The 141,354-nt window shown below is 39.7% G+C and overlaps 3 protein-coding genes and 2 long non-coding RNA genes across 9 annotated transcripts; 2 read left to right on the top strand and 3 right to left on the bottom strand.

Annotated features, from left to right (window-relative positions):
- Window positions 1-20,105: 20,105 nt before the first annotated feature.
- sema4f (sema domain, immunoglobulin domain (Ig), transmembrane domain (TM) and short cytoplasmic domain, (semaphorin) 4F) lies at window positions 20,106-80,482 on the top strand. 4 transcript variants are annotated; one of them, XM_023966006.2, is made up of 16 exons: window positions 20,138-20,292; window positions 20,371-20,688; window positions 65,389-65,534; window positions 66,651-66,710; window positions 70,568-70,666; window positions 72,933-73,044; window positions 73,148-73,267; window positions 73,363-73,517; window positions 73,590-73,771; window positions 75,459-75,600; window positions 75,694-75,892; window positions 75,984-76,093; window positions 76,178-76,329; window positions 76,503-76,558; window positions 78,899-79,089; window positions 79,172-80,482. In XM_023966006.2, exons 2-16 carry the CDS (start codon window positions 20,589-20,591, stop codon window positions 79,856-79,858), a joined length of 2,511 nt encoding a protein of 836 aa, XP_023821774.1. In that variant the 5' UTR covers window positions 20,138-20,292; window positions 20,371-20,588; the 3' UTR covers window positions 79,859-80,482. The 4 variants fall into 4 exon arrangements, with proteins under 4 accessions (XP_023821773.1, XP_023821775.2, XP_023821774.1 ...); XM_023966005.2 differs by having other exon boundaries at window positions 20,106-20,688; XM_078936037.1 differs by lacking the exons at window positions 20,138-20,292; window positions 20,371-20,688 and adding an exon at window positions 41,482-41,658.
- A 4,154-nt stretch (window positions 80,483-84,636) lies between these two features.
- Window positions 84,637-85,937, top strand: LOC110013893 (uncharacterized). The gene is made up of 2 exons (XR_002872025.2): window positions 84,637-85,078; window positions 85,169-85,937. It is a non-coding gene; the product is annotated as an uncharacterized LOC110013893 (long non-coding RNA).
- Window positions 85,938-101,643: 15,706 nt separating this feature from the next.
- Window positions 101,644-104,789, bottom strand: LOC144981307 (uncharacterized). Its single transcript, XR_013650923.1, has 5 exons — window positions 104,632-104,789; window positions 103,040-103,174; window positions 102,606-102,760; window positions 101,881-102,024; window positions 101,644-101,802 (listed from the first exon to the last, which is right to left on the bottom strand). It is a non-coding gene; the product is annotated as an uncharacterized LOC144981307 (long non-coding RNA).
- A 6,378-nt stretch (window positions 104,790-111,167) lies between these two features.
- Window positions 111,168-116,922, bottom strand: LOC101174225 (carbohydrate sulfotransferase 12-like). The gene is made up of 5 exons (XM_011487428.4): window positions 116,171-116,922; window positions 115,743-115,897; window positions 114,711-114,854; window positions 114,325-114,632; window positions 111,168-114,219 (listed from the first exon to the last, which is right to left on the bottom strand). The coding sequence occupies exons 1-5, from the start codon at window positions 116,271-116,273 to the stop codon at window positions 113,979-113,981; spliced, it is 951 nt and encodes a 316-aa protein (XP_011485730.1). The 5' UTR covers window positions 116,274-116,922; the 3' UTR covers window positions 111,168-113,978.
- Window positions 116,923-135,039: 18,117 nt separating this feature from the next.
- Window positions 135,040-138,769, bottom strand: LOC101173978 (carbohydrate sulfotransferase 12). 2 transcript variants are annotated; one of them, XM_011487426.4, is made up of 6 exons: window positions 138,499-138,769; window positions 138,281-138,404; window positions 137,613-137,767; window positions 136,660-136,803; window positions 135,705-136,009; window positions 135,044-135,618 (listed from the first exon to the last, which is right to left on the bottom strand). In XM_011487426.4, exons 2-6 carry the CDS (start codon window positions 138,381-138,383, stop codon window positions 135,378-135,380), a joined length of 948 nt encoding a protein of 315 aa, XP_011485728.1. In that variant the 5' UTR covers window positions 138,384-138,404; window positions 138,499-138,769; the 3' UTR covers window positions 135,044-135,377. The 2 variants fall into 2 exon arrangements, with proteins under 2 accessions (XP_011485729.1, XP_011485728.1); XM_011487427.4 differs by lacking the exon at window positions 136,660-136,803 and having other exon boundaries at window positions 135,040-135,618.
- Window positions 138,770-141,354: the final 2,585 nt, after the last annotated feature.

Here is a 141,354-nt window from a genome sequence, read left to right as displayed (position 1 = left end):
ACCACAAAATATAAGAAAACTGTTCATTTTCCTCCTTATTATTCTCCATCCACATCCACACAATCTTTTGCAGAAAAACATCCATAGATTTTATTCTTCATTGAAACAATTTAAATTTCTACCAGTTTGTCTTCCTTCTGTTTTGAACACACACCATCAACACAATGCACTTAACTTAAACTGGCACATTTTTTATCTAAAAAAACAGTTGTTAGGATTCTGTTGATCACTTTTGAGCTTAATTTGGTCCCAAGGTATCGAGGTGAATACAAATCACAAATGAACAGCTAAACAGACTTAACGGTTGCCTTTCTGGTTGTAGAAGGTCAATGCTAAATGTAATGGTGACAGAGTGTTTGCTGTCAGGGTGCCAGAGCTTTGGAGTGACCTGCCTGATGAGATGAACCGAATCATTACCCTTTAAGTCAAGCCTTAAAATGAAATTGAAGGACAAATTATTTGATTTCCTTTTTTTCTCTCCAAGTTTAGTTGTTTTTTACAAAATTGGTCCGCAATGATGAAAATTCATTGTTAGAGAAATTTTGCAGCAAAAGACAAAATAAAAATCTTGATGGTTGACAGGGTGTAATATTGATTTTTTTCCCCCTCAAAAAGATATTTGTTTGTAACAAAAAGAAACAACGTTGTTTGCAAGGTTTTAGCATTCATACCATAGCAACCACTTCGCAACACTTTATTTGCATCTGCTTTTGATATTTTGCCAATGCACATTTTTGCTTTAAGTTTAAAAGCTTTCAAATGACTTCTGGTCATTCATTTGTTTAAAAATTAAAAATGCATTTGTGTGTGTGGAGGGGTGTGTGTTTGTACATGAGATGGACTCATGCCAACTAGTCTGCATCAGCTGGAGGTGGAGTGTCATACTGGGGGTCAGATGTTTCTGCATGTCAGATATTTCTGCATGTGTTTATACTCATGCCTGGTTGTTTGCTCCAGAACTGATAACTCTTCTGTCTGTTTTGACTCATGGAGCCTTCGTCAGCTTCCAGCTCAGTCTATCTGTCTACAAATAAGTAGGTCACCAGTGCTAAGCAGACTGCCACCATTTCAGTGAACCAGTCACTAGGCGATTGCTCATCTGGTCACATGAGGTTTATTATTTTGGCCCTGTTTTTACTCTGATTACTATTATATTAAACACTTTATGTACAGTTTGTTTTTGATTTCTACCAACATAAAGTGGTTTATATCTATAATCCAAGCCTCACTTAACCGTGAACTTTATTAATCGAAAAATATGGTATCAATTTCTGTAATAAAAAAAAAAAAAAAAAAATTATATTATATATATATATATATATATATATATATATATATATATATATATATATATATATATATATATATATATATATATATATATATATGTATATTTTTAGAGTCCAGAAATAATATTTTGTTAATTAATTTCCTTAAAAAATATTAAATTGGAGAAACACAGTTTTTCTTTTGAATTTATTGTTTCACTCTTTTTTTAAGTGGCAATCAAAACCGTTTATTAATACTTTTAGATCCTTTATGTTTTTTACACTAACAATTCATTCTTAGTATTTTAGTTTTTGGATAATAATTTTATAAGAAAATTTACATTTGACATCTTTATGGTTTTTTTGTCATAAAGTAAAGAAAGAAAGAAACATTTTAACTGCCATCAGCCCACTTTACAAAAGTAGACATGTTTTCCAAAATGTCTGTCTGTATGTGTTAAAATGTTCTGAAACATGTCTGACTGATTTTTTTTTTCATGCGTTTCCTCTGAATGTGTTTGACTGGCTCAACAGAGCAGCATTGGACTGAATCCAGGATGGCAGATGGTAAGTTGTCTGCAGGGTTTGAAATTTCTGCAGGGCAACTGAATAGAGGAATACGCTGCTGGGACGTGAATGCTGCATCTATTTGTTTCTCTGTTGCCTTTTCTCATCAGTTCTCTTCTCACTCATAAAATTTTTGAATATCTGTAGCTGAAATGATTGGCAAATGAAATCTGAACAAGATGAGGATGGAGGAATTTGTAAAAGTTTCTGTAAACATATATAGATATTTATATATGTATATATTTTGGAGCCGCTATATATTTTTTAAATGTACTATATTGTAGATAGTTAAAGTATTTATTTACCAATTTCATTTTGACCCCCCCCCCCAATTTTTTTTATCAAACTCCAGAGTGCTCTTTTAGTTTTAATTCTTATTTTTTGTTTTCTCTTTCACTCCCCTTCGACCAATGACTTCATCTCTCCGTCTTCTCGCTTATTTATCCAAATTCCCATTCAATCTTTTTTTTCTTTTTCTGTTATTTTCATCTTGTTCCTCTCCAGGAGCGGTGAAAATGTGTACACCCGGTTGCCGTAGCAACAGGATGAGGCCTCACACGTGAGTGGATGAACAAAAGACCAGGAGAGCCTCTCTGACAGAGAGAGCCGTGGAAAGAGGGGAAAATCAGATTTCATTTTTTTTAAATGAGGGGGGGGTTGAGTGTGTGGGAAATGAGGAGTAGGAGGAGGAAGAAGAGGAGGAGGTGGTGGTGGTGAGAAAGTGAGGTAGGTGAGCTGACTTCATAAATGAAAGAAAAGAAGAAGGGGGGAGGGAGGTTTGGGTCGCGAACAAAATAGAAAACAAACAATACAATTTTAGAAGTGGGGGTTGGTGTTTCCAAGCAAATATGGATATGGAAGAAGGAAAATACATCAAAAGAAGGTATTTCAGCGTGAAAACCATGCTTCCCAAAGAGCAGATAACTTTGTTCTATTGTTATGTTAGTAGATCACCATGGTGTCACGGATTCCTCAATAAATATACTCTTATAAAAGTAATTTTGCAGCAAAAGTACTTGTGTTTTCTCTCCAATAACTTTAAAATATTTATAAAAGCAAAAATTTTTAGTTTGTTGCACAACTTAAGCATAATTAAGGGGGACTAATTCAATGTATAAAATTTGAATCTTAAGCAAAGTTTTATTTAAGTCTATTTCAAAACAAAAAACTGAACAAAAATCTATTAACTGACTGCAATAATCAGCTAGCTGGCTAGAGGTGCTATGCAGAAGGTGACGCGACGCACACTTTTTATTGAGAGTTTTCCCTTCCGTAAATTTAGAATAAGTTTAAAGCAAAGATATTCTCTTAGTTTGTTGTGCATTCTTAGTCGTATTAGGAGGGAATTGTTGATTGTCTGAATGTGATCCCGAAACAGTGTTTTAAAAATGTTTCAAGAATTCAACAAAAGTGCACCCATTGACCACCAAAACCATCTGGCTAGCAGGACACGCTAGAATTTTTCACAGAAAAAAACATTATTTTATAAAAGTCTGTGCAAAAACAAAAGAACTAAACAAAAATCCACTGATTGCAAAAACTGTTGGCTAGCTAAAGGGGCTAGGGTTTTGCACATTTTCTTTCAGTAGGGGGCGCTATGCATAATTTTTATCAAGAGTTTTCTATTCCGTAAATTCAAAAAAAACAAACATCAATTACCTTAGTTTGTAGTGCAGGTTTAACATAATTAAGGAGGAATTATTTATGGTCTGAATACGAATCCAAAGCTGTTATAAGACAATGCAGGAACAAAGAACTAAAAAAATTCCATTAATTGATTGTAAAAATCAGCTCGCTGGCTAGCTAGAGAGACTAATATTTTACACATTTAAGATGATAAGAGCACGCATTGTGTTGGTTTACTATGAAATGATGAGTTTATGAAGATTTTACCAGTTTTTAATAAGAAAACATGTATGTCTCTCTTAGATCTCTGTTGATCTTTCTTGTAGAGCCCTGTGTGCTTGATGAATGTGGATCTAAAGTTTATTGTGAAGGTGGGATGAGGAATCCTGGGCTTTATTGTGATGCTGTACATCTTAATCATAAAATATGAATACATGGTATAAAATTAAAAATAATTACTCACACTCAAGCTGGGCAGACATCAAGCAAATGTGTCTTGTAACCGCTTTAATCAGCATCTCCCGCTTCATTATATGGATGGTAATGATGCTGCCCTCATTATGGCTCATTCTAAACAAGAGGCAGACACGGATTAAGCCGTAACACAGTCATAATTACAAAATGGAAATTAGACTTGGAAAAATGTCAGACTGATTTCCACTTCAAGCCTTTTCTGTCTCATCTTTTGTTTCCTTACATTAACAGATGTGTTAAAATCCCAATTTCATGTAAAAAATCCAACATTTTCAGCGGTCATGATTTATGATTAATTCATTTGTGTTTCAAGATAGGGATTGTGTTAATTAACTTATATATAGGACTCTAAATCATTCTGTAAGTTGAATTAACCTTTGATGGTCATAAATATCAATTGAGCTGATGGTACTTAAAGTGCCAGGTCCTTAGCAAGATACACAGATTGACTCTTCAGGGCAATTCTGGAAGGGCTATATTCAATTATGACGCTAGTAAAACTTGTCAGGTGCATGTGTGTCTGATGAGTGGGGTTTGGCTGAAATGAGATAGCCTTATGTAAATACAATTAGACCAATTAAAAGGGGGTTGGCATGGCTGGCAGCCATCGCATCTAAGGTGCATGCATCTGTTTTTTCTTTTCAGCATATGTGTGTGTAGAAGATGTTCATGCGTGTGTGTTTTAACATTCAGAGAACACAGCTTTTCACACCCTTCCCCCAAAGCCAACTTCCCTGTCTGCCTATTTTGAGGAGGAGCTCTGAGGAGAAGCTCAGGAGACCGCCGAAAGTGTGGCGGTTGGATAAGGACATGGACTGAATGAATAACAAGGATTGATGGGCAGAAGTAAAAACCATAAAAAAATTAACACATTTTTAAGAAATGTTATAAAATCAATTTGAGTTCGTTAATTGAATATTTTTTTAAAGTCACAGATTAATTTTGTGCGGAAGTTTCAGAAATTTGGAATAGTTTTATGAGGATTAAAGGGGAACATTTACAGAGCCGCTGCTTTCTTTGTTTTCTTTCAGCTGCTCCTGTCCGGATGAATCCTCCTCCTCTATTTGATCCAATGACTGTATTTGAGAACTGGACTGAGTGACCCCTCCCCCCCCCGCGTTCCAAATTGGAAGTACCTGCTAGCTCCAAGAGCCCAAAATCCCATAGACCTCTTAGTCATTCTATTTGTCAGAAAAAATGTTCTTGCTCTGCTCCCTTTTTTTCGTTGCTAATCCAACATTTTTTTCATGATATTTTTTTCTTTATTGCGAGTTATTCATGTTATAAATTGGGCAATCGGATTCCTCAATAAAAGCTCATGGTCTCATGCCAGACGTTTAAAATGTTTCATTGTCAGATTCTCCCAAGCCTGCTTTCAAGAAGTGGGCGGGGAGATGTTTAACATTTTTGACAGAACAGACTATGATCTCTTTCATGATTGAAAAACTCGATTCATTTTCATATTTGTATCTGAAATTTGTCCTTAAACCCTCACCTTTTTCTCCTTTCCTCAAATCAGTCAGCAGATGCTTTGGAGGGATGGATGCCATTCTTTTCCTTCTCACGTCTGTCCTTCATTTCCTCAGATTTCTTTTTTTTTTTTAAATTGAGCTTCCAGTTGCACAATTCCAAAGCGAAGGAGTTCTTGTGGTGTGAGCGGAGGCCCGTCTGGACCGGTTCCGCCCTCCACCCGTCCACAAATGTGTTTACATCTTAACATTCTTCCATCCAAGCATTTCCTCCTGCCAGGAGCCTGACAACCAGCCAACCAGAAATATTATCCCTTCTGTTCAGCAAAGATCCACTTTTTATGCCACTTTCATTCATTTTTGTTCGCTCAGTTGCAGAGTGAACTGAAGGACTGGGTGTGTAAAAACCACCACTTAATGACACAGAGATAAATTCCTGTAAAAGCTGTCAGAAAAACATTTTATCATCAACAGTTTAAATGTTGAAGCTCATGTAAATAATCCAATACTTTAGTTTTTAAAGTACAAAAATAGTTTGCGTCTAACAAAACAATTAAAATCTGTTTTTAGTAGCCAATTTGGTCTTTATTTCATTTCCTGCAATCTTTTTTACTTTAAATTGTCTAACAAAAGGTATATTTGTCTATCGAACCATCACTTACTATAAAGATGAGGACGTATTCTAATCAATCGTTTTACACCTTTAACATACTGAAAAAGTACTTAACCCATGGTTATAAAAAGTGGATTACTCTGTTAAAACAAGGATCATCATGGAAAAGCCTAAAAGGGTAGAATGAAAGATAAAATGCTGTTTTTTTTACTTTACTGCTTTCAAATGTATGCATTTTTTTTACTAGGGTTTTCCATCTGCCTTCAACCCCGTAATGAACCTAAATTGCTACCCTATTCCCTCAGGAATATTGCTCCACTTGTAGTGGCATTTGAAGCTGTAGCAGTATCCGAAAGTGCTTATGGCCTGTAAGAGAAATCCATTTCCTTACGTTGGTGTGCTCAGAAGCACAGAAGTGTACATTTAAATGAAAGTATTGACTTTTTGTTTTTGCATGACTTTTTAAAGTTATAAACCGTTGTTGGGGTGTATTTTCTCAGGGATGGCAGCTATGTGCAACCATTCATGATGTCATCAAGATGTAGTAACGCCCGTATTTGAAGACACCATTTCTTTCTCCATTTGGAGGGATAAATATGGGGGGGGAAGGGAGTAGCCAAAGGTATAGGGAAGCAATTCAGATTCAGCCCAAGAGCAGCTCCAGTCTTGAGAGGTCACGCCTGCACATCAAACAAAAAGGCAACCCAGAGTTTGACCTCAAAACCTAAAATACCTATAGAAAATAGGCAATCCATTTCACAATGCTCCCCCCAATCCACATAACTCTAAATATGATGTTTATAGAATTTTATCTGAAGATTTGGTTCCACATCTTTTGTCCTACTCCCCCCTTAGCCCTTTACCACCAAAGCTTCAGCGCCAGTGTTGACATCCTTTCATCTAGCGTAACTCTTCAAACGTCTGTGCAGGTGAAGTAATTCCAGCGCATTCTGAGGTGGAGAGAAGCAACCTTTTCATATAGGTGTGATGCCGCTTTTCTACACGTCTACACGTCAGAACCCGCTGATTAATATTGAGTAACGGTCAGTTATGTTTTGCTACGCCAATGAGCCTGTGTCATTACGGTGATGACATCCCAGCTGTTAAAGAGCTAAGAAAATACTTGTTTGTCTCCTAGGTGTGCGCGTGTGCCCATCACTGATCAATGATATCAATAAGATACATGTTACAAAAGTTTTTATTTAGAAAGCTGCATTTTCAATGTCGGGCCACAAGTCACGGTGGAGCAGCAAAATACAGAACATAATTTTACTTCAAATGAACAGCTGTGCAAACTTTCGTTTCTTTTTAAACGCCCAAACGTTATCCTGAACCGTATGCTGCACTTTTGTGTTTGTCTGTGCGCATTTGCAAACACAATGATATGAAGAGCAGAAGACTGAGTCCTTCCTGTTTGAACAGTGTTGTTCCCACAGATGCAGAGACGAATTACAATATTAAATCAAATCGTCACAACCACAGAGATGTAATGCTGACACACACTTGTTCAAGGTAGGTTGATCCATGTGAGATATTCTTATGTCACGCTTTATCATATATTACTTGCTGCTGCTAAAAAGACATGGTTATTTGCTGCAAAAGGTTTATTTTCTAAATCAAATACTGCATTTTCAACAATAGAAGGGTTTTTTTTCTCTCAAAAAAGGAAGAGTGCACCTCATAATCTGGAGCGCCTTTTATATGGATCCATTCTGGTTACTGAGGTTGAAGCGATTTTGAGAGGTGTTCAGTCAGAATGTTGGGTCGGGTCTTATTGTGAATGCGCTGATGTGTATCTGTGTTGGACTGCGTTTTTTTTATCGTATAACTAGCAACATTGGGCTGTAGTTGCATAAAAGTTTTAGCCAAATCAGTCTGTTTTTTTTACGTGAAATTTTACGCTAACATGGCTAACATCCAGCATGTCGCAAACAAATTCTACAGTTGCTGTTAATCCAGTTAATAAAGTCCGACTGACAGACTTATCTCTGACTCTTTTGTCTTGCATAATGCGGTGTTTCCTATAGTGCAGAAAATATGGTTAAGTATCTTAAAAGTTGGGAGAAATGTCATTGGCTGATAAAATATCAGTATTCAGGATTCTTTATTGTTGTTTCACCACAGGGGATAAAACAACATTCGTGTCTCTGGTCCCACGCCGGCCGTTTACAGTTAGATTAAGACAGGAAGTAAGAGATATATCAGTATGAAATATTATGATTCCTATTGAGTATTGCACAGAAGAGAGTTTATTGCATTATTGCATAGTTCCCATGATTATTGCACAGAAAATTAGCACAGAAGAGAGTGGATCACATAGCACTGCTTTTTCAAGTTGTCCGTGTATTACAATGGTCTTCCAGAGTTCAGCAGTCTTACTACTTCTGGGAAGAAACTGTTCCTCAGTCTTGTGGTCCTGCTCTTTATGCTCCGCAGCCTCCGCATTCTCAAAGTGCAATTTCAAAGTTCACCTGTTATTTCACCTTTCACTGTCTCGACAATTTTCTGCTTTGCAATTTTGCTTTTCTCCCTCCACTGCACTGATTTTTGGGTCCTGATTAAAACTTGTCAATCAAGCCGTACCATGTCTCATATACAAACTTTGATTTCATTCTGTAAACTGAACTTGTTTTTGAAACTTTCAGAGTGCAAACAGGAGTAAAAAGTGTAAAAGAGTTTATGTCTGTCCAAGAAAAGTGTAGAAAGTGTGTAACAGTCGTAGACTGTATCTCCTGGTGAATTCTGTTGTATTTGATGGAAACGGGATAAATGAGAGTCTACACAGAGAAGCTGATAAATCAAATTAAAAATAAAGTTTTTTTTTAAACGTTTTTTTTTTGTTTTGTTTAAGACAAAAAAGACATTTTTAAAGGTGGTAACAGTTGAAGGTAATCTTGAAGTTAAAGTGCCAGCAAATCTTTAACCCTTTAACCACAGGAAATGTCTTCACATAAATACCACACGCTCTGTGACCTACGATAGCTCTACGTCAATCCTACATGTTTTCCAACCGACCTGCCATTCAAGCTCCTTATTGGCTAAACGCACCTGATCCAGGTAATCAGGCCGACCCTCAAGGCCTGGATTTGGACTCGCCTGGTTTACTGACTTCTTGGGTCTTTTGGCATCAGACACGGGTTATGTTTAAACATACCTGACATGTTTAGACGGATGCGTTCCGTCTACATCAGAGTCGTCATCAGATGGTAGTGCGTGACGTACATAAAAACAGTTGACTGTCACTGAGGCGGAGTCAGTCTGAGACTTTGACAGGTGACTCCGCCCCTTGCTGTCCGTTCGTATACTGGGGGATGTTGCTCCAGGTATGAGAGAGCAGGATGGCCCCCTCATCCTGGTTCATGACTGTGTGGGCTCGCTTTATGTATATGTACAAGACGCACAACCACCTGATGATGACTCTAAGATGAAGATGAAACGCTTCTCATGTTGACTTTGCACTAGTATGCAACACATTAGCAGTGCAAGGTGTTGCATATCAGCACAACAATAATCTGTAGTTGGGAAAACAAGAGCGACAATTGCTATATTTACACACTTCAGCGTAGTTTTTGCTTGCTCAGTGGGACCAAACTATAAACCCAAACGTCAAGCATCTTTTTGGGTTCATGTGGATTCTCACTCTGTGCCGCCCTCCTGTGATCAGATCACCCAAACCATCTAACTACTTTCATGCCTCGGAAAAGTGGCGTATTTTTAGGTCGACATCGTCCAACAAGCTTTCCAAACAGAACGCATTCTGTTCTGGAGAGAATCTAAACACAGCCTCAGCATGAAAGCCGCCTCTGAGCAGCACGGCTGCTTTGACTTTGGTACAACCAAGCCTTTCTGCTCCCTCAAACAATACCGGCTTTGACGCCACAAGACCTTCAACATGTTCTCCACAGAAACTCCAAAACAGGAATATCCCACATCTGCTCGGGCCCCACATTGCAGCACAGCTGTGAAGCCAGCAGAGTCAAAGCTGTGGAGCAGGGTGGCGAAGACACCAACCGCTTCTGAACCTTCAGCCAAATTTAAGATTGTGAGGAAACATCAATATTATAGCAGCGTTGAATAAACCTTAATTTAGCCCTTCACTGCCTTCATCTGCAGGCTTTTCTGCACCATTTATCCAGAACATCTCAGCAAATGTTAGCAATTATTACTTACAAGTTCAGGAATTATTCACATACTTGCAGTTTGTTTTGTACTCTTGAGCTAAATTTTCTTTCTATTATCAGAAAAATGCTACGAGAACGTGTTAAAAACACCAAAACATCATTTTTATTAGAGTGGGTCTTTTTGTCTCAATAAATAAAAAGCATAAATATAATAATAAAGCAACAGGCTTTAATCATATTCTTGTCTTCCACTTCACAGAAAACTAAAGTCAATATTTCTTTTTTGAACAGATAAGGATCAGCAATGCTATCATCTGAGAGGTGGAAAAGAATAGTATAATTATTCAAAACGTAATCGTTTAGACTCATTGTTATTAGTGGACTTTTAATGCTAGTTTAAATTGCAGCTGACAATGAAAAAATGATTTATTAAATACATAGATTAAAATTTATGGTAGATTTCAAATCCTCTATTTCAATCAGATCCCACAAACTGAGCCTTTTTTGTGTTGTACTTTTGTGTCCAATCTAAAACTTAAATAATCATAACATAAATGATAATGCAAGAATTGATGCTGCGTATTTGTTCCAAACGTGTGTGTATTTATGTTTATACCAATGAGGTTAATGATATAAATTCATGACTACCTCCATTGAAAAACAACTTTCTGGCTTTTAATGTGATGTTCACACTGGGCTCCGAAACGCTTGTTGAAGCGTAAATTCGTGTATATGCGATTGTTTGGGCTTCCGTGTTCAAAACTCTCATGTCACCTCTGGTGTGTCAGACGATACATAACCCCTATTGTAAAAGCAAAGTATGTCTAACACAAGAGGCCTTCATCAGTTTGCTCAGCTGCTGGACAGGACAAGTTAAAAAATAAATAAATAAATACATTCTTATGTTCATGCGTCGCTATGCAAGTTTTTAAATTAAACCAGCTGAACTTTGACCCATCAGGGCCTTGGATTTTGGAGTGACACATGGGTAGCGTCTGTTTAACCTTTGTGCTATCCCATGACCCCACCCTTACATTAACGTGTTCTCCCTACCATGACAAAGGTGGATAAAGGTGGAAAGATTTCATGTAATCCATGGACACCAGTGAAGATCACAAATCATTGAAGAAAAAAGGTTCAGTGCACTGTCTAGTGGGTCTAGATGACCCAACTCCCAATGTTAAAGTGCCTAGGATAGCACAACGGTTAAAAATACAGACGTGCCAACCATTTGAAAAGTGATCATGAAAGAGAAATTAATAACTGCGGTTTGTCCGGTTGGAATTTTACGACACCAAGTCTTTCATACATCAGAATAGAGCTGTGAAAGAAAAAGAAACAAAGAAAATATGAGTTATTATATATTGGTTAATGACTTACTGAAATGATTTTTTCTCCTCAGTCTGAGCCCCTAGAATCTGCGACCTTTACCCCAGGTCCCGCCCACAACTCAGAGTTGAATTTCTAATTAACTACTGCTGTTCTGCAGAAACTATGTTCCAGAAAACCACACGGGTTTTTGGATTTGGGCTAAAAACAGCAGAATGATAACTACAATACCACTGGGAACTCTTTGAAAATAGATCAAATGATGATTGGAGTGGGTCTTTAAATTGTGTAGTGCTCCTATCGTTGACTGGTACCAATTCAAATCTAGCTCTCTGCTTTGCAAAAACCAAAAGGTTTTACAACTTAAAGAGCATCTATCACCTGTCAACTGTACTTTTCAATCATGGAAATCCTAACGTGGAAGTCACTGCAAGCCTCAAGTCAGGCAGGATTTAAGCTGGTGTCTCACTCCTCCTCTGCACCCCTCAATTCCAAAATCCTGCTGTTTAGATTAGAGGAGCCTCAGTATTTTTCACACCAGTCATGCATTAATGTCCCAGGGAGCTGAAGGGCTTCACTTTGTTCCAAACACTTGTTTCTTCAATGAGATTTCAGCAGGGTGCAGGGGGTACGACGTCGTGCTCGCCGCCGGCGCTCTTCTACTTCTCCGCGCAGTCGGAGTGGGTTAACAGGATTAAAGGGACATACATTGGGCTTGCTGTGACTGCATCATCTCACTCTCTAGCACCGCAACACTCTACGGAAATCAGAAAGCTCCTTTGAAAGGTATGTATTTAGGTCAAATTCAACATTTACTCATAAGTAAATACACTCTGTGCCTGTGGGGTGGGGGTGGGGGTATCAGGGCTGATGGTGTCAGGAGCTGTGCATCTTGATTCTCCGCGTGGATCTAGGAGTCTGTTTAAAAGGGAGTGGATGTTGGCATAATCTGCTTAATCTGATTGAGGCCTGACTCGTCTTCACAGGCTCAATAATTGATAGCACCATCTGCTGTGGAATCTGTCCGCCTCAGTAAGAGGAATCAGGATGGAGCCGTACAGACTAGTTACACTGCTTCGCATTTAGAAAGAACAGATTTTAGAATACATACTAGTGTTTAACTGCAGTCCCAACAGGATAATGATCATATGTTGGGTTTTTTGTTTTTCTGGAGGGGGGTTGCGAGTCATGGAAGCTAATTATATAACGAGGCTATCATCCTATATTTTTTGCTTAAAGTAGCTCAAAATCATTTTTTTAGCAGACCTAATTTGAGTAGATAATCCTATTGCAACCATAGTAGGGGAGAGCGGAGCCGCCATCAGTGTGTGACTGTGTGAACAGGTCTGTCACTGTAGAGCGCTTTGGGCCTTGGAGGAAGGTAGAAAAGTACAAGTGTAGAGCATTTACCATTTACTCCGCCTTTGACCAATAGCGGCTGGTGTGGCTACCTGAAGGGATTCCAGCGGGTTCTGACGCTAGATGGAATGGATGCTAATGCCATCTTTTTATCATTTCACTGGTGATGCCAATGCTTCCCTGTGGAACTGATGACATGCACAGGTCTTTTCAATACCAAAAATGTACAATTTTGAGAATAGTTTTAGTCGTGACAGAAAAGCAACCATTCTTTTTTTTTAACCCTTTAAAATGGGAGGTGTCACCAAAAACACCAAAATAGCACATGTTCTTTGACATCCCGTAAACCTTCAGCCAATGGCATGATCAACGTAAAGCAGCGTATTCTGACGCAGAGAAAAGCGGATTTAAATCAATGTGCGTAACGAGGCTAATTGGTTCTAAATTGTCCCTACACGTGAGTGCACATGGGTGTGTGATTCGTGGCCCTGCGATAGAATGGCGACCTGCGCAGGATGTCCCCTGCCTTTGCCCAGGAGTGACTGGGATAGGCTCCAGCAGCCCCGTCACCCCGAAAGGGACAAAATGAGTTTAGATGAATGAAAGAAAATGCGTACTTAGCTGCTTTACTCCAACGACAAAATAAACTGACTTACGTTGATTGCGTACTCACTACTGTAATGTTTTTTTATATCAGCCCAAAGCTGCTTTTGTCCACTTCCGAATCCACTGGAATTACGTCAACGGTTAAAGAGTTACGATAGTCGAAAGAACGTCAACACTGAAGCTAAAGCTCTGGAGTTAATGGGTTAATGTCGACAAGACCTCACTGCTGTGTGAGATTATGATAATGAGCAGAAATGTTGATAAAACAAGGGGAAGAAAAGAGAAACTTCACCCGTTTGTGTTGCCATATTAATCAAGGCAGTGTTTGTGTGTGTTTTGGAGACATTGTGTTGAAGGAAAACTGCAACATAAACAGAGTGAGAGGCACAGCAGTCGTTCACCTCAGAGGACATGTCAGCCTTCTATTGCAAGATTTCTTTAAACACTGTGTTTTTATGATTGAGCTTCATATGCTGGGAATTAAAACAAGAACAGGAGATCTGCAAAGTATAAACGCTTTGACAAGTTTGTCCACAAACAGAGATCTTTGAGATCCCATCATCGACTCGTGTGAGCAGCATCTGAGCCTGAGCTTTATCTGGCCGTTTGAATTTTGACGTTTTCTTTACTTGATTTAGTCCAGACTGTCGTTTTCATGAAGTCGGTAGGAAAATATATAGACAGCTACAAGTACACAGAAGAGAACATGGAGCAGCGCTCCGTCTGCAAGTCGACCTCTGAAAGCTCACAGGCACCAATCCGCCAGAGCAGAACAACATTGAAAACCTTTTGTCTTGCAGTTGCCAAAAACTCCAGTACCTTGGCTCAAAACGTGTCAGTCCCTACAGACCTGGATGCAATCATACCAACTTAATGCGTAAATACAGATTTTGAATGCAGGTTTAATGTGTGGTTTTAGTTTCTTAATGCTCTTTTTTGTAAAGAGGAACCGGAAGTACATGAAAATACTTAAGTGTATCAGTCTATGGATTTCAACATTGTGGTTCCCTTTCCTCATCATAAAAAGCTTTCGTAGGAGTAATCGTATTTTTGCATATTGAAATGCAAATTTCTTTTCTGAAGCTCTTAAGTGAGAACGGTTCGATTTAACCACAGTGTTAAATGACAGGAAATAGCACACAATCTTTAGACTATCGTAACCCTTACGCTGGGTTCGATTTGCGTCTCAAATTTGCGTTGGCCAAATTTTTGTAGGCAGCGACAATGCCAAAGTTCAAATATTTGAACTCTGGCCATGCTGCGGCGCTTAAATTGTCCTGCTGCCAGACCGCCGCGCCGTGCCAGACACTTCAATGACGCCGCAGACTGTGTCTGTACGGGGACTTAAAATTGAAACTGGCCGCCCCTGATGCGCAAATTGTGTTCGTTGTGAGCGCAGCTTTTGACTGTTTAGGCAATGAATCCAAATCTAATGGATCCTAAAGTGGAGAAAAGCAGATTTGTGCACATCGGCGTGAAAATGCTTCTCTCCACTTCAGAATTTGTGGAATTACGTTAGTTGCGTAAAGAGATAGCGTAGTTCAAAAAAGCGTCATCAGTGGAGCTAAAGCTGCAATGGTTCAGACCCACACCAGTGAAAATGATGTTTATGGCGTCTTTCTAGCATTTGTCTAATGCATATCTGAGTATGTCTTTATTCAAATCATTGTGAATTGGGAGTAGAAAAAAAAATGCATTTTGAAAAAGATTTGCTATGTAGGAAAATATGCTGGGCGGTGACAAGGGCGGCAGATAAATAGATCCATGAACGTCTTTGTTTTCCTTGTCTGAGTTGGCATCTGGATCAATACCGTATGGCTCCAATATTGGTCGCCATTTTTGCTGCACCTGTAATGTTAGGTTGGGGTTGTGAGGGGCTGTAAGCTAGCGGGAGAGCACGTAAATAGATGGGTGTTGGGAAGTGGGGACAGGCCTGCTCTGTGCCAGTAGTCCCGCCCACAACTCAGAGGCAAATTTCTAATGTACTGCCGCTCTGCAGAAACTGTGTTCTAGTTTTGCCAAAATTTTGCCCAAAAATGGCAATATCATAATTAAAAGATCAATGAGAATGCTTTTAAAATAGAAGATCGAAGTGGGACTTTGAAGGCTTGAAGAAGTATGGACAGCAAACGTGCTTCTGCATGCATTGGCGAGGTATATTTATTATCGCTGTTCCTGCTATTATGTCATGCTGCAAAACAACAAAACTAAGGATTTTAAGTCATTCTGTGTTTCTTGCAGGTCAGAGTTTCTCCTTTGAGACAGAAAACACACAGATTGAAGACTCAGCTGGGCAGAAGAAATGTGATCAAGGAGACAACAGGAGAGCAGATCCAAATCACGAAGCTTACCTGTGCTTAGTACAACAGTTCGGTGCCACCGCTTGGACCCCTTCCACCTCCTCCCTCCATGAAACAGCCGAATCCATTGTTGGAGGATTAGTGTGAAAGGGTTTGGGGCTGTTTGTTCCATTTCCCCCTCCACGGAGGCGAAGGACGGGGGGTAAATGAGAAGCAATGGGAAGGCCTTGTCGCCTGTGAGGTAAGGGTTTGACCCCATGCTTGTGTAGTCATGATGTTTAGCTCAGTGTTTGGTTGTGACACACGTATGAAGTTCCAACAAATTTGACGAGTTTTCCCTTTCAAGGGCAGCTAAACCAAATGAAGACGGCAAATCTTTTTTTTTTTTTTAGAGGTCCACAAATTTAATTAAGAAAGTAAAAGCTTTTGAATAAATCAGGTGACCTTTAACTCCCCATGGAAAAGTGTTTTTGTGGCTCCGCCCACTCTGACATGCATACACTGAGATATTCAAGCCATTAGAAGAACTACAGCAAAACAAAAGCATTACATTGGACACTGTTCAATACACTTTTTTTTTGGATAAAATGGCTGGTTTTGTGTCTTTGTGTTTGCACAAGGTCAACATAACAAACTTGTATCCATTTGTCCAACGTAACCCTTATCTAAGAGCCAGTTCTTGAGTGATTCACGGCAGCGTAATTGAATTTGCTGATGGAGTGTGTGTCCAGCCTGTCTCTTTTTCCAATCTTTTTCTCTGGCCTAATTTACTCCCCCTGCTGCCCTCAGCTTCAACCGGTTCCTTTAAACCACCGGTCTTGATACACGGCGCAGGATACCTTTGGACAAAGCCCGACTGGGATGTAGCAAACATACAGTAGGCGGCCGCTCTCTCTAACTGCCTTTCAGAGACAAGTGGCAATGCATAAAAAGCCGCACACACTGACACAAACATCACCAAGAAGAGTGCATGGTCACGGATTGCTTTTGCTTCACATCGGGGTCTGAATATTAATGTGTGGAAACTGATAAGCCACTATGACGACCCAATGAGGTCATACGCTTTTCTGATTGGTGCTCGTGGGTCATTTATGTTCTATTCAGTGTCTGCAGATATTTTTTGTGTTTGCATCAGGGTGGTCCATTCATATCTGCTGATCATGATCTCATGAGCGGGGTTCTTCTATAGAACAGCTATATATGGTAAATGGCGTATACTCATATAGCGCTTTTCTACCTTCCTCCAAGACCCAAAGCGCTTTACAGTCACAGGTCCATTCACCCATTCACACACTGATGGCGGCTCCGCTGCTGTGAACTGCCGACAACCTTCCACCGGAGGCAAGGTCGGGTAAAGCGGGAATCAAACCTGTAAAAAGGAGGTCAACCGCCCTACCACTGCACCACAGCCGCCCATATCTGAATCTCCATAACCTCACATCCAAGTTCTTTGAGTGTCCCTCATCTGTGTGCTTGTACACGCCAGGCATGTGATGCACGTTCAAGAACGTGCTAAACTGTTATTCTTGAACACACTTTTAGCATATGATGTTCACACTGGACTGTCAATAACTGATACTAGCGTATGTACTCATATTTGGAAGAGTCTTGGTGTGAAATGTGGTACAAATCTCATGAATCCTGCTCCAGGCCTTTTCTGTCAAGGCTCTATTCTGATAGATGAAAGACTTTGTGTCATTTCATTCTGGCCGGGTACAAAGCGCAATTATTCATTTCTCCTTTATGATCAATTTTCAAACGGTTTGTTCTTTTGTATCTCCACTTAATCTGAGCCCCTGATTGGTTAAAGTTCAACTGGTTTAACTTTCAATATGTGTTCAATGGCTGAGCGTTTTGTATATAGAGCCTGAAAACAGTGTTAGAAATTTGCGTAGCGACGTGTGATCGCGAGAGTTTGGAACCTGGAAGCTGGAAATGTCCATACACACACATATACATAGACTTTTTTATTAGAAATGGCTACTTGAACGTGCGTTTTCGAGCCTGGTGTGAACAATTTCCAGGCCTTAAAGGCCACTGTCCTGCCTGTTTTCCAACTAACCTGTCATTGTAGCCTGCTATTAGCAAAACACACCTGAATCAGATAATCAGAAGCAGGTAGAGCTGGGTTTCTGAAAAACATCGAGATCCCAGCCCTCAAGGTCTGAAGTCTGACCCCCCGGCCTTAGAGCAAGGAAAATTGCCCGGCAGCTACTTGAAAAAAAGTAACTACCATAAACGTATTCCTATTGCATTCAGTCGGCTTGTATATTTGTTTATTATGCAGACAAATATAGTAATTTTTCCTGCTTACAATTATATCCACGTTCTGGACCATCAGAGGGCTACAACAGCCACTTCCACCTCTAGCAACTCATGACAGGGATAGCAAGCCTGCAAGCTAGCCTATTTCCCTGTGTGTTGTGGTAACCCTTGTGCCATCCTATGGGGTCCAGATGACCCGATCCTTACATTGACGTGTTATCCCTACCATCCCTACCTTTGTCTAGATGACCCCACTCCCAATGTTACAGTGCCTAGGATAGCACAAGGGTTTAATAGGATCATCTGTGCTTACCTGAGTGTCTTACCTGTTGAATGACAAAAGAAAAATCTGGAGGAGGTGTTTGTAGATTGGAAGGTTTCTGCACATTAGTAGAGGATGAATGGAGGTGGACGGTGCAGGACAGGAGGTCAATTAATTCCTTATGTCCAGATTTTTTGTGTACAGTATCAGGAGAATAAGTAGGAAAATTAGAAAAGGAGTAAAAATCTGTGGGTCCATGCAGGCAGGGGTTTATCGGGACGTTTGTGGATCATGATCAAGTCACAGGTGGCCTTCTGAGACCTGCACTCTGATGGCAAGAACTGCCGTCCCTGATGAAGATGTCTGTTCTCATAGGAGCCAAGTCTTCGTCATACAAAAGTCAATGCCTAAGCGAGGACGCGACACGCGCCGCATGAGCTTAATCAAGCTTGTTGGGATGGCGCCGCTCCCCTCTTTAACCCCCTTTTTGGCTCTTCTTAAACACTGCTGCCTCACCTCTGACCCGGAGCCCCCCCCCCCCCCCCCCCCCCAGCCCCCTCTCCTTCACCCACGTCGTCTACCAAATCCTTTAATCTGGGCCTGTTTTTTGACCCCCTTCCTTCATCCTGACGTCGGGCTACATGTCTGTTCCTCCCCCCACTCGTCCCGGGAAATCAGTCGGTCAGCTTTGCCAGCAGCAGCGCTCTCCTCCTGGGAGATGAAGAAAGAAGAAGCGGGATAAGAAAAGCTGATGGCTTCCTCGCAATTAATAAAAAAAAAAGCTTAGATGACAGAGCAGAAGAGGCTGAACTACACTGCTTGTTTTGCCTTTGTAGCAACATTTATTCTAGAACACGTGAAAGATGAAAGACCTTTGACCTCACATCCACTAGTGCTTATTGTTTCACTTTTTGTTTCCAGCCTTTTGTGTTGTTGAATGACTGATACCAGGATGTAGGGGGATTTGAAAATAACGGAACTACAGCTGAGTACTGTCACAACGGACAACACGCGTGAGATGTCAGAAAAAAATGATCAAGCCATCATTCCAGTCCAATGTGTGGAAACACTTGGATTTTTTCAAGACATATGACCATACAGTGTGGTAGAACGTTCTGACAATGTTAGTATTATTTTGATAAATTGGAAAAACAGCAGTGGGCAAAACTTTATGAGACTAAACTGTTCTTGAAATAGTGATAACTGACTTAAAGTCATGACTTCATTTTTTATTATTTTGACTGAAACAATTGAAAAACTTACCAAAGCTGTGGGTTTAGCTGTCTCTTATTTTTTTAATTATAATTGTTTGTAGTCAAAAAACAAAACAAAAAGAGTATTGCTTGCTAGGAGATACAAGATTTTTCAGACGGCTTTTTTCCTCTGCTCCTGATTCACAATGATTTGAGTAAAGGAACAATCAGAAATACAATTTGAGCTTAATTATCTTCATTTATGTCATCAGAAAAATGACACTAGAAAAAGTTTAAAACACCCAAAACACGATTTTCAATTGTTGAAAGTTTTTTTTCCAAACTTTATTGAATGAATAAACATTTACAGAAGATTTTAAATGGGAATCTTTTTGAAGTTTTAGTTACAATTCAACATAAATTGAAGTCCGACAACTTTCTTAAAAAAATCTAGGGAATAAAGAACCAAATAAAATCTTAATATTTCATGCAGCTTTTGTTTTAAATAAGAAAAGTTGGTCTTTAAAAAGAAAGGAAAAAAAAACACCTGCCGGCTGTGACGTCAACTCCTCACCTGTGGCTCAAAGCACCGCCTTCCATGGTGGGCGGGGCCAGATCGTCTCTCTCTCTGGGCTGCGCCTCCTCCTCCTCCTCCTCCTCTTCAGCAGGTCACAGTCCTTCTCTGTGACACCGCGCGTCCGCTCCTGCGCTCCGAACCCTCCGCAGCGACGTCTGTTCCGCCCGATTCCCGACCCACAACCAGAACCGGAGACTGAAGCCAGCGAGTGGGACAAGTTTGGCTGCAGCCGGACGGGCTCAGCGGTGGACGGGTCAAGCAAGGTCCGGTTTGTTGTAGGAGCGCGTCTGCGGGGCTTCATGCGGGCTTTTCCCCTCATGCTGGATTACTTTGGGTTGCAGTTTTATGTGAAGGTTCACCGAGAAATCCACGCGTGTTTGTGAGGAGAACCACGTTTTCCTTGGTGAAGGAGAAATCCACGTTTGTGCTTTTGTGCGCATGACACCAGCAGCAGGGAAACCGTGACCTCAGTCAGACCTGGACCAGGAAAACACTGATACTAGTGAATGAAGGCGCACAGGAGGATGAACCGCAGCTGAGCCGGATCTTCAGCAACAGGATGACTCTCAACGGGAGGATCGTGCTTCTCCTCCTCCCGGCGTCCCTCCTGCTCTTCTTCTCCCCAGGCGGCTCCGAGGCGGCTTCTCTGGGCGGAGTTGGTAAGAGTTTTGATCCGCATGTCAAATGAAACCAAACGCAACTTTTGGGGGAGTATGCAGTCAGATCCGTGTGTTTTGAAAGATGAGTTGTGGTTTGGGAATCTCGCGCTGCGCACCGGAGCCAAACGACGACGCGCGGGATTCATCCAGGCGTTGCGCGCAGGTGGCTGACGCGCGCAGCTCTAACCGTGAAGTCTGATCACATGAGTTTGATGGGATCTGTGATGGTTCTGATCATAACAGGACAAACATTTAGAAACATTGTTAGATTTACGCACAAAGAATATGGATAAGAGGAAAGTGGACATCTCTCCATCAAGATCCCTCTTTGGGATGTAATGGCTCATCCAGCTCCAACATGAAGGACCAGAAAGTTCAAATAATAAGATCATGAAGATAAGAAACCCATTTATTCTTTGACATAAATATTTTTGCCTTCAGTAAGTCCATGCTTCATGGAGCTGCACCACTTTGCCCTGACTCAAATGGGAGGTCACCTGACCGCATTAGTGAGCTTTGCTCTGCTGCTTCATGCTGCCACGCTTTAACCCTTTGTCGTTCCCCATCTGTGACACCCATTTCTTCCCTTTGTCTCACTTTGAGCTGTGATCTGGGACGGCCTTCCTGCTGGAAGGCAAAGATCCTCAGAAATGTTGGAAGGTCCAGTTTGCAAACCCTGGACGGCCTTGACATCACAAAGGAGTGACGGGCCGCAGTGCCTCTGTTCCTCCCACTGATTAAGTACATTGACAGCTGAAGTAAGCCTCTTACATAAGACTGGATGGTGTTGTCTGGTCAGGTGATGTAGGTCCATCAGCTTTATACTCTTCTTACAAACGTCCTCCATAATTGATATAAAAATAAGCATTTTTTTAAAGGTAAGCTAATATTTTTTGCAGGATGTTAGAAATTGACTCAAAAAATCTATAAATCAATGTCCTTTAATGCCCTTTCTAGCATATTTTCAATAGAAAACCACTTTGCTTGAACACCATGGTTGGGTTAAAAACATTTGGATCGATCTTTTAAAAAATTCAATATGGATTCATCAAACTCACGGACTGGTTTTCCTTCAAGGCATTTTCATGTTTTATTTTCAGGCAAAAACTGCTCATCTATTGGTCATAAGTGTTAGAACTCCTAATATGATCAATGGAAGTTCAGTCATTGTGCACTTTTAACCACTAGATGAAGGAAAACTGTTTATTTAAGACCAAAATCCAAGGGATTTTTAAATGTAAATGTTATAAAATGAATTGATTTTTAACTGAAACTTCTTAAATTTTCAAATTTTGAACCGAAATTGAAACAATTCAGTATATTAGCAGTGAGACCCAGCCCATCTTTAAGCCCCACTCTGATAAAAATGATGTTTTTGGTGTTTTTTAACATGTTTTGGGGGGATTTTTCTGATGGTGGACGACATATAAAGAAAATCAAGATTAAATTGCAATTCTGAGTATTTTTTTACACGCGGAACAGGGGCAGATGAAAAAAATATAGACTATAGATATTACAGTGGGTGGGCCACAAGTTCCGTTCGCTGGTCCCTCAGCAATGGGGAGGAAAAGGGGGGCGGGGTTGCCGGGGAAACCAACTGTTTCGCCCACAACTCTGAGGTGAATTTCTAATAACCTCCTACCGCTCTGCGGAAAATATGTCCTAGAAAATGTCACAGGTTTTTAGATTTTGTCTAAAAATGTCTTAATCCTTTTAAAAGAGCACTGGGAACTCTTAGAAAATAGATGAAAAGAGGATCGGAGTGGGGACTTAAAAACGCTGTCTATGAAAAAGAGTCATTCTTACGAAATAACACATTTCTGAAGTATTTCCCGTTAAAAAAAACGACTTGTTAAAATCCAGTCGGTGAATTAGCTGTATACTGAGCTCTGGTGATTATTGTTGTCTATTAAAGCTAACCGGAAACGACTCACCACATTGAAAGAAATGATTGGCTGCAGATGAAGATGTTCATTCGGTGCTTAAATGAAGCCATTGGTTTAGATTAAGTGCATGTTTGGGGGTTCGAACAGCTTCAGCCAGTTTGGTGGGTTCTGCTCCAGTTTTAATGCTTCTCATGTGAAACTTGTTAGGTTGTCGCCACACTTCAGGAATGGGATGGGGGGCGGGGGGGGGGGGGGGGGGGTCTGTTGCTCAACCAGGCAGTGGTCGTATGGCTCGTCTATCCATTAAACTGCCAAGAAAAACTGTTTTTAATCTTTGTTTGTGCTCAACAGGAGCTTCCAGATGGATTTAAGTCAGAATCTGATATTTATCACTTTACTGTGTTTTGTGGATTTTAGTGGAGCTTAATTTGTGTTTTTATTTTGTTTTGTTTTTTTGTTGGGAAGGCAAAGCAATGGGGTAGGGGTTTAAAAACGACTGGAGTTCTTGTGTATTTTCCGGTACATAGGCATGAAAAAGAATCTAAACTCTATAAAGTAGAAAAAGATTCTACGTCCGTTTAGGTTTTGGTCATTTGTTTAACACCTTAACACCTGTGATGTCACCGGCGACGCCTGAATAACACACGCTCTTTGGCGTACCGTGACTCTTTGACCGTTCACACTATAAACGTCAATCAGATGATTCGGACTCTGAGAAAAGCGGCTTTTTGTATTGGCTTTGGACAAATAAGACATTATTAGCGTAAAGTGTTGAATTTCAGCACAAGGCGTCTTTTCGCCACTTTAGAATCCGCTGGAATTACGTTAATTGCATCAACGGTTGACGTGTTACGATGGTCAAAAGAATGAAAAAGGGTTAAATGAGTTCTGGTTTTGTTTGTTTGTCTTCTGTGAGTTTTGAACCGTTTCCTTTAACCGAAAAGCTAAATCTGTCGTCTTGTTTCCTTCTGTATGACTCATGTATTTGTAATTATAACTACACAGAAACGGGTATTTGCATTTACACATGAATTGAACATTTCTCCAAATTCTTAGTTCATTTTTTGTCCCGCAAACATTGATGTATGTACTGTATACAAGAGAAATATTAACGGATTGTCTTAGGAAGAGCAGATTAACAAGACGGTGGGAATTCATGTGGACTTCAGCAGATTTAGTGTCGTGGCTGCATTGTTGCCCACAAATCCCTGGAGAATATGATGTAACCCGATAAAATCTCAGGGACTGCTTCCCTTCTTCATCCCTGCATCCATTGTCTCTGTTGTTGCAGCGCTCTCTTTCCTCCAAGGTGCAGGGCGTGAAGTCGATGGAGCCATGGGGAATAAGGGAAATGCATCAGAAATGCTTTTAGCACCTCTGATGAGGACTCGCTCTCATCGGAGCTTTAATGCATAATAGAACGCCGCTGCATCTTAAGGGGAGCTTTCACATTGGACTGGCGGGTCCTTATCAGACTTCTGTTCCTTGGACAATCCTCTTTGTTTCTCCACTGTGAAAGCTGCTCTGAAGTGCGGAGTGGGTCCGATAAGTAAACGGTGGAAAAGAGATTCTTTCTGTACTTTCAAGTGAACCCTGGTGTGGTCTACTACAGTGTGAATGCATAGGCTCATAGTCTAGCCATAGAGGGTATGACTACTAGAAGTAATTATCTTGTTAGTGAATGTGGTGTTGTACCAGCTCAGTAGCTGAGTGGGTAGAGCGTCCACGCTGAGACTGGGGGGATGTGTGTTCAAATCCATGGTTGGATCATGCCAAAGACTGTAAATGTGGGACTCATTGAAAAAAACACTCATCATTTAAAGGTTGATTTGAGGGTGTTTTGCCTCTGAGTTGTTGGAAAAAAAACGATTTGGTGGCATAACCAAATGGATGCTTATACCAGCCATGGTTTCTGAGCACGGCTGTGACTGGAGCTTACCGCTCCCCCAGTTAATCTGTAAAACACAGAAAGTAAATGTCACAAATCTAGGCATGTGACGACGGATTGGACTTTACCTTTTTAATTGGAATGCTATAAACACACCGGGCATGTGATACAAGAACATGGCGAACACGGGTTCTCAAAGGCCCCTTTGGTTTGGCTACCCGATAGCAGTGCATGTACCCACCGTTAGAAGAGCCAAATCTCGAAGAGATGCAAATCTGGTGAATCTTGTCCCATGCCTTTTCCGTCACGCTATTCTGATATATAAAAGACTTTGTGTCATAGAATTCCAGCCGAGCATAAATTGCAATTATTAATTTCTCCTTCATGAGCAATTTCCAAACGGTTAGTGAAAAGGACGCTTCTCATACCTTACTACCGAATCCGAATTCCCAGTTGGTCAAAGTTCAACTGGTTTAACTTTTGAGGCATATTCAGCGGGCGTGAATTTTGTTCGTAAAGCTTGAAAACTGACTTTAAAACTTGTATAGTTATGGAAGAATTAATGCAAGAGTTATGAACGTGGAAGCTCAAAATGCGCAAATGGTTTCTTGAATGCACTTGGAATGTAGCATCAGCTCATCAACAAGCTCATGTACTAGGGAGAGCAGCCTTTGTCATGTGTGTTTTCTGCACACCTGTTGGTATTTTTGCTTTTTTTTCTAAATGCAGCTGATTTTGCTCAAAGTTTTTGACATTCTCTGCTCATCTGAACCAATTACTCAGGTGTGACATCACCCTAACACTGCCCGTATACCTGTATCGCCATCTGTCATCACTAGGACCCGTTATCAGACACAGGTCTGACTAGATATAAAGCAACAACCGAGCGGTTTTACTTTCAGGAACCGAGTCTCTGTGACTTCCTCACATGCAGGGAGAAATGAGTTAAACATGAGGTAGAAGAGGGGAGGTAGCGGATGAAAGAAGGGAGCAGAGGAGGACATTCTTGGCCTTTTAAGGCCACCTACAGGAAATCCTGCCTCACTTCTTATATTCGTCAGCAAAGTTCATCTGCATCCATCAATAAAGCCCTCTCTGTGGCGCCCCGTCTGTGATGTCGCATTAGCCGACCACAGAGTTGGTCGTGTTTGTCAATGCTCGACCCGCGCTGGTATTTCTGTGACGGTGTCAGACTGAGTCACATGTCACAGCCCCCACACACACACACACACACACTCTGTCTGCATCACATACAGCAGACACAAGCTGATTTACTCTGTGGGGATTATGGGGGGGGGGGTTCATGATTATTTTGCATGTGTTCTTCTGGAGTAACCCACTCAGTTGGACCATGACAGACCTTGTCTTTGAAAGGTCAGTGACTTGGTAGGTGGGTCTGAAAACGTCGTCTTTTGTTCATTCGTCCTTTTCTTTTACAAAAATCCATTATCACAAAGTGGAATATTTGTTTTTTTTAAAGGTTTGTGTAGTCTGGATGAAGGGATTTTTCTCTGCTTTTTCTTGGATTGTCGTCTGATTGAGGTTTCTAGCTGCCTCTGCTGCTCAGTGGAGCGGGATATCTGACAGACACAGAAGGATTTTCTGCACTGTAGTCACAGTACGCTGTTTAAAACTGAAGGTTAGACCTGAATTTAAAGCAAACATTGACATTCTTGTGTGATCTATGAGCTGCTTGTAAAGCCTAATGCTACGGACACATCCCACACTGTTACACACATTCACAAAAGCACAAAAAACAAGTTCAAGAAGGCTCTTTAAGCATATGGTGTTCACACTGGACTGTCACTAAGTGAAACTAGCGCATGTCGCTACCTAGTAGCGTAGGCTTGGGACAAAATGTCAAAGCAGTGTAAATCTTGAAGATTTTTTTTCCTCCATGATTAATTTTTCCAACAGTTCTTCCTTGGATTTAAATGTGACACCACCCAAAGTGCGTGTTCAATGGCTGCATGTTTTGTAAGTTGTGAACAGCACTAATGGGGCCTCTTGTTCAGGGTTCTGAGGGGATAGCAAAAAAGGGAAAATCGTTATGGTTTGCCTGTGTCTTACCAACTACCGCACGAAATGACTCACCGAGTGATCTACGACATAAATATTTACACCTGAATGCCCCGCACAGGTTTGCCCTTTTTTTTAAAGCAGCAGAGGTATCTTAAGTGAGATGACAGAGTAACTTCAGGATTGTAGCAGAACTTTCTATGTAACACCAAGGAAGAGAGGCTGACGCTAATGGTAAATGAAACGAGAAAACAAGAAGAAATCAGACAACCCTATAGATAGATAGAAACCGAAGGATGCCGGAATGAAAGAGGATGAGTCAAACCAAGAGTATGGCCGCACGTGGCGGGAATTGCACGTCGAAGGCGAGGTGAGAGGTCAGAAGGACTCAGTCTGATCTTGTTGAGACGCCGCATCATCTTATCCCCGTCACATGACGCGGCTCTCTTAGGCGCTGAATCAGCAAATGATCAGCTGATCTCCCTGTGTGACTGTTTTGAATGAAAGCCTGTTTTTTCAGGTGGTGTTTTCATGCACATTGGGGTTGCACTGAACCTGTTTGTGTCCTCGTGGTGGCAAAGGGGGGGGGGGGGGGTAGTAGCGAGGGGAAGGAAGGAAGGAAACGCGCACACTGACAGCTCTCTGACTCCTCTCATGAGCAGAATGTTCTACTTCCTAGCTCTCGCTTCCTGTCGGACACGCGCACACAAAAACCAACGCACGCTTCCTCATGCTGGCTTTCTGCCTTTGATTCCGCCTCTGCAGGTGTGACTGCACAAGCCAAAGAAAATCCGTGTTTGATGAGGGTTGATGGTGAAGTGGACCCACATGAACCTCCTCACATCCCTGCTGCTTTCCAGATGAGGACTTGTTGGCGTTCTTCATTCTTGGTGACAGCTGGAAGCTGGAAAAAGCCACAGCGTGCAGACTGTTGACAGAAATGCCCTGCAGAAGTCAACTCCCTTACCCTGACATGGTGAAATCTGAAGATGACTCACCAGCTCATAGTTTTGAGCGGAAACAGAAATCAGAACAATGTTCGATATTAGTGACCAGTATTGCGCCAACAATATGACTTGCAATACATCAACAAAACCACTAATATAACATATTAGTAAATATTAGTGTATATAACATCTCCATTTCAGTGCATCAGTTTTATTTAAATAAAAGTCAACATAACTTCACTTATACTACTAGTTATCTCAATAGAAGACCATTAAGAAGTTGTATGTCGGGGAAATGACCTTTCTGGTAGTACTGTCTAAAACTAATATGGACTATGATGAAAAACAATGTTGGTAGTGTGCGCTTGGGCTTTTTTGAAAACACAACGATTATTTCCTGAGTGAATGTTTTGTTATGGCAAGTACTTGGTAAGGAAAACCAACATGTGTACTTTACAAGGTTTTAAAATCCCACTCCAATCATCTCTTGATCCATTAAAACTTTTTTTTTTGTGCCAAATTCAAAAAACCTGTGTTGTTTTCTATGACACAGTTTCTACAGAGCGGCAGTTGTTCATTCCAGTCACCTGTAACTGAGATCTCCCTGTTTACATGTTCTCCCACTAGCTTACAGCCTTTCACAACCCCCAACCTAACATTAGCGGTGCAACAAAAATGACGAGCAGTATGAGAGAGATCCAGCCGTACAGCTCAGACAGGGAAAACAAAGACGTACATGGATCTATTTGTCTACAAGCCTGTAGCCGCCCAGCGTTTTTTTCTAAGTCCCAAATACACTTTCGTGGCATGTTTTTTTAGAAATGCAATTTTAATCTGAATTTTCTTTTGATATATGTACTCCTTTATGAGAAAAAAATTCTAAAGAGCATCCTAAAACACCATTTTCATCTGAGAGGGGTTTCTAAACACGTGCGCTGACATGTTTCCTTTAGTAGTAAAAAGTATCTCTGAAGGTGAAAGTACTAGCAGGTATGCAGAAATACTTCCTTGCAAGCTTGCTGATAATTTGGTGGAGTTTCCACCTTGGTAAGAGGCTTTTCTTGCGGTCTATGACCATAGACAGCTAGTAGCTATTAACCTCAGCTTCTACAGTTTGTGACAGATGCATAACATAATAGGAATACAGTGGGGCAATATTGGAAAAACTGCCCTTTGACTTTTTTTGCCATCTTCATTGGGTATTAAGGTAACCAATCATCGCAGTCTTTTGCGATACACGTGTCGCACAGACTGATATCGCAATGACGCAAATCTTTTTTATTTATTGTGACAGAACCATGAACGGGATCATGGACAGGGGTGGTATTTGTGCGGCTCCCTTCTCTACAGATGTCGCACGCCTCACCGCCATGGTTGGTGGACGCCGGCTGCTTGTGTGGGCTGCTTTCTCCAACAAGATCATGGTGTTGACAGCAAAAACAACTCAGAGGAAGTCGAAGAAAAGCTCAGTAATCCGCTGCTTTTCGCCCGCAAACATCTCGCTAATCCACCTGTAAACAGCAGAATTCCTCTTAAAAACAAGTATAGCGGAGCGTAAATCAGGTGTTCTGCATCCAAACGGTAGACAGCAAGGTGCCATCATTGCTTTTGCCCGAAAAAGGGCTTCTTTTTTTTTTTTAGTAAACAAACGGTCAAGTGGGTTAAAGGAAAAAGGAGGATCCCTGTTTAATATTTAACCTGACCTGGTCCACAGAAGAGCCATTGTTGTTATAGAGGAAAACTATGGAACGTCAACAGCTAACTGTAGGCCAGTGGGAGGCATGGACTGGGCCCTTCTCTGCTGCTCTTTGATGTGGTGTATTGTAAAAACGACATGTAAGCATTAATCACCGGGAAGCTCTTTGCCGGGCAGATAAGGAGGAAATATAAATGGGACAAACATGCAGGGTGAAAAATGCGAACGGGAAAGGCTGGTTGAACCGGCCTCCAGCTGTAAACGCGGTACACATTGGTTCAACTGCTTCTCAAAAGTAAAGAGGGTCTCATAGTAGATGTGTTGTTCATGCATGTGCAGGAGCAGGCCGTATGGCGAGCAGACGTCCTGTCATGCTAGCAGACTTGATTGTAAAGTTAAAGGAAAGAGGCTGGTCTGGCACACACAAACCCAAAGCCTTCAAGGAAGAGCCGAAAATATTAGAAATCAAAGCAATAGGCCAAGAGAGGCTACTGTGTATGTGCTTGTGTGTTTGTGTGTATGTGTGCACAAGTTTGTAATGAGCGCAGCTATCTGTTTCCTCTGTGTGAATTGTGCCTGGTCTCCCTTTGGCAGTCGAGGAAATCAAAGCACCTCTCTGCACTCCTTCTCCCACACTCCTTTTGTGTGTGTGTGTTGGCACTCGTGGTTGGCACACAACCATGAGGTCTATTTCATCCTTGCACACACACACACACACTTGCTTATACAAAGACAGCTTGACAGTCGGTGGTACTTTCTACTTCATGCTCATTGACTGATGGGATCTTCCTCTTTTGCAGTTTTTATTTCCAGTTTATTTGTGCGTTTGTTTGTTTGTGTCTGTGTGTGTTTTTCACGTGTGGATGAGTTCCTGTCGCTCAAACGTGTTGCTTCTATGACTTGTTGATCCTTGGTTTACCCTTCTTTTCAATTGAAGAACTTTTTTTGGGGAATCCTGTTTTTTTCTCCTACAGTAGTGTATGTGGTACGGCGGCGGCGGTGGTGGTGGGTGGGGTGGAGGGGGTAGGCTGGCAACTGCTTCAATGGCGGGAAACAAACACAAGAAAACACAAAGGAAACCTTTCAGCTGACCCACAAACACAGATGTGTAAGGTGTGCAGTTGATGCAGGTATTAAGTCTTTATCTCACAAAGCCCTCACCCAACAGTAGCCAGGACAGGCTCCAGCAACCCTGTGACTCTGAAAGGGGGATGTATGGTTAAGAAAATGGACAAATGGTTGGAACTAACCTGATTATCGGCTATGGACTAGCATAAAAAGTCAGGTATAAAGGTTATAACCAATTTCATGAGTTGGCATGCAAATTTAAAACATCTTATATCAGTCAACTGTGTGTGTGTGTGTTCATGTGTGCGCCCGTGTTAGGACAAACTGCTCATTAAATTCTCTCATTTCTCCCTCCTTTACCACCCCCCACCTCCCCCCGCTCACCCTGCTTTGTCTCCTTATTGTGGTTTCTTTTAATTGGAGTCTAAGGTGGTAATTACAGGGAGGGAGGAGGGGAGTCTGGCAGGAGGAGGAAGGAAGCTTAAGGGGAAGGGGGTTCGGTTTTGATCAAAAAAGTGGAGAGGCAACAGCAAAGTTGAGTCACTTCTCTGTGTGAATGGATGGTTTAGCTTTGTGGGTAGGCTGATGGAGACCAGCTATAGCCTGGTACAATTTATGCAGTAAAAGATCCACCTTTATGGCCTAACGAAACAGAAGTGTAGTGTGATCTACAAGAATTTATGTTGCAGTACATTAAGAAATTTTAATATATGAGAAACTAACTTGTATTTAAAAATATATAGCAATGTAAATATAGACATCCTCTTTCAATGCATTAAGTTTTGCATCTTTACCTCGGCATGGACATCACATGTAGGGTTTTATTACCAAAGTGGTTAATTCTCACATTTTATATTTGACAGGACCATATATGGCTATGTATTAAGTAATATATTGTATAATATAGCTGACATTGACATGTTTTTATTCGACCAAGAATTTCTTTGTTAAAGATGGGCAACACTGGTGTGGTTTAGCTCGTGCTCGTGCTGGTTTGCGGCGCCTTCCGTCCGTGAAACCAGGGTTCGACTCCGGGCTGCTCCCTGTTCCCTTCTCTACCTCTGTGCCGGTCCCAAGCCCGGTTTGAGAAGGTTGCGTCAGGAAGGGCATCCGGCGTAAAACATTGCCAAGTTTACCATGCGACTTGTTCGCTGTGGCGACCCCTGATGGGAGAAGCCGAAAGAGGAAGAAGATTTTTTTATTTGAATTATATTCATTTTATTTTTATTTATTTTATTTCATGTCTGCAGCTCAAATTTGTAAGGGGTTTTAAGATCAAAATATTACCCAAATAAAATGTATTAGGTTCAAACTTGGTGTTTTATTTTGAAATTTGAACAGATTAGCCAGAGCTTGTAGAGAAACTCCATTGTTAACATAGGCTCACAGGCTCTGATCATGTAGGTGTGGAGTACTTTTTCATCCTTATCGGGCGAAACATGTCATAAAAGGAAATAAAGCAATAAACATGGACAAAGCCATTGAAACCAGACTCTAGTGGTTGTTAGAGGAACTGCAATATTTGGTATTTCTGATTTGGCTTTGACTGGTTTGTGACGTAGATTTTAAAAAAATTAGCGGTAGACCATTTTTGTTTTTTATCCACATAAAAGAAGCCCCATTTATACTGTTCATTCCTTTGGTTTGCTGTTGCTCTTTGGTCCAGTGGATAGTCTTTGTAGACTCGCATTACAGTTCACTTGCAAGTGAAAATAGGGGGACCAGACCTCACTTGGTTACTCTGCTCCAAAGTTTTTAGATCTTTAGGGTTCTTAAACCCATCACCCGTACATCCTACATTTTTATTGCACGTTTTCTTTTTGTTTTCAAGTTTGAGAAGTAAACTAACATCCTTAGTGGATGTATTGTCACCCAGAGTATTTATATTAGTGGTGATTCTCCTGTGGTTTTCTTGTGAAATAAACAAAGTTAATGACTTTTAACCTACTTAAATTCAAGAGATTAGCAAACAAAAAACAACCGGAACGGGAATCGTGAATAGATCCCCGGCTTTTGAGCGTATCCTCCATAATTCCCAGAAGCTTTGAAAAGCATTTCTCATCCATATTTCCCTAACGCCTTCATGAAAACCCATCAATCCTGACAATGCGTGTGCTCCCCGTGTGTTTGAGTTGATCTTGGTGCGAAGATGCTGAGCACCTCAGTGTTGGGTTTCTCTGCAGGGACTAACCTGAGTAAAATGAGATACAATAACGGCCCCTCCTCGGCTGCTGTCTGAAACCCACGCACACGCCTGCACGCAGAGGAAAGCCAGCCGTGCTGTGAGGATACATTAATGCTGATCCACATTATCATAATTGAGGTGTCTGTTCAGCCTGGATGTGTGTTTTTGTGACTGTGCACCCAGTGGGGACTACAGAAACAGTGAGAGGGGGTCTTTAGTAACAGCCAGACACCATACTTTCATCGTTGAGCTTGACATTACAATAGAAGACAGACTGCTGTAAAACGTGTGTTTGGGTGTGTGTCACATCACAGGCAGGAAAGCCTCCTAAGAGTATTACTGCACTCATCTAGACTGGCATGTTCACCGCACAGATGTCCGGTATTCATTTATTTAAATGGAACACACATCAAAGGTTGGGAAAATGGCAGAAAACAGAATGCTTGTTTTGTTGCCTAAGCTGAAAAACACCCAATTTATGAAGCCTTTAATACAGTAAGGAAGAGCGAGCTCGGCGGTCAAACTGCTGAGCACCGATCTGCTTGTGATTTAAAGCTTTAATCAAAGGCTTCGCATGACGTCACACCTCAGATTGTGCTGGAGGGAAGCACAATGACATCGTCTTGGGCAATCTCATCAGCTTAAGTGCTTTTATGTAATGGCCCGCTTGTCCACATGGAGCGGAATGACATCCCTGCGGTTTAGAATTGATTAATGGAACAGAGCTTCATATGTTGCAAAAGCTGCAATTGCAGGAACAGAAGCAGGCCCTGGCACTACATCTGAGACTCTACGGTAATGAATGCATCCTCTGTGCAAGAAAGTCGTCTACTGCATTCTCCGTACTATATGGCGTCTATTTTTGAACATATTTTGTATATAAAGCTACGTTCACATCGCCCATGGCAACATGAGTTCAGACAACCGTTACCAATGAAAAGTCTATCTAAAAACTCGTAAATGCACTTTTTGGGCTTCTTCGTTCAAAAGTCTTGCGTTCACGCGTTGCTACACAAGTTTCTATTAGCGATTTTAGGGCTTTACAGATTACGCGTCCTTTAAACGCTCATTGAAAGTTAAACCAGATCAAACTTTGACCAATCAGGGACTCAGATTTGGTAGTGTTTTATGGACTGTTTGAAAATTGTTCTTGGAGGAGAAACTAATAAATGTGGTTTCTTTCATTTATCGGAATAGAGCTGTGAAAGGAAAAGCCAGAAGCAAAAGTCATGATGTTTGCACTGCTTTGACATTTCGCACCAAGACTCCACTTTGGGCTAAACGCATGTTCAAGGAACGCCTGTCACATTCTTATACAATTACCGGTATGAAGCCCATTGAGCCGACTATTGTTGTAATATTGGGCTACATAAATACAATTAAATTGAACTGAATTTCCAGTGTGAACATAGCTTAATGTGAACTGAACCATACGGCGCATGAAGCAAGACAAAAGAGACAGAGAAAAGTCCATCAGTCAGACTTTACTAACTGCATAGACAGGTATTCTAGAACTTGTTTGTGACACGCTACATGTTAGCCGGTATTCACAATACCTACAACTTCCAAACTTGTTGGCAACATATAAACCGATATCGCAAAAACAAACATTACTGTGACTATGCGTACTCCCAACCGTGTTTGTAGTATGTAAATAAACACCGCAGAGCAACACAGTAACACGTTAGCCACATTACATCACAGTAATACTCAACCTTAATTGCAAAAAAAGACAAAAAAGAAAAGATGGATATCACTCAAAACAAAAGTTACTGTGACTATGGTAACTCCCAACCTTGTTAGTAACCTGTAAAAAAAAAAAACCACACACAGTCTGACACCGCTACACGTTAGCCGTGTTAGCATATTTGCAATAAGACCCAACCTTTTTTGCAGCTTGTACAAAAAACACACAAAATATTTTGACAGAGAGTTGTGTACTTCTCACAATTATTTTAACATCAGTAAACACAACCAGAATTATATATAAGGCGCCATATTGTTTTTTGAAGAAAAAAAAAAGAAGGCTTTCGAGTGCACCTCATAGTGTGGAAAATACCGTACTTACTAGTTCTGCAAAAAATAAAGCAGAAACTTAACAATGTAATGTCATAGACTCCATGAATAATAAATGCCAATATTTTCTTGCATTTATTATATATATTTATTCATACATTCATTATATATCATTATATATTGTAGCATTCATCTTGTCTTTCTTTCTTTGACACCATCCTGACTACTTAGGAGTACGCTGACGATCAAAAACTGCCGGCATCCTTCTTAGGATTTGCCCTCTCTTAGCTATCATCCGGCAAATCCTGGAACGCTGTAAACAGATTGCCAGATGATAAATATTCCATAATCCTTTCAAGTTTCGGATTGTGCTGTGGCTCTTCCTCGAACGGCGCTTACTAAGAATAACTTTAAAGTTCCTAAGAAGCATCCACATCAGACGTTTCTACCTCAGATTGATCTGACTCAGAAAGTCAAACTGGCTCTACGCTGAGAAGGAAAACCAAAAAGAAATCCAAGGTTTTCCTGCACTGCTCAAACTTTAGTTATATTTCAAAATAAAAGCATATACCAACTAAACAAATAGAACAGAGAGCAATCTAGTGGGTCCACCTGTGAGGAGAGTGGCGGTAATAAGTAACCCCAATTTAGGGTGAAATTTAAGGCACTTGGAGGTGAAGAGGACTTATCCCATCCAAACATATGGGTAAAGTCAAACTGTGTGCTTAAGTGGGAGTTTCAAGGTGTGACAAGGCTTAATAAGCTTGAACTTGTGAACCTTATTAAGATAATGAGTTTTTGTCTAAGTCTTGTGTGTTTTTGCATGTGTTGAGAGTGTTTTGAGGTAAGGACTTACTTAGACGGCCAAAGCTCTCGTCCTGTTGTCAACGAAATCGTACATATACTCAAAATAGTTGGGCTTTGTCTGAATTTCTACACGCTAACCTATAGAAGACTATCTAGTATTTTAGCATAATTCTGACACCATGCTCACTTTCTTAAACCCCAAATTCAACGTATTTGCCAAAGTGAAAACTTAACAAATCTGAAGATTTTACAGAATATTTATGCATCCGCTGTATTCTGATGATGAGAACCTGGATTATTTATAAAAACAATTATTTTTCAAATTACAAATAATTAAAGAGCAATACATTGTGGTCTAGATTTGCTAATCTAGTGAGTATGGATGCACACTAGTTTTTCATAGAGAGGAATTGGATTGCACCCTTAGAGGTATGGGTCACACGCATCAGTCAGGCACAATGTTTTCAGTTTTGAAATGATGATGTAAAGAGTCACATGGCAACTAATGTGTACACACTGTCCTGTCTGCACCTAATCATAGTCTTGTGCACCATGCTGTGCAAAGCTCAGAAAACCTCCCAGAACTTTGCATGATATGTGGATGTAGGGCAGCTGCGGAGTTGGTGACGTCCGTCCAAACAAGCCTTTGCATGGAAAATGAAAAGATATGTGTCCAATAAAATAAAAACAATAAATAAAATAATACAAGCATTTATACAGCTTGTTTGGTGGTTTTATGAACTCCTTACAGCTTTGGTCAAAACCATGAACTCTTAAAAATCTTATTTGCTAAGTAAAAAGCCAGATGCCAGGGTTGTACCCTTTTATTTGCTTTCTTTCTGCAGTTAATCTGTTAACCCTTTAACACCAGAGCTTGAGCCCCAGTGTTGACATTCTTTCAATTCAACCGTTTACGCAATTAAAGTAAATCCAGTGGATTGTGAAGTAGAGAAAAGAAGCCATGGACTGAAATCCAACACTTTAAAGCCATGTCACACAGCCACATTTTGCGCATTTTCCATGGATGAAATTTTGGTCTTTTGCGATACATGGGTGATTAACGTAATTCATACGTTTTTCTTGCGTTCGCCATTTGTCGATGTGCACAGATGTCCGTCAGGGGTTTTGGTTTACTTTAATTTGGTGTTGAGCTGTTCCATATGTTTGGTCGGTGGAGAATTACGAAGGTTGTGTGTATTTTACGTAGTATATGCTTCATTATTACATAAATCTTGCACAATTGTGTGTGTTTTTGCAAGATCCATGTGCAAAATTGAGGCATGTTCCACCGATGTTTAACTTTTACATCGCGTACACGGTGCACATATTATGTTTAAATTACATAATTGACAGCGGATTACTAATGAATTGCGTTGAAGTAGTGCAATAATCACGCACGGTTCATTTTCTACACTGATTTACGTGTTCTTTATTTGTGCTTCCTCCATGGTTTTAACATAGCTAATTCGTGATACATCTGTGAAAATTTCACGTACAGACCACAATTCTTCTTACTTTTTTAATTGTGTTAACTGTTGAGTTATGGTATGTCAAATAATGTGTGTTTTTTAGTAGTTAAAGGGTTAATAAGAAGGCAGAATATTTAAATAAATCGAGGTTTCTACATTAATGTTGGTGTAAGAACCATTAACGGACATGTGAAACAACAGTTGACAATAAGAGGCTAGGCATGGGCACAGCTTTTAATCTGAAAGCCACGGCTTCCTAATTAAATATCATGTCAACTATTTGTTGCAGATAACTCTCAGGGGATTTGAGGCAACTTTATCTTACACTTTTTTTTTTTTTTAAAGTAATGGTAGTTTGTTCCAGTATAGGACTGTGACCTGTGTGCTGATCAGGTTTCTCCGTATAAACAGTGTCATGTTGGGACTCATGGGTGTGTTATTAGTTCGGGCTGCCCGGCTAGTTTGCATTCTGAATGGGGACAGAGTTTGCATGTTTGTATTGCTGAACTTAAAAATAAAAAAAAGGCCATCAGGGAAACTTTAAAAGTGACGTAAAACTACATCTCATAGAGTTGGAGCTGTATATGATGCAATCCAGAAGAGCCATTCGTCCAGGTTAGGGATGGAGGTTTCCGTGTAGGCAGTGACAGATAAAAAAGTGAAGGGGTTTGTAGGAGCTTTTCCCTTAACACAATATTTGCATTGTCAGCCATAACTCAGTATGGCATATGAGGCAGTCAACTCAGTAAGTGTAGCAGGAAGGAATAGCAAATGTTATCTGCTAAAAAGAGGAAGAGGAGATTTCTGAATGACATGTTTCTTGGGGATGAAACAAAAACATGCAGAGAATAGAGTTGTTTATAGTCTCTACTCTGCGGAATGATAAGGTAGGGTAAAGAGAGGGTTTCTTTGTAATGAGTCAATACTACACGAGCAGAATTCCAGTGATTCATGTTTTAGGTTCTTCCGTTGGGTTTTTCCCCTGTAAGGAGTTCGACAATCATCTATGCATTAATTTTATGGTGATCAGATCCCTGCATGACCCTGGTGGTAGAGTGCAGGGTTTGCTAAACACAGGCCAAAACGGGGTTCTGTTTCCTTTGGTGTCTCTAAAGGCGTTCCGCCATAGACCTCCGTAAAGGCCCACTCTGATGAAAATTGTGTTTTTAACATGTTCTTAGCATTTTTTGTCATGGTGGAGCCATTTATAAAGAAAATTAATCCTGAAATTGCATTTCTGAGCATTTCTTTATTCAAATCGATATGAATCAGCAGATGAAAAACTGCCCTTTGAAAAAAAAACAATATTTGTGACATTAGGCTCCTTGCTCTGCTCCATTCTGATGCATTCACTTGCAGACAATTAGATCCATGTTCGTCTTTGTTTTCCTCGTCTGAGCTGATATTCGGTTCAACACTAAGCTCAACTATAGCTCACCATTTTTGTTGCACCGCCAATGTTAAGTTGGGAGTTAGAAGGACTGTAAGCTACCGGGAGAGCGCTTAAATAGATGGATGACCGGAAGTGGGGGATTTGCTCTTCCCCAAATGGCCCACCCACAACTCAGAGACAAATTTCTAATAATCTGCAGAAACTATGCCCAAGAAATATTGTGGGGTTTTTTTGTTTGTTTTTTTGGCTAAAAACTGTATAATCCTAATTAAAAGACCACTGGGAACACTTTTAGAATAGATCAAAAGATGATCAGAGTGGAACTTTAAGTTCTAAAAATGGTTTCACCGTTCCGTGGAACAACTGATGAGCTCTGGCTGCCCTTCAGGACAGAACAACACTTTGATAATGCTGTCTGTCATAAGACTGTTTTGTCACAAATGTGACTTAATCACAAGATATTCACCACTCCAAGAGTCTGATTACTTCCATGCAATAACACAAAAATGTCTTAATCAGCTTCTCTGTTATCACTCAGTTGATGTATCTTCCTAGAAATGTCAAAACGATGTCTCTTTTCAAGAAGTTTTGACTCATACCTTTGTGTTTCTTTTTAGGTTTTTCATAAAAGATCAGTAAAATGTACTATAACATAATTATGTTAAAGATTAACAGTAGTGGCTTAGCAGTTGCCTGGCGCGCCCTAAGACCTGGAGGATTAAACCTCGGGTGGGACTGATGCCGAACAATGTTTACACCACTCTTGTTACCCTACTGTAGCACCCTTGACCTGATTTGCCTCATGACATACCCGGATTTAAACGGGATAAGGAAGTTTTTGAAAGAAAGAGGTCTCATAGGAGTGAATACCGGTTTAGAAAAAGATTGTCTTTGAAGACAAATTTCTACTTTTTTAGTCAAATGTTGTATTTCCCCCTAAATGTCAATTTTTCTTTAACGTCACTGCAATCCAATCTTTTTAGTTTCTCTGCTATAAATACACTAACAAAATGAAACAAAAAAACATTTTCTATTTTAGCAGAAACTCTCTTATCATTTGATAGAAATCATGCTAATTTTGGATTGTAGTGAATTGAAATGTATTCAGTCAAGACAGTACCTTGTATTTTTGTGGCAGTGAAATATACCTCCAGGTTTACCTTACTTCCTTTTTTAAAAGGTCTGACTCATCGCTTTCCTTATCAACACACCACATTCTTTTTAACGAATTTCCCGTTCAACCGGTTCAGCATATCCTTGTCATCCATAACGAGCTTTTCCTGCTTTCATACTCGCACTTAGTATTTAAAAAGAAATCTTGCAAATTGCTTCTGATGCAACGAACCAAATCAACTAAACTGAATGTTCATCTCCATTTATTATGAAAAACCTTTAGCTTTGATCTTATGTGTTAAACAAACAAACAGCAGCTGTCTTTTGTGTTTGGACTCTTAAGCCCCTCCCTCCAGGTGTTGGCTCTCCTGCAGGTGCAGCTGCCTGTCTTTGTTTTGGTTTGTGGCTCCTAAATGAAAACATAGCACAGGACGGTGCAGCTGCACTTTGTTTTTGTTATTTTGTGTTGGGATGAAATCATTTATTTATTTTTCTGCAAGTTATAAAGATGGTAAATAATTACATAAATATCCTTAAAAATATGTAAGAAAGTGATGATGACTTGGTTCTAAACGGTAGCTTTGGCTTTAGCTTTAGCTTCTGGAGAAAAGGATTGTGGTCTCTGATGATTTTAAGGCGGGATGATTATCACAGCTCCTTTTTTACTTTATTGATTTAAACGTAATCTTTTTTTTGCGTTTAGATGCATACTATTTATTATCTGGCTAAATGAATATTATTGTTTTTAAACAGTTCACAGGCAGCATTTAGTCTGTTTTTTTCCTACATGTTTTACCATCAAAGTCAAAGTTGACCTTCTGTAAAGCTGAATAACCAGAGAGATGGCTCTGTCACTTATTGTTACCATGGCAGAATAATAGAAAATAGAATCTATTTTGATTCAGGATTGTATTACTGCTGCATTGTTGATGCACTATTAATATTAGAGAGATGTTTCTGCAGTTTTATGCTAATATTTGGTTCAAAGTTTTTTGACATATTTGGGAAAATTCAAATAATCGTATTTTCTGCACTAAAAGCTTTATTTTTTTTCCAATAAAGTCTCATAATTCTGGTTGTGTTTACTAAAGGTGAAGGGACTTTGAGAGGAACACGGCACTCGGTTGAAATGTTTTTTTCCCCCCAAGTTGCAAACAAGATTGGGCATTATTGTGAATATGCTTACGTTGCTAATGTGTAGCGTGTCAGACAGTGTGTGTATTTGTTTTTTAACAGGTTACTAACAAGGTTGGTAGTTGGCATATTTAAAGTAGTGTTTGTTTTCGCTATATCGGTCTGTTTTTTACGTGTTACAGGGTTGGGAGTTAGCGTAGTCACAGTAATGTTTGTTTTAGCGGTGTCTGTATGTTTACAAGTTGTGAACAAGCTTGGTTGTCATTGTAAATATGCTAATGTGGCTAACGTGAAGCAGTGTCGGACTGTTTTTTTTTTATTTTTTACATGTTACTAGCAAGGTGGGCAGTGTAGCGTAGTCACTGTAACGGTTGTTTTAGTGGTCATTTTTAAATGTTGAAGACAAGGTTAGGAGTAAGAGGTAATGTGAATATGCTAATGCGGCTAATGTGGCTAACGTGAAGCATGTCACAATTTCTAGAATTACTACGAACTCGGTAATAATGACTGACAGACTTATCTCTGACTCTTTTGTCTCGCTTAATGCGCCCTATAGTTTGGTGCGCCTTATATATAACATAAATAAATAAACCTTTCATTGATGTGGACAATGTGGTAATTAAGAAAAGACAGAAGGAATACAAGAAAGGAGCTTATTTGAGTTTAGGATTAATAATTGGAATATGTTGCGGTTTGATGGACACATGCAAGCGGATAAAAAAAATGTTCAAGGAAAGGTCGGTGTTGAATGAAAATATTCATAGCTCTGGGAGAAAATCAAAGAAAATGGAAAAAAGCAAGGTAATATGGACGGGCAGGGCGTCCTGGAGAGCGATGGCAGCCGGAGAGAAGGAGAGATGAAAGGAGTGATTTTCCTCCTCTTTTGCTTCTTGCTCTGTCTCCCTGTCACACTGGGAAACCTGCTCTGGTCCTGGCTTTGGCTTTAATCAGGCGGAGCGGAGGTTAGGGCCGGTCCAGCGGGAGAACTATCAGCAGTCGGCGTTAATCTCTGTGACAGGGGTTTATTGGATGGCAGCGACCACCCCTGCTGCCCTATAGAGTGGATGGAGGCAGGCCTGACAGGGAGGAGGAGCTGTTAGGAGGAAAGTCAGTCCATGGAGAGGATGGGAGGAGCAGCGATGGTGATGTAACCCTACAACAAACAACTCTTCTTTTAAAGGGATCAGGACGTGATGAAAGAGAAATGAGAAAGGGATCTATGTTTGTTTGTCCCGAAATGAATGAAAGTTTGAGGTGCTGAGACGACGGGCTGTCTTTGTTTGGAAGGTCAACAACCGTGTAGTGTGCAGCGGAAGCGGCTGGCGTTCTTGTCAATATCACGCTGCTCTGTGAGTTCTTTTTCTACCACCCCCAGCATCCTCACACATGAATGATCTCCAGTGGTGATTACATAACGGTGCTCCAGAATTTCTGTCATAGCACACAGCCTCCTCCGGCGAACAGAGGATGCAATTCCTCCTCTTAATGCTTTGCTAAAACCCCCAGCTGCTCCTTTTTTCTCCTTGTGAGTCCCTTTCATTCGCTCTGAGTTATGAGTGTTGTGCTTCTGAAAGCAGCCGAGTGTAAATCAGCTGTGACACTGCTGACTCATGCTTCTTTTGTACTCAGAGAACATACTTTTACACATATAAACAAAGTGGAATCCGGTACGGGCAGTTTTCCATTCTCTTCGTATGATGCATTGGTTAACAGCATAGTTTCTCCACCTATATATTGCGAGTCAAGACCAGATGTAGGCATGGTCGTCAAAAGTCCACAATTAACTAAAGATAGAGTAGAAAACTTTTTTTTTGGTAGGGCAGAGCTCAGAAGTAGCATCCAGGTGTTTGAATTTCCTTGGTCCACGAAAGAAGCCTGGCAAGCAAAGCTGTCTTGCTTACATGGCAAATAAACCTGATATCAGAGCAAGTAATCAAAGGTGCTTTGACTACCATTAACCCATTGTGTTCCCATGTCTATACGCAGGTGCTTCGAAGGGCTTTCAGAAGACTTTTCGTGGCCGTAGACCGATGCCACGAAACTGCACAACTTAGATTGTACTTTAACAGTCTAACAGAAGATAAAGGGGGCCCGAAAAGTGTGAATCGGAATTTGTCTAATTTTTAATCGCATTCACTAAAGCTAAATGTCTGTTAGCCGCACGTTGTTAGCGGGAATTACGTGCAGGATATCGAAAACAGCGACTATTTCTCTGTTTATGTGCAATTAACTAGTATTCGTGCGCCATTTATGTATTTTTAACGTGATATTTGCGAGCTATACGCAGTATCAAAGTCCTTTAGACATAGGTAAACATAAGTAGAAAAGTCGTGGAAAGCCACAAATTTGCCTATGCATCTCGCAAAAATCATGCACAATTGCGTAACATTTACGTAATAATTGCGGACGCTACATAATTCTCAACCGACCAAAAATCTTGAACAGCTAAAAACTGAATACACATAAAGACCCGTCAGTCAAAACCTTCAATGGACATTTGCGGACATCAATGAATGATAAAGACAAAAAACATTTATGAATTGTTTATATCACGCACGTATCACGAATGACCGAAATTTCATTCGTGGAAAATGCGCAAAATATACGTAGTATCTGTGTGACATGGCCATTACTATGTAGCCACAAGGGAGTCCAAGTCTGCGTCCCCCTGTGCTTGCCCCCGGTCCGGATAAAATAAAAGGCTGTGTCAGGAAGGGGATTAGGTGTAAGAATCTGCCAAACTACCTGTGGGAATCAGTGATTGGCTGTGGCTGAAAGGTGAACGAGAACAATTTACAGGGTGTCGACTTTTCAGGAAAAGCTGCTAAAATACCATTGAAGAATTTCTAGACACCTGGCTAGTTTTCCTTGACATGACTACTAAAAAAAGTTACTAGTTTAGTCGTTGAGCAGGTCTTGCTCATTTGTAATTCTTGAGAAACTGGCAGAGGATGGAGGATGCACCTTCTCTAAACCAATCAGAAAGCAAGAAGAGGCACCAAGGCTTATGTCTCATTTTTATTACCATTTATACCATGTGTATAAACCATAACATTTAGTACTAATACATTTTATTTTCTCTCAGTTTGCTGTTTGCTTCGGAACTAAGCCTAAGTTGGGTTCAGGGAAACTGCTTCTGGGTAAACTAGAAGGACGTCTATCAGGTTACTCCTGCTTTTGTTGTGTGGAGCATCACAGCATCACATTACTTTTCTGAGGAACACAAAACATCAAGGCATGAATCACAAGCTTTCAGTCTGAATTCAGGGAAAAAGCTTTCATCAGATGAATAAAAGAATCAAATGTTCTTCTTTTTATCTGCCTAAAATCTTATTGTTGTTTTACAGTGAGTCCTTCTTTTGTACATTTTTGACACTTTCTCAGTGTCAGACCAAACTCTTGTGTTTCCTGGTAGATCAACAAAACCAACATTGTATTTCCTGTGTGGTATAAAAGGTAACGGCTCCCTGGTTCCAGGCTTTCTCTGTTCCTCTTTCTCATCTGTCGACTTGGGCAGGTTGCCCTTAAGGATCGGTGCCTTTAACTGTTGTGTTTTTGCCTAAAACAATAAACCAGCACTTGCAGAGTCAAGCAATTAGATGAGTCGTGCAGCTTTTATTTTGAACATCATTTGTCATGAAACCCCTTTAAAGTAGGAATGAAATTAAATTTAGCAGATCAGGTGTTTGGCTAACTTATCAGCCATGAGGGGGAGCTGCCTGGAATTAACACATGACCCCCCCTCACCCTCAAAACTACAACTAAAACAGAACAGTTTATACAACTTCAACAAAGTTTCCGGCATCGACTGAAACAGTGTGTCTCTATTGTGTCGGAGATTGTGTGAGGAAGGAAAGCCCCGCCTCTGATTTCCCCCCTCGTCACCCAGCGTGACGACGGCATCATGTTTGACCTCAGCTGCAGGACATCGTGGGAACTGACCTTTAAACTCCAGCGCATGATGCCAACATGCGAACACGACCTGTTTTGTATGCAAGCATGTGATCCGGGGATGAGAGGTAAACAGAAGAAAGATGCATGAAGGCTGGTCTCATGGGATTCTGACACCCAGACTTGGCGGTATCAGCAGTTTGGCCTCGTGTGTTTTTGTATGTCTGGGGAGGCGGAGTGAAAGAATGTCTGGAGGCAAATGATTGATGATCTGAAACTGTGAGCTGAATATGCTGTGTTGATCTGTTCTTTCAGAATCTCTATGGCTTTCAGTGGAGCTCATGAGAATAATGTTGTGTTCAAGTGTTCAGATTTGTAAAATTGTTACATCGGCGCATTAGTTCCAGTGTTTACATTCCTTCAATAGTCGTAACTTTTCAAGCCTTAAGGTGATAAACGGGAATCCGTGTATTCTGTCATGGCTTTGCGTTGGTATGTAATACTTCATATGCATGGTGGTGAAAAGTCGCTTTGAAGTGTTGCTTATGGCGCAAAGCCGCTTCTCTCTGCCAATCGGTTGATTCCCATTGATCCCATAAGGAGTCACGGTCAGAACAAAGCAGACTCTGACAGAGACATCTTCAGTGTTAACGTCGTAATGCTCAAAACTGGAAAAAAGTTAGTTTTTTTGGACTAAAAGAGTATTTTCCAATCAAAATGGGTAAGGGGGGGGGGGGGTGCGACCTTCCGGTTCTGGCTAATGATGTCTGACCTGTAAGGGGCATACAGGTTTGCCCATGTGAAATTTTATGATCCGAGACCACTCGGTGAGCCAAAATGTTCATTTTCCATTTTTGCACAGGTGGTAGTGAACACTTAAACAACAGTAAGGATGAGTAAGGATTTTCTACCCCCCTGGACCCTGCACATTGCTCAAAGACAGGGAAAGGTGGGCGCTCCTTGCTAACAGCCTGAATGTGAGGATATTAGACAGAGTGTAGTTTGTGTGGGCGTCTACGGGCGTCTACGTATCACATGCACACCCCATTCATGCAGCATTTGTCTGCGGCCTGTAGGGGGCCAGTATGACTACCTCACTAATGACTGCAGTTTGGCATAAGTGACCGAATGACATCATCATGGTGCCTGGAACTGCCTTACAAATACTTCTTGATACACTTGCCATGGTACGTTCCAATTTCACGATGTCCCTTGAGGTGGTCGTACGAGCCTCGAAACCCACCTGCACTCTTCATAAGATGCAGTTGCTCCTGTCTACAGCTCTCCTCAGCCATGGACAACCCAAAAACCTGCAACACCCGAAGGGGTCACAGTTACAGGGTAACTGGAGCCTATCCCAGCTACTGCAGGGTGAAGGGGAAGTGCACCCTGGACTGTTTGCTAGTCCACAAATTCTAAGGGACAATTTAGAGCCGTCCATTAACCTATGAAGGATGCATTCTGAGTGCGGGAGGAAGCTGGAATACCCCAAACAAAACCATGCATGCACGAGGAGAACATGCAAACTCCACACAGAAAGAACACAGCCGGGATTCAAACCATCACCCATTTGCTTTGAGACCGCACCATGCAGTCCTACACCCACTCATTCTCAATGAAAACTTTTGAGTGAGCATCAGCTGGGATGTCAGCGCTCTAACAAAGGGAAGGGAATGAAGCAGATAAGAGCCTGACTGTGTGTTTTCCCTCTTTAGGGAACGTCATTACTCCCCTGTCACCATACGGGGAACGTGTTTGTGTGCCCGCATAAGAATACAATCTACACAAATCTCCTGATGTCATTCTCACTTCCTCTCGGCAGCTGGTACTTGTTTTTTTTAAATGTCACGCTTAGATTATCTAAACCTGCAGGTTCTGCATCTCTTCCCCATCGGGTCGGCATTTCACAGCAGAAGTGGGTAAAGCAGAAGCAGTAAAGACCAAAAGTGCGCCTGTGGTGTTTATTTAGAGAACAGATTGTCGTCTTATATTTGCAAAGACTTATCTTTTGAAAACACCAAAAAAGTGCATTGACACGATCCCCTCTCTGAGCCGTACAGTCATGAGGGCTTTCGTTTGGTTGAGTTCTTTCTTGGAGCCTCTCTTAGAGTTCACTGTGACTGTTGGTTTAAGACTGTTTTGGCCTTTGGGTCATGTCATTATCATTATTATTGTTTTTTGAGGAGCTGTATCTGACCAGACCTGTCAGCTGGTGAGGATCAGCTGATGGTGTTTCAGATGATCAGCTACAATCAATATTTTGGGAGAAAGTCCATCTTTATTTTATTTTATTATATACATTTTTTTCAAAATTTAATAGATATGAATCATAATAATAAAGGTGCTAGTGTCACTAAACACACACAGTGACTGTGTGACACAGCCTTTAAACACAAAAGTTAACAATTTATTTGTCATGAAGTTTAGCTTAATATACAATTAGTTTCTACTTAGCGGTATATTTTTTTTTTTACACCAACATAATAATCTACAAACATAAATCAGCACTGTTCAACAAGTCTGACAGATACAATATAAACAAATCCATCCCTCCAATCTGGAAACCAACATTTTTGTAGTCTTTAGTGCATCTTTGTGATCTTTGTGTGTGCGTCTATGAATCAGCTGCTTCAGCCACGTGAAAAGAACTCCATCACTTATTTAGAACATAGTGCACTTCTGTGTTTAAGGTTCCAGCGCGTCTAATCGTTTCAAAGTGCCTTCAGAGGGTTCATTTTTAGGTGAATCTGAACAGATAATGTCTCCTTTGTGACATTTCTTTTTAACCGTACTTATATGTTTCAATCAAAATGACAGCTGGCGATAAGGATCCTGCTTCTGTGCACATTTTTCACACTTTTTTCCCCCCAGCCGGCTCTTTTGAAGCCACTTCCCGTGTCCTGAAGACGAGGAATTAGCTCTGAACTTTCGTAGCAAATGCTGTCCACATGTGCAGAAGTCGTCTGCACTGCAGGTCTGTTCTCAGAGCTGCCCTTAAGTGGACACACAGGAACCGGCTTGCTGCGACTGTCGCGCAAATACTTCACATTAAACGCTGACTCCTCTTGAGATGCCTGAGGAAAAAAGAGCTTAAAAGAAGAAGAAAAAAGGTTTTGACCTATACTAGAAAGTATTTGCAACCATTTTGCACCTGAAAAAGAGGTCAGACAGGATCATATGTTTGGTTGATGTGCATAAAAGTCCTCTGAGAACCTCAGAGGAACAAAACATTTATTCTCTCCACGTCTTTAGTCTCGACCCAGAAGCCTTTGTGCGTCCGACAATACAAAACGAAAGGGCGGCAGCGTTAAACAGCAACTTGAGCGCTCTTCTGTTGTGACTTGGCACAAACTTATTGTTGCGATGCGTCCTAATTCTGGTGCACACGCCCTCGTGTCCTTTATTGCATCTTTCCATTTTGTGTGTAGCAGGTGTGGCTCACCTTGGCGAGTCCCGGAAAAAAATGAGGAGAACAATCGTGATCAAGGCTGTCATCGACGTTTGTTGTGAACACATCAGTCGGTGCAAAAATTCATCAAGCTGCAGATTAGAAAAATCCTTTTTAAATTGGATGTCTAATAAAGAAGGTGGATGTCCGGTGAGACGAGAGAGCAAAACGTATTGATTTTTCTTTTTTAATCATTGAACATCAAGAATCCATTAAGATCAATTTTAATTACATAAATCCAATGAAATCCATGTTTTTTTGTTTTTTTCTGATAATGGAGGACATTTCATTGTAAAAATCAGTTTTAAATTGGATTTTTGATTATTTCTTAGATATATTTCTTATATTTTCTTTATTTCCTCAAATTGTTGTGACTCCGGAGCAGATGAAAAAAAAATTGCAGTCTGAAAAAAGAAAAAACATATTTGTGACATAGAAATATGGAGGGGAATGGTGGGTGGGTTGGTCCCGCCCACCATTCAGAGGTGAAATTCTAGTGAATTACAGCTGCTCTGCAGAAACTATTTCCTAGAAAAGGACACAGGTTTATTCATTTGGGCTAAAAACGGCATAATTAGCCCTGCGACAGACGGCAACCTGAAAATGGATCAAAAGATGATTGAAAAGGGGGTCTTTATGGAAATTACTGTGCTAAAAAAAAAAAAAAAACACAACTTTTTCACAAAAATGCCCTGATGAGCCATGGTCTCCTGATGCAGACGCAACAGAGGGGGGGGTTTAAAGAAGTGAGCTGTTAACCCCTTGACCCTTGCTGCCGTATATCACCTCAGACACGTGCAGTGAACCGCAGCAGCCCTCCCTGTAAAGCAGGCTCAAAAATGGCCCTGCTTTAATCATCATGCAGCATCTGTCCACCACGCACTTTCCGTCTCCAGCGTCCAGGTCAGCAGGTTTCAGGCCTAATGCTCCCACACACAGACCGCTGTGTGAGGAGGATCCACTTTGCTGTGTCTGTGAGCTCATTCCACAGTGCAGCATCTCCCTGAAATGCAGTCAGACCAAAATGACTGTTGCTGTTTGTTTGGGAAGAATGCAAAAAAAGCAAAAAAAGCATAAAGAGTTGTGAGCCTTTTAAGATGTCAGACAGAATCTTTATTTTGTTTTACTTTAGATGCTGAAATGCTACGTTAAAGTTGCTGACCAACGCTTGTCCAAACGTGAGTGTGAAAACTGCTGCTGTGTGTGGGAGGAGCCAACGTCAAACAAATGGAAGCATTAGTTGCACGTCTGATTTTCATGGAAGACACAGAGGATGTAAACTTCCGTCTTTCTGTGACCTAGTTTAAAGACTTCCTGTCCCGCATTAGGAGGAAAACAAAAAAATAACAACAAAATTAGAGGATCCGTTTTAGTGTTTCCTCAATACAAATATAAAGTTCAAGAAGAGAACGATCAGATTCTCCTCCGTTTTGGTTTTGCACGCCACCCGCCCACTGATCGCGTCATCAGCAAGTCACAGGCCACTAAAGTTTATGAAATCTGAAGACATTGCACCCCTGCACCTAAAACTTGTTGCTGCCAGACCGCCGTTCCCGACGCCCTAATCGGTTCGCAGGACCTGTGATCGCGTCTCTACGTTGACTTGACATCTAAACTTGACGCTCTGCCACGCAAAATGTGTTCAGTGTGAATGCAGCTTAAGGCAGGAAATGTATCAGACACAAACGGAGCCCATCGTCACGACTGTTGTTGTGAATTTGGGCTATACAAATAAAATTGAATTGAATTGAACAAGTCTTATAAATTTAGCATTAACATTTGAATTATAATATATGTTCTTGTCTACAATCCATCTCTATTCTCTCCCCCTTTAACCTTTCTTTGGTTCTTTCCTTTCACTGCAAAAGTCTGTCTTACAAGAAAAATTCATTCATTCATCTTCTAAGCCGTTTGTTCCTTTTCGGGGTCACGGGGCTGCTGGGGCCTATCCCGGCCACTCGTGGGCAAAGGCTGGGGACGTCCTGGACAGGTCACTAGTCTGTTGCAGGGCTGCAATCACACACCCATTCACTCTCACACTCACATCCAGGGACAATTAAGAGACCAGTTAACCAATGAAGCATGTTTTTGGACGGTGGGGGGAAGCCGGAGTCCCCGGAGAAAAATCGCATACATGGGGAAAACATGCAAACTCCACACAGAAAGGTCCCCCATTGATGTTCTAGTCCCCCAGCCGGGACTTAAAGGGGGCCTTCTTGCTGTGAGGCAAGAGGGTTAACCACTGTACCACCGTGCAGCCCAAGAAAAATACTTTTTATTTTTTTTATAACAAAATAATCTTACTTTGAGAAAACATGTGATAGTGACCAAAATTTTCCTTATAAAATAAGAATTCTTGGTCATTTTTACTACATTCACAATTTTTTTTTATTTACTTCTTAAATTAATTTTCGAGTAATTTCTAGGGGGGGGCGTGTTTTTGTAGAGCTTTTCCTTATTTTACTCTCTTTTATATCCAACTAAATTTTTGGGTTTGTCAAATAGCTTCACAAACATGGAGGAGGTGGTTCGGTAACTGATGTATTTTGAAGATCAACCTGCCTCCAGATGACCCCCGGATGAGGCAGCGGAGCATGGATGAAGGATGGGCAGCGGGGAAGAGACTTTTCAACCCCCGACGTCTGGGTTTGATGGTCGTGGTACTCGGCCAGCTCCTCTTGTCAGCCTCTGACTGCATAAAGAGACGCTGGAGTTTGTGTCAAAGAGTATGGCTTAGGTTTCTCTCCACTAACTCTCAGCCGCTTTGCCCTGCAGTGTTTCTCTGACTGCAGCTTTTCCTCCACTGTGACTGTATAACCAATGGAGGTGGCAATTATATCTGAGATGCCAGACAGAGACGCACACAGAGACACTTGTCTCTCCCAAACAATGCGTCCCCTATTCTTTCACCCTGAAATGAAAATCCTCCTGGATCTGAACACCAACAACTGTACTTGGACAGGAGCCCGGCGGGATTTAAGGGAGGAAAAAGATTTAACACCGGCTTCTGGGATGCTGACGCACAATAATTATGGAGCGTTCATAAATTCCGGAGCTGCTTTCGATCTCTGGGGTTGTTCCAAAATGAAAGTGACGAAGGTTGTCTTCATGGTAGCATGCACACTCCCTTTGCCTCGGGGTCGATCTGTGGCCGGTGGTCAAACGTTAATAGCTTTGATCTGCCGCCTGACTCAGTTCAGCACAGTGGGTTCTCTGTTGTTTCTCAGGAAAAGCCTCCGACAGCCTTTATGGAGCACGTGCAAACAAATGATCCTTCTGTTAAAACCGTAATTTTCAATTTGATTCTTCTTCTAATCCAAAAGTGCAGCGCAAATAAAAAAAAATTGTGTTTGTCAACCACTGATCGAAAGATCAAAGGTTCTGATCCTTAAGAACATTTTCATCGGAGTCTTTAACCGTTTACAGGCAGAAAAACATGAAAGTTTTGTTTTATATTCAGCTGCAACAGGACACGAGTCGACCTTTGATTTGGTTGGATTTGCCAAATACAGACAATAAAAAAAATAAAAAGGATTTATTTCCACAAAAGCTGTTTTTGTCAGATATTTTAGCCCCAGTTTCACATTACAGGAGAACCATTTAGCATCAGTTTGTGGTAAAACCTTGAAGTCACCAGAGCATTTCAATTAAACCCCAGTGACGCCTAATAAAAGTGCAAGTTTTCTTAGTAGTTTATTTGGTAATTATAATTTTGTTCAAATTTTGCAAATATTTCTGTTAAAGCTCCTGTGGTTGGACCAACAAGTATAAAGTCTATAATACAAAAGCGATGAATTCCAGAAAACCTTTTCCAGAGACTTTAAAGAGAGCAGATGTTCTGCTCTCATGTGATGGAACTGTGGTCCGTGTGTTTATGATGCTGCTGGGTGGTTTAGGTTTGTTACCACGGATGTGGGGTCACCTGGCATCCCTGTGTTTCTGTGGGTTTTCCAACTGAGTGCAGGGATGGAAAGTTCTCTGGTCTTCCAGATGGAAATTTGGACCTGTTGGGGTTTCCGTACTGGAAATGTGGCATGTGCAGATGTGGTGGGTCTGAGGGATCATGGTAACTGCTCCAAGAGTGATGATCTGTTTTAGTGGTGATCTGTTTTAGATATTTGTGGAACACTTTATAAAACCAGGAAAGGGCAATTTCTTTTCTAAATCATGTAACTTTCAAGGTTTTCTTTGATTTCTGGTCCAAAACAAAAGAGGGTTTTTCTGCACGTCAACAGGATGGGATTATTTGCCCACCTCAAGGTGCCTTCATTATCTGCCTGGACTCGGTTTTCCCCGTTTTTCATTAGACTATGGAGTTGAAGCCCAATGCTCTTCACGCCTGCCCCTGACACCTCTTAATCCTGAAAATTTCCCACATTTTCCATCCAATCACACCTCTCTGAGACCCAATTCTGTCCCTGTTAATGAGTTGACCTTTAACCTCTTAGTCTCTCCTCGTTCCACAAAGACTTGGTTGTTTGGGACTGAAACAAGGGGAGTGGATGACCAATGTGTAAGAAGAAGAAGAAAAAGTACATAGAAATCCCACGGACTAATTTAAGGGCACTTTCACACTGGAATAGTCTAAGAAATCAATGGGTGATGATGGAAACGCATCTATATGGTTTCATTTTACATGTAAGCACCATGTACTCCCCATCATCAGAACAGCAGATTGTGCCTTTATCGCAATTGCCCTTATGAGTGAATATGGGCTGTCTGCAAAAAATAGCAAAGTTGTAGAGCGCACCATGAACTTGTATAGCGTAAGTGTTCATGCACCTTTTTCTCTATGGGCGATTGGAGGTAGCGAATGCTTAGACAACAGCAAAGGGTAAGAAAGGGTAAAGTGCGTTAGATATACAGATATTTCATTTTTTCAACCCCTCCAAAACCCTATGAGCTAGGGGCAAATGATAAGTGCCCTCAGCCTGCTTGGTAGAAATAAGTAAATTAGACAATCAGTGGGGTTTGCGTTGGCATTCTACGGGCACTTGCATATCACCTCTGCACTCCCTGTGCGTGTGCATTTGCGTGGCGTCAGTAAGGAGCCGCGCACCCAAGTAATGACAAGAATTTGGCATAAGGACACAGTACAATAGAATCTTCTGTACGTCATAAATGCGTGTGATTTACATTATTCTTACAAATACTTCACGATACTCTTACCACACACAAAACAATTGTACGTTCAGTCATACATGCCTTAAAGTGGCTGTACAAACCCCTGTGGATTTGGACGCACCTGTCTAAGACCCAACCCTTGAATGAGTCAACCTCCATATGGGTGCATGCGACTAAGGCTTTAGCTAAGATGTACGCCACTTACTTTGATTGTCACAATGTCACTAAACTACCAACAGGTTGATTTTCAAGTAAACCTTCATTTTTAAGCAGATCAGGGTTCATCTGTTTGGTTGGTACTGGCACTCGGGTAAGCTTTCACACCTTCTGATAAACGGACTGTCCGGATAAGCAATCCCCCATCTGGACTGGACGGTACAGAGTGAATGCAGCCTTTGTCTGTTCTCATATCACAAAGACTTGCTGTTGAGGACAGAAATGAGGAAGTGAGTGAGGATGACCAGGATGTTTGAGCATGGAAAGACGGACAAACGAGAGATATTTGACGTGCTGGGAGGAACAAACCAGTTTTAGCGTTCTAAATCGGCGTCCTGAACTCTTGATCTCCCTCATTGATGGAGGTTTAACAGATCAGATCCTCATTAGTTGCAGCATACAAGTAATCTACTGGTGGTCGTTAATATATTAAATCTTGTGCTGAAGTCTATACGTTTATGTTCCTGATGAGATGGTTGCTGATTACTATAGAGACCTTTTTTAAAAAAAAGCAGGGAGTGAAACCAGAGATCTGTCTTCTGAGCTGCTGTGAGTGTATCATTGCTGTTACTATCAGCAGCACTCCGACGTTATTAATAATTAAGCCGCGGTTTCAAATGTCAGACACTGAACGCCTTATCTGCCTGTGATGATGACTCACAACTTATGTCGTTTTCGCGGTATACCAACACGTTCATTTATAGCGGATCGTTTTTCGGAATTTTAAACGACTTCTTGACAATGACGTCAAGAACGGTAATTTTTAGAAGCCGTGAGATAAAACCACAGAAATACCCAGTCAGGTTTGACCTGCAGACTGTCGTGTTATTCTGTAAATACATATGTGTTGTGGTAAGTGGGTTTTTTTTTTGTTTGGCTATGCAGGTCAAACACTCATAGGTTACTTACAATGGAGGCTTTTTGATCTACAATTAATTTGGCTGTAGATTTTACTTGATTTAGCAGTGTTTGTCTGGATATATATTATTATTTTCCTTTTTTTTAAAACTGTATTGTGGTGTTTTGTAACACATGTAACTTTTTTAATATATGATTGTTGTTGTTGCCTACTTAAAGGAAAGTTCAGATCATATTAATTAGATAGAGGTTTTAGAAATGTATCAAATGTGATTCAAAGGGTTAGATAGAATTAATAAATCAGCTCATGCTATTTTTCTTGTGGATTTTACAGCATAAAGAAATTGGTGTAACGCTACTTCCTGCCAAATTGTCTCAATTGATGTCTTGATGTTTGTGTGTAGACCTTTTCTATTCTTCATTTAACAATCCCCCTTTTGTCTGTAAGGATACCTCCCTTTAATGCCTCACAAACACACCGCTTTACTCTTTGATTGCTCTGCCTCTTGTTCTTTCCAGAGAGAAAACATCTGGTAATTTTTTCATCCAACGCAAACACAAGTTCATCCAATCAGAACAGATTTTTCTCCAACTGGAGACTCCCAGAAGACAGCTTGATGGAACTTGTAAGGACTGTTGAATGCAGGAAATGCTTGATTGAACAATGTTTTATTCCTTAACTAGAAGGCAAAGATTGTTGCAGTTTGAATTAATATATTGAAGCAACCAAGACCTGCTATTGTTGGATGAAACAATAGAGTTCAGAGATGTCGGTGCAGAAAAAGGCTCCCAGAGGAAAAAGGTTCGGTTGCCCTAAAATACATGCAGTTTCATTTCTCAGGTGGTAGTCCAAACCGCTGTGGACAGTTCTTCCATTGAAACATATTATGTCTGCTTGGTTTGGCTTCACAGACATGTTTAGTCTGGACCTGACAGCCTAAACGTAAACTTAGAGAGGCAGGTGAGAGCTGTTTAGTTTTACTGCACAGCAAAGATGTTGGCCTCTATTTTTTTAATGGACTTTCAAATATCACTCCCTCCATTCATTATTTCCCGTCTCTTCATTCCCCGACAGTAATTGTACTTATTGCCTAATTAAAAACACGGCACTGTTTGACTCATTTATCTTGAATTGAAGATTCACACCAGTTCACAGTTGCGGGCGCCTCCGAGTGCTAACCAACACACACTAATCCTGCAAGGCATGGGCGAATTTAGGGCAAGCCTGATTAGTAGTGCTACTGCTTATCATCCACAGCCAGAGGGAGAGAAGGTGGGGGTTGGGGGACACGCTGGGAAACTGGGGAGGTGGATGAGGTGGTGGGAGGCTGGAGACGGAGGATGGAGGTGAGGGAATTCAAAGGAGCGCAGCAGCAGCATCCATAGAAATCAAAACATACAATTGCACACCTCATTGCACCTCACCAGTAAACAAGTTGAATAATAGAAAGCCAAGACAGGAAGTAAAAGGGGGCAATAAATGACATCCGTTACTGTTTCTCTTGCACTGTTTCCTTCCTTACGCCGTGTTAAACAGCAACTACATACATTTTGTGCATTTTCCACAAATGTAAGTTGAGTCTTTCGTGGTACATGCATGATACACATAATTCATAAATGTTTCGGGCATCCGTCATTTGTTGATGTGAGCAAATGTCAGTTAAGGGTTTCGGCCGACGGGTCTACATGAATTTGGCCTTGGGCTGTTCAAAATTTTTGGTCTATTGAAAATTATGCAGTTTATGCGTATTTTACATAGTTTATACACAATTATTACGTACGTTGTACGCAAATGTGTGTAATACATATGCAAATTTCTAGCTTTCCATGACTGTTCCATGTGTGTCTAATAGGCTTTTCACGCATATAGAACCGGTGTATAACTTTGTATATGGCGCACATGTCACATTCAAATTATTAAATTTTTGCACGAGTCACTAAGGTATGGCATATAAACAGCGCAATAATCGCACACGGTTCATGTTCTATGTTGATTTACGCGTTCTTTGCGTGCTTTATTCATATTTCTGTGGTTTTAAGTGGTTCATCTGTGATAAATCTGTAAAAATTTCACGTCAAAGACCACAACTTTTCTCTCTTTTTCCAAGTATATTCACGTATGGCCAATTTTCATCCGTGCAGTATGCCAAAATGCTCTACATTGATTTATGTGTTCCTTGCGTGGTTTATTCATACTTCTGTGATTTTTAAAGCGGTACATTCGTGATACATATGTGAAAATTTCACAAATGAATCACAATTTGTCTCCGTTTTTTCCCACGTATATTCACATATGACTATTTTCATCCATGCATTATACGCAAAATGTATGATGTGGCTGTGTGACGTGGCCTTAAGATTTTTCTTTAGTTTTCCTCTTTTCTCCAATTTCAACCCTTTCTTTCGAGCATCTACAGCTTCCTACTGCCTCCAGGACCTGAGTCATGTGGGTCTCAGCTCTCTCTGAACCTCAGAGGAGACATCAAGGCTGTCAAGGTCATTCAGCCTTTTTGATGTCTTCACCTCTCAATGCAGAGGAAGCCCACAGCTGTAAAGAACATCACTGCAGATGAAGGCACTTATTAACATGTTGGGTTAACACTTACTGAGGACTTCCTGCTCTATTTAAGTGTGTTGCACTTTGCTGCTTAAGACTATTAGTGAATGAGTCACTTTCATAAAAGTAAAGATTAATAATTGAGTTTATAGAATATGAACCCACAACATCAATGCAGCTCTGTAGATCATTCATCCATGCTTTCATCTTCCGGGAGAAAAAAAAAACATTATTAATAAATATTACATGTTAAAACCATGTCTTCCTTGAAGAACTTTTAATATATCTATAGGAGTCAGTTGTAAACATTAACTCTACTTACATAATCTCTTCATATTTTGTTAACTTTAAAGTCTTAACTTGAGTTAAAAAACTTTCAGACAAAATGAAGCTCCACTGCTGTCGAAATAGCAGTGATGAAGTATTGTGGTTTCTCAGTCACGCCAACAAAACACTTGTTTTTTTTTCTCTCAAAATGAGCTGTTTTTTCCATTTCTGTGCTTGTTTATTTTATTCTAGCTGTACGAAAAGGCTTACAAGCTAGAACATATGAATAGCAGACACACTAAAATGTCTTTGCTGTGGCTATTATGTATTTTACTGAAGAAAATTAAGCAGAAGGGAGCGGCAGGGTGCTGTTTTTGTCATTATTAGAGGGTACTGAGTGGACCGTTAAGAGTTGCTGCAAGCATTGATGTGTATTAAAAACACTTTTCCCCAAAAAACTTTGGGTAAATTCTCCTCATAAAGTTCTCTACAGTTTTAACCCCTTTATGTCTGAGTTTATTTCCAATTATATAAAAATACTCTTCAGTGTTTTTTTCCTTTCAAGGTGATGCCAAGTGAAGTAGAGTCCTGGATTTAATGGAAGATTTCGAATTAGCGACGTACAGCATTAAACAACTAAACTTAATTCAGATGTAGTTATAATTTAGTACAGTTTTTTTTTCAATTTTGGGTTTTTAAAAAAAAGAAGTAAACATATAATTTCAATGAAAATATAGCAATATAGCCTATATTAGCTTGGCTAACAACAGGTTGTATATGTAGCCTAAGATGTAAATTGCTACTGAGTGTAATTTTATTTTGTTATTTGATTTATAAAAACCTTTTTTTTAAACTTTATTTATGTAGAACCTAAGAAATGCTAGTAAAGACACAAGTTAGAATCCAACCAATTTAAGAGATGGGGTATGTCCGAATTCCCACCCTAACCCCTATTAAGTGCCCTATATAGTGCGCCCGCCATTTTGTAGGGCTGTCCAAATCTACAATTCCAAAATCCAGTGCCCTGGAAATCACCCAGAAGTCTCTGCGAAAAACCAGTGTACATCGATGCTCACGAGATCGGCCAATATAGACCACAAAGCATTGCGTCTGAACATTTTTTACCCAGAAAATGTATTTAAATTTATTTTTTTAATAAACCAGTAACGTTTTTACCTTCAGAAGATAGTGGACTCATAAAAAATCTTCGCAAAACGCTCATATTAATTAGATTTTCACTTCGTGAAATCAATGACGTCACATCCGCCAATTTTCACATAGTGCCGCACTATGTTGCATTTTAGTAGGTAGGGGTTAGGGTGGGAATATGGACACAGCCATGGTGTTATTCATAGTTAAGTGATAGCATGCTAACAGGCTAAAATGTAGCAAATCACCTGACCTGTTTGAAATAATGTAGCCAAAGTAAACAAGAAGAAAAAACTCAACAAAACTTTGCACAGATTGCTGTCAAAGGGTTTCAAACCGATGTGCCCTCCCTTATGTTGAAACAACTCTTGGGACAGGATATACTTGAATAGCTCCCTCCTGTCATCAGTCAAGGCTAAGACAATGAGTTGCTTTTAAACAATAACCTAACCAAACATTATACCCGCAAGCACAGTTGTCTAACCATGCTCCTGCCTTAAACTCTGTCCCATGAAAGTTATGTTCCAAAACAAATCCCTCCAAATTATAATCTATCATCTCTGTATAATCTATAATAAGAGATTGTGGCAAAAAACAAAATAGTTGGTGCTAGCTCTGGAATGTTGATGCCATACCTTTCAAGAATGTAGCTTAATCCTTGAACGAGGTAGATGAAGTGAACTGAGATTTGGCCATTCTGTATATTTATATTTTCTTTCCGCAGCTTATTAGTCAAAGGAACAAAGTACATCTGGTGTTTAAATACCTTATTTTCCACACTATAGTGTGCGTTGCATTGTTATGCGCACCGTCAATGGTTGGTCCATGTTCGAAATGATGTCACTTATAAGGCGCAACGCGCTATAAGGGGCATTAGGCAAAACAAAAGAGTCAGCGAAAAGTCTGCCAGTAAAACTTAATTAACTGCGTTCATAGTAATTCTTTAGCTCGTGCTGGTTTGCGGCGCCTTCCGTCCGTGAAACCCGGGTTCGACTCCAGGCTGCTCCCTGTTCCCTTCTCTACCTCTGCCGGTTCCAAGCCCGGTTAGAGAAGGTTGCGTCAGGAAGGGCATCCGGCGTAAAACATTGCCAAATTTACCATGCGACTTGTTCGCTGTGGCGACCCCTGATGGGAGAAGCCGAAAGTGGAAGAAGATAGTAATTCTAGAACTTGTTTGTATCACGCTATACATTAGCCACGTTAAAAGCATTAGCTGTATAAGTGTATTCACGATACCTGTAACTCACAACCTAGTTTGCAACATATTAGAAAACAACCGACTGATACCGCTAAAATAAACGGTACTGTGACTATGCTAACTCTCAAACTTAAAAAAATGGAGTCTTACCCCGCTACACATTAGCCGTGTTTGCGGATTCACGAAAACATATAGACAGAGCACCGTTTACCTCTCAAAATCGTATCAATAAGCACTACCAGAATGAATCCATATACTGTATGAGGTGCGCTGTTGTTTTTTGACAAATACTAAGGCCTCAACCCTTGTGCTATCTGAGGCACTTTAACATTGAGAGTTGGGTCATCTAGACCCACTAGACAGTGCGCTGAACCTTTTTTCTTCAATGATTTGTTATCTTCACTGGTGTCCGTGGTTTACATGAAATCTTTCCACCTTTATCCACCTTTGTCATGGTAGGGAGAACACGTCAATGTAAGGGTGGGGTCCTCTGGACCCCATAAGATAGCACAAGGGTTACAGGGGATATACGATATGTAAAATATGATGTAACAGCATACATTCAAACAGAGTATGTCTTTACTGTGGGAGGAAGTGTGGCCATGCTGCAGGTCTGCCTGCTAATGGCCGTGCACTGATAGTTCACCTTAAACCGCTGTAATCTGTTGACCTTTGAAGTAGGCCTGCTCCCAGCCGCTGTGAAACAACTCAGAGGAAGCTGCAGCTGGAGCCTTTCAAAAGGCTTTGAGTGGATCATTGTTGCAGTAATTGTGTGTCTGTACAGTGTGGGACTGCGGAGATGACGCAGCTGTACCGCAGGGGGCTGAGTGAGTCTATGCATCGCTTCTCCCCATCCCGTCAGTTTTGACTGACAGATGAAGAAGGGAGGTGTATAATTCATCACTTCCTACTTGGCTGAGACTCTCCCAAATGCCCTGCAGCCACAGACCAAGGCTGGTCCCACAGAGCTCAAGTCAGTTTATTAAATCCTTAATGGACAGCCCCCACCACACATACACAGGCTCCCTCCCTTGAAGCCTCCCTGTCATATTTAATGTATAATGAATAAATGATTCATGGCAGGGGGTAGAATTTTGCATTTTCGGAGTACAGATTCATTTATACCCGTAGTAGTCATTTTTGAACTCTAAGGTCGTCACATTTTTTAAGTGCATCATTTAAAGAGAAACGAAACATGCAGTTTCTAATGTCTCTGTTAAACCTAAATGTTTTTCTTTGTCATGGTAATAATAATCATATCTTTTCATTTAAAATTAGATCACATTTGATTGAGGCTTTTATAGACATATTGCCAGAAAAATAACCCCCAAGCTAAAATGTACTATTTAACAGATTTCTAACTGTGTTTTGGTTGTAAATCATACAAATTTAAATTATTTTTCTCTCTTGTGACATTTATTAAAACTTCCCCTATGAAGGAAATTATTTTAGCAACTGACTGGTTAAGAGAAGTTATATTTAGTTAAGTAAAGTCAAGCAAAAAAATGAGCTATAAGACAAGTTTACTAGACTTCCAGAATTCTTTGTTTTATTTCATGCAACTTGAAACTGTTTTGCAATCTTTTCACCTTTTCTGTAAAGATTCCTGTTTTTTGCAAAGATGCAGACGGAAAAAAAATATTTTAAATTCAAAATACAAGCTAAACAAATCGTCATGTTTTTTTTTTTGCGTTGATGTACTTTTTGCCAGTCAGTTACACTGGCCCATACCATGATACTACCACGACACCATTAGAACTTTGCTTGCATGTTGGAATGCAGATTTCTTTCAGTTGGCTCTTTAAAAATTATGAAATTAAATGCCATTCTTATACCATACCTGAGTGCTATAACCTCCTGACAACCCAAAAAAAAAAAAAGAAAATCATCTCAAGTTCTAGTAAAGCTAAATTAAAGTTAGCATGTGTAGATTTTCTTAAGTCTTTTGCTGTTTTATTTTCATAACTTTCAAAATATATAAAAAAAAAAGTCCTGTATATTTTATGGAAATAAAAGAGACCCACCACCGGACAAACTGACAGGTTAGTAACATTTTTAAACCATAAAGAGAAAAGCATCTAAAATTAAACATGAATGATTTTAAACTGGTTTGAATTTATAGCATGTGCCTCATAAACATGGTTCAAAGTTATTTCTGTTCAAGAGTTAATGAAGCCATAGACACAATTAATGGACCTGAATATGTCTGTGAAGTTTATTGCATGGAGTACTTTTAAAGCAGCATTTGGACGTGTGACTCATTCTATTAACCGCTGATATAATCTTCTTTACTCTGTGGAGCCATGCATAGATAAAAAAAAAAAAGATTACCCATAAATAAACCCCGGCCTGCTGTGATGTGTTGCAGCATGTGCCTGGTTGTCTTCAAACCCACAAACACTACAAGTGTACTCGATAATGTGGAAACTAAAATAAACACATGAGATTTTTATCTTGTTGCACATCACAACCACAAGCCATTTTGTCTGCCTCGACTGTGTGTTAGGTCAAATGTCTGCACAAAACTATCCAAAGAATGAGGACACTACTTCTCTACACTACACTACTTCAGAAGATGAAACATAACGCCATATTTCTTTACCGAGTTGTGTTTTTTGGAAGAGATCTAGACGTGTGTGTGTGTTTGGCTGTAAGAAGGGCAGATGGTGTCGCTCTAGGAATCATCTCCCGACATTCGGGTGGAGGGCAAGTGGTGGCCCCGTGTGCATGGCAGTGTGTGTCCTACATAACCAGTGAGGACGAGTTCACAAGGACATGGCTGCAGATCTTGCCTTTGGCCCGTGTCAGTAACACTCTCGTCTGCTGCGATGCGCATGGGTGCATGTATGTGTTAATCCATCAAGTCAATGCCGCAGCCAATGGACAGAAACCCACATCAGGAGCAGGTTAGAGAAGCAGGACAAGAAAAATATTGAAAATTGCAAAAAGGGGCTGAAGGGGATTGTGTAATGGTCGTCTTCCTGAATGCCACTCGGTTGTCTTTTGAAGCCTAATTTGGCTGCAAGCTGGTTGAGATGTTTAGTTTTGATAGTGAGGGCTTTATCAGCAGCTGTATTGTTCTTCAGACGCATTATTTGTGTTCCTCCACATCTCTGTCCTCACTCAGACTGATTTCCAGGAAGTACAAGCCCTGCTGGACTACCTGGAGGCTTCTGGCTGAACAGATGTCCCCTTAATGGATGGGTTTGTGTCAAATGTTATGGGAAACACAGACCGACTGGATGGATTCAGGAGGAGAGGAATGGTCTATGATTCAGGGACAGGGTGATGTCACTGTGTTGGGATCTTTTTTTTTTCTTTTCAGTTCAGAGAGCAGCACAGGCAGAGCAGCAGATGGATCCTAAGTGGGAAACTGTGTCGACACTGAGTGGGGATTCATAGAAAATCCTCATTTATTTTTGCAGGTTTCATCCATAAAAGAAAAACGGAAATCAACATTTTTTAAACTAATTTTGTTGATAATCTTTGAACTTATCGAATCATATCATTTTTTGGAAAACTGGATGAACCTGCAGCATCATGAAGAGCTCTTATTTGAACTATAGTTTTTCACAATAACGGCGCAAAAAGAAGAAAAAGCTGTGATGAGTTTTAGCTTTAAAAAATAATAATTTCCTCTATAAATTTAACAAGTAAAGGATGTTTATCTCTACAAAACAAGAGGGTGTGCCTAAGTCATTGTATCAAATGCGGACAAACTTAACTTCTTTCAAGATACCCAGGTTGGTTTTTCTGCAAACAAAAATAATCTGAAAAAAAATCCAATATTTTTTTTTTTTTACATTTAAAACCATTTTTCACAGCGGCTTTCTAATCTAAAGAAAAAGAAAGTTATTCAAGTTTTATGACAAAGAAATCTTGATTATTGTGGGAACAAAAATAAGAAATTTGTAAAAATAGTTCATCACATGAAAAATGAGATAAACTTCGTCAACTCAGATTTCATTCTTTTTAGAAGCTTTCTGCAAGAAATTACAAGAGTCTCCAAAGGTTTATGTTCAGATTTCCTCTTTGTTTCTTTATTTTAAAGGCACTTTTCTTTTAGAGGTCTATCTCATTGTACTTGACCTTTTTATTATACAGCAAGGCATCTTATAGAAAAAAGCATCACTTTAAAACTTTGAAAATATATTTGAAAAAAGTCAGAATAATTACTGACAAGTATACATTTAAAAAATAAAGTTTATCTGAAGACAGTCAGACTAATACCGGTAGATTTTTTTAAATATCGATACCTGATATACTCAAATTATGCAAATATCATCTGATACCGACACTAATACGACAAATCTGTATTGAAATGTGTGTTCCAGATTCGGTATCGTCCGATATCGATATTAGATGGTTATAATGATTACAGTCAGGTTCAGATGTGATACAAATCTAGAAGGAGCGGGCCTGTCGACTCACACACTCAAATGTTATAAACATCCCTGTTTCTACAAAAATGTTCACGTGTCAACATGTACACAATACAACTAATGCTCACACACGTATACCTATGCATTCAAACTAACTAGTGTGAAACATTTTATTCAGTCACGCAAACTATTTGTGCAAAAGTGAGCTAACGCCTGTGCTCGAGAGAGTGTTTATGTTCTTCTAAAGTGGATGATGGAATGTAGAAAGAAGGCAGGAGAGTACCCAGTCATCCCCACACCAAGACCCCCGCCGCAGCAGGAGCGGCAGCCAGGACCCCCCAACACCAGCACGGTAGCAGATAGAGAAAATCCGCCTACTGGGCAATGACATCCGCTACCCGGGCCAGGGCCAGCAGGACTGCCACAGGGGCCCCTAAAGCCAGAGAGCAGGGAGGCATAGGGTACAGAGAGTAAAAAACTCCAGACAAACTGATATAACCATACTGGCTCAACATATCGACATTATCGGGATGGCTGTTCCAGTAATGGTATGGGTATGTCTGTTCCAGTATTGGTATGGGTATGTCTGTTCCAGGATCTGTATCGGTATGGGTATGTCTGTTCCAGTATCAGTATGGGTATGTCTGTTCCAGTAACGGTATGGGTATGTCTGTTCCAGTATTGGTATGGGTATGTCTGTTCCAGTATCAGTATGGGTATGTCTGTTCCAGTATCGGTATGGGTATGTCTGTTCCAGTATCAGTATGGGTATGTCTGTTCCAGTATCAGTATGGGTATGTCTGTTCCAGTATCGGTATGGGTATGTCTGTTCCAGTATCAGTATGGGTATGTCTGTTCCAGTATTGGTATGGGTATGTCTGTTCCAGTATCAGTATGGGTATGTCTGTTCCAGTATCGGTATGGGTATGTCTGTTCCAGTATCAGTATGGGTATGTCTGTTCCAGTATCAGTATGGGTATGTCTGTTCCAGTATTGGTATGGGTATGTCTGTTCCAGTATCGGTATGGGTATGTCTGTTCCAGTATCAGTATGGGTATGTCTGTTTCAGTATTGGTATAGGTATGTCTGTTCCAGTGTCGGTATCGTCCGATATCGATGTTGGCACGACATCCCTTTCAAATATGTTCAGATGAAATATTTTATAAACTGCCTATGAAATAATCCATTACAATTTCCCCCTTTTTTGTGAATCTTGTAGTATATTACTATTATGATGTATTATGTCTGTTCATAGTGTTTCGTCCTTACATTACCTGTTGCTCATTGTGTTTTGTATTTTAGCGCATGTTAAGGTTGCGTTTTTGTGTTTGATGCATTCTAATCGCTGCATCTTCAACTTGTCTGTCTCATCTTCTTTTTTTGCACTCAAAGAGTTCAGCATTGAAGCTCTTAAAAACAGCGCCTTTACTCTCTTACACACAATGCTTTGTTGTTCAGAGGGAAGAGTAGGAGGAAGACTTCAAAAGCTTGGTGGATTTGATTCATGCCACAGTTTCCAGAGCAGAAAACAAATATAGATGTTATTACACGCCGTCTATTATGTAGAAGATGACTTCATTATTTATTATACATTAAGACGATGCATTATTCAGTTTTAGCTTTCCTCAGGAGTGGATTTTGAAAGAGTGAAATATTCCAAAAACAGATGCAAAAAACCCTGGAGGGATGTTTAAAACAAACAGCTGCAGAGTTGTGTGTGTTCTGTAGATAGAAAAAAGGAGGGAAAAGGGGTAAAATTAGAAGGAAAAGTGGGATTAAGTGAGGAATTAGAGGAGTTATTGTGACTGGTTGAAATAAAATGGGGGCTGTAGCAGTTGTTACTCTTTAAATCTCTTTAAAAAGGAGTGGTCTTCAAATCTTGTCTTTAGTTTCTTAAAGTGTCGTCAATGCATGATGGAAAACTTACTTTTTTCTTTTCCGTGCAGATTTTTAAAAAACCTGAGTTCACGTCTCTCCTCTGGTTTGTAGATATCACTTTGGGTCCACAAATGTTCAAGAACGTCACCGACTTCAGCACCTTTCTACTCGACCGTTCATCAGGCGTGCTCTACCTGGGCGCCAAAGACGCCATATTGGCTGTTGACACCAACAACCTCAACCAGCAGCCAAGAAAGGTTGGAAGATGAAAAGGCATTTTTATTGATATGTGGTAAATGTCATAAAATAAGTTGCAAATGGTTTCTAATTTGTATCTAATGTCTTTGACTTAATAATCAGCGTCAATACAACATCTCAAACTAGGAAAATTGCTATCTAGCACATTGTCAAATATAACATTTACCCTTTAAAAATGTTTTTAGCAGCCAGTCTATTTCACATATTCAAATCTTTTGGTCAACCATCAGGAGAACTTAGAACAACTATGGTCCACATGACTGTAAAGAAGAAGCGTCTGCTTTTTGGAAAGCATTGTTATCTGTTTAAAAACAGTTTTGTGGTTTGCTAAAAGATATGAAATATATTTAATAAAAAAACTGGGAAAAATTCTGATTTCTAGATAGCATAGTTTCAAGAGTGTGGTTGAAGCATCATTTTCGGGGCAGCTTTGCTGACCGGCAACAGGTAATTAAAATCATCAAGACGATAATATATGAAATGTTCTACCGTATAATGCTACAAAATAGTGTAAACACCAAAATAAATAAAAGAAAAAGTTAATAGTGATCGTCATGTGTTTTTTTTTTTTTTGGGTTGACGTACTTTTTGCCAGTCAGTAACACTGGCCCAAACCATGATACTACCCCCACACCGTTAGACCTTTGCTTGCATGTTGGAATGCAGATTTCTTTCAGTTGGCTCTTTAAAAAATACGAAATTACAATTCATATTAAAGTAAACTTTTCCAAATTAAACATGTTTTGTTTCATTACATCAGACAAAATGAAGACACTGAAGTTACTAATCTCTGAGTACAGTGAGAGACGTTCAGTGACATTAATTACCGATCACGTCTTGCTAAGTCACTTGGGATTCAGGAGGTGGAGCTGTTGTCTGCTAATTAGAAGATTGGCGTCGGCCATTTACATGTATGTGTCCTTGGGCAAGGCACTCGATATCCCACTGAGTGCCTAGAAAATATGTTTGATCTAATTAAGAACCTCTCTAGAGCTTAAAAAGCTGTGGAAAAATGGATTGTAGTGTGAAAATGATTAACTTTGATAGAAGGTGCTATAACACCAAAATTAGAAGCGACTTATCCAGGTCTGTTTGTTGTCTCACTGTCTCTCCAGATTGTTTGGGATGTGCCAGAAGACAAGAGGAAATCATGTGTGGCTAAAGGAAAAACAGAGGTGAGAATCTGTTTTTGTGTGAGTGTGTTCAATTTATAGTTGTACAGTGCTTGTTCATCAATGTAAATCAGTTGATTCTGAGAAAAGTGGCTTTGTGTAGTTATGTAACAGTTTGTGGTAGTGATAGGTCAGAATTAGCTGCTTTGCGTTAATTTTGTAAACAGTCGAAGAGTTGCGGTATGTCAAAGAGCGTGTGTTATTTAGGTGTCACCGGCGACACTGGAGCTGTCCCCAGCAACAGGAAATGACACGCTCTTTGAATTACTCCAACTTTTTGATCATTAGCGCAATTAAAGTCATTCTAGTGCTATCTCCACACCAGGCATTAAAACACGTTGAAGTTGCCACTCCCATTACTTTAATACACGTATTTGTGCTTTTTGGGCTTCCGTGTTCAAAACCTGCATTCAAGCGAAGCTTGAAGTTCGCAAGTTTTCAAGTCCGTTTTCGGGCTCCAATTTTAAAATGCAAAAGTTAAACGAATTGAACTTTTACAAATCAGGGACTCGGAATTGGGTGGGATGTATGGGTATCGTCCTTTTCAAAGTACCAACTGTTTGAAAATTGATCATGGAGGAATTTTAATAATCATGGTTTCTGCCCAGATGGAATTATGTTACAGCAGTTCTTCATTATTAAATTGGAATAGAGCTTTAAAAGAAAAGGCCTGGAATAAGATTCACAAAATTTAAACCAATACTCTTAGGCACATGCGCTAATATCAATTAGCAACAGTGTGTGCTAAAAGAACGTTTAAGAGCGTTCAGTGAGTTCTTAAACATGCATCACATGTCAGGTGTGTACGGAGGATTCTCGGGTTTCTCCGCTTTCAGAATCTGTTGGAATTGTTTAATTGTGTAAGGGGTGCCCAAATCCAGACCTCAAGGGCCAGTGTCTCACATGTTTTCCAACCAATCTGCCATTGAAGCTCCTCATTGGCTGAACACACCTGAACCAGGTATCAGCAGAATATAATGTGGGATTTCTGGAAAACCAGCAAGACGTTGGCCGTCAAGGCTGGGATTTGGGTTGGCGGTGAATTATTATTAATTAACAATATTGAACCATTTGGGATTTTTAAAAAAAAGTTTATAATAATCAGAACAGATATTAGTCCTAATAGGTTCAGGTGTCTCTCTTTCATTCTTTGTTTGCCCGTTAAAAAGACCTGTTAGCCCTCCAGTAAGACCTAGCTGAGTGAAAATGGTCTTTTTTGGAAGACGTCACTTTTTTTTTTTAAAGAATCAAATATTTGTCGCTTTAATCTCAGTCCAGGTCTTCTCTGGGTCCAGTGGGGGTAAGGACCCACATTGGATGGATTCTGGGTGGAAGTTGGCAGAGAGGAAATAGTGCGAGACTACTGTGGGTTCCTCAGCAACAACTGTACTAAGTCATGTAGAACTAATTCTTCCATATAAAAAACAAACAAACCCCAAAATAAAACAGATTTTTAAAGTAACTGATTTTATCCAAGTATCTTTACAGTAGTGTTCTGTACCCAGACTGTTTGGTGTTATTTCTATTGAACAGATGACTGTGTTTTCTAACCTTGTTGTACCGTTGGACATCTGATGAGAAGTTCTGGGACGAGCGCCAGTGTGATTGTGTGGGTTTGTGATGCTAGAACAGCAGGAGTCTGAGAGGGTCTATCAGGTCACAAATGTACTGTAGCCTTCCAGGGACACCATAGAAAAGGCTCACGGCTTGAGTTTGCATCCTAACTACTTACGGTTAACACTTTTTGTCTTTTCCGGAGTCATCCTACAGAGATTTCTTGATCATTTTCCTTGCAATCTGCTTCAAATAAAAAGAAGATGAAGGTCAAACCAAACTAGAATAAAGCTAGGTGACTGGAAAACACAAAATAAAATGATAAAACATGCAAAAATATACATTTTAGAGTTAAAATGAATATATTTTACTAGAGGAAGAGAGGGAATTTTACACGTAAAAACAGTTCAGATTATAGAAAAAAAAACTTTTGGTAGGGTCCTTTTACTAGTTTTCTTATTTGTTTTTGAAACTGGGAAACACAAGTTTTTTTTTTTTAGGTTTTTATTAAATAATTCACATAACTGCAAATGCGGGGGGAAAAAAGGTTACTTCAGAAATTAGGATGTCGAAATATAAAAATTGGTGTAGACATAGGCGTTGTTAACTTGTGCCTTTAGCCTGCTAAGCTAATGCCGTTAGCACTAAAATATTCCAACATTTATCATTTATATTTGTTCCCTTCCAGCCATTTTTTTTTGTTTTTGTTTAATTCCTCCTTAAATTCTTGATAAGTGCATGAAAAAAGGTTTTATGGTAAAGATCCACTTCAATAAAAAATGGTGTTTTAACATGTTTTTGTATCATTTTTCTGATGATAGATACTCTTATATGTGAAAAAAATTGAGCTTAAAATTGTATTTGTGAGTATATCATTGTGAATCAGGAGCAGACAGAAAAATGATTGTATTTGTGACATAGAAAATATGCAGGGAGGGGTTGCAAAATTCCTGCTCCGCCCTATTCTGATGCGTCCACTTGTAGACGACTCGATCCATGTATGTCTTTGGTTTCATCTGGTTTAAAACTCTACAGCTGGATAGCTCCCATTGTTGTTGCACTGGTAATGTTAGGTCTGGGTTGTGAGGGGCTTAAGCTAGTGGGAGAACAGAGCTCTCAGTTATGGGGGCCGGGGTTTCTCCACGCCAACAGACCTGCTCACAACTCCTAGGAGAATTTCTAATGAACTACTGCTGCTCTGCAGAAACTGTGTCCTAGAAAATTACAGGTTTTTTTTAGCTTTGGCTATAAACGTTATAATTATAATTATTAGACCACTGTGAAGGCTTTTACAGTAGATCAACAGATGATCAGAATCTGAGTTCATATAGAAAAATCAGTAAGTCTGCGTCACTTTTACCAGCTGGTTTTTGCTCATCACACAAAAATATGGGAGCTGAAGTGATAAAAAAATAAAAAAAGATGTTTTCGCTGAAAAGTACCAACTTTCATTTACTGGTTTGTGTGGCTTCATTATCCAGCAAACAGAGAGGCGGCTGCCTCATTTACATTTCATTTAGCACATGAATGTTGCTCTGTAGCGGAATGACTAAATCAATTCCTGATGCACACAGAAGTCAGAGATGCGGCCTCAGACTTTTAATAGACTCATTGCAAAAAAAAACCCAACAACGATGAAATATCTAATCCAAGCTGTGCTGGCAGCCTGAGCCCTGGTCCTCTCCTCCTCTGTGTGCCTCAGCTGCACCGTGCTGCACAGTGATGCTGTGTGTCGCTCTGCCAGGGTGGGTTTAATCAGGTAACATGATCTAAAATAAAGATATAATCATATCCCTGAAGGAAAGGATGACTCAGGGCTGGAGCTTTGGCAGTTTGGAAGACATTGCTAACTAGTCCGGGCTTTAATAAAGAAAAAAACTAAAAACCTGCGTCATGCTTTTCTGGTAACTAGTTAGAGGAAATGTGGCTGTTTTTCCACAACGATCACCGATGGACCAAGTGCATGGCAGGGAGGAGGAAAGACGTCCTCAGGGACAGAAGCATGTCCTCTGGGTGATTATATATAATGAAAGGAACACACATGCTTTGATGCTTTACTCGTCTCAGCTTTCACCTGTGATTGTGTAAGTGAGGTTGGTAGCAGTGGGAATCTCAAATGTCGCGTTGCTGTTCCCACTCTTCCCACTTACTCTGATTCTTGAACACAAAAGCAAATAACCTGACTTTTTATTTTTTATTTTTGTTGATTTCTCTTTTGTTTAAATGGGGGTTGAACACAGTATTCATTACAAAAAAAAAAAAGTGGAGACGCTTGAACATTTCTTTGACTCTGTCTCCCCCTTCAGGTGGATTGCAACAACTACATCCGTCTGTTGGAGTTCTTAGGAGATGGTCGCATCTATGTGTGCGGCACCTACGCCTTTGACCCCCACTGTGCTTTCCTGGTCAGTATGTTTGTTACAGTCATGGTAGAAGTAAAGAAAACGTCATTGTATGCACCTGCAGGTGAATGTCCGTTTATTTCAGCAGGCTTTTACTTTGTCCTTTAAAGTATTTCTTGTTTCCTGTTTTATATACAGTCACGGCCAAACGTTTTGAGAATGACACCGAAATTAATAAATGCAAATTGCTGTTATAAACCCTTAAGCACAAACTTTTCCAATTTCTGATATATTTATGTAAATCTCTACTTTTGGCCCTCACTGTAGTTTTTGACCTAAGGTACTTTGAAATTCTTTGTGTAAAAAAAGTGCTTTGAAAATAAACTTTGATTGTTAAAGTGACGATGAATGATAGAAAAGATCACTTTTCAAGTACTTTTTTTTCCTTTTCTTATTTTCTTTAATATTTAATAACATTTTCAATGGTTGCAATTTACTTTATTTTTTAATTGTTTTAACTTGCAATTTGTTTTATCTTAATTTTTAATATATTTTCAAGATTTTATTTAATATTTTTAATAGGTTTCCTTTTTTTAGTTAATATTATTTGCATTTTCTATGCTTATAAAATTCAATTTTTTTTGCTTTGTGCATATATCGTTTTAGTTTGTTTTTAATGTATTTGATGAATTATAATATATATATATTCTATATAATTATATATTATATACATGATATATTGCAAAACTTTGATTTAATTGAAATCAAATTGCAACCTAATTGTGCTATTTTTAAATGTTTTAATGCATTTTTATTCATTGTATAGGAAAGTAGTTTATTTTATTCTGAATTTAAGAGAACATGTATGTTATTTACACAAAAAAATGAACATGAAAGATCAGAGGAGAAAGCATTTGATAAGATTTGTTCGCTTTTTAACAGAAGAAAACTTTAGCACTCTAATTCTGATTTAATGGCATCAATGTGCAATTATTACAATATTGACACCTAATTCAATATTTTAAAAATTGTGACTTATTATTAGTTGAATCACAAGTTTCACGTGTATTTAGTAGCTTAGGTTTGAAATACATTTTTTTCTGCAGTTGATTCTTTAAATTCATTTTCTTGATTGTTCCATAAATGCAACACTTTCCATCATCACTAAGTATTTTCATTTAAAGCAGGTTTTTTTTAAGGTGGAGTTACGTTTTTGCAAATATTTTCTAAATATTTTTAACATTTTGTTGTTTTTTTTATGAATATTTTTCAACTAACTAATACAAGTAAATCAAAGAATTTCAATTCCCCAAATTATATGAAGAATCTGAGGGAGATCTATGTTGACTGTGACTCATACATCCCAAAGCTCTTTCCTGTTGAACATTTATCAGATTTTCTATGTTGACACCCCAGTTACCAAAGTGTAGATCAAATATACAACAAATATTGAGCATATATAGTTAAAAAAATGCGCAATAATTCAGAAAATATTGCATAGTTTGCTATTTTCCCTTTTGCGTACTCAGTGTGCGACTTTCAGCTAAAGGCCGTGTCATGAAGCCATTACGTACATTTTGCACATATTGCATGAAAATTGGTCATACCTGAATATACGTGGAAAATTTTTAAAAGTTGGTCTTTATGTGAAATTTTCACAGATATATCATGAATGAACCATATTAACACCACAGAAGAAGAACGAATAAATCAACGTAGAACATGAACCAAGCGTGTTTATAATGCTGTTTGTATGCAATTCATTAATGTGTCAATTTACGTAATTTTAACATGATATGTGCGCCGTAAACATGATAGAAAAGTTATACATCAGTGGTACATGCGTGAAAAGTCTGTTAGACACACGGAGAACGGTCGGGGACAGCCAGAAATTTGGGTTTGCATCTCGCAAAAATAACATAATTCTGTAAGATTTACGTAATAATTTCATATAAACTACGTAAAATTCACATAAAGTGTGTAATTCTCAACCGACCAAAAATTTTGACTCAAAACTGAGTTCACATAAAGACATGTTGGCTGAAACCCTCGACAGCATCGATGAATGACGAACGCAAGAAACACGTACTGTATATTACGCATGTATCACAAAAGACCGAAATTAATTACGTGGAAAATGTGCAAAAGTAGTCGCTGTGTCATACGGCCTTAAGCAATCATAACTAAGACTATTTTTAAATTTACAAACAAATTTTGGTTCCAACTTAATCTCTTACATCTCTTAACTTTTTTAAGTTTTTTTCTTTATTTCCTTCCGTTCCTATTATGTTCACTTTAACTTGATCTTTTATTTTCTGTCCCTCTGCAGGAGCAATCCTCCTTCACTCTGGAGAAAACTGAAGATGGAGGGATCAAAACGGAGACGGGGAAAGGGAAGTGCCCCTTTGAGCCCGCTCAGCATTATACGGCCGTTATGGCTAGTAAGATCCTCTCCATTATAAACTAACCGAGGGTTTCACAGCATCCGATGTTTGTTACAAGTTTTAGATATAACGCCGCCCCCTTTTTCTTTCTGCTTTTCAGGTGGTATTTTGTACACAGCAGCCACCAGCAACTTCCTGGGAACGCTCTTTGACATCTCCCGAGCAACAGGCCCAGAGCAGGAACGCATCCGAACGGAGCGATCCATCAACTGGCTTAACGGTGACATGCTTGTTTACCCTTCTGGCTCACTTTCTGCCCGTGTCACGCTTCCCCCTCAAAAACAAGCATGGTTGGTGTTTGTGTGTGTTCATTAGACCCAGAGTTTGTCAGCTCAGCCTTCATAGAAGCGTCTGCCGACGCCAATCCGACCGGAGACGATGACAAAATCTACTTTTTCTTCACGGAGATGGCCAAAGAGTATGAGCTATACACCAAAGTCAAAGTGCCCAGGGTGGCTCGGGTTTGCAAGGTAACCTCCTAAGCCAGGTGTGAATGCGTCTAAGCTGAACTGACCTCACCTCAGGATCGTTGGTCCTTTCAGTCTGACGTAGGAGGGATGAAGACTCTGCAGCGACGTTGGACCACTTTTCTGAAGGCACAGCTGGTGTGTGAGGACAAAAGCAGCGATCGGCGCTTCAACGTCCTAAAGGACGTTTTCACCGTCCAACACTCTGCGGGCGACCCCAGCAGCACCCATTTCTACGGACTCTTCAGCTCCCAGTGGTGAGCTGAAAAGCGCACTGCACGATCATTCCTATGAACAGGCATGGGACCAAAATATTAAGGAATATTGGAATTTTTTAAAAAAGTGAATAGGCTACGAAAGAAACTTTTGTGATGGCACATACAGCTAGCTAAATCCGAAAGGCCGTACATCACATTTTTCGTGATTCATAAATGAAATGCATAATTCTTGAGTGTTTCTTGTATTCGTCATTCATTGATGTGCGCGGATTCTTTTAGTGGGTCTTTATGTAAATTTGATTTTGAGCTGTTCACAACTTTTGTGTTGGTCGAGAATTACGCAGTTTATGTGTATTATATAAACATAAACATATTTATATAATTCATGTATTTACGTATATTCTATGTAGTTTATGCACAATTATTATATACATCTTGCACAATTGTTCTTCATTTTTGCAAGATGCATACACAAATCTGTAGCTTTCCACGACCATTCCACATATGTCTATCGGCCTTGTCACGCATGTACCAGCGATGTATAACTTTTATATCGAGTATGCAGTACACATACAGTACAGGCCAAAAACACAGTACAGACCAAAAGTTAGGACACACCTTCCCATTCATTTGAATGGTAAGGTGTGTCCTAACTTTTGGTCTGTACTGTGTGTCAATATTACGCATGAATACCTAACGAACTGCATACAAACAGTGCAATAATCACCCATGGTTCATGTTTTACATGGATTTGCGTGTTCCTTATGTGCTATTTTCATACTTCTTCCGTGGTTTTAACGTGGTTCATTTGTGACACGTTCTTCATTCACTTGAACCCGTACAGCCACTGAACATTTTTGGGTTTACTGGACAGCTTACCGATGTCTTCCTAGAGCTCTTCAACATAAACAAATACATCATCCGAGTCTTCCATGATTAGTGATGAGGTCTGGTTAAAAAATGTCTTGACTGTAGCGGCGGGAGCGTCAGGTTTACGAACACGCTCTTGACCAAGTGTCCCGCCTCTAACTTGTGTGAACGCACCAAGCCATCGTCATTACAGTCGATCAGAAAAGGTAAACGAGTGATTTACATGATGCATCGGTGGGCATGCTAGCGGGGAGGGGGAGTTGTGCTCCGCGGTACATGCTTGTTCCGAACCCAGGTTACTGATCTGTACGCATCACGGAGGAGCCCTGATCTGCTGCACCCCTATTATGGAGGTGTGTGCACTGGCGCCTTTCTGACTGTGTGAGGCATATGCAGGGCGTGCGGAGCGCAGCTTTCAGAAGGAGTTGAAAAATTCATATGCCATGCCTGCATCTCATCTACTTATTTAAGTGTTCACTACAACCCGGTCCCTGCAGCACGCCCTGCGTATGAACAGGCTCACTGAAATGTCCTGCGGACCACCTGTACAGGTTTGCCCGTTTTTCTCCTGCCTGGGTTTCCCCATTAGGGCAATTGTGATTAAGACATAAGTTGACCTCAGGAGACTCTTTTTAACCCTCCAAACGGGTCAGAAATGGCTTAATCATAGATTCTAAACACACGGTTGAAGTGTTGCCTTACACCTGAGCTTTAGCTGACTCACCAAAACAATTTTTTTTTCTTTTTTTTAAAAGTAAATTTCCAGTAAATTTCTCTACAAAGAAAGGCCTATATCATAAAGAAATTCACTGAAAATTCTCTATAATCTAAGCCATCCTTTCATTTTTCACTGCAGGGAGCCAGAAGACGTGTCAGCCGTGTGCATTTTCAGCCTGACGGATATCAACAAAGTTATGGACGGTTCTTTTAAAGAGCTGAAGAAAAACTGCGACAACTGGATGAACCCAGAACCCCCTCCTACACCAAGGCCTGGCCAGGTACTCAATTGTCCCAATCACTGGAGGTGCTGTTTTTTGTCTTTTTGTTCTTTCCCAGAATTCCACTAATCGTCTGTTTGGTGTCCTGTTTAGTGTTTAAACAGTGCTCTAAAGGCTGAAGGGTTTGAGTCTTCCTTGAAACTCCCTGACAAAGTGCTGACGTTCGTAAGGGACCACCCTCTGATGGAGAACAGTGTCACTGCAGCGCCTGTACTGGTGCGGAGGGGAATCGGGTACACCAAGCTGGCCGTGACCCTGACGGGCCGTGGAGCAGTGCTGCATCTTGGAACAGGTGATGAAAGAGACTATAGTGCGTCTGAAGACTCAAAATTATTCCTTTATAATCATTAAATGTATTTAAATGTGGCTTCATACTTGTGTAGACCGTGGAGAGATCCACAAGGTGGCAGTGGTGGGACAAAACACCACATTACTGCAGGAGAGCCCCGTCTTCCCGTCTAATGAGGCTGTTAACAACATATTGTTGTATCAGGTAGAGCATAAGGCTTCTGTGTAACTAAGTCATGCTTATATACATAAAAAAAAACTTTATTTTTGTTTATTCTTTGTTTTTTAGGGCTGGGCTCTGGTTGGAAGTCCTCTATCTCTGGCCCGCATCCAGGCTGAGGGCTGTGCTCTGTTTAGCAGCTGTACTGTTTGCGCCAGAGCCAGAGGACTGGGCTGTGTGTGGAGCAACGAGGAAGAAGCCTGCAGTCTCTCAGAGAAAGAGTGAGTTTTATTTATGATCCGAAAGACCAAATACAGAACCAAAACAAAAAATTGATTTTGCTAGAAAATCTTTTTTTTTTACCTAATTGACCTAAACTGTTATCGATGCAGAATAAAAAGTTCTCTTAGGAAACGTAGTAACAAACCGTGTGTGACCATTTATGTGTTTTCAGTCCCGGTCCTGGTGATGTGGTGGATGCCGCCCTGAAAAAGTGTGGTTCACTTGATGGTAGGTTCATTTTCTTACACTGAGACATTGCCTCTAACCCTTGTTCTCTCTTGTAGGGTCCAGATGACCCCACTCCCAACGTAAACATGCCTTGGAGGCACGTAAATGTTGCAGTCTTGTGGGGTCATCTGGACCCCAGAAAGCAGATTCAGGTCCTTGGGAAGCGTTTTCTTAGAATGCTATTCAGAACCAAATGCTGTAGGATAAATATAATAGACACAATAGACTCAGTGGTAATATGTTATGTTTACACTAAAGGTAATTTAAGGAGCTACAGAGTACCTATATTTTTACAGTCTCATTGCTGAGATTCAGAAGACATGGATGACGTTGAAAGAATAACCTGGGTTTATTTTTTTTGAAGAGCTATTTAACCCTTGTGCTATCCTGGGCACTTTAACATTGGGAGTTGGGTCATCTAGACCCACTAGACAGTGCACTGAACCTTTTTTCTTCAATGATTTGTGATCTTCACTGGTGTCCATGGATTACATGAAATCTTTCCACCTTTATCCACCTTTGTCATGGTAGGGAGAACACGTCAATGTAAGGGTGGGGTCATCTGGACCCCATAGGATAGTACAAGGGCTAAAGCAGTAGTCCCCAACTCCCGGGATGCGAAGTGATACCGGTCCGTGGGCCATTTGGTACCAGGCCACAGAATGCATACGTCAACTTTTGTTTATTTTCTAATGCCGAAGAAAGTTTTCTATTGAAAAACAAAAAACAAAAACAGATTCTATTCACCACATCTGTCTGCCTTGACGCGTCACTTGACTTTAAGCAACTGCTCTGATCGCTAAGTTAGTAACCAAAAGCTTAAAAAGCCAATAATAACCAAACAATAAAATGTATTTGGAAAGTTTCTTTGGGGAGAAAAGAGTCAGTGAGGAAACCAAATAAGGGTCTTCAAGAGTCTTAAACACAGACAAAACCAGCAGGCTTCCTTGACATAGGGATTTATTGTGGGTGGTTTCCATGCACTGACGTCTTCATCACAAAGTCAAAGTTTAAAGCAGCCACAAACATTTGACAGATAATGAAGATTCAATTAAATAAGGTTTCTGACCTGCTGAAGATGTTTCTCATCTGAGGAAATTTGTAAAAGGAAGATTAAGGGGGAATTAGGCAGGCAGAAATGTCAGCACAAAAAATGTTTCTGTGATAAAAATGAAGACAAAATAAATCACAATTTATGAAAAAACAAAATAGGAAAAGTCTTTTTGCCCTGAAAGATGATCAGGGTTTGGGTTGAGTTCTCAATGTTATTATGGCTTTCTATGAAAGAAAACGTTAATGTTGGTTTTATTGAATGTTTTTCAATTCAGAAACGACTTCTACAAACGAACAATTTTCGTTTACCGAATCCTCATGTGCAAAACAAAAACCAGAAAAAATACACTAACCTTTAAAGATTTATTTCAAACAAAATTTCTTGTTGTAGCATTTTAACCTGACAAATCGTTTTTTTTTAGAAACCGCAAGCAAAAACAAATCTGAAACGCAAACTTTGGCTCCGTAAGGACAGGCTCGTAAAAAGTATGTGACAATAAACCGACCCCTTAAAAAGGTTTGGGGGCCACTGCTCTACAGGGCCACTGCTCTACAGGGCCACTGCTCTACAGGGCCACTGCTCTACAGGACCACTGCTCTACAGGGCCACTGCTCTACAGGACCACTGCTCTACAGGACCACTGCTCTACAGGGCCACTGCTCTACAGGACCACTGCTCTACAGGACCACTGCTCTACAGGGCCACTGCTCTACAGGACCACTGCTCTACAGGACCACTGCTCTACAGGGCCACTGCTCTACAGGACCACTGCTCTACAGGACCACTGCTCTACAGGGCCACTGCTCTATAGGAGCACTGCTCTATGTCAAATTGAGGCTCCAGAGCCACGCTTGGGTTTATTACTCTGTCACTGTGGCTTTCTGCCTGAAAAAACATGAAAGGATGGTGATGCAGTATGCATTGATCGGAGTCATCATTTCTATGGCAACCATTCTCACCAATAAGGAGCTTCACTTGAAAGTGAAGAATCTGTCGATTAAATATTTTGAATGTTCTATGTGAGACTACCCGGTTTATAATTAAAAAATATCAGATCAAAACGGTTATTCTGAGCAATATATAATGACTGAGTGATAGCTGTTTATTTCTCTGTAGAAGTCTATGCGATTTTGGCTTTTTGGAACCAGCGGGTACTTCCTGTTTGAACTGTGAAGGGGGAGGGAACACTCGGTTCAGTTTTCATATACAGTCAATGCACTAAACCATAGAGTTTCTGGTTATTTGTGGGCCCCCTTTCACTCCTGTTGTCCCCCTCCCTCCTTCAGGACGCTGCAGTCCGATCATCCAGGAAATGCGGGTGTCTCTGGGTCAGCGCCTCTTACTGCCCTGTGTCCAGCTCTCTCCTAGACCCTGCAGCTGGCAGCACCCTCCCCACAGACTCACCAGGCAGCACCACACTGACTTGGACGTGACGGTGACTGAGGACAGCCTTGGAAATTACGTTTGCTCGTGCCAGGTGCTTAAAATAGAAACTAACGTGAATAGGAAATTGTCTTTATCCAGAGACCAAATGTTGACCCTATCATTCTCTCTTCCAGGAAGGAGGACCATCAGTCAGAGACCCCACCACTTGTCTTCGAGCAACTTATCATCTGTCACTAGAGGGCCCAACTGTTGGGGGATCCAAATCGCCGGCAGGAAGTCGACACATCATCGCCGTCTACATCCTCTTCTTCTTTTTGGGTTCACTCTGCGCTGTGATTATAATGTACTTTGTGAACCGGAGGGAAAAATTTGGCCAGCATCAAGCACCAGATACTTCACTGTCATCTGACAAGGGGCGGGACTTTACGGCCTCCTTTGTCAGCCCGCAGTCCCCCAGCAGCACCAGCTTGTTCTCTAAGGTGTTCCAGATGGAAAAACAGAATGGGACGACCACTTCCACCACCACCACCAGCACTCTTCTGAGCAATCAGGGCAACGGCGGGCCCCACAGCAGCAGCCTGAGCAACAGCAAACCCAGCAATGGAATCAACGGCAACTCCAGCAGCGGGGAGCTGAAGCTCGCCTCCGAAATGTTAGTGGGAAACGTTGTGGGTCGAAGGACGGTGGAGCGGGCGTCGCCCGGGGGAGGAGAGATGGAGTCGGGGGAGGGGTATGGGATGGTGGGGGGGCTGGGGGACGGCTCAAACGAAGGACTTAAAGGACTAGAAGAAGAGCTCGCCAGTTTTCCCATGTTTAGATCAAGCGCACCGCTGGCTCCGTGTGAAGAAAGTTCAATATGAGACAAAGACTCAAACTTCTTGATGAAGCCAAATAAACTGAACGCCACCGGGACGAAAAGTGATCCCTTTGAGTTGAAGCTCCAAGGAATTACCCTAAGCACGGGGGAGCTTCTGTGTACGAGGAAACATGTGGATGAGCCTCAGGATGAGAGCTGCAGCTGAGCAGACGTGTAAGACATCCGGTAAAAAAGTAAAAACGAGCTGGACTGGAAGCTGATGGAATGTCCCCCTGCAGACATGAAAAAGCCATATTTGTCCTTAAATGTCATGGTGGGATATCTCATTCACATCTCACAATGGATCTCCAAAAGAAAAGCGCACTTTTTCCCCCCAGCATTTTTTCCTCTCTCTAGGTTACCGAGAACCAAAACCTCCATGAATCCAAAGGCGCCAAAGGACATCAAAGTCTGGATATTCCCGGTTCACGTGGCAACAGTTCTCCGTCTGATAGATCATCTATCACAAGTGAGGGATTGTAATGATGCAGGAAGCTATATGTTGATGAGCAAACGTTAGTCATGTTGGTACATGGACCTTTTGCCGACTCAAAGCCATCATCACCTCAGTTTCTACATGGATTTCAACATCAATGTATTTCTGTTTTGTAATAAAAAGCTGAACATCTGTTGTTTCGTGAATGAATGAAGCAGACTTTGAAGTGAATTATACTATCAATAGATCTGCATCCGCAGGGGAAGGCAAAAATATTATTTCAGTATCATGTTTTAGGTTAAGAAAACACTATGATCAGGAATTTACGTTTTACATTTTAAAAATACATTTTGAATCGTTAATATTGTAACCCTTGTGCTATCCTAGGCACTTAAACATTGGGAGTTGGGTCATCTAGACCCAATATACAGTGCTCTGAACCTTTTTTCTTCAATGATTTGTGATCTTCACTGGTGTCCATGGATTACATGAAATCTTTCCACCTTTATCCACCTTTGTCATGGTAGGGAGAACACGTCAAAGTTGTGTGGGGTCATAGGATAGCACAAGGGTTAATAATCTAAAATAACATTCAATCTGTGCATATTTCAGTGGAAGGGAGATTTTATGACTTTTCCAAGACTTCAAGGAAATAGTTTTTTATTCCAAAGAGGTAAAAGATTTGATAAAATGTGGCTGATTTTATATCTGGAGTCAAAACGCATTTTCATAAAGAACAGTACAGTAACTGTCAAGTATGGCATGGTGGTAGTGTGATGGTTTGGAGCTGCTATACTGAGAAACTCTACCCCTTGTGCTATCCTATGACTCCCACCCTTACATTGAAGTGTTATTCTTACCATGACAAAGGTGGATAAAGGTGGATAGATTTCATGTAATCTATGGACACCAGTTATGATCACAAATCATTGAAGAAAAAAGGTTCAGCTCACTGTCTTGTGGGTTTAGATGACCCAACTCCCAACATTAAAGTGCCTAGGATAGCACAAGGGTTAAGCTCATCATGTCCCCTGGGAAACAAACCCTGTTTTCTTGCCAGCCAGCAAGAAATAATGTTTAAAAGTCCACCATACCTGCTGAAGATAAAAAAAATGACCCATAAAAAAAACTGTGAAGAGTCCATTCATTTTTCTAAACCCACTTTGTTCTGGTCACCAGGTAGCTGGAGCCTATCCCAGCTACTGTTGAGCATAAATGGGGAACACCCTTGAGGAATCGCTAGTCCATCAAAAGGTCACACAAAAACACAGGAGAAACCTATGAAGCACATTTTTGGACTGTGGGAGGAAGCCAGGGAGCGAGAGGAGAGAAAACACGCATGCACAAGGAGAACATATAAACTCCCCACAGTAAGGTACCAGCTAGATCTGAACCAGGGCCTTCCTGTTGAGAGGTGAGAGTGCAAACCACTACACTACCACGCAGCCTGCCTTTTACTTTCACTGACTTAACTTTTGAAAACTCAAACTCCAGCATTATATTACCTGCTTCAGTGCTAAAACAGTCTTTAGGGGAAAACAGATCTCTTATAAAAACAAAATAAATGTCTTTAAAGACCCACTCCAATTAATATGGGGTTTTTTAACATGTTCTTGTGGCATTGTTTTGATGGTGGAGGACCCTTGTGCTATCCTAGGCACTTTAACATTGGGAGTGAGGTCATCTGGACCCCACAAGACAGTGTGCTGAACCTTTTCTCTTCAATGATTTTTGATCTTCACTGGTGTCCATGGATTACATGAGATCCTCTCCACCCTTATCCACCTTTGTCATGGGAGGGAGAACACGTCAATGTAAGGGTGGAATCATCTAAGATAGCACAAGGGTTAAAGTAACCAATCAACCAATGAAGCATGTGTTTGGACGGTGGGAGGAAGCTGGAGTCCCTGGAGAAAACCCACGCATGCACAGGGAGAACATGCGTGCCCCACACCTCTGTGTACTTTTGTCTTATGTTGGCCACATTATATCACAAATTATAATGCAAGGCTGACAGGATAACTATTTAATCAGCCTTAGATGAAACATCTTATATGTTGTAGAGTAAAATCTTAAGCTAAGGGTAAGTAGATCAACTGGAACAAAAGGAAAGTGGAAAAAAATGTCAGTCTGTGTTGTTTAACCCTTGTACTATCTTAGATGACCCCACCCTTACATTGACGTGTTCTCCCCACCATGACAAAGGTGGATAAAGGTGGAAAGATTTCATGTATTCCATGGACACCAGTGAAGATCACAAATCATTGAAGAAAAAAGGTTCAGTGCACTGTCTAGTGGGTCTAGATGACCCCACTTCCAACGTTAAAGTGCCTAGGATAGCACAAGGGTTACACCAGATCTTTATCAGTGTTGAGTTAACGAGCCACACCCCTAAATGGAACAACAATCAAACAGGGTTGAGACAGGTGTCTTCTGTGTCTACTGTCACTAGGGGTGTGTATCCGCAAGAATCTGGTGATATGATTCGTGACCTGGTACAATACATTATATATCCCAATGTTATACTGAAACACTTTTTTTTTTTTTTAAAGAGTATGACTTGCAAAAACCTCTACCTGAATATTAATAGGCCTTTAATTTCAATAAAATTGTAAAATTCCTTTTATTTAATTATCACAATGTTGAGCACCGCAGCTGTATCTCATATACAAGTTGCATTCACAATAAGAAAAAAAATAGATTAAATGTGCCTTAACCAATAAGGTTCTAAAAGCGAGATTGAGGAAAGAAAGTGCTGTTTATTTTCAGCATTGCGTAATGTGACCTTTCCCTTTAAACCAGAAGACACTTTGATTCTCAACATGCTGAAGCTGGCAAAAATGAAGACGACTTCTTTCTTCTTTTCTTAGAGAATTCGAAAATTAACTTCCTTCATTTTTTTTATATAATAAGAAGCCGGTTTTCCTCCCCGCAGGTTGATAAATCACTCATGTCCAATCTTAATTAGGTTGATTGATAGCTTTAGAGTTGGGAGTTTTGGTTCCAGATAGATTAAATAACTTTCATTTGTTTCTTTTCAAAAGCTGGAACTTTTCTATTTCTTTAAAATTTGACTTTTTGGTTATTCTTACAGTTGAACTGTGGATGCTGTCTGTGTACTGATGTAAGCTATGATTAAGAATATTCAAGAGAAGACAAGATGAAAGGCTGTCAGCTGCGCCGTGCAAAAGAAAGGACGCCTATAATGTTGTTTTAAGAGGATCATTGAAAGATTAAGGAAGTGTACCTGTCCTGAAGTGAACTTGTTCAGTTTAATTCAGCAATTCATTGCTAAGTTTGTGTTTTGGGTATCTGCCAAATACTTGGAGCTTGTTTGCTCTGCTACTAATCCTTTAACACCAGAGATGTCACCGACCTAAATAACACACACTCTTCCATAACTCCTCAACCATTCACACGATTATCGTGAATCCGCTGATTTTGATGCCATATCGGCTTTGCACCGATATGCAATGCTTCATTGACGCAACCAAAAACAACGCTCTTCACTGCAACAGAATACGCTGGTTTATATATATTACAGTATATTGCGTAACTGGTTGAAGAGTTCTATAGACAAAAGAATGCCAACACTGGAGCTCAGGCGTCAAAGGGTTAAACAGAGACGTAAACAGGATTTTCACTAAGGATGTTGGAATGGGTTTGAGCTATCTGAGGTCAGATCAGGTTCTGTTTTCTTTCAGCCATAAGCAAATATATTCTTTAAGCAAGAGTAAATATGTGATATGTGTTTGCCAATAGAGCATGGCATTGCAACATGCTTCACTTTAGTTTCTAAACACTCTGGATACTTCACCCCCGAGCTCCTAGATTCATGTCAAACCCTAAATCCTTTGCACATCACTGTCTGCTCTACAACCATGCTGGTTGTTGTTTTTACTAAATTTAGAACATATCTGTTAAAGCTTAGTTCTTACGTTGGACGAGAAATTCCAGTCATTCTTTTTAAGAGGAACTGGCTTTTTCCTTTACCGCAAATTCTTAAATCACTGAGACTGCTGACAGTCTCAGTCATCAGAGTGTAGGGTGGGGTTTTACCATTAATTTTCCAGAATCTGTTTGATTTTTTCAGTTCTTTTGATGCACTTGACTTGATTTGATTCAATTTTGAATTTACACAGTTAGGCATATTTGTAAAGAATACATTAATAATCTATATACATTTTTTCAAGATATTCATATTAATCTGATACAGCTCACATACTGTAAAACCTATTAGTAAAATAATAAACTAATGAGATTGTTAACAATACAGTGTTACATGGTTTGTCAAAAGGAAAAGCTCCAGCAAAAATGTGCAGATCATTAACATCGGACAGGCTTTAAACTGGCTCATATTACAAAACTGTTTTGCATTTGGTCATTGTAAAGGAAAGGCATAAAAAATCGATCTCTACTCTATGGATCGAATATTGATTCATTAAGCTTGGATTGATTCAGAATTATTGATCGATTTTATCAACCCAGGTTTACTAAAATATGCATTTTTATTATGTATGTGTAGCAGGATGAGTTAATTGGGCTCCCAGGTGTAGGCACTCCAGTCCTGGTGCTGCTAATTAGCACCAGGCCACCTATATAGCGGGACGGAGCTGGCTTCTGCTCATTCCTGCCTGAGACTGTCTCCCTGGGTTCCTGCACCTGGAAGTGCAGTGCCGTGGATGTCACCACTCCAGGTCGTACAGCCGGTGGGCTTGTGACTGGGGTGGAGGCGAAATGGGAACGGAGCGCATCGCTCCGGTTCCTGGTGATATCCCCCACTGACTGGTATGTGTGCGATGTGTGCCTCTTCGCCCTGCATGTCCTCTGGTTGCAGAGGTAATGCCCTGCTGCCCGTTTTCTGGTTTGCCTCCACAGGGTGATTGGTGGAGCCCGCTGCTGCTGCTTTGCTTTTATCGTTTTTGCGGTGATTTCTCTGTCCGGGTCCCACCCCCGCCACGACGGAACCGGTTGGAGCGAACGCCCAGCTCACGGAGACCTCGTTGCTGCGGCATCTCACCGGACTGTGGACGGCTCCCACCAGCTGATCGGCGGTGGTTGGGCGGCTTACCAGCGCCCCGGAACACTAATCATCTTTTTAATCTTTATTTTTAATTGTGTGTCTTTTATTGATATTGCCAATTTTATTCTTGTTTCAGGAGGTAGGAGGCCGAGGTGGTGGACTGCTGTGTCTGGTGGTGGGACCCAGTGTGCTGTGTGGTTTCCATCACGTGTGCAGTGATTCACAAAAGGGTGTTTGCATTGTTTTTATGGTGTTTTTAGCCACCTCGGTAAGCTCCTCCTCCAGAACATTTTTAACTGACTTTTATCAAGGATTGTTTTACTAAAAGGTTCCTTAACATTGTTTTTTAACTGAATTCTAAATTATATTTTAAAACAAAACCACAGCCTCTGCCTTGGTTGAGAGCAGGACCTGCACCTGCCTTACTTTAAAATCTTTTCCTGGGGCTCAGCAGCCCCAGGTGGCGTTGTCAACCCGTTTTCTCGTGCTGCCACATATGTATTTTTACGTCTGGTTGAGACCTGTAAACCTTTGACCGATACACAATTATTGATCTTGTTACTTTCGTTCAGCATCTTTAAAACCTTCTTTTCAGAATAAACTTCCGGTTTTCAATCAGTGAAAGTGCCTTTTTAAGAATCATTTCTCTAATATTCCCTTTTCCAGATGGATATGCTCCAATTTATAAAAAAATGCTTTGTAAATCTTAAGTAATTACAAAAAGTACATTAAAGGTGTGGCTGTTTATAACTTGGCAACAGTACAAACAAGTAAAGAGACCATTGTCAAAAGAAAACGTGAAAACGCAAAAGCCAAAATATATTAAAAAAAAGATCTTCTGACTCGAGCATCCAGAATCCATCCCTTTCAAGATGACAAAAATGGCTGACGCCAACCCAGCTACAGTTGGGTAAAGGCGGGGCACCCCGCCAGGTTGCTAGTCTGATGCAGGGTCACACACGCACACACCTAGGGGCAATTTAGAGTCACTACTTAACCTATGAAGCATGTTTTTTGATGGCAGGAGTAGCTTTTCAAGTTAAACCAATACATTTCAAAGTTTAAAGTGTACCTCAGTTGATGTTAATTCTGAAAAGGTCTGTACGGTGGCCCAGAAAGGTCACAACACATTAACTTAACACACAACACATTAACTTACAGAGGGAGGGGCTTTGGCTTCAAACTCTATCAGAGATGGAAACACGGGCGTCAGATTCAGACGCAGCTTTCACTGCGGGAGTTGAAGCAGAGACTCACTCTGGGATGATTTTATGATCTCAAACATGGAAACATGATTACCATGCAGAACTCTTCAAATTAATAAACCCGATCTCTCCACATTCTCCGTGTCTACCATGCATTGATGTACACAGACACCGCTCCATGTAGCGATCAGACGATTACTTTAGCTGGTAGCTCCTCCCACACGAGGCAGCGGTATCAAGCTTTAACCCTTGTCCTATCTTAGATGACCCCACCTTTACTTTGACATGTTCTCCCTACCGTGATAAAGGTGGATAGATTTCATGGAATCCATGGACACCAGTGAAGATCACAAATCATTGAAGAAAAAAGGTTCAGCGCACTGTCTAGTGGGTCTAGATGACCCAACTCCCAATGTTAAAATTCCTAGGATAGCACAAGGGTTAAAGAACACAATTTCTAAGAGGCGGGGCGGGCTTTGTGAGTTAATGTGTTGTGTTGTGAGTACATGTGTCGTGTGGTAATTTAATGTGTGGTGTTGTGACCCTTCTGGGCCACCGGAGAGGTCTGGGTTTGTTAATACATTGCAGTGAACACATTATAAGAAGGAAAAACAAATGATCACACACGTTTTTTTTTCTGTTGTAACCCTTTTGCTATCATAGGCACTTTAACATTGGGAGTTGGGTCATCTAGACCCACTAGCTGAACCTTTTTTCTTCAAGATTTGTGATCTTCACTGTTGTCCATGGATTCCATGAAATCATCTTCACCTTTATCCACCTTTGTTATGGTAGGGAGAACACGTCAATATAAGGGTGGGGTCATCTAAGATAGCACAAGGGTTAAAACAGAAGAAACAAACCAAATAGAAAAGCTAGTAATCATAATAGCCGTCCTAAATCAGCCGTCATAACAGCTTGTCCTAAACAATAAGATCGATGCTGCAGATTCTGTTTTTTTCCCCCCCATGGGCTTCAAAAGTGCAGCAATTAAAAAGGTAACACAAAAATAGAAGTGGTGTTTCATAACCACCACCCTGTTAAAGTCAACAAGGTAGAGAGCACAGGGCCATCAGTCTTTTTCTTTGCTGAGGTGGAACTACAGTAAGCCCTATCATATGACTGACACATGAGGCTTGGCAAAACAGCACATTCAACATTTTCCACAGGCATGACTCTTGTCATACTGAAAGTAATAAAAGAGTTCCTATGGAAATAAGAACAGCTCTCTTTCACCGTCTTTGTTACAGAAGATCTCTATTACACGCAAGAAATCAAGTCAGGTGGATTAGTACACTCAACTGATACGGATCGTTTGAGTGCGTAGTTGTTGTTTTAGATAAAATCTTGGTAAAAGCTTTCATTTTTTTTGTTCACAACTTCCTCCCCTGAATCACAGCATTGGCCAAAAACACAAATGCTGCTCCTGACCTTTAAAACATTACAAAAATTATCAACATTTTTCACAATTTCCTCACTGTCTTGAAGGGCAATTAAGTTGCTGTAGTGTCGTCTTTTTGTTTCCAACTGGAATTATGACCATGAAGGGGGAGAGGAATCATCATCGCAGGTCTATCGCAGGTTGGGTGCTGGTTGAAGTGAGCTAGTTTTTAGTTTTGTGTTCACATCTCTGCATGTTGAATGTATGAGAACTGGACTGAGTTAGTGTGACATCACTCAAAGAAGACATCTCCCTTTAATCTCCAATGAAATGAAGTCAATTCAGTTGCCATTTTTTCACGTTATGGACACTGCCATGTTGGAGTCAGACGTCCTCAGTAAGCAGTGATTGGTCCGAAGTCTGTCAATCAAATAAAATCAATCGACGTTGGGAGCCAGAAGTCTAGTTCTCCATCCAGTTATGGATGGAGAACTAGACATGTTGTCAATGTGACTGAGTAAACCCTCCCCCCTCGTGTTCCAAACAGGAAGTACCTGCCGGCTCCAAGAAGGCCAAATCCCATAGACTTTTATGAATAAACATCATTCTTTTTGTCAAAAAAAATCATTCTTGCTCTGCTACATTTTTTAACATGTTCTTGATAATCCAATAAAAAAAATACTTTTCTTTATTGCAATGTTATAAACTGACCTATGAGATGCCTCTGTAAAGATACAGAATGTGGTCTCACGTTGAATGTTCAAAATATTCGACAGATTCTCCTGAGCCTGCTTTCAAGTGGTAGGGGTGTGGCCTAACAAGCTGATTTCTGATTGGCAAAAGTGATTGCCTTAGAAATGTTGACCAGACTGATTTGGATAAATCGGTGCTAACTGATGTCTGGGTTCCAACATGGCGACGTCCGCATCGCGAAAGAGTGCCGACTGAATTGACTATTTGGTTGGAGCCAGAAGTAAGCCATTTTCTATGGCTGTTGTCAGGTTCACTTAATTCAGTTCTCATATACAGCCAATACTCAGTGCTTAGTGCGCTGTCTTCTCTCACAAGCTCTGGGAGCTGGCAGGTAGCCATCCTCAAGAGCTGCACTGAGCTGCACCCAGAGCACTGACAGTCTGTCAGTCAGACTCCAAACAAAACAAACTGATTCCTTGTATTTTATTCGCTCCAACAGTTAAAGAGTGAGTCATGTCCTTGCAGCAATGCTAGGAAACAGACCTGTTCATAAAACAGCAAACAAATGAGTCACAAAGCGCTAATACATAATTAGCAGTAAAAGTAGAGTAAGAAAATGCGTCATGCTAATATTTGATGTCAATTCATTCCTGCAGGGCAGGGGTGTCAAACTCATTTTCACTGAGGACCACATCAGCATAGTGGCTGTCCTCAAAGGGCCACATATAACTTATACATGTAACTGAATGTAATGAAAAATAAATGTAACTACTACTTAATGTTAAATAACTAAATTATTTATTTATTCTAACTTTTTAAAGTGACAATTACAGTTGCATAGAAAATATATGTTTGCTTGTTACTTTAGCATAAATCCTCTTAAATTTGATTCTGTCAGGTTAGGTTATGTGGACAGTGTTTAAGTCCTAATGTATAGTTGCCCAATCTGATATTTCAAGTCCAATTCCCCCCTAGATATGAATAAATACACAACAATTTTTATTTTTTATTATAAGAAATGAAAAACTTTTATGCTCTCACATTTGGCCCCCGGGCCTTGAGTTTGACAGATGTGCTCCAGGGCATCCACACCTACATTTTCAGCCAGCTCCTCACCAGATAAAGGTAAGTCTTTGTAGGTCCTAGTAAACATCCATCCGTGATTCAGAATAAGGTTATGACATTAATCACTGATCGTTCCAGAGAAGGACCCCCATTTTCTGCTCCACTCCTATAGTCTCTCAAACAAGAGCAGGTGAGTCCAATTAAGGGGCGTGTCCACATGCGGCATGCAAAGGGTTTAAAAACACAGCAAACATGCAAAAAACACCCAATCATGCAGCTACTCTCTGTCCCACCTGCTCACACAATGACAATGACTGAATGACTAAATGTCTATAGATAACATTGGGATAATGTGCCAGCGACACACACGCAGAAAACTGTCTTACTGTTTTATGGTGCCTTTGTGTTTAGATCATTGTGTATGAGAACTGGACTGAGCAAGTGGGACATCGCCTATAGAAAATGCTGTACTTTCAGCTTCAGCGAAAAGAAGCAAATTCAGTCACCATTCTTCCACGAAACGGACGTCAGGACAACATTGATTGGTCTGAATCAACATTTGTAAGGCAAATTCCAAATCCCTTCCACTGAAAGCAGGCTTGGAAATATCCATTAATCAAATATTTGTGGTGGGAGCTAGCAGACATCACATGCTTTTACTCAGGCATCTGATTGGTCAGTTCATAATTTGAATCACTTGCAGTAAAGAAAAAAAATCACAAAAAAATTAGGATTAGCAGGAACATGTTTTAAAAAAGGTAGCAGACTAAGAATGGTTATTCTGAGAAATAATATAGCTGCTTAATTCTCAGAAGAAGTCTTAATGGAATTTGGATTCTCTTCTTGTTTGGAATGGGAGCAGGGCGGGATTGCTCAATCCAGATCTTTAATACAGTCAGTGGTTCAGATCTAAAAGTAACTGTGCTTTTTTTTGTAAAGCTGATGCCTCACAGCCACTGGCTTGTGTGTGAAAGGAAATGTCTGCACTGAGATTTAGCAGCTCTGACACTTTGTGGATTCAGACTGCACCATGACTTCCTTATTGAGGGCAGTTTAAAAAGGAAAGAGACTGGAACCTAATCAGTTCGCCAATTTGGTAGCTATCCATAGCTTAACCCTTGTGCAATCCTAGGCACTTTAACATTGGGAGTTGGGTCATCTAGACCCCACAAGGCAGTGCGTTGAACTTTTTTCTTCAATGATTTGTGATCTTCACTGGTGTCCATGGATTAAGTGAAATCTTCCACCTTTATCCACCTTTGTCATGTTAGGGAGAACACGTCAATGGTCATCTTGACCCCATAGGATAGCACAAGGGTTATAGGTATACATTGTTTTCCCTATGGAGATTATGTTCTTAAAAAAATATCCAGCCATAGGTGAAATCTACAAAGCAAGATTATAGATGTTTTAGGGCTGTAAAACCCCTAACAACACACTTTAGACACTTTGCTCAGACAGACATGGAAATTTTCACACTTTTATTTCCTGTTTAAAGTCTAAAAGTTCAAGCCTTCATAGAAAAAAGGCAGCATTGGATAAAAAAAAAAAGGAAGATCTGCTTGTGCTCAAACAATCAAGACGCAGAACAGAGTTCGCTGTTGAAAAACAAAACAAAAAAAAAGGATCCAATATTAATGTTCATTTTGGTGCAGCTAAAATCTGGCCTTAAACCATTGAACAGCTTGGCTGTGCTATTGTGAAAGTCATATAAAGATTGATCTTTCATTTTTATCTTTTTCTTTAGAGTTAATTTAGTTTAATAAATTGATATATGTTTATTTGAAATTGTTTGAAATTGGGTTGACTAAAATTATTGATTAACAAGAACTTATACCCAAAAATAATTACATAAAAAAAGCTTTTCATTTTGTTTTCTTAGCGATATGTGAAAATGAGTCGAAAAATGTCTGTACTCTTGTTAAATTTTCACCCAGTCGCTTTTTTTCAGTCAGCATCAGAATTGACAAAATGGTCTCCCAGAAGGTAAGGAGACAATATAAGGTAAACGACGCGTCACTGTTTATTATATTTAAACAAAAAGTGTCCACAATTTGGCATTGTTTTGACCTACTTTGGACAGCACCCTAAATGGTGTTACACATAAGTACATCTTGCGTTTTAACCAGTTAAACTGGTTATAAGTTAAAATTTCTTTAAGGCCAACTAATAAAGCTTCCAGTAATGAGAATCAAGCTATAGCTAATGTGGCCATTACAGAAGAACAACTCTGCATGACCTTATTCATCACTAGTTTGGGGGTTTGTGATGTTTTTGTTGTTTGAAAAAAAAAAAGAGATGGTATTGGTTTCTCTTTTGACAGAATCACATTATTTTGCAAGGCTGTGAAAGCAGCAAAATGTCATATCCTTGATCCTCACAGAATCCCAACTGTTGCGCATTTATTTCCCAAAGAAAATCCCCTTTGTTAGTATACAATTGTTCAGCACAATCTAAACCCATTTGTAATATAACTGTCTTATATAATAAGAGGATTCATCCACTCAATTCATCTTACAACCAGCTAAAGAACCATTATCCTCTTAAATATAGGAGGTCTAGAAATCCTCATAACATGATCACTATTAATCCTTCGTCAAACCCTGCGTCATATCTGACAAACTTTGGACTTCTGAACATTAGATCCCTGGCTAACAAATCGTTTACTTGCCAGGACTTCATTACTAGCAATAAATTAGATTTTCTAATGCTAACAGAATCCTGGCTTAGGGATGGAGACTGTGTTCCCCTAATAGAATCCTCCCCGCCCAATTTCTCCTTCTTTACCAAACCAAGACCCTCAGGGAGGGTTGGGGGACTTGCCATTCTATACAACAATAATTTTAACTGCACTTCAGCCACTTTTGGTGATTTTAAATCTTTTGAGTCTTTATATTTTTATATAACTGGTTTGAGTAAAGTTTTATGTATTCTTATTTATAGGCGCCCCAAATCAACCTCTGGTTTTATTGAGGAGTTTGCTGAACTTCTCTCCCTGGTTATGCCAACACATGATAAAGTTATTATTGCTGGAGATTTCAACATCCATGTGTGCTGCCCAGATAATCTACTAGCAAGGGAATTTTTAAACATCATTGATTCTTTTAACCTGGATCGAGCTATCACTGGATCAACCCATATCAAAGGTCATACACTAGACATTATTTTAACATGTGAGATCCCAGTCCCCAATGTGTCATGTATGGATTTTATCATGTCTGACCATAAGTGCATTTTATTTTCTCCAGAACTAAATGGTAATCCTCCTGAGTCTAAGGATAATTTCATTTACTCACGTGTCTTCAACTCATCTACTGCAGCAAATTTTGGAAATATTTTCTCGGCCCCTTTGGTTTTAAATTCTGATGCAAACAGTATTTTATCAAATTTTAACTCAGCAACTGCACGCATCCTGGACCAAATTGCCCCTTTCAGGTTGAGAAAAGTCCAAAATAAAAATCTGCCTTGGATGACTGACAGTATTCGCAACTCGAAAAGAATTTGTCGCAGAGCTGAGCGCAAGTGGAAAGCTTCTAAATCATCTGTGGACTTAGAAACCCTGAAAAACCATATGAATAATTTTAACCGTCAAATGAAAAAGGCAAGATCAGACTACTTCTCACAATTAATTAATACCAATAGAAATAATCCCAGGGTACTTTTTAAGGTCATTAATCAGCTAAGTGAAGCCCCACATACTAGCAATTTACAGACTTCCCCAGTAATCTGTGAGCAATTTGCAAATCATTTTATTAACAAAATTTCTAACATTAGGTCTCAGATATCCATTACCAAATCTCTGTCACCTCCTTTTCTGCCAACTCCACCTGCAAGACCCACAGTGATCTTTGAAGACTTTCAGGCAATCTCCCCCAACACTCTTTCTGAGATTGTTTATAAAATGAAACCATGCCATTGCTCTCTGGACATTATGCCAGTTAGATTTTTTAAAGAAATATATGGATCTGTCAGCTCCCACATACTGTTCTTAATGAACACATCTCTTTCAACTGGCACAGTCCCAGATGATTTTAAGGCTGCTATGATTCAGCCACTATTGAAAAAACCCTCCCTGGACCCAAGTTGCTTTGAGCATTACAGACCAATTTCAAAACTACCTTTTTTGGCTAAGATCCTGGAAAAGCTAGTAGCTGAGCAGGTAATTTCCTTTTTAAATAAAAATAAATTATTTGAGACCCTTCAATCTGGGTTTAAGGCCAACCACAGCACAGAGACTGCCTTGCTGAGAGTAATGAATGACCTTTTAATGGCTGCAGACTCAGGAAAAATATCGATTTTAGTTCTTTTAGATCTCAGTGCAGCATTTGATACAGTGGACCACTCCATTTTATTACAACGTTTAAAATCTTGGGTTGGGTTTTCTGGCACAGTTTTTAACTGGTTTTATTCTTATTTATCGGACAGGTTTTTTAATGTTTTCATCGGCAATTCTTGCTCATCCAAGGTGAAAATGACATGTGGCGTTCCCCAGGGTTCGGTACTGGGACCTCTGCTATTTTCAATTTACATGTTACCACTGGGGGAGATAATACGCCAACATAACCTTAATTTTCATTTTTATGCCGATGATACGCAACTGTACTTATCTTTTAAACCTGGTGACCTTGGTCTTTTAAATAATCTCAATAGCTGCATTGCTGATATTAAAACCTGGATGGCCCAAAATTTTCTGCAGTTGAACATGGACAAAACTGATGTGATAATTTTTGGTTCAGTTGAGGCCCGACATGGTGTGGCTTCGAAATTGGAGTCTCTATCGAACAATGTTTCTTCAAGCTGCAGAAATCTGGGGGTGATTTTTGATACTGATCTTAATCTGGAGACACATGTTAAATCAGTGGTCAAATCTTGTTTCTGGCAACTACATAGGTTATACAGGATAACCCCCCTCCTATCAAAAAAATGTCTTGAGATGGTGATTCATGCTTTCATTTTTTCCCGTTTGGACTATTGTAACGCACTCTACACATGCCTTTCACAGCAGAGTGTGTATCAACTCCAGTTAGTCCAAAATGCTGCCGCCAGACTCATAACTGGAACCAGAATGAGAGACCACATCACTCCAGTTTTAGCGTCTTTGCACTGGCTCCCAGTCCGTTTTAGAATAGATTTTAAGATTTTATTGATTGCTTTTAAAGCACTCTGTGGTCTGGCCCCTGAATATATAGCCGATCTCCTCACTCCTTACGTACCTGGTCGCAATCTTAGATCTTTGGCAAAAGGCCTTTTAACAATCCCACAATCTAGATTGAAGACCAGGGGAGATAGGGCCTTTGCTGTAAGAGCCCCAACACTCTGGAACAGTCTCCCTGAAGAGATCAGGCTCGCTGGGTCCCTACCAGTATTTAAATCTCTTTTAAAAACTTACCTCTTCAGGTGTGCTTTTAATGATTTTATTGGTTCTTAAATCTAAACATTGTATTTTATTGATTTTATTGATTTTATCGATTTCATTGTTTTCTTGATTTTATTGATTTTACTGATTTATCTATTTTATTGATTCTAACCACTATCACCATCTCATATGTGTGCTGGTTTTATTTCTCCATACTGGAAACTGTTTTTAACACTGATTTTGTCTCATATTAACTGTACAGCACTTTGTAATCTGGATTTCGAAAAGTGCTATATAAATAAAGTTTATTATAATTATTATTATTGATCCAGCTGTAGACTTGCTTGGTGAATCCGACTTCATTTGAAAATAGATGAACACTGTCACCTGATTTTGAAAGACACGCCTTTGTTTCATGGTGCACATAGTGCAATGAAGTAAGTTTTTTTCCTCCTCAGTCTCAGTACAGATTAGTCAAACTACATGATGGATTGTAGGAGTCCTCCTTCCACCTTGTGCTCCACCTAAGAGGAGGAAACCAAGTTGTTTCTTGTAGTATTAAAAAGAAAAAAACAGCGTCTGTGCGACAGAAACAATAACAGAACGACTCTGTAAAAACAAAACCCTGGCAGTTTTATTTTTCGTGGAGTATTTATGGCCCTGAGCAGATGTTGTACATACCCACCTGTAAGAAGGTATTGTGACACAAAATCATAAGCTAGGAATTTTCTTTAAAAACTGTTCATATCTTTCTTTACAGGGGTGAGATTATATAAGTTCACTTCCTTCCACTCCCTTTCAAGCAATATTTATTAATATGTCTTATTATCCTAAGTTTGATTCGTCGTTGTATGAATGTATAATTGATGATTGTATTGCTTTTGTGTATTCCTATTTGATTGCTTGAAATAAACCATTTCAAATCAAATCAAATTTATTTTGTATCCCTTCAACACCAGATATGCAGCTGGCAACACCCCTTTGACCTATCATTACTCCTTGATCATTTACATCTTCAAAATGAATCAGATGATTCTGACAGCGGCTTTTAATATCGGCTTTGCACTGATATGCAACACTTTACGTTTAGTGTTGCATATCAGAAGGGAGCAGAGCAGGGAGCTTGTGGCACCTACGTCACTGCTACAAGCTTTTTCCAACAGCCTTTTTTTTCTGTCTGCTCATGATCTACAACAATTCAATTAAATAAATACTCAGAAATGCAAATTAAGACTTAATTTTCTTAACATACGTCAAAATGGCACAAGAAAAAAACCCCACCTAAACCATGATTTTCGTTGGAGTGGGTCATTAAAGGGTGAAGCCTTTTATTTTATTTTGTTGCTTTGTTTATCTTTTCCCCACTTGAGCCTTGTTTGTCAGTATCTAAAGTCTTTATCTTTTTTTCAGTATATGAACTGCAACACAACCGTGATGAAAATGCATTTAGAAAAAGAAGCCAGATACAAGAAAGTGTTTTTGTTTCCGTGTTTAAAACAAATCTGGAAAGACTAGATGGAATTGGAAAGGGTGATTCAAACAAACGGTGTACCGAGAAAGCAGATTCAGGTCCTTGGGAAGCGTTTTCTTAGAATGTTATTCAGAACCAAATGCTGTAGGCAAAATATAATAGACACAATAGACTCAGTGGTAATATGTTAGGTTTACACTAAAGGTCATTTAAGGAGCTACAGAGTATATATATTTTTACAGTCTCATTGCTGAGATTCAGAAGACATGGATGACGTTGAAAGAATAACCTGGGTTTATTTTTTTTGAAGATCTGGTGTAACCCTTGTGCTATCCTAGGCACTTTAACATTGGGAATTGGGTCATCTAGACCCACTAGACAGTGCTCTGAACCTTTTTTCTTCAATGATTTGTGATCTTCACTGGTGTCCATGGATTACATGAAATCCTCTTCACCTTTATCCACCTTTGTCATGGTAGGGAGAACACGTCAATGTAAGGGTGGGGTCATAGGATAGCACAAGGGTTAAATGCATCAGCAAGAATGTCACCTTAGTTTATGAGATCATGCGGAGGACTCCCAGTCCTATCTACTGCAGGAGCTGTGTCTGAATGACAACCGCTTTCAGCTGTAGTTCTGTTGCTGTGTTTCACAACTTGCCTACCTGCATTAGTCTGCAAAGGAAAATAATCAAAAATTAAAAGTGGGTGAAGTTTTTATTTTTTCTCTAGACCAGAAAAACATCATTTAGGAGCATGCTAGCATAAAAGCTTTCCCCCCATGATTTTTGACTGTTACCGCTGTTCACATTAACGACACAATCCTACTGATGATGAGTTCTTGATGGTTAATGCAGCGCAAATCTTTGCCAAGTTTCAGATATTTGAACTCTGGAAACAACCAGCGTCAGAATATAACTCACTGCGCAGCCAAAACACATTGCTGTCTCACCCGGAATGCAATGTTGCTTGAGCATTGCACTCCGCCAGCTGCTCAAAATGGACCGCAGAACCTCTCATCGCATCCGTGCATAGACTCAACATTGGATATAGACGCCCCTCACATGCATATCGTGATCAGTGTGAACATAGAACTACTCATGCAGTTGTTTACTATTCAGAATGAAGAGCAAACTCTGCAAGACTGTGCAAAAGGTTTCGATAGCATGCTGGGGTGCAAAGGTAGAGCGTTTGACATCCAATCAGAAAGTCGCAGGTTCAGTTCTCGCCTTGACCGCCTATGTGTCAAAGTGTCCATGGACAAGACACTGAACCCCCACATTGCTCCTGGTGGTTGAAGTTGGCGCCAGTGTTCGGCAGCAGAGCCGCTATCTGTGTGTGAATGTGTGTGTGCATAGGGGAATAGGATTGTGGATGTAAAACATCCAGTAAAACACTGGAGCTGTTGCTAGCAACACACACGTTCACACGCTCTTTGACATACCGTAACTCTTCCATTTATGCAAATCTGCGTCAGAGGATTCTGAAGCAAAGAAAAAGGGCTTTTTGTATCAGATTTGCACTGTTATGCAACACTCCACATCCAGAGGACACTTTACGTTGGTTGCCCCAGCAGTTGAAGAGCTACAGCAGTGAAAATAATGTAAACACCCAAGTCACCATGATTTTCCTTGGAGTGGGTCATTAAAGGGTGAAGCCTTTTATTTTATTTTGTTGATTTGTTTATCTTTGCCCCTTATCTGAGCCTTGTTTGTCAGTATCTAATGTCTTTATCTTTTTTTCAGTAGATGAACTGCAACTCAACCGTGATGAAAATGCATTTAGAAAAAGAAGCCAGATACAAGAAAGTGTTTTTTGTTTCCGTGTTTAAAACAAATCTGGAAAGACTAGATGGAATTGGAAAGGGTGATGCAAACAAGCCGTGTACCGAGAAAGCAGATTCAGGTCCTTGGGAAGCGTTTTCTTAGAATGCCATTCAGAACCAAATGCAGTAGGCAAAATATAATAGACACAATAGACTCAGTGGTAATATGTCAGGTTTACACTAAAGGTAATTCAAGGAGCTACAGAGTATCTATATTTTTACAGTCTCATTGCTGAGATTCAGAAGACATGGATGACGTTGAAAGAATAACCTGGGTTTATTTTTTTTGAAGAGCTGTGTAACCCTTGTGCTATCCTAGGCACTTTAACATTGGCTAAAGTAAGTAAGTTAAAGCAAGGGAGGAAAGTACTATACAAGTATACGCCACTGACCATTTACTGTCGCCATTCAACAAATAGAACCATGAGGCTCATTTGACTGCTCAACGTCTATATTCTCCAAGAAAATTTGGATGAGTTTACAAAGTTCTGGGGATGTAATTCAGATTAACAGACTGTGACCAGGTGATAAATGACACCGATTTGTCATTGATTCACCAAGTGGTTGCAAGTAATGTTTTAAAATATTAGAATATGAAAAATCAATATTAAATATACCAAATGTCTGATTCCAACCTTACCTGGCAGTGTCTAATTAAGAATTTCAAATCATTTGGTATCAAATTGGAATATTGGCTTACATGTAGACAGTCTTTGACAATGAAGCGTTTTACTGCTTGAGGTTTCAGAGTGACATCATTTGTAAAATTCACAAAAAGGCTGAATTTTTGTGTACAAGCACACTCAAATATATACACAAACACATTGATACATACTGTACATGTAAAGCTGGAGTCTAGATAAAGCTACATACACACAGACGCAAAGGCACAGCTTTAGATGTATCATGCAAATATACCAACACATTCACAAACATTTCAGATCTCAAACATACAGGTGTCTCAGTGCAAAAGCAAGCAACAGACACTTCTATACACTACAATGCAAATTCATTTTTCCTGAATGCAAAAAAAGAAGGGAGCCCAACCCCTGACACCAGTCCAGCCCTTCCCTAATGAAGGTGGAGCCTATTATTTTTGCTTTCTATGAACAAGCTAACTCCCAATCATGTAGAGGTGAGACAATCAATTGCCATTCCTAGGATCAAACCAGAATCAAATCAAACAATACCATAAAAAAATAATTTCAAAATAAAATAAATCAAAAATTGAATCAAAACTGGAAGTTACCATATGGATTGAGTCATGGTAGGTTTTAGTGTCCGTCCTGGGGGAGGATCCCTCCTTCATGTGGTCACCCCTGAGGTTTCTTCGTTTTTTCCGGAATCCGGTTTTTTTTGGGAGTTTTTCCTTACCGCAAAGGGGGGTCTAAGGGCAGGGATGCCAGTATAGCTTAGTCAGTTTGTTAGTTCATTTTAGTATTTTCCTATTGAACTCTTTGTATTCGTGATCCTTTTGAGTTCATGTTTTACTTCAAAGCCCATCGAGACGACTGTTGTTGTGATTTTGGGCTATACAAATAAAATTGAATTGAATTGAATTGATTGAAAATATGTGCAACAGTGTTCAAACTAGAATAAATGATAAGGTGAACTTTGCTGCTTTAAAGTTAAACACAATTAAATCAACTTTACAGAAAGGTATAGAACATTTATCAGTTGCATTGTTAGAAAAATGACACATGAAGAACATGTCCCCCAAGACAAAGAAAAACCCCATTTATTTTGATAAGACAGAGGAAAATGATCATTTTCACATTTTTCATTTGAATTCCTATAGTGGATAGAAAAATAATGTTAAAAAAACTGTTATTTAAAAACTAATTAACAAATACTGATTAAATAAACCATCTGTAAAACTTAATAATAAATACTTGTTCTTTTGGTTTTAAAAGAAGATACTTGGAAATTGACTAGTTTCTATGGTTGGTCTTCTATAAAAAGGTTTGAAGATATTTTGTGACAAAGTTGGAATAAAGTTAGTAAAGTGCAGACAGACATAAATATTCACATTTATTCTTAAGGAATGTTAATTTCTTCTTTTAAAATTTCTCCTATAAAATGTAAAAGAATAAAAAAACAAAGTGTGAGTGTGTATAATGTTGCTAAAATAGCCTAGCTTAAAAACATTATATGATAGCTTTAACCCTTGTGCTATCTTAGATGACCCCACCCTTGCATTGACGTGTTCTTCCTACCAAGACAAAGGTGGATAAAGGTGGAAAGATTTCATGTAATCCATGGACACCAGTGAAGATCACAAATCATTGAAGAAAAAAGGTTCAGAGCACTGTCTAGTGGGTCTAGATGACCCAACTCCCAATGTTAAAGTGCCCAGGATAGCACAAGGGTTACACTCCAGTGAATGCCGAGCCACAGTTAGGTGGTTTATCACAGAAGGAAGTCTGTCTGATAACTGTAGCTGTGTTCCAACTGTGTATTTTTGTGTTTTGCGCAGTAGAAAAAATGACTTTGTCAAAGGATGAACATTTAGTGAAGTAAGGTACAAAATACAAGAATTAAACATTTAAATCTCACTAACCAAATACTTGGAGACAGTTTCAATATTACGGTGAATGAGCACAGAAGGAGTCCTATCATCAGCTCAGTCATCCACCAGTTCAGTTGGCCTTCTATAGCCAAAGAGTAAAAAGTCTTCTTCATAGATTCTGTACAGCTTCCTCCTGTCTTCCAGTGGTACACTTTGAAACCAGTCCATAACAGAATCAGCAGAGGTCATATTTTTATATGAGGAAGGAAACTTGATATCGTTTTCCAGCTTTAATATCTTCAGCAGCTCCTGAGCATCTTCTTGAAGACTTTCTTGATGGCCAACAAAGTCATATCTGAGAAGAAAGAAAATTGGCAGTTTTTCTCAGTTTGATAACGAATTGTACGTTATAGTTGTTAATTTAGGTAAATATGTCCTTACTCAATGAGGCAGGGGTGACACAGACGATGCATCTGCCTCCAGTGGGGCTCAAATGGTTCTTTTTTTTCTGTTCGTGGGTCCAGTATATACTGAATGAAGTCATAGAATGAAGGCTGGAGACCTTTTTTCTTGGCCACCTCATGATTATAAGTTATATTGGTCTGTTTCTCTTTCGGCTTTTCCCATCAGGGGTCGCCACAGCGAACAAGTCGCATGGGAAACTTGGCAATGTTTTACGCCGGATGCCCTTCCTGACGCAACCTCCTCAAACCGGGCTTGGAACCGGCAGAGGTAGAGAAGGGAACAGGGAGCAGCCTGGAGTCGAACCCGGGTTTCACGGACGGAAGGTGCCGCAAACCAGCACGAGCTAAACTAGCTCCCTATAAGTTATATTGGTCTGTTTTTCATAAAGTAGCAAGATAAGTCTCACATAGCCTTCATAAAAATACTGGTTGTAATTCAGCAGCTTGTCTCTGTAGGCAGAGATGAGGCGCACAAATGGATCACGGACAAACAGGAACTTGGTGTAGTGCTTTAGTTTTGCCTGCAGAACAAATGAATACACATCAAACCTCTATTTGATCATTTTCAGGACGATCCTAACGTTGATGAACAAACTGACCTCTCTCTCTGGCTTTGGAAAGTCATTTAGGTGCTGGAATCTCTCAGAATCGTGAACCCATTCATGTTCGAAGGACATTGGGTCAGGATATGGTTCACTGTAGTTTAAAGCGATCAAGGTCCTCTTCCAGTTGGTACATGCCACCTGCAGAAAATATAAACCCGCTGATGAAATTGTTGATGTTTTAACCCTTAGATTGTGTTCTGGACAAAATGGACCCATTTTCACAGTTTCAAACAGGTCAATTTTAACCCGAACTCAATTTAAAGGTTAAAAGTATTTTAAATTAAAATAAAAAACATAAGAAAACATCTGCTTGTCACTATTTGCTAACAATCCTACCAAAAAAACCAAACCAACCAAAAAAACTCGTATACATAGCGATGTTTACATTTATTCCCATTTTCACCTAGCTTAACACTGTTAGCCTAAAACTAACATTTAACCTTATTTTTATTTCTTTCCTTTTCCTTTGATGTATTTATTTATTTAAATGGAAACAGTTTGCAATATTTGTTTATAACACAGATAGTGTACTTTCAGTCAAAATTGTCTTGATAACATTGTTCTCTTAGCTTAATATTTAGCATAGAATAGCAACAAATTTCTATAGTTATGAACTTAAAAATAAAAATTTCTATTTTATGTTAAGCTAAAAACAGAGGTTGAAACATTTAGCACACATTTGCACAGCTTAATGAATGTGAATGCAGATGATATGTCACCTTTGGAATGTAACAGTAGATGATGCCGTGTTTGTCATCCACAATAACATTTGTCAAGTTTGAGTCCTTCAAGTCATCCAAACTTTGGTTTCCACCTTTACAGTATTTTCTCAGAAGATCCTTTCTAAAACCTTGTTTTTTTGTGTACCTCAGTGCTGCAAACACAGAAATAAATCTTTTAAAATTTGAAAATCATTCATTCCTCTCTAGTAAACGTAGATTTAGCTGCTAAAGTTTGTCTAAGTTTACCTTAGTTTATCTCCAAACAGAATTAAAATGTTCCAGTGAGGTTAAATAAATACTACACTGGAGTCAAAGCTCTGGCTCAACATTTTTGAAGGAAAATGCTTTTACAATGGCAAGAAAGTTAGACACTTGAGGGCTTCCTAACACTCTGTAGTAACAAGGTTTTCAAATAAAAGAAAAGTTCATACCCAAGGTTTGCAGGTAAAAATCCCATCCATGAGTTGTCAAAGTGATAAAAACCATGACTCCCAACAGGAAAATGGGATTCAGACATCCTTTATTTGATCTCATGATGTTGTACTTCACATTCCCCTTCTAATGAACTAAAAAGTCACAGTAAAAATGAAAGCAAGTTAGATTTAAAATTCTCCATAAATAAAATGAAAGTGTTTTGCACTGATTTTTGAGAGAAGGGACAAAACGGCTTCAGAAAAACTCTTCAACATTACACCAAATTGATAAGGGGTTACATATTTATCTAGATTTGTGCTATTTCACTGTGTAAAGGGTAAAGTTGGAAGTTAAAAAACATTTTTAACAAATTCACCTGGTAACTTCATTGCATTGATTTACGTGAGACACACTCAAAGTATCGGATTACACAATTATAATAGCCCAACAAGATTTTCTAGTTTGGAATTATTTTGCAATAGCATTTAGGTACTCTGACATATGATAAAATGCAATATTTATACTAAAGGCTTAATTTCACACTTTTTTGAAAGCACAGATTTAAAAAAATGACATTTTCCAACCTTTATCTTTACATAGAAAACAATTCTTAAAAGAATAAAAGACAAAAGAGACAAAAAAAAGATTTAGATCTGATAATCCTTTATGTCTCAACCAACAAACTGAAGAAATCTTTTTTTATATCAAAAAAACCCCTGAAAACATACACCTGACAGTGCTGACAATGATCTGACAGAGTTCACACGAGACTGAGTTAACAACATGGTATGAGCATTTCTGACTTTTAGTATTATAATAGACATGTTGACGTTCTTCAGCTGTGGCTACAGGAAAATGGACATTTTTCAGAATCAGAATCATGTTTATTGTCATATGGACAGCTTACACTGAAATATGAAATGTTGTTCCAGTACAACCCGAAGAAGATCATACATGCGACAGAAATACGCACATGACTGAGGTGCGGCAATGTTAGGCGCCCTTTGCTCAGATGGATTAGGATGTGACGGGGGGGGGGGGGGGGGGGGGGGGGGGCATCGGTAGCATCTAAAATATCATAAGATGTCAAGCTTACCCAACCATGTGTGGAACTACTGCATTATTCACCATGGCTATTGGAGTCAAAAGGGGTGTTATTGAGGGATTTAATTCATAATTAAAGCAGAAGACACACATATGATGATTTGTGCGGATTTCTATGGAAAACAACTTTAAATCTTTCCAATAAGTTGATTTATACATTTTTTGACCCTTATCTTTGAATTTAATTTTTTTTACATTGGAAGTTTTTTAATGCTGCTAACAATTGTGACCTCTTGCCAAGGACAAGAGACAAAACATAGGGTGTCTAACAACTAGTCATGTGTTGAAGCAAAAATATCCCCAAAAAGTCATTGTTTATTCTTAATTCTTTTAGATCTAACTTACAGAGTATTTCAATCATTTTTAATCTATTCCTTTCTAATACAAATAAGACTTTTCTATGTTGGACACGTTTAGTCCAAACTCTCAAAGATCAGTGCATTTACATTATTTCAATCTGCCGAAGATGGACTGCGGCAGTCTTTAAAAGAGGGATGTTACTTACCAAAACTGAATCCATGTGAAGACTTTCCAGATAAATAATATGAATACAAGTTATTTTTTTTGTCACTGCAAAAAATATATATATATCAAAAAATACTGAGTGCAAAGCGGCAACTTCTTTAATGATACTCCTCACAGCATGAGCGGCTTAGTAAGCTTGGGTGTTTGAGCTGGAGAACAGGAACTAAAAGCACCGCAGTTACGTTTCTGCAGCTGTAGACGTGACTTGTTGTATCCTGTTTACAGCTGAACAGACAAAAATGAAGATTTCAAGCTGCCTCCATGTGGCAATGGGGTGTGAACAAGGTTGACTGGTTTACAAGGATCTGTAAAAAACAACTGCAACACCCACTTAGGCCACACCCACATTTCTTTATGCTGTAAAAAAATAAGAGGAAAAAAGGCTGAAACCTGTACAAATGAGATCTGCCTGTAATGTGTAAAAGACATAAAGGGTTTTTGTATGTTTTTAAACTGAAAAGTGATAATAAAAAAAACAATATTACCTGAATATTTCTTTTTCCAAATCACTGAGAATCAGGAGCAGTAAAAAAAAAAATCATTTTTTTGAGCTTTTTTGTGATGTATGTAATATAACGGGTGGCTGCTCTCCATTCTGGTGCATTAAATTGTTGACAAATAGATCCATGTACGTCTTTATTTTCCTCGTCTGAGCTGGCATCTCGGTCAAAACGAAATAACTGTATAGCTAAGATAATTTGTTGAGGGTCTGAGTGGCTGTAAGCTAGCAAGACCTCTCAGTAACAAGTAGGGGAAGGGAGGTGAGGTTGCTGTGCAGCAACAGTCCCACCCACAACTTAGAAGCAAATTTCTTATGAATGCCTGCCGCTCTGCAGACACTATGTTCTACAAAAGTTTTTTTTTTTTTTTTTTTTATTTTGGTCAAAAACGACGTAATCATAAATAAAAGACCACTGGGGACGCTTTTAAAATGTGTCAAAAGACGATCAGAGTGGGTCTTTAAATTCCAACACCCAAAAGTGATTTCCTTTGACTCTAAGAGACTTTTTGAATCTGTTTCATATACTGTATTTTCATTGAATTATATCAACCATGTTTGGGCAAACACGCACTCTTTCTTATTGAATGTAAACTAGAGCTTTTATAATGTGCTGGGGCCATAACTCCCGTATCCCTTGTGCCATCTTAGATGACCCCACCCTTACATTGACGTGTTCTCCCTACCATGACGAAGGTGGATAAAGGTGGAGAGGATTTCATGTAATCCATGGACACCAATGAAGATCACAAATCATTGAAGAAAAAAGGTTCAGAGCACTGTCTAGTGGGTCTAGATGACCCAACTCCCGATGTTAAAGTGCCTAGGATTGCACAAGGGTTAAACATAAAACACAGTTCTAATCTAAAATAAGATGACCTGGTAGCCAGCAGAGATAAACTCAGGAGTACGAAGACTCGAACAAGTCCAGATAGTTTAAGGTTTAAGTACAAAACCAAACATAGACCAAAAATCCTGTATGTGAGGTGCCTCTCCTTTTCATCACTTTGGCCTTGTCAGTAGATTGCACGGAGATGTCAGCGGGGGGCATGGAGATTTGTCCTTATAGGGTCAAAGCAGGCTCAACACACCAGACTCTGTTTTATCCACAATATGCATCAGCTACCAAAAAAAAAGACTTGGCCAGAAGATGACAATTGCTGCTGTTGAGTTACGTATGCAAAGTACTGCTCTTACATTTCAGATACTGTTTGCTTTGCCATCTATGGTTGTTTATGTTTTAGTTGTCTCCTTTAGAATAGTTATGGAGAAATAAGACCTGAACGTTAAAATCTCAGGTTTAAACTCTCAGCTTTCTTTTTCTGGGCGTCTTCTTTCACACTGCGTCTTTTACGTGCTGAAACGCACATCGTTCTCTATCTGTGTTAATGTGCCTTTGTCATAACTGCCCCTACGGGCGGAGGGCGAAAAATGAGCAAACCTCTACAGCCCACACAAAGGGATGGTAAAAGAGGAGGGAAACCTGACTCTGCTAAAACTCAAGAAAAAGTGACAAAGCAGATGATTCCTTGTCACTTTCTGTCTCTGAGGTTTCTACACTGACTAAAATTCATAAAAGCTACTTGTTATGTTACCCTTATCTTTGCAGCAGAAGGTGTGGTAACTGCACAGTTTCCCCAACAATCTTCTGGTCTTGCATGACAACATTGCAAGTTTGTACAGTAGCATGACTGAACATCGTCATTTTGCAAGCAAGTTTTAGACTTAATGAATCCCAAAAGCCTTTTGTCAATCTTGCTCTGATAGAAATTTGATAACAAAATCATGCGTTTACAGTTTTGCCTTTCTACAACGCCATCTGCTGTAGCTCTTTATTGTTGTATCCTTCTGAAGGTCTTAGTATAACACTCTTATAAATTTGAAAGACCGTGCTGTGTGTACCTTATGTTGTGAAAATGTGTGCCGAACATCAAGTATCAGGCTGCACTTCGAGACTAAACACAGGAAGATACTTAAAGACAAAGCGGATAAGACAGAGTCAAAAAAACTTGCTGTGTCAAAGTATGTGAAACAGGCAAGTACCCTGGAACATTTTACCACCTCTAAAAATACTGCGACAGAAGCAAGTTGTCACATTGCATTGCAAAACATGGAAACCTATTCACTGATGGCAAATTCATTAACGAAGCTTTTCTTAGTTACAGTAGTTGAAATCTTGCCAAATAAAGAAACTATCCCAATATCAGCCAAAAGTGTGCAGCGATATATTACTGAAATGTCTGAAAAGGTCCAAGATCAGCAAACAGTTGGGATTAACAACTTCGCGTATGGAGTTTAGCATCACGCTCGATGAGAGCTTAGATGTGAATGATATCCCGCATTTAGCAGTGATGGCAAGGTACTCAGATTCAGACGTCGAGGAGGAACTTTGCTGTTTGAAACCAATGACTGCTAGTAACCCCTATTATAAAACTCCAGAAAAATCTCTGCCCCAAACTATCTAATTCAGACCTGGGTGATGTTTTAGCATCAGTGGCTGTCATGTCTCGTCAGTCTTATTTCATGAGTTGTACACTTTTGGTCAATGTCTGTCACCTGTGTTGTCTCACTAACTCTGTTCTCATTTCAGGCCTTGTTACTTCCTGCCCTTGTCTGTTCCCTACAGGTGTGACTGTTTAATCTTCCCTGATTGTTTCCACTTAGGTTTCTCTTCCTCATGTCTTAAATAGTATGAGTCTCCCTTTGTCCTGAGCCAGTTTGCTTGGTTTTATCCTGTGCCATAGCCTTAGCAATCAGATTAAAGCTCTTAAACGCTGCATCTGAGTCCAGCCCTGAGCTCTGTCCTGACAGTGGCAAAGTTTGTAAACTTCATTGTAAAGCAATCAATGCATCAGCATTGATGCACTGGCAGTTTCCATCTCTGTTGGCGGAGCTGGACAGCACAGACACTCAGCAGTGAGATGGTTGAGCTGCAGAAAATTTCTGGAGTGATTCGTCAGCTGCCTTGATACTGTTGAGACTTTTCTACCTGAAAAGGACCAAAAGTATTCAGAACTTTAGGACGAGAGGTGGATTGTAAACCGGATGTTTCTTGCAGACATCACAGGACACCTCAACAAGCTCAAGCTCAAACTACAAGGAGCAGGACAAACACTTCTAGACACGTTTGACACATGGATGGCATTTGCTAGTAACCTGGTAGTTTCTCAAGTTAGATTTTTACCACCACTTTCCACTATTTCCCACAGCAGAGAGTGTCCCTACACCAGAGCATCAACAGCTCTGCAATATCCCTGCACATGCAAGAACTGGAGAATTAGATAACAACTTGATTTGTGGATTTCAAAAGATATTGACCCATGTTCTCCTACCTGATCAAGCCTGACAGCTTTAAAAAGCATAATTTGGAAGCTACTTTAATAGACTGGATAGGTACAGAAAATATGGAGATGCAGCTGATCGAGCTGAAAAGTTCAACAATGTTGATGAGGAAATTTACAGAACTTAGTAAACAGTGTACATTCTCAACTGCTGGGCATCTACACCTGGATATTCAGCTGTTTCCGATTGCACATGTGCAGCGGCGTGTCTTTGGGTCTACATATCTACACAAGCAGGTGTTTTCGGACATTGAGCATGTGCTCAGCCCCACTTGCAGTTGGTTAAAAACTGACCACTCTGAAGCCTTCTTGCAACTCAAAGTAACAAACTACAAGTGGCTTAGATTGCTGAGGTCAGCACTTAAAAGCAGGGGCAGGGTTCACACTAACTACCTAGCAAGCTTCTGTTACTTTGATCTTACCTCAGGCCACACAAAGTTATTTTTCCCACGTAAATGGTTGTAAAGTTCTTAGAAATATTTCTGGTATTTTGTTCTGACGTATCCAGTCTTATTGCTGTAGGTATGACACATCACAAATGCATAACTCTTTTTTTAAACAAACGAACAAACAAACAATACTATTTCAACATGGCCTGTTTTCCTTGTGCAATATTTTCATGAAAGTACTTCTTTGAGTTAATGTCAAAATATGTTCAGCCATTTGACCTGCTGTTTGGAAATTAAATAAAATTCCAGATGTATTGGAAATGTTCTTGTATTTTCTTTGTATCAAGAGTTGGCAGTATAGTTTGTGATGGCACAGTTGTTAAGGAGAAAATTTGGAATTGGCATTTCATGTCATAAACGCTGCTGACCCCTGATCTAAGCCAACAACATGGATGCTCCCACCAGTCTTCAATAGCTTTCCTTCATTCTTGCCGACACTTTTTTTTTTCACATGACACACCTGAAACCTTCCTCTACCCCTTCCAACCTGCATTGGAGGCTTAATGACATGTCATCAGTCTGACCAATCAGAAGTGCTTAAAGTCACTTCCTTGTTTCAATTTAGCTCATAAGTCTCTCAGTTCTAACAAAAATAGCAACTAAAGCTCGTATTTAGCTGCGTAGCTTTCCACAGAATCCGGTGTCAGACCGTGGAATAAGTGAACAAAACCATGAAGCTCAGAGACGCTTGTCTGTCTGTGGTCGGTGGATTTTCGGCACTACATCTCCCATGATGCATTGGGTTAAAGTGACAGTGTCTTAACGCACAAGGAGTCTCTCCTCTTAACGTCTTAAAACAACGAACACACATCAAACAGCTTTTCAATCTTTTCGTGACTTTTAATACATCTTTTAGAAAAAAACAACTGCAGCTTCCAGCTTTTTCTGCAACAATTATCACAAAAAATGCATTTAAGATTGGAGAGGGGCCGTAGATCAATACAGACTCTGAGCTTTTCCTATTTTTAATTTTTTATTTATTTTTTGGATGCTGGTGTGCCGTGGGACTTTTGTCAAGGTTAAAGTGTGCCGTGGCTCAAAAAAGGTTGAAAAACACTGGTCTAGATGACCCAACTTCCAATGTTAAAGTGCCTAGGATAGCACAAGGGTTACAATAGTAGAAGCTTTTCATCACGATAGTTTGATTAGCGATATCCAAACAATTTGAAGAGGCAATGTTCCTTAAAGGAATGTGAGGCGACCTGTTGTTTGTGTGTACAGGTTATGGAGGGTATGGTTGCATATCTGATGATATGATGAGAAACCAAACAAGCTAGTGTCAGTAGAGTTAGTTTCATCCTGCTTTTGACTAACAAATTAAGTTTGTGTCATTGTGAGTACAGTCATTGTAATGTTAGAAGTAACCAGTAGAGGGCACTGGTAAGTTGAGCATGAAGGGACTGATGGGTAAAAGAGCACAAAGAAGTAGTTGATGAATGACTGGAACTGCAATGTATGTCAGAGAGCAACGAAGGAATAAAAGTTTAACAGTTTGAACCCGCAGAGTGTCCTGCATTCTATTTTATGTCTGTAAGACAAGAACAGACATTAAAGTCATTGTAACTGACATTGAAATGTTAAGGTTTCTCTCTTTTACACATGCAAATCTCCGGTTTGCTATGCCCCTTGTCAGACATCGTCCTATTCAATTATCACATAATCCATAATTCCAACATGAAACACTGATTTTGTTTTTTCTTGTAGTTTGAGAAAAAACGAGTTTGCATTCTTCTTTGTGACACCAGAGATGTCACTGGGGAATTCTGACACACGCTCTTTGACACACCGTAGCTCTTCAACTACTACTGCGATCAACGTAAATACTCTAATTCTGATGCAGAAGAAGGTGACCTATCATATGGAATAGTGTTGTTGCAAAGCCTCTTTTCTCCGCCAACAGAATCAGCTGATTTATGTTGTTTGCACAAGGACTTCGCTACTTTAAAGTACTACATCTCAACACAAAGCTGCTCTTCTCTGCTTCAGAATGGAGCAGAATGGAATGATGTTATTGCGTAAATGGTTGTAAAGTTACTCTAGTGGCAAAGAAAAAATGTAAAAACTAGGGCTGGGAATCACTGGGTACCTCACGATACGATACGATTTGCGATACATTGCTCACGATAACGATACTATCACAATATGGCGATATTGTGATAATCGATATATCTTGTCTCTAACAACTCACGATATATCAAACTTTAAGAAAGAAGAACTTGAAAAAATGTTTTTTGGAAAATATTTCCCCATTTATTTTTTAAACACAATGATAATGAACAACTTATGTCCTATTTGGTGTAAGGAATAAGACTTTTGTGTACCATTGCTGAAATCAGTAATACTCTGTCTTTGACAAACAATCACAATTTTCATTTGGAAATATCTGTAAAATTTGGTTTAAACAATATTAAACATGAACAGCAGTGTCATTAATTAGTACAAAATAGCTGTAAACAGGATAAAAAATGAATAAGTCAAGTAGCTGCCAGGCACATTGTTATTAACTTTTGAAAAACAAAAGCATAGCCATTGCTTAATTTAAAAGAAATAGCTGTTAATCAGATATTAATTCTGTGAACAAATTATACTGTCTTTGTTAAAAATAAGAAACCATTTAGTGCAAATATGGTGTAAACAAAAATTAAATTCTCCCAGAAAAGTAAAAATCAAGTAGCTAGGAAATTTTCTTTAAGTTATTTAAGACATAAACTGCTTTCAAAATAAATGACCAGGGATAAAATCCATGAACTTAAAGTGCATCTAAAAGTAAACATCTTTGTGAACAACATGATTGGGGAAAAGCTGCACACGATGTATGTTTAAATGTTCATGTTTTTCTGGAGAACCACAGGCTTTTTAGCGTCAAGCTGCCCGTCTACCTCTGCTTAAAGGAGAAGGGGGGGTCTAACTGATGGATGCCTCTCTTTCTTCCGTTTCCATCTCAACTATAACTTTGGTCTGGCCGTACAGCGAGGGGATCTTTTTTTCTGTATTTCCGAGAGGGAATGTCAAAGCGTGGCTCTAATGCATTCAATAAGAACCGAAATCCCTCGTTCTCCACCTCCCGTTTCGTTTTCCGTTTGTTATTGCCGGCGCTCTGTCTCGCAGAAGACGGCTGTAGCTTCGTCTGGAAAAAAGTATCCGCGCTGGGCTGTGTCGGCTTCAGGCCAGCAACAGCCACGGCTTTCTCACACAACTCCGTTGATGCAGCTTCAAAGCTGCCGGCGCGTCTTTTAAGTAGCTGCTTTTGCTTCTCATTGTTTTTCCCCCGCCATCTTTGTTCTTCTTCGTCTGCCCGCTACCTACAGCCAATCTCGCAACGAGCGCCCCCTATCGACCCTGCGAAGAATTGTCTTACCAAAGGATGGTTAATATAACGTTTTACAGGGTCTTTAAACGTAAATAAAAGGTCGATACTTGACGAAGACGTCTCGAGAATCAATCGCGGGACTAAATATCGCGATATATCGCCATATCAATATTTTGGCACACCCCTAGTAAAAACTGGAACAAAAGTGACAGAGTTAAAGGATCAATAAAGTAACTTCAAAAAAATATTTCTTGACAGTAAGTAGACTAAGAAACTAAGTCATGAAAGCTGTTCTGTGAAATTCCTGACATTGGTATTGATCCACCAGGGTGAACTAGATGAGGGTCAACAGTGAGCAGATCATGACCACCCAGTAAGTGCCATAAGGAAATGGTGGGTACTCAGCGCAACTTCATGCTCAGTGTCATCCTCAGACAGTGTCTAGACTGAATTTACTAACTCCATTGATGTGTTGTCTGCCTTTTGAGCCTCATTTACACCAGTTTAGATTGTATTTTCATGGAACAAAAGCAGACCAAGCAAATACCCTTTTATTTGAATTACTGTGGTGGATAAAAAAAAGACATAATATTTTCATGTTTTGCAAATACAAAAGGCTCTTCAAATAATACCAAATGATAGTTTAAAATATGTAAAAAATGAAAGTGTATTTAGCTGTGCTCCCTATATTAAAAAACAAAACAAAAAAACATTTCCCTTGTATTAGGTAGAACTGATATTGTACATCAATGGATTTTGCTTTCAAGTAAAATAAGGCCTTATAGCCCACACGTCTTCAATAAATTAACACAAATGAAGAATAAATAATAATTCAAATTAAATCACAAACAATGGCTCTTTAAAAAAAACAGGATAAATAGCATTTTAAAAAGTATGTAAAATTAGGAAGTACTTAAGTAAATAAATATTCTTTTTTTATTTCCAGACGTGGAATTGTACTTTCAAAACTTCACTTTCACATATCACAGCTATAGAAGTTGGGGCAGTTGCATGAAAAGTAACACTTTTTAGCTTCTCCTATTGCTTGGCAAACCACTGGAAACATTGGCAAAGGGTTTCATGCCCTAATAAATTACTGAAATTCCAATTTAAGAGAAAAAGCTAAACATTTTTTATTTTGTGTTTTCCTTTAAAAAAAACCCACATCAAATCTAAATTGGTATATGGTATATATTACTGCAATCCAGCTTACAAAAACAGAAAAAAATGGCTGAATGAAGTTAAGTTGTGTATTACAGCTACATTAGGAGGTCCTAGAGAAGAGGAGCTCAAATGATGGGAATCTGTATGGTATCCTAGCTGTGTACCTACTGTGTACCTTGGTGTCTTTGTTAACAGTTGAAAAACGATTAGGGGCTTTTTAATAGGCTTTCCTGAACACCTACTGAATTAGGATGCCTGTAAAATAAACTATAAAAGCATTAAACCTTGTGCTATCTAAGATGACCCCACCCTTACATGGACGTGTTCTCCCCACCATGACAAAGGTGGATAAAGGTGAAAAGATTTCATGTAATCCATGGACACCAGTGAAGATCACAAATCATTGAAGACAAAAGGTTCAGCGCACTGTCTAGTGGGTCTAGAACACCCAACTTCCAACATTAAAGTGCCTAGGATAGCACAAGGGTTACGTGTTACTACTGAATACTTGGAGGCAGTTTAAATATTAAAGTGACTGAGCACCGTAAATGCTCTGACATCAGCTCAGTCATCCAGCAGTTCAGTTGGCCTTCTGTAGCCAAAGAGTAAAAAATCTTCTTCATAGATTCTGTACAGCTTCCTCCTGTCTTCCAGTGGTACACTTTGATACCAGTCCATAACAGAATTACCAGAAGTCATATTTTCATATGAAGGAGGAAACTTAATATCATCTTCCAGTTTTAACATCTTCAGCAGCTCCTGAGCATCTTCTTGAAGACTCTCTTGATGGCCAACAAAGTCATATCTGAGAAGGAAAAAAAGGCAGTACATAAATCTTCATTCAAACATTTTTTTATATTTAATGTATTCTGTATCTTATAGCTGTTATTTCTGGTAAATGTGTCCTTACTCAATGAGGCAGGGGTGGCACAGGCGATACATCTGCCTCCAGTGGGGCTCAAATGGTTCTTTTTTTTCTGTTCGTGGGTCCAGTATGTACTGAATGAATTCATAGAATGAAGGCTGGAGACCCTCTTTCTTGGCTACCTTGTGATTATAAGTCATTTTAGTCTGTTTTTTATAAAGTAGCAAGATAAGTCTCACATAGCCTTCATAAAAATACTGGTTGTAATTCAGCATCTTGTCCCTGTAGGCAGAGATGAGGCGCACAAATGGATCACGGACAAACAGGAACTTGGTGTAGTGCTTTAGTTTTGCCTGTAAAAGAGATGAATACAGGTCAATCTTCTGTGTGATCCTTTTTAGGACATTCCTAATATTGATGCACAAACAGACCTCTCTCTCTGCCTTTGGAAAGTCATTTAGGTACTGGAACCTCTCAGAATCGTGAACCCAGTTATGCTCAAAGGACGTAGGGTCAGGATATGGTTCACTGTAGTTTAAAGCGATCAAGGTCCTCTTCCAGTTGGTACATGCCACCTACAAAAAAAAAAACAATATTTTAAAGTATTTGTTGATGTGTGTGTTTTAAAAGCATTTCAAATTGAAATCTTGAAAAAACTCGTATTTAAATTCTTGCACTGTTTCATTTTTTTTATAGCCAACTGTAAACAACATTGTTTAGGCTTTTTCCCGCTCCTTTTTGACCTAGCTTAACATTTTAGCCTAAAATGCAACAATATTTTTCCTGGGTATATATAGATTTGTTTTTTCTAAATACTGCTCGAATTATTTATAATATAACCTGAAATGAAAAAAGTCTGTATTAACTGTAAACTGTTGCACAAATGGTACCCTTCTAATCAACGTTTTCTTGGACCACGTATATTGCTCGTGTGTTTTTTGTACTTGTTCTCTTCCCACAACTGGAAAATTTTTTTTTTTTTCCACATTTCTGTTTATTTAAACAGAAACATGTCAAAATAATCCATGTTCCAGTGTAACACGTCAAAACATCATGGCCATGCATGCTCGTGGAATGACCATCTATGGTGGCAGGCATGGCACGCTGTTATTGAATAATAACTTGGGTGGACATTTTACGACGTTTGTTAATCAGAAATAACTTTCAAATCAGCTGTTCTAAGTTAGAATATTAGCAACATCTATTGATCCCCAATAAAAAACTATTTTTGTGACTTTTTTTTTATTGAGTGATAATTTTATTCTGTTATCTCCAGAAAAAAATTGTTACCTTATAAGTTATTACGTGGCTAAATTGTGAAAATGAGCAAAATCTCTTTTCTTGTCTTTCTAAGTTTGACAGGAAAAGACTTATCATTCCTAGAATTTAAAGAGGAAAAGAAATAGGAGAAAACATTTCAGCAGCTTTATGAATGCGAATGCAGATGATGTATAATACGTCACCTTAGGAATATAACAGTAGATGATGCCGTGTTTGTCATCCACAATAAAATTTTTCAAGTCTGTGTCCTTCAAATCATCCAAACTTTGGTTCACACCAGCACAGTATTTTCTCAGAAGATCCTTTCTTAAGTCTTGTTTTTTTGTAGACCTCAGTGCTGCAAAAGCAGAAATAAATATTTCATTTAAGCTCAGCTAAATCATTGATTTGTCCTCATTTGGCTAGGTACTGAAGAGAAAAATTGCTCACAGTAGCAAAATACACAAATGCCCAGGTCGAATTAAATAGAACTACAGTATAGGCACTTTTACATCAAAATATTTTATATCATGCAGTGAACTACATCATATAAGGATATTACACAGTTGTGGTTTTTGTTTTTTAACACTGGAGTTACAACAAGATTTGTAAATAAAGGAATGATTCCTACCTATATTTTGCTGGTAAAAATCCCATCCATGAGTTGTCAAAGTGATAAAAAAGGTACATCCCAACATGAAAATGATAATCATGAGTCCTTTATTTGATCTCATGATGGTTTCATTTACGACTCACTTCCAATGAACTAAAAAAAAGTGAAAGCAAGTCAGATCTAAATGTCTACATAAGAATCAATAGACCACACATGAAGAATGTTACTTACCAAACTGAAGATTTGTGGGGGGAAATCCAAATAGATCAAAATAAATGCAGAAAGTTAGAAAGTCAAAACCCCCATTAAAGGCAGCCACTTCTGACCTGGTGATCCTCCTAAGGTGTCTTAAGAAAGCAAAACAGTGAAGTTATTCATTAGGATGTTGAGCTCAAATAAAGGAGCTAAAAGCATGGTAGATAATTTTAATCCAGGTGTAGGCGTGACTTGTTCAATCCTGTTTGACAAAATACTGCTCAAGAGAGAAAACTGAAAGGTTCAAGACTTCAAGGTGCCTCCATGTGGCACATGGGTGTAAACAAGGTTTGTATTGGACCAGTAAAAACTATTGCAACACCCTCTTATGTCACATCTCTATTTCTGCTCACTAAAAGAAAGAAAGGTGACGATGAAGTGACATGTACAAACAGAACCAACCTATTAAGAACAAAGGTTTTAACATTCTTCAGTGCAAGAAAGAAAAGTTGAAATATTGGCTGGTTCCTTATTGGCTGAGATGAGTTATCTGATCTGTGTGCAGGAAAACATGTACGGTAAAATGATCCCCTTTGTCTTCTCTGTACAGCTGAGGGTGTGTGAGTTTATGCGGTAACCCAATGTTGTGTGCCAGTCTTTGACACTGATTGAAATCCTGACCTGCCTGTCGAGAACAGCATGGATCAGGCTGGTTTCTAACCCAAACTGGTGAATATACATTGATTCTATCTCTGAAAATAGTTTTATTGACATTTTTTTCCCAAAGAGAGTCTTCAGATCACAACCAGTGTTCCTGTTTAGTACCAGAAGTTTGAGATAAATAAGTGGAGCTTTCATAAAAAACAGAAAAAAAAGAAGTAGACATTTTTCCCCCCAAATAAATCTTTGGGAATCGAGAGCAGATGAAAAGTGCAGTTGGAAAAAGGTTGTAGCTGCAACGTTAGGTTGGGGATATGTGGGGCTATAAGCTACTAATAGAGTGTAAACAGATGGATGACGGGAAGTAGGGTCTGAGTTAAGGGCCGTACACACCGGGACGAAAATCGGCGCTTGTTATTCGCCAGCGTTTTTCAACACGCTTTTTGTGTTCATACCCAGACAATGTTCGCTGACGATGAGCCGAGTGAACATGCAATTTCATTCCCTGACATTAGATGGCGCTTAATGTAAACAGAAATACTCCTGTACACAAGGTGGCGCTGCGCAACTTTACGCTTCTTAAACTCGCTTTTCCCTCAGAAGAAGAGAGGAAGTATTTACGTGCTTGTCAGAATCATACAAAGAAAACATGAATATTTCCAGCACCAGTAGCTCTAGCTCCAGTTCCTTCCGTCCGTGAAACCAGGGTTCGACTCCGGGCTGCTCCCTGTTCCCTTCTCTACTTCTTTCCCGGTCCCAAGCCCGGTTGCTTTGAGAGGGTTGCGTCAGGAAGGGCATCCGGCGTAAAACATTGCCAAGTTTGCCATGCGACTCGTTCGGTGTGGCGACCCCTGATGGGAAAAGCTGAAAGAGAAACAACATTTACGAGTTTTTATCTCGTAAGATCTCGTAGTTTAACAGTTAGGACTTTTTTTCTCGTAAGTTTACGACTTAAAAGTCATACTTAAAAAAAATAAAAAGGTTTGTAAACTGGCCCTAAAACTCTGTTGTAAAATCCAACACCAATAAGGGCTTTTTTTCCTAAGAAGTGAAGGAATTCCGTTTTGTTGCTCGGACACATTTACAGAAGGCCCCCAGTGTTACTACATCACCAAACAGGAGGCAGGGTGTGTGCTGGTGTCTGTGTTATTAAAAATGAAAATACGTCATCAGGATGGAGACCCAGGGGCAAAGAGCAAATACAACAGCCATACAGATGCTTGTAATTAAATATGTATCTCTTTTTCCCCCCATGTACATACGCACCCTCTAAGCTGCCAGCTCTGAATTTGCTCTGAACACCTTGTGTGAATGGAGCTCGACTGTCAGATGCTGTATTAGAAAAGACCTGCCTTTGGAGCCAACCAAAACAAACAGTCAAGTCAAACCATGTGGGAGGAAGTAGATAGCTGCTTTAGTTGGAATAATAGGCATGGCAGCCATTATTAAAACACCCAATTTCAATCAACGTAACAAGAGATTTGCATTTTTAACAAAGGTGAGTGATTCACTGCTCAAAATAGAGATCTCTATTTTTAAGTGTCACGCACAGCGACACTTTTAGATGATTAATGCTGAAAACAGCAAAAGCAAAACAAATACTACGACAACAAAGCTGTGTGCAAATGCTTGTGTTGATAGTGTCACCTCCCTTTGAATTACCTTAAGAGAGTAACAAATGTCTGTACAGTAAACCCTTGTTTTTCGCGGGGGTTACGTTCCAAAAAGAACCCGTGATAGGCAAAATCTGTTAAGTAGAAACCTCAATTTTTTTTTTTTTACAATTATCATACAATTAAATACTCTATTATGCATTGAAAAGAAAGACCAAACCATTTCACAGGCTCAAGCATTTGTTTCACAAATAATAGTACTTTAGAAAGGTTTTTTCAACAAGTCATTTCTGTACTGTACTGTCAAATAATCATTTTAATCAATGTGAACAGAAGGCTTTAAATTGCGGAGATTAGCCCCGCCCACCGCGACCCGAGTAATTGGATTAAACGGGAGAAAAATTTAAATGATAATAAAACAAATACAAAGTACAGTCGGACAAATAGTGAGTCAGGTGTATTTCACTGCTCTTCAGACTGAGCCGCTGCATCCTGACTCTGCTCTGCAGTGTTTTCTTCTGTTGAAGCCCGCGGTGCAGCTGTGTTTGTTCGGGAGAAGAACATAATGATAGGCAGTTGTTGTTGCCCTTTTTTCTATGGGTTTTAGAGAAACTCGAAATTGCAAGATGATTTGCACGTACGTGTAGTAAATTTGGCAAGCTGATATACGTACCTGTACATATTAAACTGAAGCGTTATTGACGCACAGGTAGAGAAGAAGCGGAGTGACTTTTTAGCCAATCAGAATGCAGAACACAACGCACGATGCAAATACGTGAAGCAGCGAAACTGTGAAAAGTAAACCGTGATATAGCAAGGGATCACTGTAGTGCCAAAGGACAGTCAATTTTACATTACAAGAAAGCACTAGACATGAAAGCTTTTCAGAAAAAAACATTTGCTTTTACATTTTTTTCCAACGTATATTTCTATCACACCTTTTGATTTTTAGTTTGATTTTGGATTTGTTGACTTCAAGGGAAAATTCTTTTATACAGCGTTTCTTCGTGTAACTCTTGTGCTATCTTAGATGACCCCACCCTTACATTGACGTGTTCTCCCTACCATGACAAAGGTGGACAAAGGTGGAAAGATTTCATGTAATCCATGGACACCAGTGAAGATCACAAAGCATCAAAGAAAAAAGGTTTAGTGCACTGTCTTGTGGGTTTAGATGACCCAACTCCCAATATTAAAGTGCCATGTATAGCACAAGGGTTATTGCAGGAGTTGCGTCCTAAAACCAACCCACGATGGATGAAATCCGTACTATAGAACTCCTCACTGCACACTTTGTGTACTTTTCTCGGACAGACATGAACTTTTTCACCCTTTTCCCCCTTGTTTAAACTCTCAAAGTTCAAACCGTCATAGAAAAAGAAAACCTGTTTTATAGAATGAACACAAAGATCTGATCCCAATTAAAGATAACCGAATAACTGAAGATTTGGCAAGCTGAACGAATTCTGTAAAGAATCTGCAATACAACAAGCTATCGAAAGGTGAACTGCAATGTAGGAGGAAACCCTGCACATACTTCTGACGCACTAAGGCATTACAGTCAGGCTTTTGGTTTTTAGTAATTCGCACGCTTGTTTTTTGATGCATTTCCCATCCTGTTTTGTTGCTTTTGTATTCTTTAAACAAGCACTCTGACTCCACCTTTGTTGTATTTATCTGCAGGATTTCAACACAAAAGAACTTTTTATAATTCAGCCATACCTCTTCATAAGGATGTCACTAATACATTCACTGGAAAAATGATTAAATGTTTTTTTTTTGTTATGCATGACGGGAACAATTAAAATACTGATTTAAAATTAAAATGTGGCCCTCCATGTCATTTCATGTGGCCCGCGAGAGCATAAAAGTTTATTTATTTATTCATATCTAGGGGGGAATTGAACTTAATCTATTGGATTAGGCATCTATACATTAGGACTTAAACAGTCTCAATATAGGTTAGGCTATATTTAGAATCATATTTCAAAAGGTTTATGCTAGAGTAACAAGCAAACATGTGTTTTTTGTATGCAACTGTAATTGTCACTTTAAACATGAAGAAGTAGTTACATTTATTTTTCATTACATTTAGTTACATGTATAAGTTATATCTGGCCCCTTGAGGACAACCACTATGCGGATGTGGCCCTCATTGAAAATGAGTTTGACACCCTTGAGATTTGTTGGGCCGAGGTTTTTAACAGACCTCATAATCTGAGTGGAACACTATTGAGGGTGAAACCTGGTGCCTCAACTACCTCAAACACAAAAAAACCTGTTATTAGGAGCGAGGCTGCCGGGCTGCAGAAGCGAGGCTGCCGGGCTGGCCCTTAGGCTAAGCTATGTAAACAACCGCTCAGACCCGCAATTCCAAGCCTCCTCCTCTCAAATGCGAGGTCCATCATCAACAAGATGGACGAACTGGAACTACTAACAGCCAAAAACAGCTTCACAAGGAACTGCAGTCTGATTATCATCACCGAATCATGGCTACAACCGTGTATCCCCGACGCCGCGATTGAGCTAGCGGGACGCACGCTACATCGTCAGGACAGAGATCACAGCTCCGGTAAGAGCAGAGGAGGGGGGCTTTGTGTTTATGTGCACAACGAGTGGTGTAGCAACAGCAGGATCACCGAAAGACACTGCTCCCCGGACTTGGAGGCTGTAGCCATCTTATGCAGGCCCTTCTATCTCCCGAGGGAATTCACAGCTGTTCTGGTGCTAGCTGTTTACATACCACCAGATGCTAACACTAGCACGGCTCTCAACCTCCTGCTAACTATCATCAACAAGCAACAGCTCGCCCACCCTGATGGACTCTTGATTATTGCTGGGGATTTCAACCAAGCACGCCTTAAAACTGTGCTCCCCAAATTCATATAGTATGTGAAGTTTTCCACCAGAGGAGTAAACACTTTAGACCAAGTTTACTCAAACATTAAACAGGCTTACAAAGTCACCCCCCTCCCCCATCTAGCAGGCTCAGACCACCTCTGCTTGTCCCTCACCCCCACCTCCACCCCCCTAAGAAGGAAAACAAAGCCAGAAACAAAGACCATCAGGATCTGGCCCGAAGCTGCCCTCACACAACTGCAGGACTGCTTCTCAAACACACTCTGGGACACTTTCTACAGCCAAAATCTACAAGAACACACGGACACAGTCCTTTCCTATATAAACCACTGCATAGGCAATGTGACTGTGAACAAAATTGGATCAGAACTTTCCCAAATCAGAAACCATGGATGACTAGCGAAGTAAAATCTCTCCTTAAGAGAAACACATCAAAGATAATCAAAGATAATCTCCCACCCACCCTCGACCCGCTTCAGTTTGCCTACAAACCAAATCGCTCAACAGATGATGCTATTTCCACCACTCTTCACTCTGCCCTGAGCCACCTGGACCACCCAGGGAACTACGTTAGGCTGCTCTTTCTGGACTTCAGCTCAGCCTTTAACAACATCATCCCAGACATCCTGACAGAGAAACTGCTTCACCTGGGCCTTTCTTCCCCCATCTGCTCATGGATTAAAGACTTTCTGTCAGAAAGACCACAATCTGTTAAACTTGGACCCCACCTTTCATCCACCATCACCATCAGCACAGGATCACCACAAGGATGTGTTCTGAGCCCTCTCCTCTTCACACTCTACACATCGGACTGCACGCCAACCCACCCCTGCAACACAATCATCAAATATGATGATGACACCGCTGTGGTCGGGCTCATCCCAGGGGAAGATGAGACTCTCTACAGGGATGAAGTCAGCAGACTGGAAAAGTGTTGTTCAGGAAACAACCTCCACCTGAACACCACCAAAACCAAAGAAATAATCCTGGACTTCAGAAAGGGGAGAGTGGACCCGCCCCCACTTTATATAAAGGGGGTCAGTGTGGACAGGGTTCACTCTATCCGCTACCTAGGTGTGCTGATCACAGAGGACCTCTCCTGGACTGCAAACACCACTGCGGCAGTAGGGAAGGCCCAGCAGCATCTCCACTTCCTGAGAATACTCAGGAGGAACAACCTGGACAAGAAGCTGCTGGTGACCTTCTACAGAGCCACCATCGAGAGCATCCTCACGTACTGCATCACAGCCTGGTATGCAGGATGCTCGGCCGCAGACAGGAAGGCGCTGCAGAGGGTGATCAACACGGCCCAGAAAATCACCGGCTCCCCCCTGCCCAGCCTAGAGGACATTGCTAGCTCTCGCTACACGAGCAGAGCCAGGCAAATCATCAAAGACTCCCACCATCCCAACCACCACCTGTTCCAACTGCTACCGTCAGGCCGATGGTACAGATCCCACAAGGCTCGCACAAATAGACTAAAGAACATTTTTTTTCCCAGAGCAGTCAACCTCCTAAATAAATGTGAATCCCACAAAAACTGTAACTCGTGCAATATCTGAAACCAATGTGCAATATTAACAATTCCCAGTGCAATATAATGCAATTTAGAATAGTTATGTAGCTTTGTACATATGTATATTTTCATCTAAACTCAATTTTATTGTTCTTAGTAGATTATCTATTTTATTGTTTAAGCAGCTGGAGAGCACCGGAAATTTCGTTGTCACAAGTTTCTTGTGTTACAATGACAATAAAGGCTTTCTGATTCTGATTCTGATTCTGATCTCTATCAACTTAATGCCTGCATCAGAAACATCAAGACCTGGATGACAATCAATGATCTCCTCCTGAACCTAGAAAAAAACGGACGTCATTATACTAGGTCCTAAAAACCAGAGAGATGCTCTGTCTGATTGGATAGTCTCCCTGGATGGTTTAAGTATAGCCCCCAAATTCCTCAGCTAGAAACCTAGGGTTTTTATTTCACCAGGATTTATCATTTAAGGCTCACAGATCACAGTCTTGTAAAACTGCATTTTTCACCTGCGCAATATCAGAAATATATGATCTAAGAGTGATTCTGATTCACCCTGACTCATTCATGCATTTGTCACATCCAGACTGGATTACTGCAAGTCTTTGATAGCAGCGCATCTTACTTTCGGTACAACAGACTGCCTCCGCTTGGTACAGGTGTGTTATTATGCCTGTGACCATAAATATATCAGTGTCATCTTTTCCAACAGTTGGAGGTTGGCCTTGTCATTTGACACAGATGTCAGTTGAGGACAGGAAACTACGTCCTAAAAGAGTTCAATCAGGTTCAACACCAGACTTTTTGGTATTGGTTGTATTGTTCTCCAGGCGTCCTCTTACAATTTGTACCTTTCCCCTAATGTAACATTATTATCATTGTTATCATTATCTTCACTTATGTCATCATTGCAATCACTAACTTGTTTGTCTTCTTCCATTGCCTAGTGGAAGTTTGAGTTATTATGCGCTTGTTTGTCTCATCCTTGATTTATCTGATCCAACCGGTTCAGGGGGCGGATGGCAGCCGTTTCCAAATTTGGTTCCTTCCTGTTGCAGGGGATTATTTTTTTCTCAGTGCTGCCTAATCCATACTAAAGGATTGTAATATAACTATTTGGGGGGATTATATCTTTAGTAAATTTTAACAATTTGACAGGAGTAACTTAAGAATCTGTGGCAAATCTCTTTTTTTGTCTGGTTTTTCTTTTTGTACTAAACAAATTTGAATTTAACTTGTATGAGTGGTAAAACATTTCAATGTAAGACGACTTTAAATCCAGATGTCAAGATTTACCTTCAAGACGGTTGAATTCAAAATTATTTGAGGGCAAATTCACATTGTTAAAAAAGCCAAAAGAAAAATCATAACTTAAATTACACTTCAGACAAATATTTGTGCAAAACTAATTGATAACACGATGTGCAGCTGAGTGGCGTGCAACATTTTTACCATATCGCCAGGTAAGTCCGCTGCTTTTGTATTGTCCTGCACTCTTTTTTTCCCCCCAACTCACTTAGCCGCCACCCGCCTCTAGATTGACAGGCTGAATGTAACATATATACTCCCTTATTGGCTGTTGAAGTCTGGGTACCTCGTGTGGGCTTTGTGAACTTTGTGATGCTTTCAAGTGAAATTGGACATTTTGCCGATCAATGCAATGAGCATAAATTGCATTAATGCTGACTTTTTTTAATGCTGTAATTATCCACGTGATGCGGGTGAGGATAACCTAGACTGACAGAGAGAAACAAACAGCTCAGGCATTTTCAGGCTCTTGTCTGTCGGAAATTGTCAAGCTGCTTCCTCACATTTAGATGTTTTGGGGAAAGGTTTGCATGTTTTCTGCTATTCAATCATTAAAAACACAGTTGCTGCACCATTGAAGTACCCTTTCAAAAGTAACAGATAAAACCAAAACGGTATCCATCCCTAAATGTGAAACACCTTTAAGACAAATAAAATGTTAACCTTACACAGACAGAGGCAGTGTTCAAATTCCTTCACTTCTCACTACGTAGTGAACCATATCTTGCAACCTCCATTTTGCAGTGCTGTCCGAATCTATACTTTCAAAATCGAGTGCCCTAGCAATTTCCCAGAAGTCTCTGTGAAAAACTAGTGTGCATCGATGCTCACTAGATTGGGGAATATAGATCATAATGAATCGCTTCTGAATGATTTTCAATTTGACATCAAATGGGTTTTGTTTTATTAACCAACCAAGTTTTCATCATCAGAATGCAGTGGATTCACAAATAGTCTTTGTTATATTTTCATATTTTTTGAGTTTTTATTTCATGTAATTGGTGACAGTGTATTTGCAGTTTAAAAAACAAAAAATAGTGAGCATGGTGTCTGAATTGCTTTTAAAATCCAGAGCACTAGATAGTACTGTACTGTATAGTTAGGGAGTAGTGAGGGAATTTGGACACCAATAATTCAGCTACCACCCTTCCTCCATTGTTTTCTGTCATCTAGCGAGACGATAAAACGAGGTGCTTGAATTTAGATTTTTTTTGTTGTTGTCATAACCAACAACAATACATGTGTACCCATGATGAGATCCGCTGGCTATTTCTCATTTTCTCTACACCAAAGTCACAGATTTTACCCATTGGATGTATTAAAACAATGTGAGCTTGGTTCCCAAAATGGCGGACAATGGTGTATGTGTCACTGCAAGTGGTCTATAGTGTAGAGTAAATTAAAGAAATTATAAACTTGGGGCTACAGAGTGGCGCAGTGGTTAGGACTCTACCCCCACAGCCAGAAGGCCCTGGATCAAATCCCAGCTGGAACCCTTCTGTGTATTGTTTGCAAAAACATGCTTCATAGGTTAATTGGGTACTCTAAACCTTAGGTATGTAAGTGTATGTGACAGTGATTTTTTGCCCTGAGACAGACTGGCAAACCCCAGCAGCAGCCAGAACAGGTTCTGGCAATCCCGTGACCCCATGAAGGATATAACAGGATAAAAAAAACAGAAGGAACAAAACACTTCTCCATTACCTTATTGTATCTGAGACTTCTATAGTCATCTAGGCTACACCATGATCAGCACAGACAGCAAGGTGAAAGAAATAAGACCCAAAATAAATCCTGAACCCTTGATATGCCTCCTGTTCAATGGTTGAACATTTCTGTTGACATTTGTTTAATTTTAGAAAGAAAAGACACAGAAAGAATGCTCTACACCATCAGCATCCTCCTATAAAAGGAATGCATCCACTCCTTGCCAGCTGATATCAACCTGTAACACAAAAGGGTTGGTTGGGTCAGGCGCGAGCCAAATTAGCTGTGTGACACAGCAGTTTAGCACAATGGAAAACATGTTGACTGAAGTCTATTTGAATGTCACGTTGGGGCTGAGCAGAGATGGTGGAGAGAATCAATACTAACAAAAATAAAAAATAAACTCTTTTTATTAGCAACAGTAACAGCTACAGTAAGCTACGTACACACCGGCCTCGGTAACCAGCGTTCAAGCGGTCACTTCCAATATAACCTCTTTCTAAACACGTGGTTTTGGGCTTCTGTGTGCAAAACTCTTGTGTTCATGCTTCATTTTTACGACTGTTTTCCTGCGCTGCATATAAAACACGTGGCAATTGAACGTGCATTGAAAGTTAAACCAGGTCAAACTTTTAAACCATATAAGTACTCAGATTTGGTGGTGACATATCGACGGCGTCCCTTTTAATTCACAGAAGTTCCAACTGTATGAAAATTGATGATGAAGGAGAAATGAACAAATGTGGTTTGTACCCGGATGGAATCATATGATACCACGGCTTTCATATGTCAGAATAGTCCTGTGAAAGACAAAGACGGGAGCAAGATTTGTACAGCTTCAACATTTTGACCAAGAATCTTCTAGCTGCAGGTGATGGACATGCGCTAATAAACAGTAGCAAAAGAAGAAGAAGCCCCTCCCCGCTTGTCCAGTGTGAACACCATGAACTTAATGCACATTTAAGAAAGCGTTTGGTGCGTTCATGAACGCGTGTCAAATGCTCTGTTAGTACTTAGCTTTAGACACACTGTTTTGCTGTCATCCAAACTTCTAGCCATAGGCTTATGACCCAATTACAGTCTGTTAGACGGCTTTGTTTATCATATCAGAACTCAAACTCTCATCAGTAGGAAGCGAAGTTACAACTTACTGGGCTCTCTCAATCAATTTCAATTGTAGAAAACATTGCCACAAAACCTGAGGCCAAGTTATTAAAGTTCTAAGCTGGCTTGTCAATGCCTAAAAAAAAAGCATGTGTTGTGTGCCTGACTCTGGCACTACTGACACATCGCCATTTAGACTGCTTGTCATGCGCCTTGTCCATCATTGTTTGACCGGTTTCCAAGCAATCAAGTCCTCCAAATGACACACCCAGTAAAGCACCTCACACACCCAAACACACTCACAAGACCTTAACATGTGATACTGTGAAGTCAGAAGAAGACACTGATTTTTTTTTAACAACATCCAAGGAAGATGCTTTCTTACCTTTTTGTGTGTAATTATCTGGAAATTTTAACTTTTCAAGAACAAACATGAAGGATTACTATCATACTATCAGAAACAAGAGTAAAAAAGCACATCCACTGTCAGTCTCTCCATTGATTAGAGCTCCTTTTTTCCCCTTCTAACTAAAATCAAAAGGAGGGGGGGGGGGGTCTTCATTTGTTTCATTGAAGCCTTTGCTCACTTTGATGCTGCCGCTGAAGAAGAACATCTTGGAGCCATCCCTAGGTCTTTTCGTCTTGCCTGTCTGTCCTCGTCTTCTCAGGCATGTCTGATATGCTTCATCACACTCACATTTTTAGATCAGGTTCAACTGTTATGTTAGTTTCCCGGTGATATTTTTCTTGTTTTCCTAAAGAAAAAAGAAGATAATTCATGATTAACTGTTTTTCCAAAAGCAGACTGATTTCAAAGTTATTAAGCAAAAGTCAGTTGTAGACTTTGCAGTAAGATTTTCATTGTTTTTACTTCTGAACACAAACAAGAACTGACTGATGTGCATTTTACAAATCTTTGACTATTTCAAGGAGGTGCCATATAATTAAAGACCCACTCCAATGAAAATTGTGTTTTTGGCATTTTTGGCATGTTTTTGGGCTAGAGAGCTTATTCTTTGGCTAGAGGGAGGGAGTGTCAACAGATAGCTCTCAGTAATGAAGATGGTAAAGGAGGGTGGGATTGATCCATGCCAACAGTCCTGCCCACAAATCAAAGTTAAATTTCTAATGAACTGCTGCCGCTCTGCAGACACTATGTCCTAGAAAACTACCCTAGTTTTTTGTTTTGGGCTAAAAACAACATAATCATGATTAAAAGACCAGTGGGAACGCTTTTACAATAATTGAAAAGAAGATCAGTGAGTTTTTAACTGTTTTTTAAAAACCTGTTTTGTTTGTGAAGCTAAAAAAATGTATTTACCGTTAAAATACAATTTATGTGCAGCCTGTGATGTTGAAAATCATCCTAAACTGCCTGCTGTTCAGGGAGAATTGCAGTTCCCACAAACACCGCCGGAGGCAGGTTGCAGGTTGGAGCAATTCTCCATAAACTCCCATGTTAAAAAGTCTAACTTTACATCCACAATAAAACTCTGTACCATCTGGTGTATGATTTTTTTTCTTTCAACTTATTATATTTTTTATCAAGAAATTTTTTTTGTTTTGAGTTGATCAGATCTCTAATTAGATCATATTTAGGCATGTTTGACCCAGGAGGAGGATTGTCTAATGCAGCGGTCCCAAAAGGAGCAAGCAAAATGAGTAAAAAACAAATGTCTTTGGAAAGTTTCTTTGCCAAGGGGAAAACGCCCAGGAGACAGAAGAAGAGCCTTCGATTTCCAAAAAAAAGAAAGCTACATTTAATAGACAGTCCTTCTTTTTTGCACCAAGAGTGTGGGAAGGGTAGAGGATGATGATACCTGTGCGATGTAGAATGTCATGCCTGTCAAAATTAAAGCTCTGTTTGTCTTGTCACGTCTCTGTTCCCATGTTATCATAGCAATTATTCAGTAATTCACCCTTGTGCTATCTTAGATGACCCCATCCTTGCATTGACGTGTTCTCCCTACCATGAAAAAGGTGGAAAGATTTCATGTAATCCATGGACACCAGTGAAGATCACAAATCATTGAAGAAAAATGGTTCAGCGCACTGTCTAGTGGGTCTAGATGACCCAACTCCCAACGTTAAAGTGCCTAGGATAGCACAAGGGTTACACAGTAATCACCTGCCTACATCTTAAAGACCGGTCCGTATAAACTTAGTGACGTCATAACGGTCCGTGGCGTTAAAAAGGTTGGGGACTACTGGTCTAATGGATGAACCTAAGAGGTTTAGAACCCAAGAGGTGGGGCGGAGATAGAGTGGTCAACTTCTGATCAGGCGATCAGGTTCAGTACCCGCCCTACCTGCCCATGTGTCGAAGTGTTCTTGGTCAAGACACTGCACCCCATATTGCTCCTGGTGGTTTTCATGTTGTTGCCAGTGTTAGTCAGCAGAACCTCCATCAGCGTGTGAATGTGTGTGTGTGGATGGGTACATAAAATTGGGACAGTAAAACGCCTTGGGCCTTCTAAGAAGGTAATAAAGCACTACACACACCACTTGGAGATGTCAGAGATGATCCCTGCTGTGCCGTTTTTGTCTGTGTTTGATGTTCAACCAAGCATCAATATAAAGAACTGACAAATATTTGTTCAGTGCTTCTCCACCTGACTAAGTAAATGAAGAGCATCAATTGTATTAGGTGAGTCTAAAACAAACCTTAAAGTAATCTAGGTTATGGCTGTAACTCTTTCCTGTTTGAAAATAGATCTAATTTCTAATATTTCAGAGAGTGAGGTTCATTGGTGACTCTGAGGTGTTCCTGTGCGTGCATGTGAGTGTGTCGCCTCGCAACAAACAGACTGGAGACTTGTTCAGCAAGTGCCCCGCTTTAACACAGCAAACAGCTGGTCAGGCTCCAGCATCCCTGTGACTCTGAAAGGGATGCAGCAAGTTCTGAAAATGGATGGATAGATGGAATTATTTGCAATAATTGCCACCAAAAATACAAAACGCTTAAATGTGTCACTTACCTTGGTAGAAATACATAAAGAAATGAACGAATTCTGTGATGCATCTATGTCCAGTAAAGTGTAAACAACAAAACCCATGAAATTCTAGACGATACAAATTTCTTAACATTTGGGATGTGCAGTTCAGCTACTTCTTTTGATTGAATTTATTGTAAGTGATTGTTTATCCTGTTCTTTTGTGTGTGTAATAACTCATTTTTAAAATTTGAATAATTAGTCAAGAAGGCATAATGCAAATAAATAGAAACTGTCTTTCATTGGGGTGTCATGTAAACAGAAATAAGTTGATAGACACCAGGAAGAAGCAAAACTGACTCATAAGGGTGAAAAGACCTTTTCCAAATCCCTCATGAATGATTTTGAGTTAATGAATATGACAAGTAATGGGTTCCTAAAATGTGTAAATTACCTTCACCCTACCTGAAATCATTAAAGGATAGGCGGGTTAAAACTGGTTGGAACCAGTTAAACCCAATATAATGCATGCATCCACTTTCAAAAGCATCTTATATACTGTTGGGGTCACGGGGTTGCTGGAGCCTATCCCAGCTGCTGTTGGGCGTAGGTGGGGTACAGCATTAACGTTTCGCCAGTCTGAGAAACACAAAACCACATGCACTCGCATTCACAAGGGTCAGCTGGTGTACTCTTACACCAGTTTTCGTAACTACGCCGCGTCTGTCCACTAAGCCTGGGGGGTATTCCAGGAAGCATGTTTAAACTATCCTGACTTTAAACTTGAACTCTGGCTGAAATCCGCCTGAACATGTTTACTCTTGGTATGTCGGTTCAAAAAGATCGGATATGAGTTAGCGTAATTACGATCGACTTGGTGACCCTGGGTTAATGCACGTGCTGGTCAAGTACATGAAGACATTCTTAATGTATGGATCGCCGATTTACGGAGTCACCATGGAAACGCGTGGTGAAAAAAAAAGAGCGCTATACTTCATTGAGACAGAGTCGGAGATTAATGACAGCGTATGAAGATTATACGTCCATAAAAAAGTAATCCGGCTGCATCATCAAAAGAAAGAGTTTCTGCTTGTAGTAGAAGAACAGACAAAGTAAACGCACGAGTTTCTGATCTTATTTCCATTTTCCTTGTGACGCATATATATATATATATATATATATATATATATATATATATATATATATATATATATAAAACCTTTGTCCAATTTTGCCACCTATGACTTCTATTGGTAACAAATAATTGAGTTAAATGTATTCAACCTAATTTCTTACGTCTATAAAACTCAATAATTGTTTATACAACTCAAATTTACATATTTATTTAACTAAATGTCATATTTCTCCAATTCAACTAATATTTTTCTCATCTTAATGAATTACAATTCTTGAACTCTCATATGTCTAAGTTTGAGCCGGCAGATTTACTCATTTTTACGACAATAAAAACTCCTTTTTACGACATTAAAAAGAACAAAATAATATGCACTTTGTGCATACATTCTGATTGTAGGGGTGCTATATAAACTCATCTTCCTCTCCCGCCCTCTCATTCATGGTGTAGTGACTTGAGCAAAGTAGGACAAAATAACGCGGCAAAACACAGTAAAACAGCTAAACAACTAAACACATTTTGTCAAAAAGCCACACTTAAACACAAATCCGTCCAGACAGGCAAAGGGAATGGTATCCCACAATCCCTTGCGGTGCCCATCTAACAGCAGCACCAAAGTTACACCTATTTAATTGAATTAATTTGAATGAAAGTAAAATAACTGTCTGAAAACTACGTGTTATTGTTAAACTGACTTAACAAAAAAATGATTTATCTTAACTGAAGCAAATAATTAAGTTAGATCAACAATGTAAAAGTTTATTTTTCCAACATCCATATGTTGTTTTATCACCCTCTCACGGTGGAAAAAGTATTATCTGAGCTTCTTCATCCACTAAATCATCTTCAAATGGACACGCCATGCTGCTTCACCTCTCTGAAAACAAACTAATCTTCAACTAAACCTGCTCCAGACCAGGTTATGTTCAGAGCATGAGTTGCCATGGCAACTTGACATACCCTGAAACATACCTCCATTTCTGGTACCGAAAGCTGAGGTTATCAACTTCCTTAGCCTCAAACTTACCGTGGGAGCTAGCATAACCTGCTTTCTGGAATACCCCCCTGATGCATGTAATCTTCAACAGGCAGGGTAGATTCAAATTAAGTCAGACAAATAAACATTAGGTTGGGTTGCCACAGAAACAGACACACCCTTCTCACCTGCAAAAAGAAGACAAGGTTTTTATTTTGCCATCTGTGTTTCTGCACCAGCCAATAAGGAAGTGGCTAATATTTTCCTGATCTGTTTGTGGTGATAAGGAATTCACAAAGCTTTTGGTTTGTTGATCCTGTTTGTACACAACAGCCTGGTTTCCATTACAGGATCATTATTGTCTGACTGCATGCAGAAATGAAGGCGTGATGGTAACATGAGGGTAGTGTGATTATTATTACAGCTCTTATCGATTACTATGCCACGTCTGAATATTATAGCTGGCTTTAAGCTGCTCTTATAAAACTGGAATTGTCTGCCTTCAATGGGAACTTTTGACTCATAAAGGACAGATTTGACATTTACTTTTTTCTCAACACAAACAAACTTGTAATTATTTTTAATTATTTGAAATTTCTTCACTTCTTATCAGTTTTTTGATGCAGTCCATATTTGGTATATTTAAATGATGAATAAGTCCCCTTACATTTTTAATGGAAAAATTTAAATCTAACTGGCTTTCACTTTTAGTGTAATCGTGTATTTATTTATTTATAGCGTATCCATCATGCGATTAAAAAATGGACTCATGGCTGTCATTTTCCTGTTGGGATTCATGGTTTTTATCACTTTGACAACTCATGGCTTGGATTTTTACCAGCAATAAACAGGTATATATTTTTTCCTTTATGTAAAACAGCAGTGGGTAATCTGATGTACTTGACTGCATGAGAAATAAAATCATATAAAATGGAGCTGTTTTAATCCTTAACAAAATAAATGTTCCCCATTTATAAATAATAAATGTGAACAATAATTTGAGTATAAGTGGAAATATAAGCATTTATACACTTCTTTATCTAATTTTTTGTATGTTCAGAATTTTAAAATTAGTACATTTATAAATAAGAACCTTTATTTCCTTTTTGTATTTGGCAATTTGGATTCTCTATATTCCAGGCCAATGCAAGATCCTAAAACAAACTCATTGTTTAAAAAGAGACTACCTGAGTTGCTATAACAGATAAACAGGAGTTTTTATACTGTGAAGGAATTTAGATTTTGGTAATTTCATTAGGGTTGTCAGTCTTAAATTTTATTACATTGAAGATAAATCATCTGCTGAAGTGTGTGCTTTAACATCCTTTGTACTTTGGAGAAGCTTCCATTTGGTTGCAGACCTGACATGGACCAGAATTAAATTGCCTCCAGGATTCGATTCAATTGTGTGGGAATCCCTGGAGGTGACAACTCACATGAGAAGGACAAAGAGTTGGGACTGACTGCCTGTGGAGAAGGATCCGGGCGACTGTGCTGGACCCCCATGGGGACACTGTTTGGGGTCGGACAGATGTCCGTCGGTGAAATAACCCCCCGGACGTCTGAAGCAGGAAGCGGACCAAATGCTGTGATTCCAAATATGGACTGAGGGAAGTGGGCAGACCTTTCGACCGGCCAATCCGAGCGGCCAGAGGCGGAGATACAGCAGCCATCTTGCTTACAGAGAAGACTCTGACCACCTGTTTAAAAGTCTGCACTCAAGGATTTTTCTTTGTTCTCAACAGGCTGGCATGTTAAGACGTTGGTAATTTTGGCGTTGTGCAAGCTCTGAAACTTTGAGAACCCAGATGATCTGTTTTATTTTGTTTTACTCTGTTTTTAGAAATATTGTTAGGGAATAAATTTGTTAAACTTAATCCAGTGGAATCCCGTGGTTTTCTTCTTCTCGACTTTTTTGAACATGCAAGGAAAGTAGTCTCAAAGCGACAGATTTTTTTTCTACAACTGACATAAACCAGAAAATGCAGAACGCACTAAATATGACTGTTAGCAAAAATATTAAAGAGTACGATAACGTGAGTTAAAACATTTATCAGCCACCATACCATCATCATTATTTATCTTTCTCTACTCTCCGGCGTTTTGGAAGGTCATGTCCGACCTCATCTTGGAAACTTGGGTATCAGAATTATTTTCGAGTTTTCCATTGGAAATAAGGACAAACATGGTCGTTTATCTGAAAACTTTACCTCGAATCGATTAGTATTTCTTGTAAATCGCACAGCTGCACAGAAAGGCAGGATCATGTAATGTCGTAAGTGCCAGGCTCAGTTGCAATGATGTTGACCAATCGTTGATAAGATTGGGGCAATGTCATTATTGGGTTGCCATATTGTTTCAGGTGTGTTGAATGGGGGGATCATTAAAGTGCAGGCAACATTCTTTTGCACAACATTTAGAGCGCATGTTGGTACGGAAGTGCTATGAAATGGGTTGCCAGATTTGGGCCTTTTTTTTCCCGCCACTTCGTGGCCCTGGTGGTGACGGCGTGGCCCTGCGTAATTCGCGTATAGGGAGGGCCGGCCATGGCGATGCGTAAATGTGAGAATTTTGAATGCAGAAGCACGATGCACAAGTTTACAAAGACTTTTCGTTGCAAGTGGTTGTTTAAGTGCAGGTTTTGAGGCTGTAATGTACCACAAAGGGGCAAGTTTCTGCATGATTCAATTAATGCAAACTATTTTACTTTTTAGGCTAAACTATGAAAGCAATGTGTTGAAGAACACACAATTGTTTAAAGCTAAATGTCTTTTTTAATTGAATGCTAACATTTTGATGATATGTTCAGAAAGTCAAAGATTAACCCCTGTACTAACTTAGATGACCCCCCCCCCTTACATTGATGTGTTCTCCCTACCATGAAAAAGGTGGATAAAGGTGGAAAGATTTCATGTAATCCATGGACACCAGTGAAGATCACAAATCAGTGAAGAAAAAAGGTTCAGCGCACTGTCTAGTGGGTCTAGATGACCCAACTCCCAATGTCAACGTGCCTAGCATAGCACAAGGGTTAAAAAAAACTCCTAAACATTACTACGAGAATACAGTTTTTATTTATTAGCTGTAAAAGATAATATTGTGACTACAAGAGGTTTTTTTGACATTCTTTTTAAATTTTCTGTGCCCTACCGCTGCACAGCTGAGGAAAAAGTTAAAAGGTAATGTTCTGACATCAGCTCAGTCATCCAGCAGTTCAGTTGGCCTTCTGTAGCCAAAAAGTTGAAAGTCTTCTTCATAGATTCTGTACAGCATCCTCCTGTCTTCCAGTGGCACACTTTGAAACCAGTCCATAACAGAATCAGCAGAAGTCATGTTTTCATATGAAGGAGGGAACTTGATATCGTTTTCCAGCTTTACCATCTTCAGCAGCTCCTGAGCATCTTCTTGAAGACTCTCTTGATGGCCAACAAAGTCATATCTGAGAAGAAAAAACAAATCATTTTTTTCTCAATTTGATACCAAGCTATATGTTCTAGTTGTCAATTTTGGTAGATATGTCCTTACTCAATGAGGCAGGGGTGACACAGGCGATACATCTGACTCCAGTGGGGCTCAAATGCATAGGTCTGTGTTCGTGGGTCCACTATGTACTGAATGAAGTTATAGAATGAAGGTCGGAGACCTTTTTTTCTTGCCACATTATAGTTCACCGTTAAATTACGCTGGTTTGTAAAACGTTGCAAAATGACTCTAACGTAGCCGTCATAAAAGTACTGATCATATTTCTGCATCTTGTCTCTGTAGGCAGAGATGAGGCGCACAAATGGATCACGGACAAACAGGAACTTGGTGTAGTGCTTTAGTTTTGCCTGCAGAACAAATAAACAAACATCAATCCTATATTTTAAAATTTTCGGGGCATTTCTAATTTAAACTGGTCAGTCTGTGATGCGTCTTCGTTGCATTGCGTGAGGATTCCATCTCAGGACGATCAGTTACTTTACATTCTATATACTCCTGTCCATTCCTCCTCCCGCCTGTTCCTAGCGGAGTGGTTTGTCCTGCTAACCCCCTGTCATCAAAATCCAAAACTTTATCAATCAGGTTGCATGCTCTCTTCTTTATCAGTGAGTTCTTGTAAAATGCCTATTTTGCGTCATAAATGATGTTGTTTTTTGCTCCTAACATGAAACCTTCGTTGTCCATGGTGAAAAATGGACGCGCTGTTATTTGCAGTGTAAACATGCATAGTCGCATTTTATGAAGTTTTATGAAGTTTTATTTTGACAGCACAATGAAACCTTTCCAGCTTTTTAACTGCAAAATTAACACATTGACAGACTGGATATAAAACTCCTGCATAAATGTTGCGTTGCAGCAGGCCGGACTTCAGACGCAGACGTGATGAAGGCGATGTAAACATCCTGGTTGATAAATGAACGTTGTATTTTTGTGCCAACGCAACAGAGACGCACCGGACCAATGGAAATGAGCTTTAAGTGTTTCTGCACAAACTGACCTTTCTCTCTGGCATTGGAAATTGTGTTAGGAGCTTGAATCTATCAAAACGGTGAACCAAGTTACTTTTAAAGGACTGAGGGTCTGGATATGGTTCATCATGATTTAAAGCAATTATAGTCCTTTTCCAGTTGGTACATGCCACCTGCAGAAAACATTTAAAGAGTAAGAGTTGAATACTGTTTTTTTTTTTTAAGTTTTCTAGTCACTTTTCCCCTTTTTTTCACAATTAACTTTGTGTTTTTTCTTCTTTTATACAAATATTAGTCTATAGTTGACTTTCTACACATAGCTTAAAAATAAAGTTATCCTAAATTTAAGAAAAAACTGCAATGTTTGGCGCAGAAGAGATTTTTTTTTCCTAAACATTGACTAGTTTATAATTTATCTGGAAATAATAATGTCATCTGTCCTGGGTGGATTTCTCCTTAAAAGCTGATGTTATTTTACAAAAACTGATGGAAATTCGTGTTGGCCACACATAATACATGCAGACAAAATACACATTGCTGCGTTGCCCACACATATTTTGAGCGCATCAAATGATAAATGTTGTTGTTGGTTGCACGTACTAACTTAACCGTAACTCTTTGCACTTGAGGGGTACCTGTATGCATATTATGGTATATAAATACCATTAAATCTTGGATTGTCTTGTGGCTAATGTGCTTTTTTGTAAGAGGGGATCCTAAAGTACAGCTACACCAAGTTATAGGGTGCTTGTACCATAAAATGCAAACATCTATCCTTTAGAAATTCATTTTTTTTGGTTACAAGAAATTTTGTCAGCTATTTTTTTAGACGTTTTTATGCTCAATTCCAATTTGTAAAGTTCCATCTTGCATAAAAGATATAAAACATCTTTAGAAAAACCGCAGAGTAAAAGCAGGTCTTTTAAATATGGCACTCTTTTATACGCCTTTATGAAGTTAGTAAGCGCAGATGATGCGTCACCTTAGGAATGTAACAGTAGATGATGCCGTGTTTGTCATCCACAATGAAGTTTTTCAAGTCGATCTTATTCAAGTTAACCAAACTTTGGTTTATGCCACCACACTGCTTCCTCAGAAGATCCTTTCTTAGTCTCTGCTGTTCTGAAAATTTCGGTGCTGCAAACACAGGAAAGAAATCTCTTAGAAAAATCCTTAAATGAAGAGTCCAAGTCTGATCATTTTTTGATCTATTTTCAAAGCATTCCCAGTGATCTTTTATTATGATTATGCCAAAAATCACAAAATCTTTGTTGTTTTTTAGGACATATATTCTGCAGAGCGGCAGGAGTTTATTGGTAATTTGCCTCTGAGTTGTGGGCGGGACTGTTGATGAGGAGTAAGCCTGCCGCTACATCCCGTCATCCATCTGTTTACACTCTCCTACAGCCCCTCACACCCCCAACCTAACATTACCATTGCAACAAAAACGGCGAGTAATATTCCATAATATCCCTTCATCATCCAAAAAATACAAGAACATGTTTTTAAAAAAAAAATGACAGCGCAGTATTTTCTGAAAATACTTTTTTTCTCCCTCATTCAGTAAAATACACAAGGATATGAAACACTGCTGATTTTTTAACTTTTAACAAGAAAAGCAAAGGATTTAAAGAAAAGAAAAATTCCTACCTATGTTTAGCTGATAAAACTCCAATCCATGAATTGTCAAAGTGATAAAAACCAGGAGTCCCGGCAGCAGAAAGACAGCCTTGAATTCCTTGTTTGATCCCATGTTGTTTTAGTTTGCAACCCTCTTTTAATGAAGTAGAAACAGACATGCAAAGTAAGAAAATGTGCTCCACCTTGATAGCAGTAGGTTTCCAAACTTCAAGAGTAAAACTTCTTACCTATTTCAAATCTGGGAATAAATTCCAAATAGAATAAATAAATACAAGTATCTTTATGTCAGGAAAAAGAAAAAATATTCGGAAGCTGGTTATGCAATAGTCCAAACTGTTTGTGAGGGCTGCCACTTCTCTTCTGGTAATCCTCTTCAGCAAAGAGCAGTACAGGAAAGCAGCACAGGGAAGATGTTCATTAAGACTTTGAGCTGCAATACAGAAACTCAAACCAAGGCAGGTAATTTTCTGCAGCTATGGGTGGGGCTTTGTCAATCTAGTCTTACTAAATTATTCTGATCACAGGACTTTGTGTGGAGCTTTTACAGCTTCACTAGGAATTAAATTGTGAAAAATAAGATCTTATTCAGACTTCTTTATTTAAGTTGTTGTGAATCAGGATCAGATCAAAAAATGAATTATTGCGAAATTCTATTTTAAGTGTTATCGTCTTTATCTGTCCTCCATGAAAAATCCCACAAAAGCATGTCAACACCAAAAACACAATTTTCATTATTTGTTGGACCTCTCATGAATATTAGGAGGCTTTGTGTTCTTAAATTATTTTTTCTCAGAAACGGTTTGTTTTTGTCGAACGTACCTTACATATTCAATCAATAAATCAGAAAAAAACTCCAAGAATAACTCCTGGGCCCATAACCTCTTAAGTTTAGACATTTCACCAGCTATGAACTCAAGGGGGAAAAGGAACTTATGGAGAAAATAATCTTATTTAGCCTTTTGATATTTACAAGAACAAAAATGATCAGCTTCTTCAGTAAAATATCCTTCTCAAAGACTGACAGCCCCTACATCCCTATTCTTTAAAAGCCAGCGTGTCATAGTGATGACAAAATAAACATTGAATTACATTTGGCAAAGTTTCACAAACCACATTTTCAGCTTGAGGCCATGTATTGAAATCTCTCAACGCTTCAACCTGCCTCCACGTGGCTTTGCGGTGTAAACACATTTTGCTCTGTGGAAATGCAATAAAAACAGCACCACCCTTTCTGTTGTCACTTTATTTTTTTTTTTACGCAATTAAAAAACAAAAGACAGTTAAAATGAAAATGAAAGGCTTACGCACCTACGAAGTGGATTTTACCTTTACATTTCTACCAAACCTAGTTGTGATGACACAACCTATGACCCTGACCTTTCAACAAAAGGTGGTAAAAGAAAGCATTTCATGTGGCAATGATACGTAACTTGAGTCCAAAAAATAAAATCTCTCAACAAGCTGCCTGCCTGAGGCTTTAAACAAAGTTTACTTTGTAATAACAGTTTTCCCAACCTTTCTTTTATGTCACGCTTTAGTTTGTTCATGTATTAAAAAAAGAAAACACACATTGGCAGAAAAAGTCCTGCACAAACAGTACCCAACCTACATGGTAAATAAATGTAGGGTTGTACATAATTAAATGTTTTATAAAAGAAACAAATCAGCTGCTCTTTTATTGACTGACAAAGTCATCTGATGTCTATCCATCTGGGCCAAAATGATACCCTTCTTCTCTTTATAGAGAAGAAGCAAACCAATCTTTTATCTGTCTGACTGTGATACTATGGCTACGTTCACACTGCAGGCTGAAACGACCGAATTCCGATTTTTTTTGCCTCTATGCGACCTGTATCTGATCTTTTCATGACAGTCTGAACAACACAGATCTGATCTTTTCAAATGCGACCCAGGCCACTTGGGTATGTGGTCCTGAATCCGATACGTATCCAATCTTTTCAAATGGCCGAGCGTGGTGTTGAACCTTTCCCGCGATTACTTTTTTTCTCCCTTTCCGACCTTGATCAGAAGCGCGGGGGGCCGAAGGCGGATCGTCCTTCGGGGTTCACTACCCTGTTCGGACCCTCAGATTCTCCAGACCGAGTTAATAAAGAGTAAATAGCATGTATTCTGGGGGAAACCTTCTTTTATTATCGTTCTCCTTCCTCCAGAACACACAACATGAATGCGCGCTAGAGTTAAGATCTTAAGCCCGAGTCATAATCCGACCCGGCCCGAGGGTCTAAAATGACAATCATTACGTTCGGGTCGGGTCAGGCCGGGCTTCTCTCTCGCTGACTTTTTTAATAAATATATTGTAATGGCTGCAAAGAAGCTCCTTAGGCGGGCGGTTGTCAAACAGCTCTTTATTAATCCTGTATGTCAGAACGGTTACCGCACGAACCAAAAGGCACAGCCAGCTTCTTCTTACTTAGAGGGAGAGCGTTCACCGAACGCACACACACACACACACAGGTAGACCCCGCCCTCTCTATCCCACTAGTCACCAGCCCACTGTTGATTGACATACACTGTGGTCCAGCAACTGGCAGGAAGAGGGGGGCGCCGGCCACCCGCAGCTCTGTCCAAACTCTGGGTCGTTACAATATATTTATAAAAATATATACTAAAACGATGTGTGGATACTAAACTAAGGAATACTTGTTATAAATAAATAATTTGGTTAAAACAGAGAAGGCACTGTAAGGTAATTGCTATATAACTACCACTAAACAAGCGCAGACGCAGAGCCAGGGCACGCTTTGCACACGTGTCGTGAATGTAATCTTCCTTCCGCAAGTCCGCATCTATTTTGTTAAGGTATCCCCGATATGGAGCAGCAAGAAGTAAAGGATAAACTTAAGACAGGGGAACTGAAAAGGCAAACATGCACCGCCGCGGCTGCAGTATTTCTCCACGTAATTAAGCGAGTGCGCATCAAGATCTCTCTTTCACTCTCTTTGTCTGGCCTCTTATTCTGTGTTCCAGCATTATATCGTTGTGCAAACAACCACACAAAGAACAGGTAAATCAAAGTAGAACATAACCCGTGGTGATTATTGCGCTGTTTATATGCAGTTTTT

This window comes from Oryzias latipes, chromosome 18 (genome assembly GCF_053564925.1).
Source record: "Oryzias latipes strain Hd-rR chromosome 18, Olatipes_Hd-rR_3.1".
Lineage (NCBI taxonomy): Eukaryota > Metazoa > Chordata > Actinopteri > Beloniformes > Adrianichthyidae > Oryzias > Oryzias latipes.
Note: the sequence above shows the minus strand (reverse complement) of the source record. Positions and strands in the feature narration are given on the sequence as shown.

Bases quoted from the DNA above. Each gene is read 5' to 3' on its own strand.
- sema4f (XM_023966005.2), top strand. From the start codon at position 20,589: ATGACTCTCAACGGGAGGATCGTGCTTCTCCTCCTCCCGGCGTCCCTC. The intron at 65,535-66,650 runs GTTGGAAGATGA...CTGTCTCTCCAG, and splicing joins TCAACCAGCAGCCAAGAAAG to ATTGTTTGGGATGTGCCAGA. The intron at 73,045-73,147 runs GTAAGATCCTCT...TCTGCTTTTCAG, and splicing joins TTATACGGCCGTTATGGCTA to GTGGTATTTTGTACACAGCA.
- LOC101174225 (XM_011487428.4), bottom strand. From the start codon at position 116,273: ATGAGATCAAATAAAGGACTCATGATTATCATTTTCATGTTGGGATGT. The intron at 115,898-116,170 runs GTAGGAATCATT...CTGCTTTTGCAG, and splicing joins TTTTTACCAGCAAAATATAG to CACTGAGGTCTACAAAAAAA. The intron at 114,855-115,742 runs GTGACGTATTAT...TTTTTTTTGTAG, and splicing joins TCTACTGTTATATTCCTAAG to GTGGCATGTACCAACTGGAA.
- LOC101173978 (XM_011487426.4), bottom strand. From the start codon at position 138,383: ATGGGATCAAACAAGGAATTCAAGGCTGTCTTTCTGCTGCCGGGACTC. The intron at 137,768-138,280 runs GTAGGAATTTTT...CTGTGTTTGCAG, and splicing joins GTTTTATCAGCTAAACATAG to CACCGAAATTTTCAGAACAG. The intron at 136,804-137,612 runs GTGACGCATCAT...TGTTTTCTGCAG, and splicing joins TCTACTGTTACATTCCTAAG to GTGGCATGTACCAACTGGAA.